At 48.6% G+C, this 115,604-nt stretch overlaps 13 protein-coding genes and 2 long non-coding RNA genes across 41 annotated transcripts; 7 read left to right on the top strand and 8 right to left on the bottom strand.

Annotated features, from left to right (window-relative positions):
• Nucleotides 1–759: 759 nt before the first annotated feature.
• Nucleotides 760–18,732, bottom strand: fgfr1a (fibroblast growth factor receptor 1a). 3 transcript variants are annotated; one of them, XM_003974593.3, is made up of 18 exons: nucleotides 18,128–18,732; nucleotides 15,286–15,446; nucleotides 10,283–10,525; nucleotides 10,122–10,211; nucleotides 9,566–9,738; nucleotides 7,930–8,053; nucleotides 7,650–7,840; nucleotides 7,254–7,404; nucleotides 4,138–4,328; nucleotides 3,620–3,765; nucleotides 3,415–3,536; nucleotides 3,110–3,220; nucleotides 2,736–2,926; nucleotides 2,536–2,658; nucleotides 2,340–2,410; nucleotides 2,119–2,256; nucleotides 1,924–2,029; nucleotides 760–1,851 (listed from the first exon to the last, which is right to left on the bottom strand). In XM_003974593.3, the coding sequence occupies exons 2-18, from the start codon at nucleotides 15,434–15,436 to the stop codon at nucleotides 1,684–1,686; spliced, it is 2,490 nt and encodes an 829-aa protein (XP_003974642.2). In that variant the 5' UTR covers nucleotides 15,437–15,446; nucleotides 18,128–18,732; the 3' UTR covers nucleotides 760–1,683. The 3 variants fall into 3 exon arrangements, with proteins under 3 accessions (XP_003974642.2, XP_011613790.1, XP_003974640.2); XM_011615488.2 differs by lacking the exon at nucleotides 7,254–7,404 and adding an exon at nucleotides 5,814–5,958 and having other exon boundaries at nucleotides 4,132–4,328; nucleotides 18,128–18,731; XM_003974591.3 differs by lacking the exon at nucleotides 7,254–7,404 and adding an exon at nucleotides 5,814–5,958 and having other exon boundaries at nucleotides 18,128–18,731.
• An 811-nt stretch (nucleotides 18,733–19,543) lies between these two features.
• LOC115247641 (uncharacterized) lies at nucleotides 19,544–20,193 on the bottom strand. Its single transcript, XR_003886694.1, has 3 exons — nucleotides 19,981–20,193; nucleotides 19,801–19,880; nucleotides 19,544–19,683 (listed from the first exon to the last, which is right to left on the bottom strand). It is a non-coding gene; the product is annotated as an uncharacterized lncRNA (long non-coding RNA).
• Nucleotides 20,194–22,596: 2,403 nt separating this feature from the next.
• LOC115247613 (uncharacterized) lies at nucleotides 22,597–23,479 on the top strand. Its single transcript, XR_003886662.1, has 2 exons — nucleotides 22,597–22,795; nucleotides 22,917–23,479. It is a non-coding gene; the product is annotated as an uncharacterized lncRNA (long non-coding RNA).
• Nucleotides 23,480–23,562: 83 nt separating this feature from the next.
• Nucleotides 23,563–25,147, bottom strand: ankrd39 (ankyrin repeat domain 39). The gene is made up of 4 exons (XM_003974752.3): nucleotides 24,728–25,147; nucleotides 24,516–24,619; nucleotides 24,211–24,414; nucleotides 23,563–24,139 (listed from the first exon to the last, which is right to left on the bottom strand). The coding sequence occupies exons 1-4, from the start codon at nucleotides 24,816–24,818 to the stop codon at nucleotides 23,990–23,992; spliced, it is 549 nt and encodes a 182-aa protein (XP_003974801.2). The 5' UTR covers nucleotides 24,819–25,147; the 3' UTR covers nucleotides 23,563–23,989.
• Nucleotides 25,148–25,388: 241 nt separating this feature from the next.
• Nucleotides 25,389–28,871, top strand: kctd9a (potassium channel tetramerization domain containing 9a). The gene is made up of 12 exons (XM_003974590.3): nucleotides 25,389–25,726; nucleotides 25,893–26,014; nucleotides 26,084–26,127; nucleotides 26,213–26,306; nucleotides 26,383–26,441; nucleotides 26,526–26,654; nucleotides 26,715–26,782; nucleotides 26,857–26,952; nucleotides 27,030–27,179; nucleotides 27,254–27,359; nucleotides 27,425–27,558; nucleotides 27,630–28,871. Exons 1-12 carry the CDS (start codon nucleotides 25,679–25,681, stop codon nucleotides 27,744–27,746), a joined length of 1,167 nt encoding a protein of 388 aa, XP_003974639.1. The 5' UTR covers nucleotides 25,389–25,678; the 3' UTR covers nucleotides 27,747–28,871.
• A 541-nt stretch (nucleotides 28,872–29,412) lies between these two features.
• Nucleotides 29,413–30,606, top strand: LOC101077516 (progonadoliberin-1). 3 transcript variants are annotated; one of them, XM_029829753.1, is made up of 4 exons: nucleotides 29,413–29,518; nucleotides 29,617–29,755; nucleotides 30,286–30,387; nucleotides 30,525–30,606. In XM_029829753.1, the coding sequence occupies exons 2-4, from the start codon at nucleotides 29,618–29,620 to the stop codon at nucleotides 30,576–30,578; spliced, it is 294 nt and encodes a 97-aa protein (XP_029685613.1). In that variant the 5' UTR covers nucleotides 29,413–29,518; nucleotide 29,617; the 3' UTR covers nucleotides 30,579–30,606. The 3 variants fall into 3 exon arrangements, with proteins under 3 accessions (XP_029685613.1, XP_029685612.1, XP_029685615.1); XM_029829752.1 differs by having other exon boundaries at nucleotides 29,469–29,556; nucleotides 30,525–30,603; XM_029829755.1 differs by having other exon boundaries at nucleotides 29,469–29,556; nucleotides 30,520–30,603.
• Nucleotides 30,607–33,868: 3,262 nt separating this feature from the next.
• On the bottom strand, nucleotides 33,869–43,079 carry npy8br (neuropeptide Y receptor Y8b). Of its 9 annotated transcripts, none has more exons than XM_029828941.1 (4): nucleotides 42,948–43,079; nucleotides 42,588–42,682; nucleotides 37,250–41,433; nucleotides 33,869–35,989 (listed from the first exon to the last, which is right to left on the bottom strand). In XM_029828941.1, the coding sequence occupies exon 4, from the start codon at nucleotides 35,885–35,887 to the stop codon at nucleotides 34,793–34,795; it is 1,095 nt and encodes a 364-aa protein (XP_029684801.1). In that variant the 5' UTR covers nucleotides 35,888–35,989; nucleotides 37,250–41,433; nucleotides 42,588–42,682; nucleotides 42,948–43,079; the 3' UTR covers nucleotides 33,869–34,792.
• Nucleotides 43,080–43,153: 74 nt separating this feature from the next.
• On the top strand, nucleotides 43,154–46,846 carry klhl22 (kelch-like family member 22). 5 transcript variants are annotated; one of them, XM_003974750.3, is made up of 7 exons: nucleotides 43,155–43,871; nucleotides 44,103–44,268; nucleotides 44,332–44,643; nucleotides 44,732–45,141; nucleotides 45,233–45,425; nucleotides 45,498–45,731; nucleotides 45,884–46,846. In XM_003974750.3, exons 1-7 carry the CDS (start codon nucleotides 43,603–43,605, stop codon nucleotides 46,223–46,225), a joined length of 1,926 nt encoding a protein of 641 aa, XP_003974799.2. In that variant the 5' UTR covers nucleotides 43,155–43,602; the 3' UTR covers nucleotides 46,226–46,846. The 5 variants fall into 5 exon arrangements, with proteins under 5 accessions (XP_011613786.2, XP_011613785.2, XP_003974799.2 ...); XM_011615485.2 differs by having other exon boundaries at nucleotides 44,332–44,655; XM_011615484.2 differs by having other exon boundaries at nucleotides 43,154–43,871; nucleotides 44,103–44,643.
• Nucleotides 46,847–47,935: 1,089 nt separating this feature from the next.
• tbx16 (T-box transcription factor 16) lies at nucleotides 47,936–53,081 on the bottom strand. Its single transcript, XM_003974749.3, has 11 exons — nucleotides 51,553–53,081; nucleotides 51,317–51,459; nucleotides 50,905–51,037; nucleotides 50,223–50,437; nucleotides 49,999–50,149; nucleotides 49,817–49,919; nucleotides 49,453–49,617; nucleotides 49,121–49,267; nucleotides 48,976–49,046; nucleotides 48,606–48,905; nucleotides 47,936–48,528 (listed from the first exon to the last, which is right to left on the bottom strand). The coding sequence occupies exons 4-11, from the start codon at nucleotides 50,362–50,364 to the stop codon at nucleotides 48,129–48,131; spliced, it is 1,479 nt and encodes a 492-aa protein (XP_003974798.2). The 5' UTR covers nucleotides 50,365–50,437; nucleotides 50,905–51,037; nucleotides 51,317–51,459; nucleotides 51,553–53,081; the 3' UTR covers nucleotides 47,936–48,128.
• A 542-nt stretch (nucleotides 53,082–53,623) lies between these two features.
• Nucleotides 53,624–77,909, bottom strand: cabin1 (calcineurin binding protein 1). Of its 9 annotated transcripts, none has more exons than XM_029830330.1 (39): nucleotides 77,822–77,909; nucleotides 77,218–77,273; nucleotides 77,043–77,135; nucleotides 76,842–76,955; nucleotides 76,552–76,686; nucleotides 76,164–76,344; nucleotides 75,959–76,088; nucleotides 75,681–75,830; nucleotides 75,157–75,608; nucleotides 74,900–75,077; nucleotides 74,670–74,803; nucleotides 74,376–74,593; nucleotides 74,047–74,119; nucleotides 73,761–73,948; nucleotides 73,545–73,682; nucleotides 72,753–72,941; nucleotides 72,430–72,672; nucleotides 72,206–72,359; nucleotides 72,020–72,135; nucleotides 71,624–71,785; nucleotides 71,027–71,233; nucleotides 70,729–70,874; nucleotides 70,361–70,604; nucleotides 70,103–70,273; nucleotides 69,506–69,595; nucleotides 69,198–69,358; nucleotides 68,905–69,116; nucleotides 66,814–66,879; nucleotides 66,102–66,281; nucleotides 65,610–66,025; nucleotides 64,423–64,536; nucleotides 58,739–58,902; nucleotides 58,507–58,603; nucleotides 57,777–58,436; nucleotides 56,877–56,951; nucleotides 55,528–55,783; nucleotides 54,795–54,959; nucleotides 54,514–54,716; nucleotides 53,624–54,279 (listed from the first exon to the last, which is right to left on the bottom strand). In XM_029830330.1, exons 2-39 carry the CDS (start codon nucleotides 77,218–77,220, stop codon nucleotides 54,127–54,129), a joined length of 6,831 nt encoding a protein of 2,276 aa, XP_029686190.1. In that variant the 5' UTR covers nucleotides 77,221–77,273; nucleotides 77,822–77,909; the 3' UTR covers nucleotides 53,624–54,126. The 9 variants fall into 9 exon arrangements, with proteins under 9 accessions (XP_029686190.1, XP_011613846.2, XP_029686191.1 ...); XM_011615544.2 differs by having other exon boundaries at nucleotides 77,360–77,880; XM_029830331.1 differs by having other exon boundaries at nucleotides 53,624–54,258; nucleotides 77,360–77,880.
• Nucleotides 77,910–78,581: 672 nt separating this feature from the next.
• Nucleotides 78,582–80,854, top strand: neflb (neurofilament light chain b). Its single transcript, XM_003974747.3, has 4 exons — nucleotides 78,582–79,730; nucleotides 79,808–79,932; nucleotides 80,130–80,365; nucleotides 80,434–80,854. Exons 1-4 carry the CDS (start codon nucleotides 78,591–78,593, stop codon nucleotides 80,601–80,603), a joined length of 1,671 nt encoding a protein of 556 aa, XP_003974796.3. The 5' UTR covers nucleotides 78,582–78,590; the 3' UTR covers nucleotides 80,604–80,854.
• A 1,991-nt stretch (nucleotides 80,855–82,845) lies between these two features.
• On the top strand, nucleotides 82,846–102,451 carry dock5 (dedicator of cytokinesis 5). 2 transcript variants are annotated; one of them, XM_011615481.2, is made up of 51 exons: nucleotides 82,846–83,030; nucleotides 86,823–86,906; nucleotides 86,982–87,022; nucleotides 87,095–87,150; nucleotides 87,289–87,385; nucleotides 87,585–87,733; nucleotides 87,803–87,938; nucleotides 88,012–88,169; nucleotides 88,245–88,326; nucleotides 88,456–88,585; nucleotides 89,569–89,641; nucleotides 90,489–90,631; nucleotides 90,737–90,862; nucleotides 90,943–91,067; nucleotides 91,204–91,302; nucleotides 91,510–91,582; nucleotides 91,658–91,761; nucleotides 91,919–92,099; nucleotides 93,005–93,102; nucleotides 93,195–93,284; nucleotides 93,381–93,481; nucleotides 93,549–93,683; nucleotides 93,755–93,866; nucleotides 94,411–94,481; nucleotides 94,599–94,705; nucleotides 94,782–94,918; nucleotides 95,271–95,366; nucleotides 95,438–95,536; nucleotides 95,932–96,102; nucleotides 96,226–96,326; nucleotides 96,411–96,469; nucleotides 96,634–96,788; nucleotides 96,928–97,013; nucleotides 97,296–97,452; nucleotides 97,554–97,594; nucleotides 97,681–97,771; nucleotides 97,857–97,976; nucleotides 98,055–98,144; nucleotides 98,302–98,406; nucleotides 98,472–98,613; nucleotides 98,771–98,852; nucleotides 98,926–99,010; nucleotides 99,104–99,190; nucleotides 99,270–99,446; nucleotides 99,521–99,604; nucleotides 99,682–99,819; nucleotides 99,905–100,074; nucleotides 100,181–100,304; nucleotides 100,382–100,541; nucleotides 100,721–100,839; nucleotides 100,919–102,451. In XM_011615481.2, exons 1-51 carry the CDS (start codon nucleotides 82,988–82,990, stop codon nucleotides 101,018–101,020), a joined length of 5,592 nt encoding a protein of 1,863 aa, XP_011613783.2. In that variant the 5' UTR covers nucleotides 82,846–82,987; the 3' UTR covers nucleotides 101,021–102,451. The 2 variants fall into 2 exon arrangements, with proteins under 2 accessions (XP_011613783.2, XP_011613782.2); XM_011615480.2 differs by having other exon boundaries at nucleotides 100,178–100,304.
• Nucleotides 102,452–103,127: 676 nt separating this feature from the next.
• Nucleotides 103,128–105,545, bottom strand: tas2r202 (taste receptor, type 2, member 202). 2 transcript variants are annotated; one of them, XM_029830319.1, is made up of 2 exons: nucleotides 105,387–105,545; nucleotides 103,128–104,923 (listed from the first exon to the last, which is right to left on the bottom strand). In XM_029830319.1, the coding sequence occupies exon 2, from the start codon at nucleotides 104,891–104,893 to the stop codon at nucleotides 103,928–103,930; it is 966 nt and encodes a 321-aa protein (XP_029686179.1). In that variant the 5' UTR covers nucleotides 104,894–104,923; nucleotides 105,387–105,545; the 3' UTR covers nucleotides 103,128–103,927. The 2 variants fall into 2 exon arrangements, with proteins under 2 accessions (XP_029686179.1, XP_003974794.2); XM_003974745.3 differs by lacking the exon at nucleotides 105,387–105,545 and adding an exon at nucleotides 105,146–105,354.
• Nucleotides 105,546–107,189: 1,644 nt separating this feature from the next.
• Nucleotides 107,190–109,520, top strand: LOC115247707 (serine/threonine-protein kinase pim-2-like). Its single transcript, XM_029830318.1, has 7 exons — nucleotides 107,190–108,029; nucleotides 108,112–108,206; nucleotides 108,290–108,337; nucleotides 108,451–108,657; nucleotides 108,760–108,940; nucleotides 109,022–109,210; nucleotides 109,328–109,520. The coding sequence occupies exons 1-7, from the start codon at nucleotides 107,675–107,677 to the stop codon at nucleotides 109,417–109,419; spliced, it is 1,167 nt and encodes a 388-aa protein (XP_029686178.1). The 5' UTR covers nucleotides 107,190–107,674; the 3' UTR covers nucleotides 109,420–109,520.
• A 1,793-nt stretch (nucleotides 109,521–111,313) lies between these two features.
• On the bottom strand, nucleotides 111,314–114,921 carry LOC101075930 (coxsackievirus and adenovirus receptor homolog). The gene is made up of 7 exons (XM_003974744.2): nucleotides 114,651–114,921; nucleotides 113,500–113,660; nucleotides 112,786–112,987; nucleotides 112,560–112,712; nucleotides 112,361–112,483; nucleotides 111,972–112,110; nucleotides 111,314–111,897 (listed from the first exon to the last, which is right to left on the bottom strand). Exons 1-7 carry the CDS (start codon nucleotides 114,763–114,765, stop codon nucleotides 111,693–111,695), a joined length of 1,098 nt encoding a protein of 365 aa, XP_003974793.2. The 5' UTR covers nucleotides 114,766–114,921; the 3' UTR covers nucleotides 111,314–111,692.
• Nucleotides 114,922–115,604: the final 683 nt, after the last annotated feature.

Below are 115,604 nucleotides of genomic sequence, written 5' to 3'. Positions count from 1 at the left end.
TTCCTGCTGCTCAACCCAGTAACTCCCAGGTCACTGTCAGAAGCCTGAAAGTTCTCTCATTACACAAAAACAACCTCTGCCAACCTTGCTGCTAGCCTAGCCTAGCCTAGCCTAGCCTAGCCCCCGGTGCCATCTGGGTGGAGTGATAAGAGTCTCTGCCTAATGGCACCGGGGTTGATCTCGGCTCCATTAGAGGGTTGTAAAGCTGCTCCTCTTCATCCTCTCCGATGAAGCTCCGCATCTTCGCTCCAACCGCTGATGACGCCGATTTACGACTCCCCCGTTTCCAGGAGTCTGAGATATCTGCAGGTTCACGGTGACCTTGGAGGTCTCAGAGGGTTTATCTGCAGTAACGGCGTGTTCCTGTAGATGATCCCTGCTGGGATCCACGAGGTTAACCTGAACTGGAAGAGAGAACTTCCACGGGCAGCAATAGGAGCCAACAACACTTCTTTCAATATGATTTAAGAGACAATATTGCCCAAAAATGACGATTTACCACCATCAAGTTACGAGTCAGGTTTAAAATGACGGTCAATCAAACAATAAAAAAAAAGTTTGGTGTAAAAACTTTAAATCTTGGGATGTTGACTTCATCCTGGCGGGAAGAGAGCCGAGGACCGGGGCCACCATGCGTGATGGACAAGGCGGCGCCGCGATGCTGCGCAGCCATAAATCAGCCTTTTACTGCAGCCGCCACGCTGACTCCAGAGGCAGAAGTATAAGCCCCGCCCCCGATTCAAACGCCGAAGGCTTTGGCACTTTATCTATAGCATTTTATTGAATCTTTTTACGATGACATACGCGTATCTGCAACCCTTCTTCAGAAGTTACGATGGCAGCAAATAAAACTCCTTTTCAAGCATTTACAGCAGAGGTCGAGCAGCCACAGCCAAGTGCACCCACGCAGGGAAATGAACACCTGTGGGGGTCCGGAAAGGGGCGGAGACACACCAAACCCCCCCTTTGAGAACTTTCCTCTTCCTCCACGATTTTAGGAATTTTGAAAAAAAGTCAGAATTCTCTAAAACATGGACGAAGATCCCACACTCACACACACACACAGTCACACTCACTGCAGGCTGAAAGCATTTACATTTGAAAGTAGAAAACCAAATATATATATATATATATATATATATATATGCATTTATATCATATAGTTTTCATCGATTATATCATAAATTGAAGCTGCGGTGGACTGGCCATGTGACCCTCAGACACGTTTTCATGTAACTACAGTCTATTAAAAATGGATCAAACCAAAGAATCCATGTACAAAAGAAAATAAATCAATGATGGACATAAAAATAAAGAGTACAATGTAAATATATATTCATATTTATAATTTTCTAACTGTATGTACAAGAACATCCCGGTGTCCGTGGGTCTCACGTTCTCTGGATTTGGTCTGGAGATGTTGGAAAGCAGAACATTCGGAATAGTCCTTTGATCCGCGGAATGCCCAAAGCGTAGAAGAAAAGCCACCGCCACCGCTAAAACAAAGTGCCCCGTAAACGTCGTCGCCATCGACAACTGGGAAACGGCTCCAGGTCCGCTTGACCCAGCAGGTTCTGTGAGGTATCCTCCGTGCCCCGTCTCATCGGGGGCTCTTAGCTTGGTCTCTGGAAGAGGGGGCGGAGTCAGAGTCTAAACCCAGGAAGAGCAGGAGCGAGTGAGGTATCAGCGTTTCTTGATGGCGGCGCCGTTGGAGTGGGGAGGAAACTTGGGCAGGCAGGGTTCCTCGGCACCGGCGTCGTGGGAGAAGACCGAGTCCTCGCCGGAGGAGCAGGTGGAGCTGCGGGTGTCGGGGTAACACTGGTCCAGAGGCATCGACAGCTCCAGATACTCCTGGAGTTACAAACGGGAGTCAACTCTGACCTCAGAGCAACAGATCGGCTCCGTGGGAGGAAACCGACTCACCTGGTTGGACGTCATGGCCAGACAGCGATCCAGATCCTCCACCAGCTGTTTGAAGGTGGGTCTCTGAGAGGGAACAGCATTCCAGCAGTCCCTCATCATCATGTACCTGAAACAGAACCGGGGGTCACCACCAGGATCCAAACCCCTCAAACATCAGCCACCACTACGGAAACAACATTTTTTATAGCATCTTACAGCTCGTGGGTGCACGTGGAGGGTTTGTCCATGCGGTGACCCTCCTTCAGCAGCTTGAACAGCTCCTCCACGGGCACGCCGGGATACGGGGAACCACCCAGGGTGAAGATCTCCCACAGCAGAACACCGAACGACCACCTGAGACACAAACACGCAGGTTTCCACGCTGCCGATTCCCACAATCCAGCGAGCCGAGCAGGAAGAGCTGGCGTGATACTCACACGTCGCTCTGGTGCGTGTAGATGCGGTCAAAGAGCGCCTCAGGAGCCATCCACTTCACCGGCAAACGCCCCTAGAAGGTCAAAACATTTCGGATTTAAGGTCACGGCTCGTTTGAAAATCCAAATTTTGGCGCGGGTGAATCGAATCCTCCAAAACAAAACATGCTCGATCGGCTCGTTCAGAGCAAACGTTTACGTTTGTGGTCTTCTTGTAATAGTCGATATGGTGGATGTCCCTCGCCAGGCCAAAGTCCGCGATCTTCATCACGTTGTCCTCTGTCACCAAAACGTTGCGAGCAGCCAGATCTCTGTGGATGCACTGGACCAATGAGAGCGCGCGTTACTAACACGCAGCGTCCAGCCCGTCACATGACCCAGGCAGGTAGGAGAGGTCACCTTTTTGGAGGCCAAATACTCCATCCCTCGAGCCACCTGGAAGGCACAGGACACCAGGTCCTTGATGGACATGTTCTCCACTGGGACCTGGTCCGGGTTGTAGCAGTACTCCATTCCCGGAGGGCGCCGAGCTCGGAGGTATTCCCGCAAGTTTCCCTTGGACGCGTACTCGACTATGACGTAAAGTGGACCTGGAGACAGAAGACACCATGAGAAGACGTAGAGTTTGAAGCAGAAGCACAGAAGGAGCCCGAGTCCAAAGAGTCTTGGGCAAATATGGTGCTCGTAATGCTAATTTTTACTAGCACACTAATTATGACTCCTATTGCGTGTTAGCCTGAAGCTAACAGACGTTCTTTCTGGTTGTGTCCTACCATCTTGCGTGCAGGCTCCCAGCAGATTAATAATGTTCTTGTGCTTCCCGATGATCTTCATCATCTCCATCTCTGAAATCAGGTCCGACAGGTCTTTCTCAGTGGCGTCAGCTGCAGAAGAGCAGAAAGTAAACAGATGAGGACCGAAATGGCGAAAACGCAGCTACGGCTCAAGCTGGAATGAGTAAAGGCTGCTCCTCCGTCTCCTGTCCTCAGTTTAATGATCGCCTGTTAAATAGACTCATAAACTTTTACTCCGCTCAGCCTGGAGTCTGACAGCTGGACGGTCCGCAGATCTAACTCACATTTCAGCATTTTGACAGCCACCTTGGTGACCCGGTTTGGCTTCTCCTTGTCCAGTCCCATGGCTTCACCCATCACCACCTGACCGAAGCAGCCTTCACCCAGAGGCTTCCCGAGAACCAGTCTGCCCAGGAGAAACGCACCCAGAACCAGTTAGGCCTCAGATACAAGCCTGCGGTCTCTCTCTTTAAGTCTGAAGGAGGGTACCTGTCCCGGGGAAGCTCCCAGCGAGGGTCCTGAGGCAGCTCATACTCCGACACGCCTGAAAGCATCGGAGAGCCGCTGGAGGACAGGCGAGACGGGCGGACCAGCATGGCTCCAGAGTGGATGGAAGAGCCTGAGTCAACAGACACCTGAGGTCAAAGACACTGACATTACTCTTCTCAAAGTGGAACACACGCCCGTCAACAGTTTTACTCAGATGAATCCAGCTTCGCTCCGAAGGCCACAGCTGGAGAAAGTGTCACTGGACACGGAACCAGTAGCTACGCCAGCGCCGCTCGAGCTCGGAACGCTACGCCAGACTATGCCGTCAGTTGATTGGCTGAGCCGGCCTCATCAGCTGACCGGCCCAACGTTCATATTTACCTGAGAAGACCTCCGGCAAACCAGGAAGGGCTCTGAATTTTTACCTTTGAAACATTTGTCAATCTGGATCGAAGGAAGTGCAGAAAGAAGAGGAGAAGAGGTATAATGTTCCAAACCCCCTATCTACTTTCTGTTACCTGTCTGCGCAGGGGGATGCTCTTGGCCAGCTTGTGGACGGCCACCTGGCTGTTGAAGTCACTCTTCTTGGACGAGGTGCGGATCTTGACGATGATGGCAACGGTGATCATCACCACGATTAGGAAGAACCCCACACAGTAGATGACGACCTCCAGGTAGGTGTGGTTGGCTGGAGGATAGTGGGGGACGGCTAGATGGTGGGGTGAGGAGGGGGAGATGCAGGGTGAGCGCTCATCGGGCACACGGGCTTCAGTTCATCCATCCCATCCCATCCCATCCCAGCACGACCAATTACAACCAATTACGGGTCTAAAAGTCAGAACCTTTGACCCCTACCAGGATCTTCACTACAAAAAAATTCAATGGAGCATCGAGTCAAACTATCTTTAAAATCTATGAAGGCTCTGATGTGAGTTTTCAGAAGGATTTTCTGTCTTTGTGTACAAAGAATCTGACTTTTAGACGATAATCATCTTTGTGTTCATCATGTCGGAGACGCCAACGTCCACGGACAGTGTCAGAGGTGTGTGTTGGTGCTGGTGCCGATTTAACCTGCTTTTAAAAGGAAACTGCTTCAGATCTTGTTTTTTTCCTCCCTGAGAGTAGAAACACCAACGATTATCCAGCTCTAATGGATCCCACACCGCAGTCACAGGACGAGTGTGGCTCCTTGGCCTGGGATGACTTTTATAAAACATGGAAATTAGGAATAACTGAGACCTGAACCATCTAACCCTGTTAAGAGCAGACGTTTATATAGATGAAGGTGGTTCCCCTTCATGGCTGCTAGAGTGTTGCTCTGCCATGTTTCTGCACTAGCCTGGAAAGTATAAAGGAAATCTGGAACTTGAAAGTGGAAACAGTAGTGGAAACCTCTCTTTGTTCTCCGACTGTGCTTCCTGCGATGCTCTAGAAGGGGGAGGGGCTTGAGGGCAGGTATTCAGTGTGGGCTCAACACTCGGCGCCAGCATATTATTACGTGCTGGAACACGTTTGCATTTCTGCGAGCTTCACCCCGTTTAACCAGTCAAACCTTTTGGAAGCTGCAGACAAGTCTGTGCTACTCTAAATCTGCCGGATGTCCCTCATTCTGGAAGATTTCACATCCCAAACCAAGTTCCACCTCTGACCAACACCAGCTGCACAAATGAGCTGCGGCTTTATGAAAACGCCACCCGACGAGCGGCTTTGGTAATTGGCCAAATGCAGATTCCGTCGCCCAGGAATGAGACGCATCCACTGCAGCGGAGCCAATTATCAAAGCCGACCGCTGCGCTCGCAGCGGGAAATGACATCGGGCATGCCCGTCATTTGTAGCGCACGCCAGAGCCGATCAGCGGCGCTCCAGATCAAACGGGGGTTAAAGAGCAAAAAGGGGCGGGACAGTTCAAGGAGAATCAGAAGCTCCAAACATCCCCAAACACGACGCTCAGCCGGCGTTTGGGTCGTTTGGCGTGCTTCTGAGTCCACTGCAGGGACAGCAGGACATGGGCCCAGCTCTCCCATCTATGGCTGAGATGGAGCAGGACCCATGCCGAGGGCAGGAAGCGGTTTTAGTACCAGCGCCGACTTCTGATCACATTTACCAGAACTACTGACAAATGTGAGTCGGAGGGTCGGGCTGAGGGTCGGGAGGAAAGACAAGGAAATACAGGAGAGACAGAACCACTGATACCTTCAAACACGGTCAACCATGCAGAGTGATGAGAGAACCCGATAGAATTGCCCGCCAAGCAGGTATACTTCCCAGCGTCATCAAAAGACACATTTCTCAGTTGGAGGACTTCCATTTCCTTGTCGGTGATGTTAAAGCCAGCGGTCTAGAAAAGAACAAGCAGACCCAACAAGAGGCCCAAGAGGAAACAGAACCATGAGTGAAGGATTTTGGAAAAGGAAAGAGGATGGAGGAGCGTTCTCCCCTCGCCATCCAACACCACCTGCACCAAAAGCTAACACTTTGTCAGGAGGAGACCTCCAGAATCTGTTAGTGGAGGAATCGGTTAGGTTGAGCCGCCGGACCGACCGTCGGTCCGCCCCAAACACCACATTGATGACCTCAGTCTCATCTCTACATGCAGGAGATGGAGAACATGGAGAACTTCCACAGCAGAACAGAGCACACGGGACCAGGGCTGAGTATCCGTGTACAGGAGAACACTGCCATCCATCCATCCACCCATCCATCCATCCATCCACCCACCCATCATCCACCCATCCACCCACCCATCCATCCACCCATCCATCCACCCACCCATCCATCCATCCACCCACCCATCCACCCACCCATCCATCCATCCACCCACCCACCCATCCATCCATCATCCATCCACCCACCCATCCATCCACCCACCCATCATCCATCCATCCACCCACCCACCCACCCACCCATCCACCCACCCATCCATCCATCCATCCACCCACCCATCCATCCATCCATCCATCCACCCACCCATCCACCCACCCATCCACCCACCCATCCATCCATCCATCCATCCATCCATCCATCCACCCACCCACCCACCCCCCCACCCATCCATCCATCCATCCATCCACCCATCCATCAGCTGAATGAGCCAATTAGTCTGCTTGACTGGATAAATACTAGGTGACACATTCAAACACGCTTAAAAAAGTTTAAGCGCTACACTGCAACACTGACGCTCGTCTGCTCACACGGTGTAATAATACTGGTGATGCGAGAGTTAAATATTAAACTACAGGAGCTGAAACACAGAGGTTTTACCCCCCTTTTAAGTTGTGAAGGATACCCAGCCCTGCGCGAGACAAACAGCAGGACATGTGGATGTGAGCAGACGGGGGAGGGGGGGTTGTTCCTTTGAAGGGAAAGAAAGCGAAAGTAATGGAAGATGGCAGAGAGGCCCTTATTGGGAGGGCACGGCAGGGGGAAGGGGGTAGGCATGAGAAGAGAGTCAGATAAACATGAGACCAAACGCGCTCAAACTGTTCTGCTGGGAATTTTCCATAGTGTCATTTACAGTCAGGACGCTGAGGGGGGAGGAACAGGGGGAGGCAGGGAGGAGAGAAACAGCTGAGGATGGACCCTGCTTTATGGTGCTCCTGTTGCATCATGGGAGGTGGTGGTGATGGCGGTTACCTGTGGGTTCATAGCGGATGACAGTCAGCCAGGCTGACTGATTGGCCTCTCCTATATAATTGGACACTTTACATATATACTCCCCGCTCTCCTCCTCAGTCACATTGTGGAGGGTCAGCACCTGAGCGTCCGAGCTATTGACCCCCGAATGCTGCAAATAAAGACACGTCATGTGCAGCAAAACAGACAACACACAGCAGGCCGGGACCCAAAATCACATTACAACAAAAGCAACAAAGGATTTACAGTTTCACAGAGTAACAGAGGTCCATCCGAGACCGCCGGGGAGGGGAGGCGGGGCTTAGTTCTGTACCGCAGAACTCCAGAGGGTTTGGCAGTCATAACAGTCTATGCTGTAGAAAGATGTTCCACTTTGTACTGATAAACTCCTCCTACCTTGAGGATGCGGACGTACGGCAGGCCGTCAGGGCCGTGGCGGCTGCCGTTGACCTCGATGTGCTTCAGCCACTGGATGTGAGGCTGAGGGTCGCTGAACACTTTGCACTCGAACTCCACGTCGCTGCCCACCACTGCGGTGCGGTTGGCTGGGAGGCCGGCCTGAAGGATCGGCCTGTGTGGGGAGCGTTCTGCAGGATGCAAATGAGAAGGAATTATAGTGAACAACTGACCTACGGTGAGTTCAGGAGGTTCTATCACAGCAGGAATCAAGCCTCACCCACTACATCCAGCTGATAGGTGTGGTTGATGCTGCCATACTGGTTCTCCACCACGCAGGTGTAGTTGCCTTTGTCAGAGGGGACCACGGCCTCCATGATGATGGTCCACATGTGGTCACGGACCTAAAAGTCCAGACAAGGACCCAGAGTTAGAGCTTGCTAACCAGCAATTGTACATGCAGCCTGAACCTCCGCTAAAATGTCCCTTTTCTAAGAATATGAACCCAAAACTACCGGCCAACATCTAAAGGTCACCGTGTGCGGGGTGAAGAAACTGACACATCCTCATGTGATCAGCGTTTTGGGTTTTCTTTGGGGGGGGGGGCGGCATCAGAGAAAATGTTTTATGCATGGCTGCTCCATCCCGTCTTATTAGTGCGTCTCTCCAAGACATATTACAGTTTTTCTTCCATAAATCTGCTGCGAGCGGCGGCGTGCGATTAATCAGGCGACCTCTGAGGCAACAGCAACATCAAACATGCATATCCACACACGCTCTCCCTCATTTAGCTGCAGAACGTGATTCCCGCTGCCAGATGTGCTCTGCCTGGCTTCACATACATGTGGTCGACATTACGTCCCTCGCACACACGCACGTGCACGCACAAACGTCTCCGCGCAGACTGTACGAGTGATAAACGCGCGGCGATTAAAGAGCTCAGATGAGAGATGTCGCTGACCGCCGGTGCAGGCCTTTGCAGAAAGCTGCAAGCAGATGTTGACGGCTGCTGCCTGATTGGGTGAAAAGTCCGTGTGTATGCGAGTGTGTGTGTGTGTGTGCGTGCGTGTGTGTGTGGTGGGGGTACACAGCTGAAAGGAAACTCCTAAATGTGTCCCAGCTGTAGAGGAAAATGAGATAAGGCTGGACCAGCATATACCATGATGGGAAGAGCAGCTGTAACACACACTTGCACAGAAGCGCGCACAAGCACACACTTGAATGTAGCTGTTCTGAATGATTTCCCACCATCAAGAAATGGCACAACAAAGACAAATAAAAAAAAAGGTCCTAAAATCTCCTAAGAATGCCCAATAAAATCAATTATATATTTTTAAAAGCCCTTAAAACGTTCAAAATTGATGCCAAAGGTTTTAGCTCGCCTCATAAATTGAAGATATTAAAAGGATCAACAATCTGTACGTTAATGTTAAAATAACAAGTAATAACGTTTGACTGAGTGGATTTCACTCTGACCTGAATTCTTATTTTAGGAAAGAGATTCTTGAAAAACAAAGAGTGCATTGAAGGGGTGTGTTTCCAATAAACGATGGTGATTGAAGCATAAACGGATCCGGTCCGCACCCGTGTTGAGAGTTAATCCAGACGCGGCAGTAAACGCCCTATCAGCCATTATAAACTCACAGTTTATCAGCTGTTAGCGTCACATGTGAGGACAGCCTGCCTGGAAACAGGACAACAGAAGGAGCCATAAAACAGCCCAGTGACAGCAGGGACGACAGGGCCGCGTCCACCTGCAGCCTTCGAGCTTCATCTGCTGCGCTTCACAGGTCAAACGTGAACCTCGGACGCCGCCGTGCACATTACTGACTGAAGGAGGAGGCCGACGTTCTAATGTTCTACTGTTCGACAGAACTAGGGAGCAGCAGAGCGAGGAGGTGAAGAGCGGCGGTGACCTTGAAGCCTCCGATGCGATGGTCTCTCTTGAACTCCCTGCCGTTCTTGTACCACTTCAGGGTCGGGGTGGGGTTGCCGCTGGCCTGGCAGCGAAACTTGACGGTCTTACTGGCTGGAACGGCGTGAAGCTTTTTGGCCATTTTCTCTGGGTGAGCCCACTGCGGCGCCATCGCTGAGGAGGAGAAAGACGGTTGGCAGATTCACAAAACCCCTGACCAAAAACAAACTAATGAGGCCGGGAAGTAAACAATCGTTTAGAAAAGTTAGAACTTAAGCAACAGAACCATTCTCAACTGATACTGATACAGCGGCAGGAAGAGGGCCAATGTGTAAGCTAATGGTCGTTACGCTCGCCAGCTGCTGGAGTGTGTGGGCGGACAAGAAAAGTTGGAGGACATCTAAGGTGAACCGCTGTTATTTATTCAGTGTGTAACAACGGTCACCGAGAGGTGAAACCCCATGATTCATGCACTCACACATACACACACGCTGAAGTCATAACCCCGGGACAGTTTAGGGTGTGAGTAATGACCATTTGATGATGGCCTCACTTACGCAGCTCTTTCTGGCTGCCCAGCAGCTTGGCTTCCTCTGATGATGACTCCTCGTCTTCTTCGTCGTCCTCCGATGACGCCAGAACATCAACTAGAGAGACAGGAGACAGGCCTGAATATACAGCGTTACCTGCCGCGCCCCCACCACTGAACCTGGTGTACCTGAGATGTTAAACAAGCCGCTGTGGTTCCCGAAGGTGGTGCAGGCGTACAGGCCAGAGTCGCTCAGCTCCACGCTCTCGATCTCCAGGTGGCCGTTACGGATGCGCGTGTGCTCCCCGTCCACCACCAGCACGTGGTCTTTGGTCCAGTTGACAGCTTGGGTGGAGTCGCTGGCGGGGCAGCTCAGGTCAAGAGGTTGGCCGGGGTAGAGCGTGAACATTTCAAGAGGAGCTTCCACAGCCACTGTGAGGACAGAGAGACGGCGTTTGGCCTCAGGTCTGAAGCGTGAACTGTGAAACCCTCCTCCTCTCTCACAGAGCTGCACGTGCTGCTGCATGAGCGCTCGGTAAAGAACTGTTGTTCTGGAGCAGATAAATGTGAACCACATCGAACCGCAGCGCTCTTTGGAAAATGTAGTTCCAGGGTCTCTTCCCATCTGGAGAAGAAAATCTGATTGGCAATCATTGCGGATCCATGATGACGTCATGATTGTGATCTTTTTTTCTTTTTTAAAGTTTCCGCTCAGTTTCCCCTCATTCAAATGCAGTTTCTCCGATTTTGCTCTGCCTGTTTGTAAAGCAGCTGCAGCCTGAGGATTAATGACAGGGAAAACCCTGGAACGGCTCCACCCGACATCTCTGGCAGGGACGGAGGACGAGAAGCACCCCGTCAATATTCACAGCCGGAGCCAAAAGCCTTCCGAACTGAGGGGAGGATGCCTCCGAGCACCACCAACAAAACCTGACGGAGGAAAGGCTGCAGACGCAACAGCGACGCACAAAATTGACGCACTAAACTTCCATTCTCCACTTCCTCCCGGTGAGGCTGTTTCGCTTCTGTCCTAAAATTAAATCACCGCCGCCTTCAGAAGGGCCAGGAGCTACTCGACAGAGGAAGGTGAAATTCAATTAAGAGGATTAAAGGGAGCGGGATGCATCACAGAGCGAGACACCTGAGCCCCCGCTCTGAATGACTGCATGGTCTGCAGGGGGGAGGGGCTAACCCGATTAAGATGACACGCTGTCCATCACGCTGGTGTTGTTTGTCCAGTTACAAAAGGTGCAGATCATCGCTGGTCATGTCGGTGCTCCAGGGCCGCGGGGGCGCGGCGTCTCGGTTTCCCGAGAGCGTTGAAAAAGTTTCTCAAAACACGTACTCCGCCTCCGCGTTGGCGTCCCTGGAAATGTGGCGACGCCAAGCCCTCCGAGACCCGACGCTCAGCGTCAGATCTGTTAAAGTGAGGGGAAGACCTGCAGCAGTGAGGGGACAAACAGTGCTGCTGATAATGCGATCACAAGGCCTCGTTAGTGGAGGCGAGCGTGCTCTTCAAACACAACAGGAGGGGGCGCTGCAACAATCAAGAGCCGCGCTCTCACTGACTCGGCCAAATGGGTGGACCGGGTGCGTCGCTGTGACCAACAAAACATAGTCTTTCAGCTTTATTAGCCACATGGGTGATCTCAGGAATAAGTCTGATCCTCCTCCCTGCCTCACCTTCAGCATGAAGACAGCGAGGATAATCAAATACCACGGAGGGAGGCTAGCCCGAGGCTGCGATCATTCTGGGTTTCTGTGAATCCAGCTCTCCAGAACAGGAAGCTCATCCACAGAAAACAACCTCAGGACAACAGCAGCGAACTCCACTGGCCCCGCCCACCCCCACAACAAAGACCTCCCAACGATAAAAGGAGGATGAGGAGGCCAGCGTGCGCGCAGGAGCGAGGGCCTGCAACGGCAGGTTCGAGTGCCGGTTGCCATGGCGATCCTGCTCGGGCCTAGTAAAGGTATTTCCTGGATCACATGTGCTTGACAGGCCCTTAATCCCAGCAGGAAAAGGGGGCAGGGACTGGGATCGACTTTCTCCTTTAAAAAAAGAAGAAGAAAAAGCTTCCAGTGACGAGGGCAGACGTGTGTGTCGCTGTGCACGCAGATGCCACTGATAAGACTGTGTCAACATCCCAGCTGTTAATCTGACCGCAGACACCATAAAAGGACCATAAAAAGCTGTAAAATCTGCTGCTCTCTTTATTCTCCAGCACCGCCGGGAACATTTGTGCTCCTTTAAAATACGGCGACAACACGGTCCAACTAAAAAAAAAACACGCCAACACATTCACAACACAAGTGCAGGCCAACTTTGAACTTTAGCTTCAATCTGAGGCCAAAAGCCCTTTTTTGGGAGGTTTCATCTTCCGCTGCTGTGATTGGATGATTGAACCAACGGGGACTTCTAAAATTAAACAAACCTGGAAATTCTGTCCTTTCAACTGTTTGACTGACGCATTTTGGAATCAGCTTAATTCAATAAAGCATGGGAGGAATTCTCTGTTGAAACCGAGGGGGGGGCGGCGGCTCACTGGTGTGTAAAGTGAGGAGGAAGTGATGGCGGCACCGGTCTATGAAAGCTGCTCTGGACACAGGATAGGAAGTAATATGCCGCGTGAATGACTTCTGGGATTTCCTGCTCTGGCTGCAGTGATGGTCGGCTGCAGCGGTGAGGTCCAGCTGGGGGAACAGCGAGGAAGTTTCCTCTGCAGATCAGCTGGCCTGTGTGTGTGTGTGTGTGTGTGTGTGTGTGTGTGTGGAGGTCTCAAAGACAAAAGGTGGGACTGCCAAGAAGCAAAAGAAAAGGACAAAGCCCATTAGAAGCGCTCCCTCCCCCCAGAGAGGAGAACATGGAGCGAGTGTCCCCGCTGGAACCTTTTCACTCCCGACGAGCTGGCGCGGATTAACACTTTAGAAGATAAAAAGTGCTGCTAAGGTCTCCAAGTGTCATTCAAATGAGCACAGCTGCATTTAGCCCCTCACTGGGGTGCTAATGGTCAATTACCATGAAGAGCTAGTCCTGGTTTTGTTGCCCCCGTCTGCAGACCAACGGCAGAGAGTTCAGATGAATTAGGGGAACATTATGCATTTTCATACAAGCAGCTGAATGGATACAGAAGTGCAGAAAGGAATGTGCCCCCCCCCCCCCCCCAGTGATGGAGGCCTCCAGTCCTGGGCCGAGTGGCTCCTTTTAACCGGAGTTCCAAGTGTGCCAAGTTGATACCATTCTGTTAATGCTGTGATTGGAGTGTTTCGTGACTCATGCCGACAATGAATTGGCTAGTTAGCCACAAATGCTAACGCTGGATGTTGCCTCCGCGTGTACTAAAGGATTTCTCGTATAATAATTTCCCTCGTTTCTGTCAGGACTCAAGTACAAACCCGCTTGTGCCGCAGCGGTGCAACGCAAACCCACCCAAGCGCTGTTGCTTCAAACCAGTTGGCATCTAAAGCACCGGGCTAATCATCAATTTGTTCCTCGGCGTTACCGTGACAAAAGACTATTGTGAGAACTGTTGCCATGGGCAACCATAAATATCAGCAAAGGAAAGTAAAACCAAACTGTGACTCGGATCCGAGCGGGTCACGAAGCGCACGCTTTAATGTCCCAGGGAGGATTAAAGAGTTAAAAGAGGATCCGGCTCCTCTGGGTCCCGTCACTGTCGGAGCCGGATCCTCCCCCCACCCAGGGGTCAACGCTGACATCGGCTGTGACTGACAGCAGAGCGACGAGGTGCACGTCAACGTCCAAACACTCAGCTCGGGGCGAGGAGCAAAGGCCCCGGGCCGGCAGAGGAGATTCTAATTTGGCGGCCGAATATTCTTTTCTCGTGTGGAAGAAAAGACAAACAAAGAGGCCTGCGAGGAGACGGCGCCGTTTCCATGAGGCCATTTTGTTTCAGGACAAAAGGAATGTGGCCAAATGCTGCTGCTGGGATTGTTCTTCAACAGCTGAAGTCATCAGTCACTCTGTGTGAGTGGGGGGGGGGCACAGGGGTGCAGATGCTACCTAACCGTGCACTGGTATTGTGGCTGGTTTGGTTGGATCACAGAGGGTGGGCTGTGGGGGCTGCCGGATGCCCGGGTGCTGCTGGAGCGGCAGAAGCTCAGCTGATCTTAACAAAATCCTCCATTCGACTGACGATCCCATCGGCGTTTGCATTAGATCCCCCAACGACCAGCAGAGACAGAACCTGGCGTTCCGGGGAAGTGTGAATGTGCCCCCCCCCCGCACCCTGGGGACGTTTACAGCTCACCTCAGACGTTAAACCTTCTCCTCAGAAACTGGATCCTGGCGGATCAGAGACCCGGCTCCTCTCCTCCTCTTTTTGGGGGTTAATTTACAGCCGTTCGGCAGTGAACTCCCCTCGTGGTGACAGCAAATACCTCCTCGTTATAGAGGAGGAGGGGGCGGGAGGAGCGGGAGCTGCCAGGTAGCCCGGCCGCCCCGCAGCTACAGATGGGAGCCATTTACTGCTCGCGTCCCTCCGCTCACCTAAACACAGGACAGATTTCTGGGCTCGCAGGGACCCTCGCGCCCAACGACTCCAACTATAACGCTGAGCCTTCATCGTATTCCGCTGCTCCCCGCTTCCGACTGCCGAGCGTAAACATCCAAAACCATCAATCCGCAAGTCCGGGCAGTGACCGGGCCGCTGGACCGGATCCAGCAGGCACATTTTTAAGGATTCGGTTTCACGGGCTCTTCAGGAATCAACCGGTGGAACGGCCCGACTGGACTGAGGCCCCCTCTGGAACTGACTGATCCCACTCACAACGCCGAGCTTACAGGATTTAAAACTTATTTACAAAATAATAAAAAGATCTCCCAGTTTTTTTCCCCCTGCAAATGTGAATTCTTCCCCCTAAGAATTTGATTTCACGCTGACCTGCGTGACTTTTAACTTCTGCTCCGAGTTAAAGCCAATGTTTACACACCCCACAGCCAGCTTATTTCATGGGAGGAACGCCGTATTTATTCGGAAAGCCGTCCATTTCTGGCGATTTCCTGAAGGAAAGAGTCACCAGCCACGCAAGTGTCTGGAGTCTGTTAGCATTCCTGAGCCGAGAACAAAGCTTCGGTTATCAAGACTCCAGATAAGAGTCGCTTCAAACAGAGCCGACGTTTACGGCGTTCCCAATGAACGGGGGGGCTAACAAGGCAAAGAGGGTCATACCTTCATCGGTCGGCCGGCACAGGGTCCTTAAAACCTGGAGGAGCAGGAGAGTCAGGAGGAGACGTAAACTTGGCCTCATCAGCATCCTGCTGAGGGAGCTACAACCGGAGGTTTCTCTGAGACTGCAGCTCCATCCAGACCTGCGGGGCATCAGCGCCAAACTGGAAACAGGGAAAAAAGAAAACACGGATGAAAACAGCCCGGGCGTGTTTGCTGCGGTCCGCCAACCGCCATCGACGCGGCGCTGGAAATAATGACGCCGTTTGTGGGAATCAAAATATGCCGCGACCCGAAGGGGAGAGCGGAAAAAACAGCCGGCAAACGTCTACGTCGCCTCGCGCAGGACTCCAGATCCAGAAACAAAAACACGCCAGGCGGAGCGCCACCTGGGGTTCAGGCGGCAGAACGTGAACAACAAGCTAGCAGCGTTAGCGTAAAGCGCTACGGTGGCGATTCCGTCGGTTTTCACCAATGATGGAAAACAATATGGGAATGTTGTTATTTAACTGAGAGACAGTAACAGTCATTTAAAGAGTAGCGATACTCAGCACGCAGGGGAGCGAGAAGCGACACCCTAAAAATGACGCGTTACAGGAATTTTTTCGACGATAGCGGCGAGTTTTTAAACCTCTCTGGATCAGCCGAGGTGGAGGAAGCCTCCTGTAGCGCCCCCTCCTGAGAGGACAATGCAAAACAGACTAAACCCAATGATGGAAAAAAAAAAAAAGAAACACGCGTGAAAATAGAGGAACGCTGAAGCAAATGCCAATTTTCCCGATTTTATGGTAAATCTTTCCTGCTGTCGGAGGGAAATTCCGACATTCGGGGACGAAGGATGCGAATATTCTGTGCGTTTCAAGGCGAGTTCGCACGGAAGTCCAGACAAGACTCCAAAAAAGCCGTGTTGTGCTGTGAGACCTTGGCCGAAGGATGCGGAGAGCGGCGCTCTCCACGACATCTGCTCACATCATCACCTCTGCAGCATCTGGATGCAGAGATTAACGCTGGCAACAAACCCCCGTAGCCCCCGTGTGAGGAATGTGCGTGAGATCCAGAGCTGGGGGCCGCTACCCGACACCGCCGCAGAAAAATAGAGGCTGGCAGCATCTGAGAGATCCATCACCCAACAGTTGGTTTCTGCTTCCCCAGGAGCCCGGCAGACCCCCCACGCCGGCCGCCATTTGCTCCCACGGGCTGTCAAGACGGGCCTAACAAACAAACGGAGCAGAATCCTGCCAGAACCGAGCGGTTCTTTTCACTCACAGCTGCCCCCCCCCCCTCCCTTCCCGCTACGAAGCTCAATGCGTTTGCTCAGGAACCAGATTGAACTTTCCAAGAACGCTGCAGCAGAGCTGGATCTGACGGGGGTGAAGAATCCGGTTCATTCAGGCTTTCTGGGCTCTGACTCAGTGTTTGGGTCGCCTCCAACACCGCCGTGGCACGTTCAGGAGGAGGACGGAGCTCCGTCGAGGAGGGTGACATTACACCCCCCCCCCAACACACACAGGAGCGAGTCTGACACACACCATCTTTTATGAAGAACACACACGGTTTTACTGTGGCTCAAACTCTGCCTCACAACACGGGTGGAAGCCGGCGGGTCGGACCTGCGTCGGCCCGGCGTCAAGGATGTCGACATAAAATGTTCTGGTGTTTAGAGACGAAGGATCCAGCACCGGCCGGCCTCACGGCAGCGTTCCCTCCACCTTCTCCAGTGGGTTCCTGCAGCTCAGAGGCCTTTCAGCAGAACACTGGTTCTGCTGGATGGAAACCAACCTTAGAGGCCCCCGACTGGAGCCGGGACAAACCGGACTTCCTCCTGTTCACGCGCCCCTTTGTCAGATGTTTCTGCTCTGCCCGTTTGCTAAATCCCAATTCTCAACATCTGGATAATAAAAGGGGTCAGACTAACGGGATTAGAACCCGCAGCCACATTTATCTCCCCTCATTACAGCGAGACAAAGGGCTGCAGGTCTGATCCATAACATAGCCTCCACTGCAATTACTGCTCGCCGCCATCCATGCATAAAATTCCTCAGCTTTCAAAGCCTGCCGCCCCCTTCGCTCCCAGTTTAACCAGCGCTCCCAGGCAGCAGGTTCAGACCCCCGAGGCTGCTGTTTTCACAAAAACACACCTCCGTATATGCTCGTTTCCCTCGTTCCTAAAACAGCTCCAGGGGGTTCGGAATAGAATATTCCCCTTGAAGATAAAATGGCTGCATTTACCATTTGATTTCATCTTTTTTTTGTTCCAATTCTGGAAGGTTCTGGTTTTAAGACAAGCAAAAGGGTTTAAAAATGGGAATTTCGATGCCATGTTGGTCGGGATTCACATTTTCTGGGACTAACTGGGGATTTAAACTCTAAAGAGATACAAACATGACTTTATTAATAGACCAAAAAGAGAAGCTGCAGCAGCAGAGGGCAGAAAATGAGAATTAATTGTTTTAAATCAAAGGTAATTTTAGGTTTTGGAGCAGCAACACATGTATCATTTACAGACTGGGATAAAAAGAGGGAATAAGACAGAAATAAAGAAGCCAATTCCAGATGAAACATGTGTTTGACGTGGAAGCGTTCATTCAAATTAATGACAAAGATTTGGACAGAAAGTCGGACTTTTGAGGGAACTTCGGGAACATTTGGGCCTTGCGCTCCGCATCCAAACACACGGAAAAGTTACGAAACTTTTGATTAAGAAAACACCTGATTAAGAAAGTGAGTTCCGCGGTTCTTTGAAAACAAATCTGTCCGACAAAAAAAACGTGGAAATGCGAAGCGAAGCTAAAATCTCTGGCAGGTAAATCCAAGTAAAACGGGAAATGTGGTTTGGAAAACTCACCTTCCAGGAGGGGGGAGACGGAGCAGCCAGCTCCTCGGCTCCGGCTGGATGCACTAAAACTTCCCGCTGAACGGACAAAAGCAGAGTAAATCCAGTTTGGGCCACCACAGACCTCTCTGGCTTCAGGACACCGACGCTTGGTTTGGAAGTTTGCGCATATTTCAGCCAAAGTTGAGCGGCCGGACCGAAGAATGCGCGTCCCCCCGAAAATCACTGGAGCGGAAAAAAAAAACTTCAACGTGGTGTGAAATCCGTTCCTTTTAAAGTTTATTTCAATGTCCGCGTGCGTTTTCGGCTCTTTTAATCGCAGCTCCCGCAGATAACCGCGTCTGCGGTGGTTTTTCAGGTTAGCCCCTTTATCCCAAAACCTCTCGGCACCGACGAAATCAAGTCAGCCCGTCTCGGAAACTGCGTCCTAAACTTCTCCCCCTCAGTCTGACAAAATATCCGGAAACAAAACCGGCTTCGGTTTGATGTTTGAACAACGACGGCCGCGTTTTAATGGATCCCAGAAAGTGTTTAGAATGATTCCAGACGGAGAAATGCTCCAGCAGCCAGAGAGAAGCTCCGAACGGCCCCTTAAAGCGGAGAATATGCGCATCCTCCGCGGCTGCTGCAAGACGCCGCACGGCGGCACGAACACGTTCCGGTTTGTCCTTACAAAATAAAAGCACACACGGCCCAGTTGATCTCACTGATGGATTAGTCGGGCTGACGTCACAGGAGAGCTTAGACAACGAGTGTAAAATAGTTTAGAGGGAAAATCCAACTCTTTACGGCTCTGAGGTCTGACTTTCATGTAAGCAAAACGGAATTTCAAATTCAGGAAATTAATCAAGCTCAGATATAAAACATTGTTTCAGTGGAGGGTTTGACTTTATCGACTATATAAATCAAGATTGATTGATTGATTGATTGATGAACATATCTTTTGGGTTAATGAATGCATGTATGAATACAAACATCAATAATTTAATTTAATTAGTTTAATAATTACATAAGTTTTACGGGTTATTTGACAGCCTGTTTTTTGTTTTACTACTGCTATATTATTGTTGTTGTTGTTGTTCGCAATAATAATAATACATTTAAGGTAGACTGGCTCACTGTGTTCTTTGAGAACACGTTATATTAAAGAATGTGTACAATCTATAGCACACCTCAAATATTAAACATTATATATGTGTGTATGTGTGTGTGTTTGTGTAAATATATATATTCTTAGAAAAACAGCGAATCAAATCAAAAAAGATAGTTTTAAAATATCAACATAGAAAAATCGATATCAAACAAAACAACGTTGTAAACAACGCAAAAAAGACCTGCTGCTTAATAAAATGTTTGTCGGTTTACCAGATTTAGAACTGGCGTTCAATTGCTTTTGTGTGATTTATAAATCTCAGTTTCAGCGTGAACAAGAGCTTGTTTATTCTACTGTGACGGAACTACGACTTTTATTGTGAAGGGAAATACCAGAAGTTGAACGCCGTCACCTCTCCAGGTTCCTCAGAAGCACCTTTCAGGAGCGTCCACAAGGCGCTGCTCTACGAGAATTCCTTGAAAATACAGTACATCTGTGATTCGACGGAACATAAACTGAAAATCTTAATCTCCAATGATATTTCCTGATTTCAAGTAATCCGGTTTAGTTTTGAGCCGTAGCCCGTATGTACCTGGGACAGGCTCAGAAAAAAAGAAGTTCTGAGCCATTCGATTGAGGAGCTTTTTTCTTTAACTTTTACTTTACTTTTTCCTGTGCAAAAGATGTTTAATTATTATGTGTTATTAATGTTTACAGACTGCCAAAACCCCTGTTGATCTACTAAACACAATGTTCTAAAACTGAAGCTTACCTGCAGGGTGGAGCCGGTCAACGGGATGGCAACTAGCATGATATTAGCTCAACTAGCACCTGTTGCATGTCCGTTTTTAATATTTCTCTGGTACCATGGAAACAGGGTGAAACATCATGATTGACAGATAAATCCTGCCACAGACTGGCGGGAAACCACAGCAACTTTTTGAAAGATGGTGTCAAGATGGCACTACCGGCAAGTTAGCCGGCTAACTGCTAGCCTCTCTTTTTTACGACCATGTCTGAAATTGTTACGATGTTTTGGATCAACACACACGGACAACATTATGACCAACGGCCGTAGTTAGCATTAGTCTGAAAACATTTTCATAACAGTCTTCTTCTCCGTTGGTCAGAGTTTATAATCAGTTGGACTCTGCACCAAACCAAGCGGGCAAATGCGTTTGAACAATTTTGATTTTAGGATGATGGACAGCAAAGCCGCACGACATCCTTGTTTGCAGTGGGACTTAAACGCTGTGATTTAAGATCAGACGTGTCGTTGCTCATCTCCTTGAAGCTCCAAACACGCGTGAATGTGTTTTATTTTACAGATTCTTCAAACAACAAGTTTGAAAATCACTGAACAGCTTTAGGACAGAAGCAGCGCTTGTTCTGAGCTAACGCTAAGCTAACTGGTCTGTGACATCTATTACCTTCTCAATAAAAGCTAATTTCCACCGGGTTTTTTTTCGTTTGATTGGTGAGGTTGGGTGAGGCAGTAGAATAATTAACATTTTAGAGCTAGTTTTATTTGTTTTTTATAAAGTTTTAAGATTAATTACAACAGAATTAGGCCATTTATTGCTCCCCAACAGTTAGTGGCAAGTTTAGTGTCGGCCACATTAGACAGCTTTGGAAACCACTGAAGCTTTGATGAAAAAGTGAAGTTTTTGTGGCTTTTTCCAATTTTTCTCAGCTGGTTGATGAAAATGCTCAGACATGAGGCCGCATCCAAGAATCCAGCGGGTGCATTTACATTGGATCAGAAGATTGAGGATTCTGTGAGGCAACTTTGAAAAGCTATTAATAATTAACCTCTTCTGAGGACGCCTCGTTGCCGGGGTAGCTCAGTAGACATCGAGGACGAGTCCCCCTCAAATCTGCTGCCTTGCAGAGGTTCAGTTGACCTGTGGTGCTCAGGTGGTCGCCGGCGCTGCCTCGGATCTCTCCTCGCTCCCTTTCAGGCTAAGAAAACGTGCCGGATGCCGCTAAAGCGGGAACACCTTATGCAAAGGCAAACCGATGTCAGCTGGGCCGAGGACAATCGCCAGGGACCCGTATTGTCTCCCAGGAGATGCTTTGCATCATCATTTCCCTAGCAGCTTCTTCATCCACCTCCCACTAAAAAGTGGTGTTTTATTGTCCCGTCTCCTCCTGTTTGCATTCCATTGTTACCGGGCAAGAACAAATATCCTCCCTTTATTAGGCGCGGAGCTGAGACGGGCCTTCCAGCACCACCCCGGGGCCCAGCCCTCATCCATCCATCAGCAGCCCCCCCCACCACCCACCTCTGCTCACATTATGCTGTTGTGGCTTTCCGGGTCTTTGTGCTCACCGCTGTCTCCGCAGATTGAAGACCCTTTTGTCAAAGGTGGTCTGGAGGAGCCTGCTGGCGCTCCAGAACCAGCTGCCCATGGACCCACAAATCAGGGGCGCTCCGGTCCCACGCCGCCCAGAATCAGGATCCAGATCCTAAATCGTCCACGAGTCAGAAACTAATCGAAAGGCAAACCGGATCTGGAATCTGGATCCAGCTCTAGGCCGCAACCAGAAAAGGGTGGTGTCACTAATCAGGGTGCGGTTCCACAGAAAGGTCGCACGGAGGTCACAGAACACCACTGGGGCTTGAACTGAGAACCCTCTGCCTCTCAGCCCCCAATAGCCTGAGCTCCCCCTGCCACAGGTATCAGAATGTAGTATTGGAACTTGTGGCCCAACGTTAATAATTTGGTGGTTTTTTTGGGGGGGGGGGCGTCAGAAATTAAGAGCTGGACGATACCGGTATTTCAGATATTAGTAAAAAAAAAAAAAAGCTACTAAAATCAAGAGTTCTCAGGGGAGGGATGAAAAGAGGACAAAGAAAACATTAACTTTGCTTTGAGTGGGATCTTCAGGGCCCCGTTTGTCCCCCACAGACCCGATTATCTCTGACTGGTTCCGACATAAACTGGATTATTCTGACCTGAGCGGATCCCCTACAGTAGATCCCGGTAGGCAGGCCCGCCACCACGGGTCCGTTTATTTATTCCCATTTTCCCCAGCTCAGGTTTCGCAGCTGATTCTAATTTTCCTTCTGCAGCAGCCCAGTTCAACCAGGATTCGCTTCTTTTTGTTCTCCCACATAAAAGAGCAGAGCGACGTTCGGATTCAAAGCAGCTCAGGAAATATGATCAAGGCCCAAATATCGGCCTGCTTTGATCATGTGACACAGATGCTTCTCATTGGCTGCAGCCAACTGGAGCATCTGGTTGCTCTCGTGAAGGAAATATGAAACACAGAAATCTCATTTTTGCCATTTTAAACTTGTTATCAGGGACAGGAGGTGTTCAGCTGTGTGTCTTTGAGAGGAAACCTCTCCCTGGACCCCCGTGCCCCCCCCCCGGCCCCGGACTGCCCGCCTCCTTCTCGCGTGGCGTCACAACAATCAGCTCCAGATGTGCTCTGGCTCCCCTTCAGCCTCAGAAGTGGTTTTGAAGGTACGTGTGCCGCCAGTGGTCCAAGGAAAGTTCTTCAGAGAACAGCCAGAACTTTCTGCTGCTTCATCGGAGCATCAGAGCTGCTGACAGGACATCAGGAATCAAAGCGGAGAGGTTTGGAAGTCAACTTTAACTTCCGTTGTTCCCATCCAGACAGCTACAGAAGAGGATTAAGGCCACATGTGAAAGCTTGCATTATAAAGAGAACCCGTCTTGGTTTTTTCTGTGTTTTTAGCAACAGATTTGACACTGAAATTTCAGCTGCAGCAAAGCTACAACTGTTGATGAGCAACGCCACTGTGTCCCTGGTCTCAGGCTCCATTTTTCATGCGCATCGCTGGTAAACATCGTTATTGAGGTGACAATGACGAGATCTTCATAAGCGTGATGACATGGTCGGATGAGAGAATCTTGTAATATTTCCACAGGTGACATCAAAGCACGGCGGCTGCCTGGGGCCAGTCCCCAGCTAGCTGTGACAGGCTAATCTGTTAGCGTGTTTAATATGCAGAGGAGTCGCGGTGAAGTCAGAATTTGGAATCTGCCCGATTCACGTGATGGAATTTGAAACACGTGCGCATTATTGAAGCCACAGCGCCCCCTGCCGGCTCACGTGTAACTACCGAATTGCCTTTTCTGGAGCTTTTTGGAGGGATATTTATGGATTTTCCTTCCATTTGCCTTCAAAATAAAACCAGTTTCTCTCTCACACACACACGCACACTAATGTATTCAAGGTTCAGATGTGTGTCTGACTTGGTCGGATCGTGAACTCAATAAATATTTGTTCTCAGGAGCGATTGAGATTCGCGCTTCAATGACGTCACTGCAGTTGGCAACAGCAGCGCCCCCTGCTGACACACCCAGGAGCCCACACACTGTTTTAATACAAACTTTATTTTTAGACAGAAGAGTCATGACATAGTCTTCTGTTTTAAAGGCAATTCACTTCAAATCCTGAAAGACTTGTGGTGGACAGGTATTAGCAGCTTTTAATTAAATTATCAGAAAAATATCTGTTTCTTTTGGATTGTTGTTTTACCATATGTGAAAACCTTGGTTTCTATTAGGTAATACCATGATTCTGACTTCTACAACTGCAACTCAATAAAATCACGAGATCAAAACACAGATGTAGGATTTGTAAGTTTTTACACAAGACAATCGGAGTCATGTGTGAGGAAGATCTTTAGATTGTGGATTAAAATGAGCAAAAATGACATAAAAACATGTCAAAAGTCTGAGGAAGACGAGGACTTCTTACAGTCCTACAGAAAGCGAGATGTTGTTCCAGTTTTCCGTGTGGGGTCACGGTGGTGGCTGTAGCAGCTCCTGCAGACCTTCCTCTGGAGGAGCCAGCTGTTGTGGCAGCTGGAGCTTGTTGTTTGTGATGCTGCAGACCGTGGGGCAGTTCTGCAGCAGGAGCCGACACACCTCCTGGTGACCTCGCTCTGCCGCCTGCTCAGATCAGCAACAGATTAGAGCCCGTGAGGCTGGACTGGGTTCATGTCTGGCTGCCGCTTCTGTACCTTATGCAAAGGAGTGGCTCCGTCATCGTCGCGGAGTCTCGGGTCAGCTCTGTGCTGCAGCAGCAGTCTGACAACATCGGCGTGTCCACAGTAGGCAGCACGATGCAGTGGCGTCGCCCCACCTGGAGTTTGGGGGGACGCACAAGCGCCGACCTCCAGAAGAAAGGAGCAGACGCTGAGGTGACCGCCGCGGCTGGCGTAGTGCTGCGGCCCAGAGACAAACAAGGTTAGAAATGTTTGATGAGGAAATACTGAATCCATCAGAAACCAGAGAAGATTCTGTAACCATGGACACAAACACACACCAGAGCAGTGTATCCAGCTGTGTCCCTCTGGTTTGGATGTGTTCCCTTCTGGACCAGAGACTGGACTTTCTGCAGGTCTCCGTGCAGAGCTGCAGACCAGATACCTGCACTCGTGCACACACGAACACACGCACAGACGCCCCAGGGTGGAGGTGAGGGCTTAAGATGGGGAAAATCAATTACAATATCAGATCTGTTGAAGTCTAACAAACCTCGTTCGAAGTCCATTTCATCGAGCGTCTGGTGGACAGATGAAACAGGACCGGAACAACAGGAGCACTGATGACCAGCAGCCGTCATCATTATAGTGGATCAATCTATTTTAACCAAATTAAGCCAGTTCACTCACAGTCTGGGATCAAAGCAAGTTTGAATTAACATAATCACGCGGCTTCACGCATTCAATCGCCCCCACTAGGTACTATGCGTTAAATTAAACGTTGACGTCAATCAACATTTCGTCTGGAAACATATAGATCCCGGGTATAATGTCTGAAGCTTCAGAATATTCGTTTGTGACAAAAACAAACGAGTTCAGGTTAGAAGCAGCGTCAGAGGACCAGACGGAAGAGCGGCGTGATGACGTAACAACGGCCGGACCAATTGTGGGGCTGCAAACGTCGCGAAACGTTCACGTGAGATCTGAAGTGTCGGATTTGGGTCATTTTTATTCTGCTATCAATTAAAATGATCTTCTGGGGGGTAAAACGTCTACAGCATAAAGTTGCTTTCGTCCAAAAAAATTGGACCATTTTTTATTAGCACCATTGGTAATGCACAGCACACATTTCTATGGCACCGTGACGAGGCACTTTTCCAATTTCCATTTAGAAATTAAATATAGAACGTCATCAGAACAATAAAAAAAAATTACGCCATTCAGATCTGTTTCCTCTCAGATAAGCATTATTGCTTAAATGGTTTTGATAAAAAATAGTGAGAAATGTTTTAGGTAAATAAATCGCTTGTGAAATAGGATTAGCCAGTCTTCTTTCCGGACGGAAGTGAAGGTACCAAATGTCTCGTGTTATTGTCTGATATAGCTAGCTGTTAGCTAGACTAATTATTAGCGACGTAGTTTTTAGCTGGCAAACGCCGCAAAAGATAATCTCACCGTATCCGTGAGATTATAGCGAAGGACAATCCATTAAATCGCCTGAAGAATGAGAAGAGTTACCTTATTTATTAATGGAACTTCTAAAAACGGCAAGGTGAGTCAGTGGTTCGGGGCCGCAGAATGACATTTTTCCACCGCTCATATGTGTCTCGTTACCTTACTGATGCTATTTGTTCATCGTTTATTTTAATTAAGGCTAACATTTTAATTAATTATTCACCTAACATTGGATTAAATGTCCATGTCCTGTTTGTGTTTAGGTTGTAGCAGTGTACGGGACCTTGCCTGATTTACTATCCGTAGCGAGCAATAAATTAGGAATAAAAGCCTCCTGTTTGTACAATGCAAAGGGGGGACTCATAGATGACATTGCCCTCATCAGGTAAGTTGAAGCCTTTATGACGTAAGTGTCGCGAGGACGCCGTTAACCTGTGACGTGTGTTCCCGACAGAGATGATGACGTGCTGTACGTGTCAGAGGGAGACCCTTTCATCGGTGAGTGAGGTCACTTCCGCTGCAGGATCCAAGCAAATTCGATTTCGGACGTGTTTTTTTTGTTTTGTTTTGCTTTATTCCGCAGATCCTCAGACGGACCGGGACACAGCACATCAGCACGGATCACACACCGACTGGCTGACCCTGAACATCGGCGGCCGTCCCTTCACCACCACCAGGTATCTGCTGCTAACAAGCTAATGACAAGGTCCAGTTTGTAAATGCGCTAACCCCCCCCCCCCCCCATGTGTTCAGGAGCACGCTGGTCAGCAAAGAGCCAGACAGCATGCTGGCTAACATGTTCCGAGAGACGGGTAAGTTCCCGAGACAGTCGGAGAACAGGTTTCCCACAGCTTCGTGGGAATATTGTCGTCTTGATTTGGCTGCTGTCATTCCAGACGTGTGGGGCAACAAGCGGGACGAACGTGGAGCGTACCTGATCGACCGCAGCCCGGAGTACTTTGAGCCCATCCTCAACTACCTGAGACACGGCCAGCTGATCATCAACGAAGGCATAAACCTAAGAGGTAGGTGTTGGGCTGTTCTTTGTGACCCGCCCCGGCGGCGCTAACCTGGACGTCTCCCAGGTGTTCTCGAGGAGGCTCGCTTCTTTGGGATGGAGCGACTCGCCGAGCAGCTGGAATCAGCGATAAAGGTGCGTTCACGGCGGTCCGAGCGTGATGACTCTCTAAAATGTGCCGTGCCTCACCTGGTAAATGTTGTGACCAGAACTCACAGCCTCCTGAGGACCACTCCCCCATTTCCCGTAAAGAGTTAGTGCGCTTTCTTCTGGCCACGCCCACAAAGTCAGAACTCCGCTGTCAGGTACAGTGAAACTTTCTCCTCTTTCTCCGTGTTTGCATGCAGGAATTTTAACCCTTTTTTTTTTTTCGGGATTTCAGGGCCTTAATTTCAGCGGCGCCGATCTGTCTCGCCTCGACCTCCGCTACATCAACTTCAAGATGGCCAACCTGAGCCGGTGCAACCTGATGCATGCCAACCTGTGCTGCTCCAACCTGGAGCGGGCAGACCTGTCCGGAGCCAACCTGGATGTAAGTCTGAGGAGACCGGAATGCTGAAAGCTTTTCCGAACTCTGTGGTTTCCAACTGCTGCTTTTATCTGAAGGGAGCAAACCTACAGGGGGTGAAGATGCTGTGCACCAACGCGGAGGGAGCCTCTCTCAGGGGATGCAACTTTGAGGATCCGTCAGGACTGAAGGCCAACCTGGAAGGTAAACCTGTGGCAGTCTGACCTGGGGAGGCTTCCTTCTGACGTGTGCAACCCTCTGGTCCTCAGGCGCCAACCTGAAGGGGGTGGACATGGAGGGCAGCCAGATGACCGGAATCAACCTGCGTGTGGCCACGCTGAAGAATGCCAAACTGAAGAACTGCAACCTGCGGGGCGCCACTTTAGCAGGAACTGACTTGGAGGTGAGAAAATCATCAGACTTTGGTGAGAACAACCTCATCTGATCCTGATCTTAAGACTCTGGTTTGTGCAGAACTGCGACCTGTCCGGATGCGACCTGCAGGAAGCGAACCTGAGAGGCTCCAACGTGAAGGGCGCCATCTTTGAAGAGATGCTGACCCCTCTGCACATGTCGCAGAGCGTCAGATAACTCCTCCTCCTCCTCCTCTCCTCCTGCTCTTTACCTGCTCCGTGCAGGAAGTTCGTATGCACACCCTAGCATTCCACCCACGTTCTGTTAGCTTTAAAGACCTTGCACTAGAACCTATTCAGGGTTGATCTGTAGCATCCGTCTGCATAAATATCACCAAATGAAATAATGTTTCTTGATGCGATCCGATATGCATTTTCAGCATCGTTTATTTTCCTGTGGTCTGTCAATCAGTTGTCTGAAGTCCAGGTCAGCTGCTACAGCAAGAAGAAGCCCTACGGAAGCTCATGAGGGCCATTTGTGGGAAAAGAAATTTGAAAAAGATCTGAATTTTGAGGAATAATTATGCAGAAGTCAAGACTGTTTCAGCTGAGAATCAGGTCTTTAGACATTAATACAGTTAGAGTTTAGAAACTTCTGCAAAGTGGGGAAAAAATATCTCTATGAAGGATTTCCAACCATTTGAGAGGAAAAGGTCGGCCTTTTTCAGACCCTCAATAATTCGTTCAGCCTGAATCTTCTTGTGTGATCTTTGCTGGACTTTCCATGTAACGAAGCCAAAGCCATAACCCTGACAGCGCCACCATCAGGCCGACGGTGTCATTAACGCACTGTAAAACTATGCGACAGCTCCGTATGCAATTCAGGATTCACAGCTGTGTCGTCTTTCCCCTCCTTCTCTGTGAATCTACCTCCTGTACTAACGGTTGCATGTGTTTATTGTGACGTCGTGTATGCAAAAATACTCTAGTGTCTGGAAGTGTATCACCTAATAATCACGCTTTGAACGTGTTTGCACAAATATGTATAACTTATTTACCAAAAACGTTGGTGCTTGCGATGGCGTGCAGATGGACCGTCTGTTTGTGTGATGTGTGTGTAGCTCTGATGCAATAAAACTCCGTTTTGAAGTCGGTACCGGCCGGTGAGATGGACCCATGAAGGCAAATGTGTGAGGAAATCAGCGGAAAACTTATTTATTTTCATGCATCTCGCTCAAGGCAATATGTGTCTGTTTGGGAGGGGGGGGGCGTGGGCCTCCCTCTGAGATTATTGCACTCGACAAGTGGAATCTTAGTTCCATAAATGACTGTTACAAAGAAATAAAACTGCTCTGGAGTAAAACCACTCGTTTCATTTGCTTTGTTTTTGTCGCCCCCTCGTGGCCACGGTTTCCCTTTGCTTTATTATTGCGTGATTTTAATAGTTTTGTTTGTGTTTTGATTAAGCAGCTCCCAATTTTTATCAGTGTTTTTAATAATCAATATTATTCCTGTCAATATCTGTCCCGGATGAATCAAATCCAGGTTAGGGCATATAATTCTGGGGATTAAGTAGATATTTGAAGTCTGAGATCAAAGCTCTTTAATCTCAGGTTGACAAATGGTCACCGATTCTAATATGAAGGTCAAAGGTCACCAAATGAGGGGTCAAGAAGAGCTTCAGGAAATGTCCTCAGATTTGGTCATCTGGAGCTGAAGGTTGAACCGAGTGTGCCTGTCAGGTCAAAGGTCAGGTCAAAGGGCCATTGCCACCTAAAAAGATGTCTCTTTTGGTCTCCGATGAAGCAATACCACGTCAAAAGTTACAGAAATAACCATTAAAGCAGGATGTCGACCAATCAGAGAACAGCAGGGCAGCTTGACCTGGAACCCCTCACCACCGTAAAACCAGCAGGTGGTTAAAACGCTGCTCAGCAGGTCGGCTGGAAGTGATGGTTAATCCGGCTCTGCCCCCCCACCCCCCCAGAGGACACGGAGGTGTATAAAAAGGTGAGAAAAGACGGAGAGCAACAGAAGAGGAGCAGCAGGTGAGGAACTGCAGACCGTCGATGAAGCAGGAACATCTGCGTGACTCTTTGTCTCCTCAGGATGGCGACGGCGAGCTTCTCTCTGTGGCTGCTGCTGGTCGGGAGTCTGATGTCACAGCTCTGCTGTCAGCACTGGTCCTATGGGCTCAGTCCAGGAGGCAAGAGGGACGTGGACCACCTGTCCGACTCCGTGGACACGGTAACCATCCTCTCTCCTAACCTCTCATGTGTCTCCTGTCTCCTCACCTCCCTCCTCATGTCTCATGTGTCTCCTGTCTCCTCAGACGTCTCCTCACCTCCCTCCTCCTGTCTCATGTGTCTCCTGTCTCCTCAGACGTCTTCTCACTTCTCTCCTCATGTCTCATGTGTCTCCTGTCTCCTCAGATGTCTCCTCGCCTCTCTCCTCATGTCTCATGTGTCTCCTGTCTCCTCAGACGTCTCCTCGCCTCTCTCCTCATGTCTCATGTGTCTCCTGTCTCCTCAGACGTCTCCTCACCTCCCTCCTCATGTCTCATGTGTCTCCTGTCTCCTCAGTCGTCTCCTCACCTCTCTCCTCATGTCTCATGTGTCTCCTGTCTCCTCAGACGTCTCCTCACCTCCCTCCTCCTGTCTCATGTGTCTCCTGTCTCCTCAGTCGTCTCCTCACCTCTCTCCTCATGTCTCATGTGTCTCCTGTCTCCTCAGACGTCTCCTCGCCTCTCTCCTCATGTCTCACGTGTCCTCTCACAGGTCGTCGTCAGTGTTCCACACGCTGAGACGTCCTCCGCTCTTCTGGGTTGTGCCGAGAATGCTGCAGCTTTTTCCAGAATATTCGGAATTAAGGAAATTCTGGTGAGTTTCAGAGGGAAGAAACAGAGATTCAATGAAATCGTCTCCTCTAAGAGCATCAAAAGGAGCTTCAGGCGTGGATCCTTGTGCTGGTTCTGCAGGATCCTTCTAACAGATTCCATCTTTTTCTTCTAGAACAGCCGGACCGACAGGAGAGCAAAGAGATTCCAAACATCCAACAAATAAATATTTGATTTTTACAATAAAAGCATCATATCAGCTTTGGTGTGTTTGAGAACATCTTTGTTGACTAAACATGTTTAAAATCAGGAACCTACAGAACAAATGTTCTGAATGGTTTTGGGCTTCCTGAAGGTTCCTCCAGACTTTATTGTTCTGCTCGCATGGACGCTCCAGGCTGACTCACACAAACATGAAGGTCCTGGAAGTTCAGCTGGAGGAGGTTCTTCTCAGTCCTGCTGGTGCATCAGATGGACGGTGATTCACACTTCCTGCTTTGTCCTCACACCATCGTCTCCTCCTCTTCCTTCATCCATCTGGTCCGGCCATCGTTTCTCCACCTCCTCCATCCTCACTCGTCTCCGTCCTCACTGGCGGATGGAAGGTGGCAGCAGCTTCTTCCATCCGTGCTCAGAAAAAGCCGATCAAGCTATCGGCCACCAGGCGGCGGCGGAGAACAATCCAGCTCAGCTTCCTGTAGCGGTGATAAATGAGCAGCTAAGGTTCTAAAATCAGACCGTTCCTGGACCTTCTGAGGTCTCTGCTCCCCGGAGTTCTTTATCAGATCCTGTCAAATCTCTAATTCATGGAAATTTACGGTGTTTGTTCCCCAGATCTGTTTATTGTCCTGTTACAGCCTCGCGGCTTAATCGGCGTGCACGCCAAGTTATAAGAGCGCTCCTTCACGGTCCGATGAGAACCGTGAACATTATTCACATGTGTTCACGGCAGCGTGGACTTCAAACATCTGACTCCATCCATCATGGAGCTCTGACAGGGATACAACAGCCATTAATATCCTGCTGAGGCTGGACACACTCTTATCTGCAGCACGCACGCACACACACACACGCACACACACACGCACACACGCGCGCACACACGCGCACACACACACGCAAAGACTTCAGTTCCATCTTCTTGCTGAAGCTGTATACTGAACACACACCAGAGGTCACGGGGTTATAGAGAGATTCTAAATTGAGGGATAGAAGCACAAAAGCGCGCGCGCGCGCGTGTGTGTGTGTGTGCGTGTGTGTGTGTGTGTCTGTGTGTGTGTGTGTGTTTAAACCACTTGAAAGGTTCCGTTTAATCAAATGTTCTGTTTCTAGAGGTCAGTCCTCCAGACCCACTCCTGAGGTTCTGGAAGTGTTCCCAGTGTTCCCAGTGTTCCCAGTGAAAAGTCTCACTGTAACCAGCCCAGCGCCTGCTGTCCTGCAGAGAAGTCTGAATAAACCTGTCGGTGTTGTTCCCGAGGATGAATGTGGGAATTTTAACAGCACATACTGTCCCAGCATGAAGCTGCATAAAGAACTGCCCCCCCACCACACACACACACACACACACAGACACACAGACACACACACACACACACACACACACACACACACACACACACACACACACACACACACACACAGATGCAGCCATCTGCGTCATCATGTAAGAATGAATTTCTCACTTTATTTTTTTTTGGGCTCTTTTTTCCTCACTAATGGAAGCGTGTGAGTGGGTTCCTCAAAACGTCAGAACCAGCTTCTGAGTGTTTTAATAAAGTGCTTTAATAGCTCGCAGGAAACCCATTTGAACCCCCCAAGGAGGCTGTAACCAGGCAACTGAAGCAGGCTGCGGCCTCTCGGGGCTCCTGGCTGGAGAGGGCAGAGCTGAAGTTATCAGACTGAGCCACCATCTACAGGAAAACCAGCCGGCACCAGTCAGGCGGGGCTACGGTGCACGTCAGCGACGGCAGACAGACACAGAGACACCGAGACACAAATATCCGTCAGTCGTGGTCGGGTATTCCCAGATTTACCCGGCCGAGCGCACCGGCGGCCATCATGTCACAAACACTCCAGTTCCTCCCGCTAATAAACAGATAAAAGGGTGAAATGCTCCCTGAAATAAACCCTCCGGACTGATGAATCAGGAAGCAGCCGATCCAAAGCGGAACCATTAGAGAGATAAGAGAACGAGGAGATGTTGACCCAGCTGATCTGTTTGTGTGACCCGGGGATGAGCTACCTGGATGTGTCTGGGCAGCCTGCACATGTTCGCATGTGTAATCGCGTGATTAAGATTCCAGCCAGACTTCCTCTGACCTTTTCAAAATGGCCACGACTTTATCTGGCAGGCAACCGACCGTGGACCAGTGTTATTTGTCGGGAATTTTTTACATCGTTAACTTACCAGCCAATATTTACACTCAAAATATTAACAGTGCTAATTTCCTGAACATTGTTAAACGTAAGTTTCAAAAAAGGCTCAATTGCAATGTTAGCGTCTCACATTAGCCCAAACCAGCTGACTATTAACACTGTCTCATGATATGATTAAAAACAGCAAAATTTTAACATTTCATATAGTCCAGTGATAAAACCCCTAAAAGTCATGAACCAAAAGACCTGGTTATTAGTTTTACTGCAGGGTTCTATAAATGTCCTAAAGAATGATTTACCACTACAGACGGTAGCTAATCTGGGTTTCTCGTAATCTTGAGTCGCATTATCGTTTGTATTTGTCAACATAGTTGATTGCCACTGTGGAAACTATGGGCGCTCCTGTCCCATTTCGTGACAGGGCAAGTAATCTTACACCTGAGCATGGGCGTGACCCACGTCGAGCTAGCCGGCGTTGTAAAACCAGAGCGCTAGCATGTTTACCTTTGTTTTTTTAATAATAGCACCCTTTCCCAAATTGAACAAATTACCAGAGAAAGAGAGAGCACAGAAAGTTGTTGTCTTCCTAAAACATTGGACTTGTGTTGAAGGGCCGCTCGGGGACTCGGCACTTCTCCGTCTTGGACCCAGAACTCAACGGAACTCATCTGAAATACAAAAAGATGCATCTGTGTTGGGACATTTATCAAGCTGCACCTCAATACACCACGAAGAGCCCCCACAGCTGCTGCTCAGGAGGAGCTTTTACTCTCATGAATAATCCTGGCGGTGCCGTCGAGGGTCCTCTGAGATTCACACATGAAGCAGAAAATCTATGTAGTGCTGAGCAGATGTTCATTTAGGGGTAACGTGGAGTTTTTTCAAATATACAGATACGATAAATGGAGATGGAAAACCCCGTGAATTATCCAACACCTGAGTTGATAGAGTCCTGATTCTGTGGTTGAAACTTGGCCCCGCCCATTCCCCCAGCTGTCAATCATCTCCATCATTTTTATGGCAGCGAATAATTAATTAACTCCCCACTAAGACAAAAAATAGACACATTAGCCGACATTAAGGACTAGCAAAACCAAAAGGTAGCAAAACACAAAAGAAATAAAATGAATAATCCCGCAGAGATGATCAACAGAGACAGAAGCAAATGTTTTAATTAGGATTAATAACACACATTTCAGATGGACTACAGAGTATTTTTAGAACACATCATAAGCATGGCAGCTATGACACAGGCGTTAACGTTAAAACCTCCCACAGAGCAGAACTCGCCGAAGTTCTTCAGAGATCGTTACATCGTTCGGCTCGGCCGCCTTTAATGTTCTCTCTCCTGGTTCTCTGACGAGCTCCGCTGATAATCACTAACACATAAAACATCAGTTTACGATGGCATATCTTCATTAACGATAATAAAGAAAACGTCTCTCTGGTGTCGCCACGATCTGCAAACTCTGACCAGCCACTTTGGTTCCGGCAGGAACCAGGAACCAGATGGCGGAATCTTGGTCTGGATTTACCCCTGGGGGGGGTTTCTGTGCGGAGACAGAGAGAACGACCCACCCGTGGGGCAGTTCAGGACAGGAACAGGAGTGGCTGAGGGGGACGTGCATCACACCCATAAATGGGTCCACAAGAACCTAAATCAGGACCCTAAAGATGAAGCCTTGGAGCGGTTGGATCAGTCAGGAAGCAGAAACAAAGAGCTGAAGGAACATTCTGGTTCCTCTAGGAACCAGAACCTGCTGTGACTGTTTGGATTGAAGCGCAGACGTATTAAAGACCTTCACCAGAACATTCCCACATTAAAATCCGGACCTCTCAGAATAAATCCCACCCCTCAACAGTTCTCTCAGCCACTCCCCAACAAAGCTGCCCGACCTTTGGACCCTCATTTCTTTATCTACTTCCTCTTTCGTTGTTGATGTAGTCCGTGCCGGCCCGGTTGCCGTGACGTGGTGTGTAGTGTTTTCTATATTTCAGCAGGAAAGGCTCTGAGGGGGCGATGGTGGGGTCGGACGCCCGCCACCGCCGTCTCCGACTCCAGATGTTGGACTCTAAGTGTTGACGGTCAGAGATCCGTTGCTGAGGATCGACCCCTTGGTGACCTCGGTGCTGACCGTGGACAGCGGGACGCTCTCGTACCGCTCGACCGCGCCCCAGCAGCGGCAGCGCAGCAGTGTCGACTTGAGCTGCTTCTGGAAGTTGCTGTTGAGGAAGCCGTAGATGACGGGGTTGATGCAGGTGGACGCCATGGCGGCGAGGTGGCAGAAGGAGAAAATGATGTCGTGGCCGCAGGAGGGGATGGCCTCGTGGTGCCAGTCGAACACGGTGTTGAAGATGTTTAGTGGCAGCCAGGAGACAGCGAACGCCACCACGATGGAAACCAGCATGGCGTTGATCCTCGTGGAGCCCCTGTTTCTCTTCTGGGCGCCGTTCCGACCACGATCCACTATGTCCTTCCGCCTCCTGAGACGCAGGTAGATGTGCAGGTAGCAAACGGTGATGAGCACCAGCGGCAGGAAGTACTGGAAGACCAGCAGGGAGGTGGTGTAGGCTCGCCGTTCCTGAACCGAGGGCCAGCGCTCCATGCAGATGAGATGGTCGCTGATGGGGAAGGGGACGCTCAGGTTCTGGAAGGGCAGGGTGAGCACGCTGTACGAGAGAAAAGGCACGGAGATGAGACACGCCACGATCCAGGTGACGGCCACGGCCAGGTAGGACTGGCCCAGCACGGGCTTCCATCCGGTGGGGTGGATGATGAGTTGGTAGCGCTCCATGGTGATGAGGACCAGGGAGAAGATGGACACGGACACGGACATGCACTGGACGAAGGGCGTGATCTTACACAGAGCATCGCCCAGGATCCAGCGGTCCATCAGCGTGTAGATGATGGTGACCGGCAGGCAAACGACGCCCATGAGGATGTCGGAGCAGGACAGGTTGACGATGAAGATGTTGGTGACGTTGCGCATCTCCTTGTGCCGCAAGATGATGAACACCAGGCACGAGTTGCCGATGAGTCCGACCGCCATGACGGCGCTGTAAGCGACGATGAGGAAGGTGGTGCCCCCCACCGACAGCGAGCAGTCATCCGTGAAGTCCCACGGGAATTCCTTCCACGGGGCCTGGTTGTTGAGCTGCGGCTCCATGACGACGCTGATTTCACACCCGCTGCGGCGACTTCATAAATACCGACATGTTTTCACTAAAACGGTCCCCAACGTTCATCTGGCGACTCCTCGGTTGTTGTTCTGTAAATGAAAAGAGAAGAAGAACCTGAGAATGAATTGTGAAAACTTCTTCCCCTTCCGCCCCTCAGTGGCACTCTTCCACCCCATCGCCATAACGACCAACTACGACGATGACCACAAACGGCGAGGGTTGCTTCTCAGCACTCAGTATGCAGGCGCGCACGTCTGGAGCCCATAATTGGAGTGCGTGCATCCCATCATTGCCACTGCGGTCGCCTGCTAAGGCGAGATGCATTATGGGATATCTTGATGTCCCAAAACCACAAGAACGGACGAGTATGCATGTTGCGAAACTGCTCGTCGAAGGAGCGTTGAGCCAGTAGAAAATCATTATTGTTTAGAGAGAAAACGCTGAGCAGCTATTAAAATGCCTGATCAGTTTTAAAAGGTTATTTTTTTTTTTTTAGCCAATATGTCCCAAGGATTTACGGAAACCACCGCCCCCTACTGGTGGCCAGGGCTACTGCATTTCAGATGCATCGCAGAAGAACCGGAGAACCTTCACAGACTGATGAACTAATGCTGGTTTTGCTGGTGTCGGGGGTAAAATATGATCCTGTTCCTTATTAAGCAGGCGGCGTCTTCAGCTCCACGCGGAAGGAAAATGAACGTGGGCGTGCGGGCGAGATAAGGTTCTGATCTGCTCCTGTAGGAAGCTGACGGCCCATCACCGGGAGCAGAGGCAGAGCCAGAGTCTGGGGCGCAGAAACGACCCGCACAATTAAACTCCCGTTAGAAAGTGCGTGCACGCGTCCACCCACGCAACAGCTCCATCAACGCGTCTGCGGTTCTAATGTCTCCAACGAGTTAATGGTCTGGAAGTAAAAGGCAATTTATAAAGCAGCGTGCTGCTCTATATTAGCGTTAATGGAGCGACAGGTACCGTTAATAGACCCGCAGGATTTAATCAACGAGGACACATTAAAGGCAGCAGAACAGAGGATCCACCGAGGTTCTGCTCATCCGAGAACGTTCCCACGGCTGCTTCTGTTCACATTCCTTTTGCACGTTCTTTAACAGAGGTTTGGAGTCTTCCTGCCTTTGTTGTTCTGATAAATGTTGACGTAAACGAAAATCGCACACAGTCTGGACTTTACCTGCACTCCTCCGTGCGCGCGCGCGTTACGCAGACTGTACGGTGACCCGCGGGAGCCTCCAAACACCCGCAGAAACTCTTAGAGGGAGACGCGCAGGACCCTGACGGGGTTCGGTTCTACCGAAGCTCAGGTGATGGTACATGTGAGTCTGTCAGCTCCTTACCTGGACGGTCGATCCTGAGGCTCGCGCGCTGCGGCTGTGCATCAGGTGAGCTCCAGACGAAGTTTGACGAGGAGGAGGAAGAGGAAGAGGAGGAGGAGGAGGAGGAGGAGGCGCTGTCCTGACGGTCCACCGACAGGAGCTGAGAAATCTCTTAAAGCGACCTCGTGTCTCGATCAGGGTCTGACTGGGAACATGTTACGTAATAACAGAGGGTGTGCGTGGCGCACGAACACGCGCGCGCCACCGATGGAAGGTGTGAAATGTGAGCTCATGCACAAAACGGCTTTAATTAAAGTGTTTGGCTCCGCCCTGCTCGCGCTCTGATTGACTGGAAGTTGTTTAAGCAGAAATGAGCTACAGCAGAACCAGCAGCTGGTCCGGGAGCAGCGCGGGAGGCCACCCTGGTCTGCACATCAGGTCAAAGGTCAGCCCAGCCGCGGGACAAATGGCCGCCGCGTTGGAGTGCGAAGATGCTGAATTCAGGATTATTTAGGGGATTTAATCTGTGATCGCAGATCGACGGATTTTGGCGGAAGTAAAAATGTATATCGAGCGTCAGTGCTCTAAGAGTGTGAATCTCACATTTCTCGGCACCCTCACATCATCTACATCACCATCTGAATCACCTGTGTGTGTGTGTGTCTCTCTCTCTCACACACACACGCACACACACACACCTCAGACTATTTCAATCCCCAGTGTTCTTGCACCTTGCAGCATTAACACTTCATTTGCACACAAACACACACACACACACACACACACACACACACACACACAGACAGATCTTTAGTGAACCTTCAGTCTGCAAACGTGTGTGAAAGCTTTGTCAGATAGATGAGACAGTTGCTCCCTCTCTCTCTCTCTCTCTCTCTCTCTCTCTCTCTCTCTCTCTCTCTCTCTGTGAGTGTCTCTCGCCTCTCTCTGTCCGTCCGTCCGTCCGTCCGTCCGTCTGCAGGATGTTGGCTCGGTGCAACTTTGCCAACGCCAGCAGCCGGTTCTGTTCCTGCTGACCCGCCTGAGAGAGGTTTGGAATCGGTGCTGAGACCCGGGTCCAGTTCATAGAAAGTGTCCATATTTGGGTCGAGGAGCAGCTTTGAGACAGAGTCTGTGAGAAAACAGCTGATGGATTCATGCGTCAATGCCAGTGTAAACTAATACGGTTCTGCACGGCCCATTAGCCCCTCTGCCGCTCCAGCGCCACAGATTCCCGCCGTGAGAGGTTCATTTAGAATCTTTCGCCCATTTCTCTCTGATTTATTTGTTTTGGGGGAAATAAAACAGCAAGGCGGCGAAGCAGAACCCTGAAATGGATTCAAGCACGAAAGGAAAAGTTCAGAAGTGACGAGCTTGGGTCGTGACTAAAGTTGGACCTAAGACAGAGAGAAAGTCACTCAAACGTGCTGGTTTTAGAAAGCCGGGTCAGAGTTGGGAGATCCGTCCAACTGGTTAATCACCTAATCGATCAGGAACACGAAAACACATCCGTTGGCAGTGGAAGGAGGACCGACAAGATGATCCAGCTCAGCAGGATGGGACCAGGTTCTTAAGTCACCCCTGAGACCTCAGCAAAGAACAAATGCCACAGTGTCGCAGGTGCCTGAGCGTGACGGACGACTCCCGTCTAATCAGCGTCAGAGCTGCGGCGCAGGGTCACCCCGCTGCCCCCGGTCCTTAATGTGACATTTATGAGCCGCACGCACCCCCCGGGGATTTAAAGGATGATTCATGAAGCGACGAGCAGCCGGCGAATCACCTTCCTGCCTTCGCTTTACATCACCCTTAATTAATAACGACCCCCGTTAACCACAAAAGGAGCCAGGACGCACCGAGGACGAGCAGCAGGTGAGGACGCCACCGAGGGCACGCTTCCTTCAGGAACCTGGAGGTGTCATCGATCAGCTCCATTGATTAACTTCTGGTGGGAGGACGTGAACAGGAGGCTCCTACATCTGTCTGCAGCTTCCACTCAACTACAATAAACTGGTTCAAAACCACAAATGTGGCAAAAATAAAAAATAAAATAAGATGGGGAATGTGAAGAAGAAAAATGGTTACGTGTGTGGTCTGCTGCCCTCTAGTGGTCAACCTAAAACCCATCGATCTCAGACATTTATTTGAGTTTTAACCAGAGTTTGATGGAAAATGAGCTGATATTCAGTATTTAGTATCAGCCCAGTGTGAATTGGAAACAGTTCCTGATCTCAGTGCGCGAGGTTTCTAGTTCATCATGTGTTGGGAACAACCCGAGAGCAGAGAGAAGCAGAGGCTGAGATTGGACTTTATTAAAGTAAAATCTCATTACAGGAGGTGGAATCAGTCCTCAGACCCTCCTGCTGAACCTCTCACACATGCACGTTCGTCTTCCTCATCTTGTTTTCTTGCTCGTAACTGTGACACGATGAGCCATAAATCCTGACTGTCGCACTCTTAAAGAGCCTTCAGAGCTGATGGAGGAGGTGAAAAGGGAGCAGATGAAGGACACAGAGCAGCAATTGATCCACAGAAGCCGGATCCAGTGACAGACAGCAGATGAGACCACCCACCCACTCAGGAAGGAGCTCCATTCCAATTAAGATCTGATCCCCCGTGGGTCCTGTTTGTTGAGGACAGCGGTTACCAGGGTTACCGCTTGTGTTCCTGCTTACAGAAACTGCGGCATGGTTAAAAGAGCATGTGTAAATGAATCATGTGATGTCCGGCCCTGATGTTCCATTAGCAGGAACAGACCAAAGTGCCCTTGAAGAGTCATCTGGCAGAGTTTGGAACTGTCCGTCCATGGTCACCGATGGCGATTTGGATGGATTAACTGGACTTCGGGAACTTTTATTTTGAAACTTGTCATTTCCTGCGACTTTCACTTGGACATCAAATGATACCTACAGAAATAAGCTAGCATCTACAGCTAACTAAAGACCTACGGCGGTTTGACATCTGATACCACAGCAGCTCGCTAACATGTCGCTGACCTTTGACCTCCGGGGTGACGATATGCATCAAACATGTTGTCCAACCACTGTTCCCACATTACTATTTAAAAGGACTTGTTAGGGTTTTTCTGTGACTAGGACTCTGTTTCTGTTCCGTCTGTGGTGCTTTAATGCTGACTTTTGTCGTCTCGGTGCCGCAGAAACTGACCCGGCCTGAGGCAGCGCTCGCTTTACAGCCATCTCTCCGTCTGATGAGTCGCTAAAAGGATCCGGCGCTCACGTTGTTTCAGGGTCGCTGCTCTAGGAAAGGTGTGAAATGACTTCACCCTTCACTCATGACTACCCACAATTCTCTGGAACACAGAGGCGATGCTCTCAGTTCCTCTCGTCCCAAAATAAATCTGTCTGGAGGTGAAATTTCTCGCGTTAAACTGATGTTTGTGTGCTCTTCACCAACTCTAGGTGTCGCTAAGCAACAATTTAAAGGTTCAGTGAGTAAAATATGGTGTTATCAGCCAGCGACAGAACCACTATAGACCGGTCCTTGAGCCCTTTAAGATCCGGAGCCCCCGACAGCTGGCAGGGAACAAATGGGCTTTTCTATGGCTGCATCCACAAATATTTCTATGTCAGTGGTTCCTAGTAAACAGCATTAATGTCAATATATAAGTCCATTATGAGTTACCGTAGAAACCTACGGTACCTACAGTCTAGCCCTGTTGATCTTGACCCAATGGAGTGGGCCAGCAGGGTCCTGATCACATCATTTAGCCCCGCCCCCTGACTGCACCGCTCCATCAATAATAATTACTCGTAAATAAATTGTTTAAAACACTGATCATCCTGGATTGCCTAATAATAATGCTGGTATCATATAGAATGCATTTAGATGTAAAGACTTTTACTGATTACCTGCTGAGCCCAACATCGTTAGCACTCATTATGTGGAGAGCACACGTGGCGGTGACGTCGCCGTGGGCCCACCACAGCAGGGCCGGATGCGCTCCTTCACTAATCACCTGAGCGAAGGTTACGTGATTTGGGACGATCGTAATGGCTGAAGGTCGCGGTCGTTTCCTGCTGCGCCGTGGCTGTCGGCCCACTGTCCGAGTCTGCTTAGTCGCACGCTTTGACAGTTAATTCTGTAAAAGCGGCGCGCTCTGTTCTCATTTGTGCCTCAGTTATTCGTGGGGGCCGAGCGCCCCGCTGCACGGCCTGATGGGAGAGCGCTCTGCTGTCTGTTCTGATCCAGATCTATAAAGCAGGATTACGTCATCATAAAACAATAATCCTTTAGACAGAATTTAGACAAAGATTTAGAGTCTGGGGTGTGAGGTCAAAGGTCAAAGCTGCTTTGAGATTTTGGATACAAAATCGCCTCCTTGTCCTGCTGATGTCATTAGTAACCGGAGAGATACACCTGATTTAATCTTCAGGACGGGTTGTACTGCTACCGTCCACCAGGGTGGACTAGAGTTGACTTAGTTTAACTGGAATGACTGTTGGGGGTGTCAGCCTTCATTAGGTTTAACCCTAAACTACAGGTTTAATCACACTTTCCCTTTTATTCTCCTCTTATTTGCTTAAACATTCAGATGTTATAAAATCAGGTTAACGTTCAACGATTAAAGCCAATTTGCAGTGTTTCGGTTCCTGATTTGATGCTTTCCGATCAATAACCAGGATAAGTGTTCAAGGCACAGTCGAACGTGTAAACTGCTCCTTCATGTATCAACTAACATGACAGCAGATAAAATCGCTGCTGATTATCTGCTGCAGAAACTCCCAATCAGCCAATCAATCAATCACCTGACTGATTACAGCCGGTGTGTCTGTCAGGAAATGAATGACGTGTGTGAGCCTGACCGGAGATGAACGAGGGCAAAAACACACACGACTGAATAGATTCGTGATTGGGTCAAAGCATATTTGACAAATCCAGCCAGAATAGTCTGGTGAACGTTAATCAACAGTTAAATACAAAATGAACAATTACTCGTCAGAACCACAATTTTTCATATGAATGGACCACTTATAAATGATTATTCTGGGTCTTATTGTAGAGATGCCTTACTCACATGAATCAAATTAAAGTGAAAATAAGATGGCTAAATATTAACAGCAATAAAAGTCGATAAAACAACTCGCTCAGCCACTGCAGGTCTTGTTTTTTTAGAGATAAAATCAGGGTTTATTGATTTAAAAGCGGTTTCTCATTCACAGAAGTAATGATAAGTAAAAAAAGATGCTGTTGCGACCCCTGCTGGCTATACAAGTTATGAAACTCTGAATTAAACAGCAGAACAAGACCACATTCATGAAAATCCAACTAAAATTAAACGACGATTTAAAGGAGCCTGATCGAATATTGAGTTGTATTTGTATAAAGCAGTAAAGCAAATCCTCACCTGTACGAACATCACCTGGACTTATGCAGAAGCCTCTTCTTTCCTCAGGTTTTCAGGTTTTAGTGCAGACAAGGTCCTTAAAAACACACCTACGCCTGAATCAATTGAGGACAAAGTCTATGACAGGTGATAAAGTTTAAAAAGAAAGTGAAATTGACAGCAGGGACGAGCAGAGATGTAAACACACGAGAAGAGATGACAGACGTCTCACTCCACACACACACACACACACACACACACACACACACACACACACACACACACACACACACCGGATATCTAATTTGATTAGATATTTTAACTCGTGCCTACATACCTAAAACATACCTAAGGCCATTGACACTTCACTCAGACCCTTACCTGAAACAGCACCAACTTCTGTTTCCCACACAAACCAACACCACCTACTTATTCGGTTCGAATTTTCAAAATAATTAAAAATAAACTAAAGAAAAAGAGCAACGCGAGTAAATAATCTTCATCGTAAATAATGTGTATTTTCGTTCCGTCTACACTCGCTGATTGGCTCATTTAGAGCAAGTGGGCGGGACCTTAAGCCAACCAATCAGGATGGAGGAAATCACCTGACACCAAAAAGTAAACAGAGCTCTTTTGACACGTCAAAAATGAAACTGCGCCGGTTCCTATAAGCGCTTGGAGAGGCAATTTCACGGTAAAACGGTTTGCTCATGGGGAGAAAGAACGCGATTCCAGGCGTTTTAATGGGATTTGAAATGTTTCGATCACTGATTTTTATAAAGTAATGTATATATGCTAAGCTAGCCGGTTACCTGAACTCGCATTAGTAGCGCGCTGAAAGTTAGCGAACGTGTGGGAATGTTTTTATCACGTCATAGTGTTTTGAGCTGATCTGCACTTTAACTGGGGGCGGAACAAGCTTCATTTACTGGAACGCTGCATGTTTAGCCGCTAGTTGTTTCCTCGACTGCTGCACTTGACGACAGCGGCATTAGCCGCGGGTTTGCAGTGCGTGAAAACTTGGGATGGAGCGAGCATGAGGAAAACAGACGCGGGGAGGAAGCTCCGACACCGGCAGGGTGCCACGGCCGATGATGCAGAGGCGAGTCAGGGTGGGGGAGAGACGAGCTCGTCGGGTCGCCAGGGTCGACGGACTTTCAGATGTTCGGGCCATTTCCGCAGCCTCTTGGACGGTGTGTTGACTCTCCGACAGAGCGGCGTCCTGTACGATGTGGTGCTGCTGGTGGAGGGTCGACCCATCCAGGCCCACCGGATCCTGCTGGCCGCCTCCTGTCACTATTTCAGGTAAAAGTCAGAGCAGGTCGGCTGACTTTCAGTTTCTGTTGGACTCTGACACTTCAGGTCGATTCTCAGAAATCGAGGTCGTTGTTATCCTGGTGAAGACAGCTGGTCCTCAGACCTGTGTGGACCATCAGCAGAAGCAGAAAGATTAATCAGCTGATCGTCTGATCGATAATAACCATCATTTTCATCAGAATTTACGTCACATGACGCCTCGGCGTCGTTCTCTACCAGGGGAATGTTTGCCGGAGGTCTTCGGGAGTCGGAGCAGAAGGAGATCTCCATTCACGGCGTCTCCTTCACAGCCATGAAGAAACTCCTGGACTACATCTACACATCGGAGATCGAGTTGGACCTGGAGTGTGTACAGGAAGTCCTGGCTGCTGCTACTGTCTTACAGGTCAGCACTTCCTGCTTTTCTCTCTGTCTTCCTGCTGCTTCTGATCCCCGTGTGTCTCCACAGCTCGAGAAGGTCATCGACTTCTGCTGCGACTTCCTCTTCTCCTGGCTGGATGAGAGCAACGTGGTGGAGGTGCATCGCCTGGCGGACGTGTACGGGCTGCAGCAACTCAACGCCAAAGTCCACTCCTACCTGCTCAGGAACATCCAGACCTTCTCCCGGTCCGAAGGGTACCGCATGCTGCCCCAGGATGAGGTCTTCAGAGCGCTAAGTAGCAACCAGCTGCAGGTGAGCAGCGAGAACCAGGCGTATGAGGCCGCTCTGCATTACCATTTCAGCCCAGAGGAGGTGGAGAGCGACCAGGTGTACCTGCAGGTCAGTGCCAAGGTGCGTTGGTTCACCCAGACAGGAAGTTGTGAGGTGGCTCAAGCTTCCCTTTAAATCCCCAGTTCTTTGCCCTCAGGAACCTCTGCGGATGCTGGACGCCGTGCGGTTCTGCCTGATGGACAGACACGTGTTGCAGAGGCTGCACGACCGTCTGAGCCCGTGTCCGCTGAAGGCCGCCGTGTCGGCCGCCCTGCGCTACCACCAGCAGGAGATGCTGCAGCCTGTCCTGCAGGGTCCTGGCACGCAGCCGCGCTCCACGCTGCACTGCATCCTGGGATTCGGAGGCAGGTTCAGCTCCAGCTCGTACATGAACAGCGAGAACTTGTTCCAGGTGTTCCACCCGAGCTGGGGGGAGTGGAGGACGCTGCCGGCGTCTCAGAGCCCCCGAATGTCCAACCAGGGCATCGCCGTCCTCAACAACTTCGCCTACCTGATCGGGGGAGACAAGAACACCAACGGGTGTCAGGCGGAGTCGCGCTGTTGGAGGTCGCAGGAATTCTCTTCTTCATTTCACATGAAACAGGCTAAAATTCCGAATGACTCTATTCATCAGCCCGTCTCACCTGCGTGTCTCCAGGTACGACCCCCGCCACAACAGCTGGTGCAGCATCCAGCCTCTGCAGCAGCAGCGCGCCGATCACTGCGTCTGCGTGCTGGGCGACCACATCTACGCCGTCGGGGGGCGGGACTACCGCAGCGAGTTAGACTCGGTGGAGCGTTATGACCCCCGAACGAACACGTGGGAGTTCGTGTGCCCCCTGAAGAGACAGGTAAGACAGCGACGCCACTTTAACACGGCGGACATCCACACGGGGGCGTCACTGTGTGTCTGGCCCGTCCAGGTGTACGCCCACGCCGGAGCGGCTCTGGACGGGAGAATCTACATCGCCTGTGGCTGCAGAGGACTGACCTACCTCAAGGAGACCTACTGCTTCGACCCGGCGGCCAACACGTGGACCGCCTGCGCCGAGGGGCCGGTGGAGAGGGCGTGGCATGCGATGGCCGCCCTGAACGGCCGCATTTATGTCATCGGTGGAAGCAACGATGAGTTGAGATACCGCAGAGACGTTGTCACGGTACGGTTTACAAACGTCACGCGATAAAACTCGTGGACCAAAAAAATCAACGTCTTCTTCTACGTCATTGTTGTTGATACTGAAATATTTACCCCGGTGACACTGATCCATCCAGATCTTAAGCGAGCGACTCATTTGTCCTCTCTGGTCAGGTGGCCTGCTTTCACCCTGACGCCGACTCGTGGTCGCTAGTGGCAACCCTCCCCGGCGGACACGGGGAGCCCGGCGTCGCCGTGCTGGACCACCGTATCTACGTGCTGGGAGGACGCTCCCATGACAGAGGGAACTGCATGAAGTACGTGCACGTGTACGACGCCGACAGCGATGAGTGGGGAAGCGAGGTGGAGCTTAAGGAGCGCGTCTCCGGGCTGGCGGCGTGCGTAGCCCTCATGCCGCCCAGCGTGGTCGCTAAGGCCAGGAGCTGGCAGCAACACTCAAAGGCATTATGGGAGGACGTCAACATGGACAACTCAGAGGATTCCAGCGAGGACTGAAGACGAACTCTTCCTGCTTCCTCAAGGGCCGACGGTTTCTGCCATCTTTGTTGCCATGGAGACCGAAAAGACTGCAGGTTGAGCAACATTTGTCTGACTTCGGTTCATAGGTGGAGCTTTTAAATCAAAATGATCGCACGAGGTGATTTGTGCTGATGCAAAATAGCTTTTTTTTGAATTGGCGCCACTTTTCTCTTTCTTTACGTTCAAGATTATTTTAGACATTGTGCCTTGATTTTTTTTTTCTTCAGAGCACTTTTTTGCGTTGATGCCTGAAGTGATGGTGCGTTTGTGCCGCCATATCGCTGATACAGACATGAAAAAACCCGCTAAGCTTCCATCTGATCAGACACGAGTACTTGAGAGGGCCAGGATTTATGTTTGTTCAACTTCTTATTCTTTGGAGGTCGAACGTCATCTGAAACTATGTCATTCGTACAGTTAAAACCAAACTTAAGTTTGTCTTTTACTGTTTTATTTCATCAGCAATACACTGAAGTATTTATTCGTTAGCATCAGACGAGTGCATTTCTGTATTGAGGGTTTGCGTTTTTAATTTCTGTCAAAAAAATATGCAAATTTACAGGGATGATCTGTTTGGAAATAAAAGCTTTGAGCCGACAGCTGTCAGATGTTTGTTTCTTTGTCCCGTCATGGCTATTGTTTTGTCTTTTCTGCTTCTTTACGACTCCGGCCAAAAGTTACACTTTCACATTTTCTGTAATTCTAATAGATCTTCCGGAATTGTCCCTCACGCTCTTCCATAGTCTCTCCCAGTTCCTCTCCATTTGCTGCCCCCCCACCTCCGCTGGTGTTGAGTTTCACACGTAGGCCGACGCACCAGGCCTGGTGCAGCTTTATGTACCAGGGTATTTGTCAGGCGCTGGTGCCACCCAGAGACCGTCACCATCAGGTTTCCATCGGCGGCTCTTTGCTGCGTCGCCGCCGCCTGAACGTGTTATCGATCGGCGCTCGTCTTCATCAGGGTCACCTGTGCGGCTGGGTCACATGACCTGACCTCCAGGGTAACATCTGCACACATCCACATTAAAACGTTTTTAAGGACTTTTCAGAGACGATCTGAACACCAGGGAAGACATCCTGCCCCCCACCCCACCCCCCCAGTGTTTATGATGGTCATTAGCGGTTCGTATCCACCCGGGTGGAGGTGATGGCCCTGTGCTCCGGTGGTAAAAGGAGGCCGCCGGGCCTCATTTTCATGCTGTTTAAGGCCCATTGAGGTGTTGAACGAGGCACTGTGGCGGTGGGTAAACCTCAGTGGGGGGGGCTGGAGACGAGCTCCCAGGGGGGTCTTTAATGTCTGCGGAGGCTAAAGAAGGTCAACGATGACAAAACAAACAAAATCACACAAGAAGTCTGAAATCTGCTCCGTTAATGGACACGATTTGGTTTTAATCTGAAAATGCTTCTTAAAAAAAAGGGTGTTTTACACAAAAACTGTGATAAATAAAAGCATTTTACACATAAACTTGGAAATATCTGAAACAAAGTTCAGAATTCTTTCTAAATGAACTTTATCCATAAAAAAAAACTGCATAAACACAACCTGATTTATGTTGCTGCTCAGGATGAATCACATTCCTTTGATTTCTTGTGTGTTAAAGAAGCTGTAAACTGACTGTTTACTGTAAACTTCCCCTTTAAGAACCTAAACAAACGAGACAGGAAGTGTTTTTTTCCCCTTTAATGATCAGGTGACATCACAGCCTAAAGACATACATTCATTGCACACTTATGATTTAATTCTCTCTGTTTTATAAAAATAATATTTTCCTGACAGATGAGATCAAAACCTAAATAAATAATCACGTCTACAGTTGGTGGGCGGAGCTATAGTTTCTTTACAGTCCCGTGTTGTGGTTGTCTGCATGCGGCCGTCCGCTCACCAGCACGAGTACGAGAACAGCGGGTACTGACTCCACTCCGCCACGTTGCCATGGTGATAACTATGGTGCACGGCCTGTGTGGCGTAGTCGGAGGTCAGGTGGTGGGGCGGCGGGTACTGGGCAGCGCCTGGCCCGCTCCACTGTCCTAATGGCTGCTCGGGTCCGTACGGGCCATAGATGTGGTGACTGATAACGCCTGGCTTGGTGGGCGGGGCCATGGTCATGTTAAGGACGCCATTGTGGTCTTGCGGCCCAGGATGGAGGTGCTGCGAGAGCTTCAGAGAGTCGTGATCGGGTACGGTCGCCACGTCGGGGACTCGGGACTCGAACCGACCCGATCCAGTGGTGCTGCTGGTGCTGGAGGTCGGGGAGGGGGACTTCCCATACTCGTGGTACCTGCGGTCAGAGAAGTCCAGGTAAACACCAGTGACGCCTTGGCAGCCGGTCCTGGACCGGATCTGCTGGTTTCTCACCTGTACGGCTGGTAGGACGCCAGCGCCGGAACGAGCTGCTCGGTGCCGTAAACATCGGGGGGGTCACCCCTTGTGGGCGAGTCGGTCCTCGCGGCGTGCTCCCTCTCGGACGTCCACGGCGAATATCGCTCCTCCTTGACGGCTGCGTCTTCGCTCTGCTTCGGCGCCTGGGCACCGTCGCCCTCGTAGCCGGCGTACGACGAGGAGCGGCAAAGATCCGTCGAGCTGTCCTCCTCTGAGATGGAGGTGTCCGCCATCTTGGCCCGTTTGTCGGCGCTCGCCGCGCTCTTAATGGCGCGCCTGCAGCAAAACGTTGCGGTCAGTCGATAGAAAAACTAAAAATGAGCAAATGCGAACACGCCCGGCTCACCGCTTCTTATTGGTGCCTTCGTCACGGAACCCTTTGGCAAACGGGTTGTGGTCGATCTTTAGCTTTGTGATCTAAGGGCAGCAGAGGGGGCGGAGTCAGAGGAATGGCTCGGTAGCTTCTGCACAAACGCAGGACTGGAACTCACCTTGTTGTTCTGGTAGGCCGTGACCGCCATGAAGGACGTCTCCGGGAACGTGAAGGTCTGGAAGACGCTCCAGCGGACGCTGAACAGGTCGTCGGCCTGGACGAGGTGGAAGCGCGGGTGGTAGCGATGCATCGAGTGCAGGATGATCTGGGAGGAGGAGTCAGCACGGCCGCATTCGGTGAATAAAAGGAAAGACTTTTGATTTCACTGTGATTTTAAACCTGTACGAGTTGCAGCTCTCAGACAAAACATTTATTCTTGTTCTTGAACTCTAACTTTTCATCCGCTCTGCTTTGATGAAGACAAACACGAAACCTTTCCGGCTGACTCACATGTCCGTGCTGGTCCAGCGTGTTGTTGGTCAGCTTCAGTTTGAGGAAGGACACGGTCTGCTTCATCCAGTGGCTCCCCGGGGCCGGAGAGTCCGGGTGGAGGTAGGTCCTGCAGGGAGGCTGGGGCTCCGCTTTTCCCGCCACCTCCCATTTGTCTTTATTCCACTGTGGAAGGAGACGAGACGAGAGTCGATCAATCGAGACGGAATCGTCCCACAGAGGTAGAAGGAGGGACGGGGGCTGGGGGGCCCTCCCAGCGGGGGATTAAAAAAACAGGAAAGGATACAAGCCTTTGAAGTGCTGAGTCAGCAGAGAGGACGGGGGGGGGGTTGGAGACAGTAAAGTGAAAGTCTTCTGTTCTCACCTTGTACCTGTAGCCGTCCTCAGGAACCATGTCCACCAGCAGGATGTATTTGGCACAGGGGATGAGTCCAGACAGGCTCACCTTGCAGTGCGGGAACATCCGCCTGGACAACACGCAAACATCAGCGCACGAACACGCCAGCGCCCCCAGTACGCACGTCCCGCCGCTCTGTTCTGTCCTACCTGCCCGGTTTGGTGATGATCATCTCGGTTCCGATGTCGTGGAAGGACTTCCAGAGCTCCGGCTCCTCCAGGGTCAGCCTGATGTTGCCCTGCAGATACGCGTCCGGGGCCATGGAGGGGGGAGCGGCGCCGCTGAAGCCCGGCTTCAAGTCTGCCGACCAAGAAAAGCTCTCAAAATCGTGTTTCCTTGAGGAAAAAAGGACAAACTGAAGAAGAAACCTCACCTCTGACGGTCTGCATGCTGCAACCTCCAAACACGGGACAAGCAAGAAGATCCAGGAACTGTTCAGTTGCTCGGGTCCGCGGAGAAGAAAGAATCCAGCTCAGGAAGCAGATGGTTACAGGTCTCCTCCAGGAGGTGACCATGACTTTTAAAGGGAGCAGGGGAGTGGGCGGGGCCAGCGGGACCTTTCCCAGCCTTTGAAGTGATGCAGGAGAGCTGTGATTGGAGGAGAGCTGCAAATCAAACACTTAGCAGCGCTGTGAGAGCGCTCCCCACAGGAAGAGGAACCGGCTCTTTATGAACCGCTAACAGACTTTTAAACAAATACGGAGCAGCGGCTGCGCACGCGCCGTTCACACCAGCGCACGCCGCAGCGTTCGGGGTTGAGCCGAGGGAGGACGCAACAAGGCTCGAAAAGTCTTAAAATAAAGTGCAGAAAAGCTTCCAAAGTGAAGTTGAATGAAATAAAACCACTTGAAACTTGAAACTATCAGAAACATGTTGTAATTCTGGAGGAGTAACGAGGTTTATTTTAGAGATGAGAGAAAAACACTAAAAGAAAAACTGGTTCTAAATCTGAAACAGTCAGAATCGACACTTTTACTTTTCCATCAGGGAATCACACTGCGGGTGGGAAACTGTGTGTAAAACAATAATGGAGCGATGACACAGGTGAGTCTTACCTGCAGGCCGTCCTGTGGCTGCGGGGGGTGGGGGGGGCAGGGGAGGAGGGGGTCTGTTGTGTATTGAGGTGTCTAGACAGACCAACGTTCCGATAGATAATCTCATTAGACTAGTTTCCCTTGAAGAAGGTTTCTGCATGTGGAGAAAAGGTCTGCAATTAACGGCCAGTTAGCACCAGGAGGCTAAACCTGGGAGGGGGGGGGGCAGAGAAGAAAGAGCCCCCCTCAACATCCAGGTAGAGGAGACTGTTCAGGCAGCACACATGCTAAACGTGTAGCATTAGCATAGAGGGGGTGAGTGCTGTCTGCATACAGAGGCTTCTGTATGGCGGCGGCGGTGAAGCGAGCGCCCAGGACGCCGTTAAAAGGCCCGGGGAGGCGTTCACTGACACCCCGGGACTTATTGACCCACCTTGGTGCAGGGTCGATGCTCAAGTAAAAGCTTGATAATGTCCACGCACTTAAAGACGTTAAAGGTCCCTCTGAGGCCACAGAGCCGGCGTGAGGCGTCGCCTAACAGACCCGTCAAAGTGAAGCAAAACATTTGGTCACGTTCTGAGAGGACAAAGACACAAATTTAGTGTTGAAAGGGAACAGAAACGGGGTTTAAAATCTCAGAAGTGTGGAATTAAGCGGCTGCTCACGTACGTGACGTCAACCAGGCCGCCGCCGGAGGCGTGAGGGGCAGAGCCGAGGCGAACATTTCAGCGGCCGCCGTGTCAACCCCATTATGGGCTGTTCTCAGGTGTGACAGAGCCCAAAAAAAGGTCCAAAAAGAAGAAGCAAAAGAAAGTCAAAGGAACAAAAGATAAAAATCAGATGATTTCAGACTCAGATCAGGTGGGATTTTATCAAACTTTCCACTTTGTCCTGATTTTCCTCTGGTGTTCCTCAAGGCTCCGTCATCGCTCCACCTCTGATCCAGGCTGAGACTGGTCTTTTCCAGCCTCGGCCGGTTCCTGCAACAGAAGCAAAGAGGAGTAAAGAGGAGAAGGCGAAGCAGAATCAGAGATAAAGTTCTGTGGATGTTTACGCTGACGCTGTGTTCAGGTAGCGGCGGCGGTCTCTCGGGTGTCGCTCCGTCTTCGACCATTTGCTTTAAGTGCACAGATCCTTCAGGCTGCTGTTAACAGCTGCCAATATACAGCCGAGGCGGAGGGATCAGACGGCTCTGCTGCCCAATAAAGAGCCCCCGGAGAGGCCTGACGAGAAATGTCGCACCTCGGCCTCGCATTAGCCATGCAGCGCTCTTTTGATGCTTTAACTGGCCACTCCGAGGAGATGCTAACAAAACCAGCTCGTCTCCACTCCCACGTTATCTGGTCACACTCCCGTCTGTTTGACCTTTAACCTGAACCCAGTAACGTCTGATAAATATTTTTATGCTCGTAAAAGCCTGAAATCAATGAACGACAATCATTAATGTCGTTTGTTAATATTTCAAATAGAATGAAAAGGAAAAACACTCAAAAAAGTGAATTTCCTCCTGCTGATAAGAGTTTAGGTATCATTTCATCGTTAATCTACATTGGATTAATATTAAATTATCAGTTTTATATTAGTGTTTTTAAGTTCAACAATGTTTCTGGGTTTTAAAAAGGAAAAAAAACGAGATTTTTTTTCAGAATTTCATCCTACATTTACCACAAATCAGGTCTGATTCGTTGGGTTTTATTTAAATAGTAGCGAATATCTAAGTCAATAAAAATTTCTGAACCTTCCAGATTAAAATCATTAATCCGGACGTCATATCACATTTAGATTGATATGAAAACACCTGAAGGTTTAATTTAAAGGTCTGTTTTGTGACTTTTACACTGATATTTATGCTTCTTTTAAAAGCTGTTTTTAATCCTGCAGGTAGAACTCTGGTGGATCTAGTGGGGGGGGGGGGGGTCCATTTGTCCACCACACAAAGAAAACAAACCCCAGCTTGAGCTTTCCTGACAAAGACGGCAAATGACAACTTCACAGCACTTCATCAGAAACTCCTGGAAGTTGCTAATGAAGACTAATGACTTCCCTCACACCCCCCCACGGCCCTTTGAGCCGAGGCAACGGGGTGGTCCTCCGCTGGGGGGGACGGACTTCTTAAACGTGACGTGCAGACAAAATTAAAACCGAACCAGCTAAAATAAATTACCTCAAACACACAACGTGACCTTGAGCGGCGGCGTCTCCCTCGAGGTCGTCGCATCACATCAGGGTGAATTCTTAGATCACAGTGATCTGAAACAATGTTTTTTGTTAATCTACATTTCATCAAAAATCAAGTTAATTCAAAATGACTGATACAAAAGTCAAAATGCAACATCGCTGTGTTTTGGGAAAGGAAAGACATTTTTAATTTAAATACCTCGAAGCCTGTGAGCTATAATGCTAACCTCGCTGGCTGTGGCTTCAGCTCCTGGTGCAGCTGAAACGTTATATATCAGGCACATTATTGAAGAATCACCATTAATCGGTTGATTGATCTGATTGAAACTTGCTTCACGCCCTCGTCCGACCCGGCAACGTTTTGGGACAACATTCCTGCCACCACGTGGAGCAACCGTCCTTCACAAAGGACATGTTAGCATCCTCAGACTCACAGATTTGAACAGGAAAATCCGCGGCTAACTGCTGCCAGCTACGTCGAGTCTGTGTCGGCATTCTTGTCACCATCAATATGAAATTGGCAAAATTACTTGATTTTTTTTTCTCCTTTGGGCCGTTTTCATTAGTGTTTGTCAAAAACATTTTATTTCAGTTTTTAGCGTCTTTCAAAGAATCGGGTTAACAGCGAAGAAATGAAAATATATATCGCACAAAAATATTACAGTGTACAAAAATAGCACAACGTTCTGACAGAAAAACGTCCTGGAGCTTGGATGTAAACATTTCCTTTCTGCTACAGGTTGTGAGGCGGCGAGCCTCAAACGCAGTCGATCGTCCTCGTGTTCAGCGTCCTGTTCAACTGTCTCTGCTGCGGCGGGAAAATCTGCATGCTGGCGTAAAGGATCAAGCTCTCTTAGCTGCAGCGTGGAGGTACGGCGAGTGCAAAACATGGAAAAAATGCATACAGGCGGGAGCGCTGGGATCCAGAGTGCTGTGAGATCCAGAAGCAGATATTTGCAAACACACTACAAACATGCCGTGGGACCGGGTCCACCATTGTCTGTTTAAAAACCACAAAACGGCGCCTCAGCCAACAACAACACGGGGAGAACTTCCTGGTTTTGGTCAGGTGTCCATGTATTCTTCTTCCTCCTCCTCTTCCTCTGACTCGCTCTCCAGAGACGACTCCTGACTGGACGTCTCCTGAACCTCCAGCACCGGCTGGCTCAGCGTGTCCTTCTTCACCGTGGCTGCAGACTGAGAAGACAGGATGACGTTCTACATAGGGTGAGACAGAGGAGGGCGCCGTTGAGGTACTCAACGAAAGTTACCCGGGGCGTTAGCTTATGTTAGCATGCCACCACGCCATTAGCTTGTGGTTTAGACATGAGCAAGATAAGGCCCCAGGCTAGCCGCTAGCTAGCCGTGTCAGCCAGATGTAGCAGATGCTGAGAGACATGAGCCAGATGTTAGCTGGAGGTGTTACCTGGCAGACGTGAACAGGAGCCGTACCTTAAGCTTCTGTTTGGTTTCCTCAGAAATGCTGCCCTTCGGTGAGAGGAGCGTGGGCGTTGGAGGCGTGACTGTGATCTCTGGGGGGAACTTGACGGTGGACGGGATGAAGAGCTTTGGCATGCTGGGGGGGATCCGGGAACGGATCCTGTTGGGGTCTGGAAGCTTCGAGTGTTCGTTGCTGGTGAATTGCTGCTGCTGGTCTGAGGAGAAACAGATGGAGATGTTAGCGTGATGTCAGAGGTTCTGTCCAGAGAGGCGGCTGACTCAGAGGTTCTGACCTGGGCCCGGCTGAGCGGTGCTACACGAGGCTGGTTCTTCCTGGAACCAGCCGGCTGCTGCGGACTCCTGCCCCCCCTGAGACACAGAGGCCAGTTTCATCTGCTGACAGAGGTGCGACTCCTGCTGTCGGTACGAGACTCCCTCCAAGGGCTCCTCCTGCTCCCCTGGACACACGTTTACACCTTGAAAACCATCCTTTACCATCTTGTCTTCGGGATGAAACTAACAGGATTTACTGTCACGGATATCTGCAGCTGTGAAAATAAGACCTGAACTCCACAGATGAGGTGTGATGCTGAGTTTATTCTTAATTCCAAAATCAGCAGGCAAACGCAGAAAATGCAGCAAACAAAAGACAATTGCTCTCAGTTTTTACAATTTTGCATTTATTGTTATACGACACTGTGAAATTATCAGCAGCTCGAACGCTGAAAACGACTTGATTTCCCAGCCTCCTTACTCGTGTTGCCAAGGAAACTATTACATAATACCCAGAGCTGCAGTGGTGTCTGTGTGTTTGTAGGGGGGGACTGGACTCACTGAGGTGACCTTAAACCTGCTCTTTGCTGCCCCCTAACGGTCACTTCCCCACATTAAACGACTGTTCAATATTTTAGTCTTTTTCCTGATCTGAGGTGTGACCCTCCCCAATGTGGACGCGGCCCTGGAAGCCCACGGGTGCCCCCTGCTGTTCACATCCTGATCTGATAGACTCCCCCCGTGTGGCCGTACCTGTGTGTGGCGTTAAGGCCGTGGCTGCAGCCCCCCTTCGCTGCTGTGGCGCTGGGGACTGCTCGTAGAAAGCCGGAGCGGGGGGTCTGGACAGCTTGTTCAGGGGTTCGTAGGCCACTTTGGCGTGGGCGTCCTGGCTGGAGGGCGGGTGGCAGGCGACCTGGCTGAGCAGGACAGGTGTCGGCAGCGAGGCAGGGAAGAAGTACTCTCTGTGCTCCTTAGAGTATTTTGGCGTTGTTGGGGCGTCGACCGATGTCTGAGGGAGACAGAAGAGCGCGTCATGTGATCAGTCAAACACACAGAGCGACGCCCCGCCAGGCTTCCCTCGTGTCCTGGCGAGGCGTAACGCGTCCCATCAACGACCACTCCTCAACACAGAAGCTGCACAAACAACCTGCGGCAGCTGCTGTCATGGCAACACCGCAGAAGACAGCGACAGGAAGTGAGTGCATCAACTACCATCATACAGATCAGGAAGAAAAGCGCAGAGGACGGTGGCGCCGAGATCCTAGAAGCCGCGTGACACAATCAATCATCTTTACCGGCCTTTGGGTATTTTTACAACACTACAATCATTTTAATCTGGAATAGACCCAGTGTGATGACTCATCTTCAGGACAATACAGCTATTACGGTGGTCAAAGTGTAATTCCTGTTTCTCTGTGCTAATGACATTTCCCTTGCTCGTGTTGTTGGAAGAAGTGAATTGTGGGTAAATACACACAAACATCGGAGCGTTGTTCACCTGTTGCTCAATGATTTCATCAAAATGTAGAAGAGTAACGATTAATTATACGCATTTCGCCAGCACAGCATCAGATGGTTAGGGAGGGGGCTGAGGAACGATCATGTCTATTAGGCTTCATTTGGATAGCAGTAAGTGTGTGTGTGTGTGTGTGTGTGTGTGTGTGTGAGACAGAGACACACACAGGAAACGTGTTCATCATCTCTACAAACAAAGCTACATTAAACCCAGAAAATGACAGAAGCACTCGCAGCGTGAAGAAATGACGCGTGCTTCTCTCATGTGGCCTGGATAAAAGAAGCTGCAGGTGAGAGGCGACCGCAGAGCACGACTCAGCACGACTCAGCACGGCACGGCACGACTCGGCACGGCTCAGCACGACTCAGCACGACTCGGCACGACTCGGCACGACTCGGCACGACTCGGCACGACGCGGCACGACTCAGCACGACTCAGCATGGCGCAGCACGACACGGCGCGAGCCCACGGAGCTCTGGGCTGCGAACCTTCACATCTGCGGCTGAATTTGACGACTCCACGGTTCAAAGATGACCGAGGGCGGATAAATCGGACAGCAGGACGGAGCTCGGAGGTAAACATCTACCTGTCTTTGTGCTGAAGTGGCCAACTGAATCTGACAGAACTTGACGGCCTGGTCCAGAGCCACGTCCTCGTCCACCTGAGAGGGGAGACAGAAGCAGAAGAGTGATGAGGAGCGAGGAAGTAGCAACCGCCCTGCAGCACTAAAGCATGTCAAACATCTGTCATCCAGCTGTTCCCCACAGCTGTGAAGAGGCTGATGAATCTATTACTGCACATGTTACGGCTGTCAGAGCAGCTAACGGAGGATCAGCTGACTTCACGGCCCGTCGCAGCGTGTGTGGGAGTGAACATCTTCATCACACAGCTGCTGGCTTCATAAACCCCAGAGACGGAGACGTGTCTCACAGCCGCCCGGGCTCATAAACACCACAGCCTTAGCAGAGTTGGGAGTTCTCATCAGTCTTTATGTTCTTGATAGCAAAAATCAATCTGTTATTATCACCGTAATGAAGAGAGGGGCTTTGTTGAACCGGGAGAAGCTTCAAATCTATTTTTTAAAGAAGATAAACGTGTCTAATATGGAATCTCCGCACTTGTGATGGCAGAACTGGTGCTAATAAAGGAAGGCAGGAGGGTGAACGCACCAGCAGATGTCACAACTGTAACCTGTTCTGGCTGAAGGAGCAGCAGATGATGTTATGTTCCTGCTGGCTGCTGCCGACACCTCTCACGGGTGTGTGAGAGAAAAGCTTCTCTGAGCAACAGAATCTGCCCGGACTGGTTCATCTGCTGGTGGAGCAGGAGCTGCTGCTGCAGCTTAAGAGCAGCCTTTTAATTAAACATGCTGTGACTGGACGCAGGTTTTCCTCTGTGATTCAGGCTTAAAAAACTACTGTTGTGAGGTTCCGTGACAGCCGTGAGAAGAAAACCCAAACCCGGGTGAACTCTGGAAATGTTTTACCTGTTTGATCAGCATGTAGGTCTCTGACATGATCTTCTCCACTCGCCCCAGGTCGTAGGTCATGACCTTCTGGCCATGCTGCCACACCCTGTAGGCATCCAACAGTAACGTTTTTCCCGATTCCACATCCTCCAAGAGCTTCCGTTTCCTGCTGGGCCTGCGCGGTGTCCCCTGATCCGTCCCGCTGGTTGGCAACGTGACCTTGGTGGTTGCTGAGGCCTGGAGTTGCTGCTGCTGCCTGGAGCTGATGCTCAGGTCCTCCAGAGACAGCTCAGATGTCCGTCCAACCTCCACCTTCTGCAGGGGCTCCGCAGAGGTGCCCGCCTCTGTCTGCTGTTCTGTCGGGCCCGCGGGTCTTCTCCAGATCCCAGTTCCCAGGTCCATGGGTTCTTCTGACCCGGCTTTGTGCCCATCAGTCCCAGAAGTGTCCACCTTCTCGGGGAGACTCTCTTTGCTCTTATCTGTGGGTTGCAGCACTGGTGGGGCGAGCGGTGCTTGGGAAGCATCTCTGGATACCGTATAAGCGACTCCGTCAGCAAGTCTGGGCTTCTTAGGCAGAGCGGTCCTGTTGTCCTCTGAACTGGGCTTGTTGGACACATCCGTGGTGGTCATCTCCCCCACGGAGGGGGTCCCTGGCACTTTGTGAGGCTGTTCAGACACCTGGAAAAGACCAGAACTTGTTATAACCTTCAAATATACCAAAGTGGCGTGGAGGCTGGTGCTTTCTTACCCCAGTCAGAGTGTTCAGATTGTCCTCCAGGACTTTGACCGTTAGGAAGAACGCTCTCTTGGCCAAAACCTGGCGATCACCATCACGTAGATACTTCCTGGGTGGAGAAAAATGATAAAACAAATATGCGATTTGTTACATGAAGGGTAGCAGTTTCTTCTACGCAGTTCCTGTAAATAACGGCAGGAACCAGAGACAGGTACCTGCTCAAACTGGTCCTTAGTATACTTACTTTCCCTGGTCAGGGGTTCTTTGCAGCATAAAGGAGACTTTCAGCAAAGTGTCGTGATCTTTTAGCTGATACAGGACCTCCAGTAAGAGGACGATGGATCGGTTCATATGAGATGCAAAACTTCCCGGGCGATCAATCTCATCTACTGGAATACGCCAGATGCCCTGAACACAAGAGGCAGAGAAATGATGATGATGATGATGATGATAGTTCGACTAAGATACAGATACTTGGGATGGTCTGAGAACAAATGGATGCTGTAGGCGTGAAGGGGCCTGTCCAATGAAATACCTGGACGATTATTATGTCTAATATTGCGCAGTAACTTGTCAAACTTCACCTGCCTCCTTCGGTTTCGGCTCAGTTTGGTTTTAGCTGCAGGTGAAAATGCTAAAATGCACATTAGCATACAGTAATTTGCATAATTAACTGAAATAAATCCATGAGCTACAAACTCTCTTCTGCTATATGATGATGGAAACCATCAATAAAAAACAGAACATGTTGCGTCTTCTTCTCAACTGTACGACCTTCCGTCATGAATGGAACAGAAGGAAAGAAGCGTGCAAATCATGAAAGTTGGCGTTTGAGAGCAAACCGATGAGATTCACTGCGAGACGAGGAAAATGGGAGTAAAGTTGAAAGAGAAAACCCTAATGAGGAAATGGAAAAGCCGTGGGAGAGATCTTGGAGACGTGGAGGCTACGTAGGAGGCGGAGAGGGGAGGGGTGAGGGCTACATATATAATAGGAGGCCTCATTAGCGCTCGCCCCGGTGCAACGTCACAACACAACGCTGGAGACGCTTCAAACAAAGAGCCGTGCTCTTCTGAAACCAGGAGGACTGTTTTTAATGGCCGCTCCGCCTCTCAGAGAGCACATGTCCTCTCAGCGGGTGACGCGAGAGCCGGCGCTGCGGACTGAAGCTAGCATCGCCATACAGATGGCGGCCTCGGCGCCTTCTAAAGGACACTGTGTAGGAAAACGTGCACGAGACAATGTTAAGGGAGATGTACGACAGATGAGATGCGATTAGCTCGCAGAACAGACGGGTGTCAAAGCTGCTGGAGGACAAAAGTAAAGATCTGAGCGGGTCAAAACTTCCCAACCAGGCGCCAACAGGATCCGACGTGACGCCATCACAGGTTCAACGGCGTTTATTGGCTGAACGCTGAAAACGTCGGTAGTTTTTTCTTTACTAAAACACGAGAAGAGACTCGCGTGCTGTCGTCACCGCCGCCGCAGGCCAAATCAGGGTGGCACGGGTTGTCAGAGAGGCGGGTTACGTAATTAGAGGTCTCCAACAGTGTCAGAAATGCCTCGTTTAAGTTAACCTTTAAACCTGACAGCAGAAACTTTCACTCAACTCTGAAAAGGTGAGCTTTCCTGAGGGTGAAACACAGCGTGGCGAGAACTTTTCTGGATATCCTCAGCGTTTCTGTGAACGTCCCATCGACACCCCCGATCTTTAGGGTGAGACGTCAGCACGCGTGTGAAACCCCTCGGGGAGAGTAAAAATACTGCGGAAACAACAGCGGCTCCATCTGACAAATGTTTTCAATCATCTCCGTTTTAGATTCAAACTGGCAAAATGATCCGGATTCTTTTTCTTAGGATTACGTAATCACACGTAGCTTTGAACCTTTCAACTCAGATTATCAGAAGGCTCCAACAGGAACGGGATGAGTGTGATGAGGGGGTGAGCCCCACCACATCTAATGGACGGTTCCTCAGAGCAGCGTCCAACCACAGCAACATCTGTTTACTAAAGCTCCGCTCTAGGCAGATTATGACGGACAGCTAAAGCAAATTTATCAGCCTTTCACCAAACTGATTCCTTTTTTTTTTTGAGGAAACGCGACGTCCAGAGCCACAGCAGGGGAGACTGAACTCCGAACATCTACAGCAACATCAACTCAGAAGATTAGAGCGACCATTTGACTTCTGAGGGAGCATCAGAAAAGACTCCTCCACTATTTCTCTTTATTACTGGTCCAGAAACACTTTCAGATATTCAAAATGACCACCAAATCCCCCCAAACCCAGTAATGCCTGCAGCATTTTTACCCTTCAACTTGCTACTGTCATTTATTAAATGTGAAACCACGTCGGGTTGTTGTTCTCCCTCTCGTTTGTGGCGGTGACACCGACGGTGTCGTCTTCTCTGCCGACATTATTTACAGTGAGCGTCTGTGGAAGCGGTAAGGAACTGACGCTGAGGTAATCGGGTCCCCACCCACACACCCCCGGTCCAGTCACGAGCAGAGATCAACTCATTACGATTCACTCCATTTTCACCCACTGACCAAACGGTTTCAACGACCCAGGCGGTCACTGTGAACAGCCAGAGTCTGCAGGGGAGCAGCGTTTCTAGCAGATAGCCTCATTAAAAAGTACTTAGAAAAGTGAGACAGTTGCTCTCAACTCCAATCCCAGCATCGCTTCAGTTACAACGGGAAACTCAAAAACAAGGAGGATCCGAAGAGCCTTCGGCAGATCTGTGAGGATCAAACTTTTGAAACGTTGTTGGGATTTTAGAATTGTTAGTTTAAACTCGGAGGTGTGAGGGCTGCGACGTGGTGAGAAGGTTTAGCTCAGGTTATCTTTAAACAGAAGACAGAGGGTTCGGGCAGCTCCTCCAGGCAGCCTCAGCTCCATTATTCTCTACGTTAGGAATCTCCTTTTTATTTCCGAACGCCGCCCCAACGACCGACGGCTCGATTTAGACGCGCAGAAACACTCACCATCCCCAACGACAGCGACGCCCTGCCTGCGTTACTGCTCTTCTGGACGGATTCCTGCTGCCGTCAAACGCTCTGGCTGCACTTCTACCCTGAAACAGGCGCTCACGATCTCAGACCGGAGGGAGGGCTTCAGATTCTCCGGCAGACGGTGGGGGGGGGGGGGGGGGGGGGGTGAGCGCCACTTCACATGTAGAGTTCTACCGCTGCCCTGGAGGGAACGCAGCACTGCGCTCCCTTCCTGAATTCTAACCCTGACATCTCAAAACAAAAACACCCACGCACTCCATCTCCACTCTGGCCTGACCCCCAGCCCGCTCCCGTCCCTCCCCCTCATTCCGCGTCCTCCAATCCTCACAGGCCTTCTGCAGCCAGCCAATCAGGCGGCCTCTGCGGGAGCTCCCGCCCATCGGTGCAAACCCACACAAACAGAGGAGAGTGTGTGAGAGTAATGAGGAAACGGAGGTGAGTAGAGTTGGGGGGGGGGGGGGGGGGGGAGGAGCAGAGCGTGATCAACAGGAAAAAGAACATGACAGCACAAACTGGCTGAAAAATTTACAACCACAGGGAGAGCGCAAAAACCAACAGGGGAGAATTTAAAGATGTAAATGGCTCTCGCTTTTCCCTCTCCTCCCTTCGCACTCGTCACCATACCTCAAACATCCTAACGCATTCAAGTCTGACATCCACACACACACACACACACACACACACACACACACACACCAGAAACCCCTCCAGACACATTTCTGAGGGCTGAGCCTCCTCGCAGAGGGAAAAACAAAGCAAGGCTCTGCTCCTGAGCGGAGCTCCGCCTCCAGCAAGCTGCACAGCTGAACACACAAATGCTCCAGTCGCACATGAAAACCACGCAAAGAGAACACAACACACACTCTGACGTACAAACACACACTCTCACGTGCGCAGTCTTACCTGCCAGCAAAGTTCCAGTGGAAATCCAAACATTGAAACATGCTTTGGAGGAAGTTAGAGGCTCTGAACAGGGACAACCATTTTCTGTGGAGCTTCGTGTAGAGTGAACGTGTGTGTGGGAGGAAGAATATGTAAGCAAGAGCACACGCGTGCGTGTCATGTTGGGGGGGGAAGGGGTGTGAGGAGGGAGGGGGTTCTCAGGGGGAAGTCCTCGCAAATTCATCACGGCCCGTTACAACCTCGGTCCACTGCTGGAGTTTCTGCCGTTAAAGAACTTGAAGAGTTGCTCCTTATGATTAGGCTTCTATTTGATGAAACCAGTGATATCATCAGATGGGAAGGGAGCACAATATGACATTTAAAACAAGCTAATCATGATAAAAACACCACGTGACTAAAAGCCACATCTTTCAGATCCTTTGATTACTCTATTGCACACCTGCAACTATTTAAAAACTATATATTAAAGTAAAATGATGGGACACTTTCATCATGTAGGTCACCAGTGAAACCCCAGAGGTCATGGGGGAGATGATAACCTACATAAAGACGTGAAAAGTGCTCCAGAAACATATGAATCGCTCAACTCTGCAGAACCCTGAGACTCCATGAAACCAGCGTGTTTATAATACCGGGTGGTTTGTGGCGGTGTGGGGCTTGTTTGAAGGGAACAGTAAAGCTCCGGCAGTTGGCGTGACAGAGCGGCAGCTTTGCCTACAGACGGGACTCGGCGCGAGCCCAGTGGGAGTCGGAGCATCACAGTGGGCTCCTCCCGATCAGAGCTGGCCCACATTGCCGCTACAGCCTATTAGCAGAAGGTTTCTGGAGTCCATGTTTGACTCTCCAGCCAGTGTTTCCCTTTAAAGAGGCCAGCGTCATCTGCTACTGCGTGGAAAATCACCCAGATTTGGCCTTGAAAAGGCACCTTTACGCCGCCATAATTATTCTGTGCACACGACCAACAAAATGGGATTTATTTTTATTTATTATTTTTTAATTGTAATGGGTACAAATGTCAAACAAGAAGCGGATGTGAAACTTGTTCTAAAGGAAACTCCCTAAATAATCCCGAGTTTATGAGGTGTCACTGAATGCACAGGTGTAGTTTAAACAACTGTGCAAATTTTATTCGATTTGGAAAATGCGGTGTGTCTCAATTTAGACTGATTTGCTTTATTTGAGGAATGGAACATTAGGAAGATAATTCAACCATCTCCTGCTGCATGAAACCGCTTTAACGATCTAATCAGCCCTATTTCGGGCTGTTTATGTGCAGCCAGTCAGACTTTAGTAAATAACATAAAAAGGGAAAATGTGAGCACGGGGGGCAGCAGCAGGCACTTAGACATCGACATGATGTCAGAGGTTCAGGTATGAACGAGCTGCTGCTTTAAACACATCTGAATGCTCTTATATACCGGTAGTAAAGAATAATTTGTCCAACAGGTTGTTTCAGTCATTTTTAGCAGGTTTTTCACACAGATGCAGGTGTTAATGTTCCTGCTTTACTTCTACTTCTATCATCAGCGTCACCCTTTTCTCTAAAAAATGCCTTCAATTTTAAATTTACTGTAGATTGAACTGTGCTGGTGTTGGTGCTGACAGCTTCTCATAAAGGACATCGTCCCAGCGTTTCAACTTATGTGGACTGTAAACTCATCTTTAACTTAAAAAAATGATTTAAAGATACATTTAAGATGCTACATTTATTGGACAACTATGCTTTCTTGGCAGATTCACCATTCTGTTCAAAATGTAGCTGGAAAACGTGCAGCAAAACCTGTGTCCAGCATCACATTGCCAGCAAAGTATTTGAAAATGATAGTTTTCTAGTAAAAACAAACATCCTCTTCTATTAATACAGACGTTTACAGTGAAAGGGCAACAACAATCTCCACATCCAACAACTACCGGTAAATGACTTTTGGGAGTAATAAAACATCAACCACTGCTGGAAGTGTCATGAAGAACACGGGATGGCAGAGAGATGGAGGAGCAAACTGAGACTTACGTTGAACAGGTTGGTTTTGTTTCTCTCACAGAAAAGTCCTTGTGCTGGCATGTGCTTCAGCTGTTGCCACGGGACACCGCTTCCTAGCAACACATCTCGGGCCCACTGTAGGTTCTGTGGTGAGAATTAAATAAATTAATACATGAAAAAGCCACATACATTTAGACTTTAAGCACACGCGGATGCCATAACGAGGAAAATCTTCAAGAGGCCGACAGCTGTGTTGAACTGATGTTTTTATTTTACAAGAAAGAAGGCTAATCGGGATAAAACACGGCTCTATTCACAGTCGGATGACTCACAAATCTGCCAACACCGCTACAAACCCAGCACCTCCACCATGAAATCACTCTCTGCTTCCAGGATAAACTGGACAGGTTTTCAGAGAACAAAGAGGCTTTTTAACACCCAGTGAGCCGAGACTGTGAGCTGAGTAACCTTTGTCAACTGACAGGCTGGAGACACTTTAAAGCTGGCTGTGATAGCACCTTTGGAGGTGGAAGCCGAAGGAAAGGCTGAGATCAAATGCGCAGATCAGTGGTTTTCATAAAGATCCAGGAAAGCTGACATAAGGCTCCCACTACAGCAAACTCCCAGTGCCAAACTGGCTGAGAGAGCAGCACGCCATCACCCACGCAAACCCCTGCCCACATTACAGCAACGCAGGCTGCTTCAAGCCACTCGGCTCACAGCTGATCTCAGAGACGTGCACCAAAGTCGAAAGAAAATGGCACGAATCTTTACCAGAATTTACTCACAGCGGAGTAAGACAGCGTCCTGTTGACATTGCTGGCTGATTGTTTTCCTCCTAATAAGGTCTTAATGAGGCTTTAATCACATTGACTCGTGGAACATGCAGGGATCGGCCACACTCGGCTCTTCCTCCTGCCTCACATTCTGGACCGTCACTGCTGAGCAGGTAAACACCGAATAAACGTTTTTAATTAACTGTGGTCTTAAAAGAATGTACACAATACAAACTGTTACTGTCAGGCATCACTGTAATATCATAACTGGAAAAGAACAGACCCGCGCTTGTAATTCAGTCTTTGCTTAAGCGTCAACCTTCCAGCAGGTCCAACTTTCTGCCAGAATAACCGACCTCACTGACGCCACGATCAGCCCTTCACAAAGGCACAAACACGGGTCACTGCCAGAATGAAGCCACGGCCACATGGCTGACTGACCTGATGGGTCTTGCTGTTGGTGTAGAAGAAGGCCAGACGGTAGAGGCTCTTGTAGTGCTGAGGGAAGCGGCTGAGGCACAGGAAGAGGATGCGGACACACATTTCTACCAGTGTGCGTCTCTGCTCAACGCGGTCTGCAGGCAGTGATTTAGGCACCTCAATCACCTCAGCAGGGGGCTCCGGCTTCTTCTTGCCCTCGCTGGCGGGGGTTTGAGGTGCCGCTTGCAGAGATGGACCTGAAAGTTTTGGAGGTGTGGCGGGGACGGGAACTGGCTGGGGACAAGGTTCCACTGGGACCTTTTGGGTCTCTGGGAGTGTCACCACCACGCATTCTACAACTTCCTGGATGACTTTTTCTTCAGTCAAGATCCCAAAATTCTCTCCCTGTGATGCTACAGAAGAATTAAAGACCAAATCTGTCAGAAAAGAGTTGATATTTCTGACCAATTCAATTCTGATTCAGTGGACAGACGTGTCCCGACGGACACATACGCGTGTCTTCGGATGTGGAGTGCCCATCCTTCACAGGGGTGGTGCTTTCGGAGGACGACGAGCTGGCTTTCCCGAAGACGGTTTTGTGGCTGCTGTCCTGTGAGCTGGTGGGGTCAGTGAAGGGATCCTGGGTGGAGTTGGAGTCCGAGAGCATCACCACCTCACTGTCTTGGCTGCGCTCTGTCAGAAACAAGAACACTGCGGGTCACGTCAGCCACACACACGCCGGTGTTCGGGGATATTAAGAGTTTTTTTTGCTTTGTCCAAAATGTCAAGTTTTTGCTGCATCTTAAAAGAAGTAAACGCCTAGAGGACAATTTCAACTGTCAAACCTTCCCTGTCGTAACAGCATGTAGGCAAAATTAAACTAGGACACGAGAAACAAAGACTCATTAGTGCTTCCCTAATGACACACTGGTAAAAAGCAGATTCTTTGTTTCTGAAAATGATCCAAAACCAGAATGCCAGCACTCCTTTTAATTACCACAGTGTCCAGCCTCAGCATAAACACAAAAAAAAGTTGGCAGAGAATTGGAACAAACAGAGTCAAAGGGGCAACGAGCTTCAGCTACTTCAGTTAACAACGAGGGACTTTTGGGGATGAGGCTAAGCAGCAGAGTTAATAAGGCACTGGGAGATTTGGGCTTCCTACAAGAATGCAGCCAAAAAAAGACAATTCCTCAGAGAGTCTGGTGGGTTTAGAGAGCAGTACCATTCAGAGAAGCCAGCCACAATGGAGACCTGGGCAGGCAGTAATCATGGTCAAACTCTGGTGAGGCTGTTGGAGATACGGGGAGCCTGTTTTAAAACATCATCAGGAGGACGACTCCAAATGTATATTCAATACAACTGTCCTCAGACATAGTTGGAAAGATTACTCCAGTTCCCACAATCCACTGATGAGAACCTGATTCGGACAGGAGAAATCAAACGCTTGACTTTCTGTGTGATATTATGGTGGCTGAAAAAGCTCAACACACTCCAGCAGGCTAAACGTGATGAAGACTTGCAGAGCCTCGAAACCAGAGCAGCTGCCCTCCGATGGCCAAAGTCAGGAACTGTGATGATTCCTCTATGTACTGTGGTTTGTAATAAAGTAAATAAAATGTCTACTTTTATCTCTCCCCTTGTTGGCTGCAAGTTGACAGAAACTGTTTCACAAAATCTAAGACTTTGGTTCCTTAGTGAAGATACTTTTAATAGCTTCCGTTTTGTGTCTTTCCTGTAGTGCACTGAGCTCTTTCTGCCTCTGGATAATGATGTAAAACAATTAAAAACCTTAAAATCAGCATTATAAGGTCAAAATCAGGTTCTGCAGTCATGTCACCCTGATGTGCTTTAATGAGGACTGAAACCTTCTGAATTCCCTCTCAGGTGAGGTTTGCCCATAAAACACCAGCTGTGTTGGACCAGTTGTGGCATTTTCACTAATTGTTCATAACAGGAAATTATGTCCAATTAGTGAAAAAAACATCAAGTGCGGCGTTTGTGCTTAAAAATTTTTCCAGGGAATTTAAGTCCAGACCAATCTGAAATAATAAGTGGTTGAGGAAGTCGTGTCAATCCACCCGTGAAGACATCCGCAGCCCCCCCCCCCACTTCCCCGTAGAACTACATGCAGATCAAAATGGCAAAGCAGGTGGTAAATAAGCAAGCAGGCAAAGAGGTAGCAGGCAGGTAGGTAGGAAGGATTCTGGAAAAAGGGCGACAAAAACTGGCAACACAGGCAATATGGCTGCATTATTTGAACACTCACGCCAACATAGAAACAGAGAGGACGGCCAGACCGATTCTGTCACACAGAAGAGATCTGCAGTCAGAACTCGGGAAAATGGCCCATCTGGATCTCGGCACCAGCTTCAGTTATGAAAAAGAGCAGCAGACCTGTTGGCTTCATCACAGGCTGCACCATCATGGCTGCAGCACGGCAGCAACAGGCTGTTACATAAATGACGGTCGCTGCGAGTAAATTAGAGAGCTCATTTGTGCTGGAAACATTTCCTGGATATTGAATCATATTTTCAGCTTCAGGGGAAAAACACATATTACAAACACATCAACAAACGCTGGTTAATTTTGAGCCATTTAAGCCATTATTGTTTTTTTTCCTCTCTCACAAACAGTTCTGAAGAACACAGATGTTCTTCGGCTGAACTGACTCTAAACAAGATGGAGGATGCAGCCTCACATCCATCATGTAGCAGCGTTTAAACCTGATGTGACCAGGAAGTTGTCGAGTTCTGCGTTTATCAGGCCGTCTGTTCTACTGCAAAAAAGATGTTTTAAACATCAGCGTAATAGAAACAACTTCCAGATGGCTTTCAAGAGACTTTCACACTGTCCATGTTTTTTTATTCTACTTCTGGGTAGAGCCAAAGCAAACCCTAACAACGTGTGGAACACAGACCTAACAGACATTAAACAGACCTAACAGACATAAAACCACAACAGACAGAGCAGAAAACGGGATGTTAGCATTTCAGTAGAGCAGCAGCCGTAAACCCCGGCAAGATGCACAATAATCAGTCCAGCAACAAAGCAGCAGCTACAACTGGGAAACACACATTCACACACACACACACCTTTGTCAGCCATGGCAATTTTAGTCAAATAATCAGCAGCCACATTGTCTGTGTCACCCCATCCCAATCACCCATGTGCGGGGGTCATTGTAACTGAAACCACAGCCATTAAGCATGGTGATTAGCAATCAGAGCGCCCACCCCCGGGGTTCCTCCGTGTCACTGAGCAGAAAGGGCGAAGAGCCCAACCCCAGAGACTGTGCCTCACACTGGGACTGTACCATCAGCCTGCCGCTCCTCCTGCCGCTGCTGCTGCTGCTGCCACTGCTGCCGCCGGAGCGTTTTGCGTTTGGCGTAATCGTGGTCAAACGGCGCGGCCACGTAAAGAGGTGATGTGAGACCTGGAGTGGCGGCCGACGGCCGGGAGGTGATCAGGGTGTTGTTGACGCACACAGATGGGCAGTTGAAGTCCATCATAGATGGGGGTTTCTCCCTGCAACACCAGAGAATCAGGCCTTCATAATTCGTAGTAATATAAATGTTTCTTAAACTAATACGAGGAAGTGCAGGTTACTTTTCGAGAGATCTGGGCATGCTCGGCATACTCTTCTCCTCCCCTCGAGCGAAAGGCCCAGTAGCAGCTTCGACTAGCAAGTTAAACAAAAGCTCGTGGTCCAGATCAGACTCGTTGGCCTCCAGGAGCTTCAGAATGGTGGCACCGAGACGGAAATGCAGCTAAACACAGAAACGCGGCTCAAACTGTTAACTGATAACGATCAAACGACTTTTATATCATCTGCATCTGAGACGGGAAAACTGAAACTCGGGGAAAAAAAACAGGGAATTAAAGCAAGACAGGAGACACAAGCAGAGGGAGTGTACCTCCAAGGCCTCCATGGCGAGGTCCGGTGGGTTGTGGTAGTGGATCTTGCGGGGGTACCTGGCAGCTTCTTCATGCAGATAGTGAGCTGCCTGAAAATACAAACTGCCTGTGACCGAGCAGTGACGCACCTGAGCAGGCTGACAGCAGACTCTCCGACAAGCACGCTGCCCTCAGTGACATGAGGTCTCTAAACAGTTCATCTGTGCCCAGTGATCCAATTAGAACGGAGCTGTGACTAATGCCAATTAATGTGAAGGAAATGTCTTGTGAGAGTGGAAGGGTGCCCATCTTTGTTTGAGGGAGATTATCAAACAATAGCAGGAAGAGCAGTGAAAATATATTTGAATTATTTTAACGAGCGCTAGATCTTTAGTCAGATAATTAATATGAGCAGATATTAAAAAGTGGAGACAAGGGGATTTATAAAATTTATAAAACTGGGGTGATATTTGATCACGTCGAGGTCAGTCTCAATCAATTTAACATGATTCCATGTAAAAATGATCTTCTAAAGTAGAAAATGAGAAGATAATGAAAATAAAAGTTTTTTTGTCCCCACTACAACTCCAAAAGTCTGATTAAAATGAGAGTTTTACCTTCTTGTAAAGCTGCAGATATTCCACAGGTGGCTCTTTCCGCTTCTCCGCGATCTTTCCCAGCATGTAATGGATGAGCCACTCCTCTTCATCGCTGTCACACTCACAACGGGAAGCACCCTGGAAACACTGCAAGGCCGTCTCCAACATGGCGTCTCGCCTTTCCACCATCTGAGCCGATACAGAGGGACAGAGACGTGACTCCTGTTTGACAGGAAGTTGACCTGAACAATTGCAACCACTCATCTGTTTCAGCACCTCTGGCTCATTACGCCACTGTTTAAGTTGGCGTGATGCAAACGAGTGCAGCGCGTAGGACATGGTGCCGTACTCGATCCAGAGCGAAAGGTTGGAGCTGTCGATCTCCAGCGCCCTCTTGAAACAGTTCAGCACTGCCTGCGAGTGCTTCCATATGGGAATGTCACTTTTCAGCTCGTTGGAGTTGAGCTTCTCTTGAATGCGGCTAGCTCGTGCTAACGCCATCCCGGCCCAGGAGTCGAACCTGAGGACACATGTCACATCTTTGCTGACGTCACACTAAATTATCAAGTTTTTCCTGAATGTTAATAAATCAACACAAGTCCAGGAACTGTCTGATGCATTGACACTGTTGAGAAGTTAGCAACCTTGTAGGACACACGCAGATGTCGTTAACATAAAACTTAATGGCCTTGGACTGCTCCTTGTTTTTGAAATGGTAATCAGCCAGCAGGTAGTGGATCTCGTCAGTGATTGGAGGAGGAGGAGCACTTCCTTCAGGGAGGCACGGCGCCTGAAAAGGGGCGGCGTACATTTAGGGAAAAAAACAAAAACAAAACAATGCTGCTCATCCCGTATAAAAACACTCAAATAAAAGAATTGTAAAAAAAATAAAAAATAAAATTGTTACTCAAATGTTCACAGATGAGGACAGCACTTTCTAACCTTTTCTGTCATGCCTTCAATATAAGCAGATACTTCCTCCATAGTCAGCTTGGGGGTGTCACTTGGTGGTGCGATGCTGGCAAACCTCCTCAACAGATTGGCCAGTTCGGCCGACACGGTGCTCGTCTTATAGCTGTCGAACTCAGGCAGCGACTTGGGCTTAAAGTACTGGAACATGAAGAGTGCATTGTTCCAGTGGAGCTCCACCTGCAAAACACGGACCAATTCTGGATATGAGAGTGGCAGACTGATACAGGGCTGCGAACCAGAAGTAGAGACAAGATGCGCCCGAGACTTTGGGACCGAGTTTGTGCTTCTCACTCAAGTCTATTAACGCAATTACTCTCTTGATGACATGACCAGAGGGACACTTCTTTTAGTGGCAATTGATCCAAGAGCCCTTATCAGCATGAATTAGGCTTTAGGTTATAAATACTGTCAGTGTAAGCTCTCAGTAAATTATCAATAAAAGGTCAGATATTAAAAGAACCGCTACACAGTTTCAGTACTGCACCATGGTTGTTCAGACATTCACAGAGCAACAAATGAAACTTGTGTGTTTTAGTGTGTTACTGTTGTTATGAAAAGCACAAGAACCTGTGGAGAGGAGTGATCGTCCAGATATCGGGCCTTGCTCTTCTTGCTGGGATAAGCATAGAGGCAGAAAAAACACTGTTCCAGCGCCATCTCCAGCTCCTCTTTGTAGGGATGAGAGTCGGTTTTAGAACTGATGGCCAGCTCTTTCTCCAAAACTCGAACCTGCATCAAAAACACAGAGAAACTTTTGAATTGAGCACATTGTGATTATGAAGAACAGATTAACTATTAAACTGAACTGTCCATTTTGCAAAATCAGGCACCATCATTCAAACGGTAGCTTAAATATTAAACACAGATATGACACAACACTTCAAAAATTAATGACATATTGAAAATAGTTGGGTATTTTTTAATTACAGGGAAAGAAATGAGATGCATTTGTTAATAACATACGTAGAACTTGAGGAGTGTGCCATCCGAGCTGCAGCACAATGAACGTCGACCGAGATACTCATGAGCTGTGTTCAAAAGTGCTAGCGAGGAGGGAAGGATGGGAGCGTCTGACTCATCTGAAAGCGAGACTGGACGTTACAACCTTCAGACTGGAATAAAGGAATAAAATGAGCACATGAAACAAACCTTCATCATCTCCGACTGACATATGCTGTTGAAGCACGCAGTCGAAAGCAGCCTCCTCGTGTTTGATAATGCGATACAGAACAATCCAGGGCAGAACTGAGAAGAAATAAGGCTCCTTGGGGTCGTCAGAAGTGCTCATGCTCAGATTAATCAGCTGAAAGAAACACACATTGCATTTGAACCTTTTCTCCAGCAGAAGTGTAACTATCTAAAGCCGCTCTCACCTGAATTAGGTTGTTTGCTAGTCGAGACAAACTGGAGAAGTGGGGGAAATTACTCAGAAGCTGCGAGTCCTTGGTGAAGCAAACCTCGATACCATCCAGCAGCTTTCTAATGGTGCATACCCACTCCTCCTTAGTGGGAGGTGTGCCATGAGGAGCAGAGGTGAGCTGCTGTAGAGCTTCATTCAGGGCCTGTTCGCTGCACTCCAAACACTGCTGGACGTCCTCCAGCTTCAGCAGTGAGTTCTGCAATGCACAAAAACACATTAACTAGGATAAAAGACACTTAATAATTATCAGCGTGAGCTTTTCTGTGCATCTCTAACCTGCAGGAGAATCAGCTGAGCGGGCCGCTCTGGTGTGGAGCTCACAAACTCCAGTGTTTTACCGCGGCTGACATAGCTCAGAGTCGGCTGCAGCAGGCGCACCACAGAGTCAAATTCCGCAGACTCGAAGAGACGCTGGATCTCCTCCAGAGACTGACAACGCTCCAGAGACTTCAGCCGCTTTTCAATCTGTTAATAGCAAAAGAGAGTCCAACAACCTCATCAGATGGGAGCTGGATCATTCCCAATCCATATCTAAAGTGAACATTTGATTTATAGATGATCATAAGTATGTCTCCAGTGTAAGACGAACCGCTCCGACATCCTTATGGTGGCATAGATAAGCACTGCATCATCTGACAGCATTAATGCTGGTATATTCAGTTTCTGACTTCAGTTAAACAATATGCTGCACATGTCACAGGCGAAGCCACGTGCCAGACCTGGCTCGTCACAACACCAAACACATCTGAGAATTTACATAACAACGGGAAATCAATCCAATTTCAAATCAGCAATTCATTCGGCACCATGGCAACAGAGAGGCAACCATGAAAACAGAGTGTCAATAGAGAAAAAGAGAGTGGTAACCCTGGCAACAGAGAACTTTGCTTCCATCATATTCTATAATGGACAATGAAATACATTTCTTAGCCTCAAGCAAGTAGTTATTACAATTTCTACAAAGGCCTGCCGCTCCTGGAGAAGCTCAAAAGGTTGTTGTTTTTGTTGTACAGACGAGAAACATTTCAATAGTCTATAACTTTAAACAGAAATAAAGTGAAGTAGCACCTCCTCTACAGAGATGGCAGCATCCACACGCAGGTTAGGCAGGCTGATGGTGTAATGTTTCCCTTCATGGTTCTTTGGTTTGCTCTGCAACAGGCCTGTGCACACATCGTAGCTCTCCAGAGCTAAATCCATGTCTCCCTGAGGAACCAGTAAACAGGCTTTTAAAAAAAAGAAATTCTTCATTTAGTCAGAAGTAAACTTGAGGTAAACGTTTACCTGCAGGGCCAGAAACCGTGCCTTCAGCCAGTACACACGCACCATGACATCCAGCCAGTCGTTCTCAAACAGGTCCTTCTGGCATGAACCCAAGGCCAACAGCAAAAGATCACCCTGGAAATGTTTCCCAGGGAATTCAGAGTGACACTCGTCATCACCAGGACTGATGCTGCTGCTTCTTGGAGATGCTATAAACAACAAAAACAAACTGTCTAATATACAGCCTTCACATCGTGATTTGATGCGTAATAACTGATGAAAACAGGAAAAGTTAATGGGCACTCACTGTTCTTTCCTTTGGTGTGTGACCATTGTTCTAACTTCAACTCCATACAGGCCAAACTCATCGTCAACATTTCCTGAGTAAAAAATACAAAAGGATTAGAAATGTACCTTCTGCCAATAGGATATTCAATAACACTGGTCATAAGTTATTTACACAAGCCAATATCCAAGTTGTTACCTAAATGATCATATTTATGTCTATTTCAATCAACAATTTTAAAAACGACAGGAAAAACCTTCAATTTTCTTCCCAATTTTCTCTAGTCATTTTTATTCTTTATGTAAATGCAATGAGCATCAAATCATTGAAAGAGTTCTGCAGTCATTTACCCGGATATGCTGGTTGCTGCAGTCTCGCAGCAGAGGGTTGGGAAGTCCGCTGCTGTGCTTCCGCCATGTCTGATAGACCTCCAGCACCACAGCGGCCAAACCTCGAGGCCACTCCTTCAGGAACTTCTGACCCACTGCTTTCAAATAGCGCATCTTCAAGTCCAGGATGCCGCCATTACTGATGTTATTGAGGAGGAAGTTGTGCACATCCTGTTGTTCTGCAGACAGCAGAGACAGTTTATCCAACAGCAATCAAAAGAGCAGCGTTTTGTGGAACTTCACAAGAGTTCATACCAGATTCCATGTAATCAACAGAGCCAGTAGGCAGAGAGCTGCCATGGAGGAGCTGCAGATCATCTTTGTCATCACACTGCGTCTCCAGGTTACTCAGACTTTCATCATCGTTATCAGGATCAAACTTCTTCAGCCTGAAAAAAAGAAATCAGCACAAAAAGAGTCACACAAATCAACAGCTGTATCATTTATGCACACTGCAGTTTATCTGCAGCGCTGGTCATCCTTACCTCGATGGGAGGTATTTATAAAGCAGTTCCTGAAAATCAATCTTCTCCTCCTTCTTGCATTTTGTGTTCCGAACACGAGCCGAGCGTCGCTTGGCTGTTTCCCCGATATCTTCCACCACTCGTTTCCTTTTTGGTGCTTTCTTAACTTTATCAGTGAGCGACACATCCATGGCTGTAGCTGTGAACGTGCAGCAGGATGAGCTGTTAGCCAAGTTTAAAAAGATGCTTATTATCTTCAATGAGCAGAAGGAACAAACCGATGGGCAGAATGGTGGTGTTGATCTCCACGGTGTTCTGGGTGAGGCTTGGCTGAGGCTGAGGCTGAGGCTGAGGCTGAGGCTGAGGCTGAGGCTGAGGCGGAGGCAGGGCCTGAGGCTGAGGCAGGGCCTGAGGCTGAGGCAGGGCCTGAGGCTGAGGCAGGGCCTGAAGCTGAGGCAGGGCCTGAGGCTGAGGCGGGGCCTGAGCCTGAGCCTGAGGCAGGGCTGCAGGCTCGGCCAGGGCCACTGGCGGGAGGGAAGAACTCGGACTGCTGCTTAAAATGGTGGAAGGGCCCAAACAGATGGGACTGGTGGGCTGAGGAAAGTTCTGGAGGAGGATTTGGTTACAATACTCTGACAAATCAATCCTGCGGCCGAGGCTCGGGCGTGGGGGCTCGCATGTGGTCTGGTGCTTGTACATGGCCAACAGGCTTTCACCAAGATTCTTCCATCTGATACAAAATCAATCTTTAGTTTTAAAAGGAGAAATCATAAAACAGCAACAAAAGATCAAGAGCACTCACGTGAGGCAGTGGACTGGCTGGATCAGGACCAGGTCGGGCTGTGGGTCACAGCGAGACAGCATTTGTCTGCGCCTCCTCAGCTCCCTCGCCTCTTCCAAGATGGAGTCCTGCTCCTCTTTCTCCACTTCCACATAGTGAATCGATACGTGGCTGCAAAAGAAAATGGCTTCATTAGTCAGTTAGCTGTGATGCTGAACACTTTCTTAAGAGAGCAACAGGTGTGTGTGTGTGTGTGTGTGTGTGTGTGTGTGTGTGTGTGTGCAGGGGGCACATGTCACCATTTCGTGAACATCTGCATAGTGTCTTGCTTCAGGCAGGGCTGCTCCTCAAAGATCCTCTCCTTCAGCACTAGACCTTTAGTGTAACAGTGATCTCGCTCCAGAGCTTTAGCGATGAAGTACAAACAGCCTGGAAAACATGACAACAGTTACTATGTTGCCTGAGCTGCAGCTCCAGCAATGATGATGATGATGGATGACACACATGTGTAGTCGCTGAGGGTGTACAGAACAGTGATGAGGTTGTCCATGCAGGGCCAGTGGTCTGGGTTACAATGTAATCCCTCCTCAAAGGCATGCCGAGCCAAAGGAATGCGCACAAGTCGCAGAGCCACCTGCCCGATTTTGTACCACATGTTGACGTCAGTGGAGTCCAAAATTACAGCCTGGAACAAAACCATGGAACACAACAGGACTCATTTAACCACACAAACAAGCAATATTCAAATACTGCACCACTGTCTGTAAAATACAGTCTGAGAGTTCTATCATGACAGGAGGCAGAAGGTCTCAGACAGTGTAATGGTTTATCAAAAACATTCAAGAAATACTGAGAAAGAGGGCTTTTCTATTGAAATTATAAATGTTTTTACCTCTAAATAAAACTCCATAGCAGTCTCTAGGTCATCCTGTGTTGCTGCCATGGTGGCCAAATTTTTAAATGTAGAGTATTTCAAAATCAGTCCAGGATGCTTGACACCCACTCGGTGGTCGTCTGAAGGCATCGCCTGAAAGATAAGGATGCATTAACTATGCTGAATACACCTTTCCCTTGTGGGTTTTTTTTTTTTTTTTTTAAAGCTACACATTTCCAAAAGGCCAATTAAAAAGACCTAATTTGTGAATCTTGGATGTATTTCGCTGACTAAAGCAACAAAATTACCTCTTTGAGCAGCGGCTTTTTGAGGAGCTCATGGTAAGCCTTGGAAGACTCTTCAAACTTGTCATGTTTTTGGAGATCTAATGCTTTATGATATAAAGCAAACGCCTCAGCTTCCTGTAGATGGATAGAAATTTAGGCACTCCTGCTCTGGAGAATAAAATGTCTGCATTAGCAGACAGCTGATATCTGATGGGTCCGTACCTGAGCCTCTTTAGTCTGGCTCTTGTGGGTTTTCAGCGGGTCTTGGGACTCATCTGCAGCTGTTGAAGCAGCGTTTAGTGCTGCAATGCGAATCTGCAAAGTGAAGTAGAAGAAATTTAGATGAATCAAAAACAAATTGCAAGCTGAGAATGGGTCCAATGGCTTCACACCTTACCATTTTCACCTGTGGAAACAAATCTCCACCCTTCACTGTTCACAGCTGTTAAGGCTCTATAGAAAATAATGAAGATACTTTAATTTACAAACCAGGCAATTGTAACGAAATGATGAACAAAAGAGACAGATTTAGGTCTTACAACGATCACCGGGTGTTCTAACAAGAATTCGGCTGCTTTTGTATGGAAAACGCATCCAAAATAATAAGACCGACGACCTCACCGCAGCACATTGTCAATAATGTAGTCTCGTTAGCTTAGCTTAGCGGCTATATTGGTGCAGTGATTCTGGACCGTTTTGGAAGTTTTGGCTTTCAACATTAAAATTCAAATAGACATTTATTAATCGACGATCCCAGAGATTTTGGCTAGATAATTAATAACACTCAATACTTTTTCAATCTCATCGAGGTCGTAGCTGCAAATATTATCAGATAAACTGAGGCTAGCTAGCATTTCACCGGGTGTTATATACTATTGAAAAACCGAAAAGACTCCGCTTATCGCTGCATGTTTGCCGCTGCTGTTCCTACAAAGGACAGCCAAGACCAGAAGAGACGTGTCAAATCCATCATGAAGCAAGTTTTAAAGTTCATTTAGTACTTTGTTATTGTTAGCACGAAGACACGAAGCTAGACGAATAGTTTGCAGCCCGCCATTGAGTAAACTCGTCTGTCATTGGTCAATATGTGGTGGGTGTTTTCATTTGACCAATCATATGTTGTGATGTTTGTGGTGACGTCATCACCCCGACACAATGCTTTTAAAATCCAGTTGCGATTAAATTGTCAATTATTATAATGAAATCTACATAAAAACATATTTAAAATCCTCATACAATCTATACACTTTACATATACACGTATGCAATTAAAAACATTTAATTTTATATATGAAGCAATACAAATATATAAAAAGTAGAATTAAAAGCATATCATAATCACTACGGACATAAATATGTAAAGTGGGTGTCCATCACATCACAATATTTTAATTGTCAAGTATGGTACTAACAACAGTAATACCCAATGATAAAGTACAACATGTTTTTCTCCTTAAATCTAAGAAAATCTAAAGAAATTTAGTTTATTAAATCAGATTTTTAAATGCATACATTATGCATATAAGTCAACATTTATAATTTGAAACCTGCTTGATCATATACTGCAGTTTTCCGGGTGTAGCAACGCTCTTGTCCTTGTTGACCCTGTCTGATGCAGCCCCTCCCAATGTCCTTCCTCACCCCACTGTTCCATCTCCGCTTTGGCTCAAGCTGACTGGCTGGCGCTGTGATCAATTTCTTCAGTCTTGATGCTGCTGAAATTTGCTGATGTCATCGTTGTCACAGACGTATAAAAGCAGCCAACTGCTGATGCACAGTGCAGTCCAACCGGCTTCTCTTCCAGTCACAGAGCTGATCATCATCATCACTGAGTTAGACATGGCTTCCACCAGCTTTGATCTGTACTTTCCGTCTACTTACAAGAGGAGGGTAGTTGTGCGCACTGCAGGATTTGGCTCTGGAGGAGGGATTGGAACTAGATCTGCCTCCTACAGCCACTCCACACCGATAGTTTCCTACGCATCCTCACGTAGAAGCTATCCATCGCATTCCCAAGCTGCTTCCAGCTTCTCTTCAGTGCATTCAGCTCCGCTGTCCTTTGGTGCTGCTGCTCCACCACTTATCCAAGCAAAGCAGATCAACTCTGAGTTCAAAGCACTGCGGACTCAGGAAAAAGCTGAACTGCAGGACCTGAACAACCGTTTTGTCAGCTTCATTGAGAGAGTTCATGACCTGGAGCAGCAGAACAAGCTACTTGAAACTGAGCTGCAGCTGCTCAGGCAGAGGCAGACGGACCCATCCAACCTCCGGGCTCTGTATGAGCATGAAATCCAGCAGCTCCATGCTGCTGTGGATGAGGCCCACCATGAGAAGCAAGTGGCCCAGGATCACTTCAACCAGTTGGAGGATATGCTTAAGAGCCTCCAAACCCGGTATGACAATGAGATGCTCGGAAGGGATGAGGCAGATGGTCGGCTCATGGATGCAAGAAAGGGAGCTGACGAGGCTGCGCTGGGACGGGCCGAGCTGGAGAAACGGGTCAGGAATCTCTTGGATGAGCTGGACTTCATGAAGCACCTGTTTGAGAGCGAGATCGCCGAGCTGCAGGCCCAGATACAGCAACGCACTGAGGTGTCAGTGAAGATGGAGGTTGCCAAACCTGACCTGTCTGCTGCGCTCTATGACATCCGTGGCCAGTACGAGAAACTGGCCCTGCAAAACCTCCAGTCTGCTGAGGAGTGGTTCTGCAACAAGGTCAATGTGATGGCCGTGGGGAGTGCTCGTGACAAGGACAACGTCCGGAACGCCAAAGACGAAGTCGCCGAATACCGAAGGCTGCTCAAAGCCAAGGCGCTGGACATCGATGCTTGTCGTGGCATGAATGGAGCTCTGGAGAACCAGATCCAGGACATGGAGCAGAAGCAGAGTGCGGAGATCGCTGCGATGCATGTGAGCCTGAGGAACCGACTCAGAGAAATGCCCGGTTTAGCTCCTGTAAATCTAACCTGATGTTTATTTCTCTGCAGGACACAATAACTCAACTGGAGAACGAGTTGAGGGCAACCAAGAACGACATGGCCCGCTACCTGAAAGACTACCAGGACCTCCTGAATGTAAAGATGGCACTGGAAATCGAAATCGCAGCATATCGGTGAGTATCAGGCTTGAACTGGACGAACAGCAACACAGCTGCGTGTCTGTTCTGGCAACAGGATTATGATCAAGATCTCGATCTAAAATCGGTACTCTGATCAGGTTTCATGCTTGTTTGTGGTTAGTCATGAATGGATGATGCTGTCAGGTCTAGATTGAGAATGCAAAATCTCCTGATGTGTCTGATTCTGTCAGAAAACTCCTGGAAGGGGAGGAGAATCGCCTGAGTGTCGTGGCGGGTCCAGCATCCGCCAGCCTCTACTCCCAGCAGGTCAGCTACGCCGCTCCCTCTTATGGGAGAATGTCATATCTGCTGAGCTCCCGCTTTGATGTTCCAGAAGAGATGCTAACTGCTAGCCAGGTGCAGCAAGCCAAAGCTAGCCCTCCTAAAGAGGGGGAGGATGAGGAGCTGGAGGAAGAAGAGGAGGACGGTTAGTGGGGTCATGTTGTTTAATCAATATAAGCAGAATGATAAATTAATCATTTTCTGTTTTGTCAGATGGAAATGAGGAGGCAGAGGAGGATGGAGAAGAAGAAGAAAGAGAAGAAGAAGACGAAGACGAAGAAGAAGAAGAAGGAGATGAGGAGCAGGGTGATGCCAAGGCTGAGGAAGAGGAGGGGGCTCGGAAACCAGAGGAGGAGGAGAAGTCTAAAGCTGGGAAAAAATGAATTAAAATGATAAATCTCTAATAAGTTCCTGCTCGCTCTGGTGCTGAGGGACTTCCTGTCCCGAACGCCAACTGTACCTCTGAGACGCTCGACCAGCAAAAAAACTAAAGAAGTAAAAAGGAGGAGAGGAAGTCGATCGCTTTCCTGCCAGCGACATTTGCCTGATCCACTGTCTGCGTGCAATAACCTGAAATGCATCTGTGCTCTGTGATGTGCTGCACTGAGCCGCAATAAAGCCTTGTTGACCCGTCGGTCTGCAGCCTTTTCATCTGTAGCTCCTGCAGCAAATGGTTGAGGCGCGACCAAAGTTTAACTGTCCTCAACTCAGATTAACTCATCCGATGGACAGCAGCCAAAGTGGCTCGGCCCATAAACCAGTGAAGCATTTACACAGAAGTCCAGCCTATCAGAGGCAAGTCGCCATTTTTATGCCAAGTCAGCCCGACATCTTTATCGCTGTGTTAGCTGACACCATCTTCCTCGTCTGTCCGTAAATCTGGAGGCGCTCATAGAGCTGAAACCTCTGTGACTCAGCTTTAGGTGCTGCACCAAAGAGTCTGGCCAAGCGTCAATTGAGGAGGGGAGAGGAAGGGCGTGGCAGGAGGAGGGGGAAGAGCTGCAATCCTATTGTTTTATGGTAATGTGATTAGCTTTGTCCATGTAGCACCTTTTAAGAGCCAGACATTCCAGGATTTATGAAGAGAGCAGAACACACACAAAAAAACCAAACTCCAACCTCTCGCTTCCCTCTATTTCCCTCCATTCACTTTAAGTTACCCCCCCCCCCCCCATTCCTTCATCCTTCTGTTGCTAAGAGAAAGCTATTTAGAGTCGTAGAGGGCACTTACTCTAATAATTTAACTCCACTTTACAACACACACACACACACACACACACACACACACACACACACACACACACACACACACACATTCAGGAAGCAACAGTAATACTGTTAATGTTTTCTTATTGATTGAAAAGTGCTGGGATGACGCAGCGTTGGCTGCAGAAGGAATGTTGAACAGTGCTCAAGCTGCAGATGCAGAAACGCTCCGTCGTTCTTAAACATGGATCAAAGAAAAAAGATGAAGCTCCTTAAATGCATTTTGCTGCAGAAGCTCCAGGTGTTTTCATGTTAAACTGAGCCTGCTGGTGTCCGAGGAAACAAGCAGATAACACCACACTCTTCTGACTGTAAATCACCTGCTTCATCTTCCAAACAGAGAGAAAAGTTGCCAAGGTACACAATGCAGCTGGTCTGATGAAGCCGATCACGTGTTTTATGTTGCTCAGATGCTCGTCATGTCCAGTAAATCATCCATCATTGCTGCAATAGTTGTTCTGAAACGTCCTCCTCCTGCAGTGACAAAGGTCCACCGGGCGGGGGCAGTGTTGTACTCTCTGTGAGAAGAGATAGCGCCTCATAGGTGAAAGGTCACAGGCAGTCCTGATGGTAAAAGTACGAACCAAAACACAAATATAGGAAGTATAACATTATAAGATGTGCTTGAATATTGTTCTTGGTCTCCATACTGATGCTAAACTACCACAAGCTGTAAGTCAAAACACAATCAAGGGATTTAGCAGTGGCGCAGGAAAAGCACCCAACAAAGGGCGAAGCGTGCTGGCAGGTCCGAGCCAACAGCTGTAAAGGAGATCACACAGCAGGGGGCCGGGGAGCTCTGCCTGCGGCCCCCATGTTGGAACAACAGCATTTACACACGTCAGTTAGGCTAGCTATCGTTCATGGGCCAGTTTGAGTACCGGTAGTTTAATGGTTGATATGCTTGTCCCACCGACACCTGTCTTCAAATGTGTTGATTCTTCAAGCCGTCCCAACAGACTGCTTCTGCCCCCTCCAGTGCCTCTTTGCCCCACAATTGCTGTGGGTGTGAGGTCATATCGCCTCCCTCCTCATCATGGCATTTACCAGCGAGCTACGCTACAGTTCTGGGCAACGCTGCGACAGCGTTACAGTAAGTGACGGACTGGCTAACCGCTAATGCTAGCTGTAAATCTCAGCCTGAACTGGGACAAAAAGACAGGATGAATCTACCACCATTATTCTTTAGCATTACTATTACAATCGCTATTATCATCATTATTATTAGCACCGTACTTATTAATATTTAATGATGCCCCGCCCACAACGGACTGGCTCCGCCCACTTGGTTATAATAATATGATAGCACCTCCCCCCGACCCACCCCTCCCCTTGATCCTCCGCACCCCTCGGCGGCTCCTCCTCCCCCCTCCCCCGGGCAGGAGTCATGATGGCGGAACTATAGATCCCAGGACGAGCTGGATCCGCCGCCCGTCCTCGTGCTGGAATATTATTGTATATATATTTATTTATTGAGGCTCCGTCCGCCCCCCCCCTCGCCATGACCCGCTGGGTTCCCACTAAAAAAGAGAAATATGGAGTGGGTAAGTGTTTTTCCTGATTGTTTTATTCCCGGAGGAAAGCTGAGAAAGTTGGAAAGTTCTGTTGGGACATGTCGCGAACGAAGCAGTTCCCGAACTTTCATTTTCAGAAGTTTGGTGGGTCTTTTGTTTTGTTTTTGTTTTGTTTTTGCGCCTTTTTTGCGGGGTCAGAAATGAGTTTTCTCCGCAGCGACTTTAATCTGCAACAGTTCCGTGACGTTAACGCGAACTTTAGTCCAGTTTATGAAAATTCCGAAGACCTTCTGGAGAACTTGTGGAGGTTCTGAGCCGCGGAATTCAGCGGACCGTCTGATCCTGTCCCGGGAACTCAGTCTAGAACCGGGACAGGTTCCATGTTCCGACAGTAAGGTGTGGTCCTGTCTCATCGTTTGCAGGTCAAACCTGCAAGTATGGAGGAGCAGAAGGGCCCAGTTAAACCAGAACAGTAAAGTTTCACCTTAAGCGATATTAGCCTAAAAACCAAGTTCACTCTGGTTCGGAACCAGTTTAATACCAAAACAGGCGGCCCCGAACTGCACCAGCTGAAAGTAATTATTAAAAAATAACTAAGGACATTTTCACCTCACTTCCACTTTGAATTAATGTTCTAAATTTCAAAATGTTCTTTATAAGTGTGCCAATAATTTACCATCTTGGAAAATAAATCAATGCCGTTTTAAATTTGGCACGCGTTTATTCTTTTGTGTCAGGAACAGATCTTCATTTGGCCCAGGGGAGGAGATCTTTCTCCTGGCCGGCCTCGTTAAGCTTCCATGAAAAAGGCATAATAATTTGGCCACTTTATGGTTTTCCATCTTTTCCATAATGAGGTCATACCTGGACCAATCAGCACTCAGGACCTCGTGATGGGCGTGTCCTTCTGCTGGCCATGATAGCGACATTGGTAGCTAGCCTTGTGGTGCTCTGTAGTTGCGATTTGGCATGTTTTAAATGCTTTATTTGGAAACTGTTGATCCTGTGTGACATTGTAACCTTCTCAGGTGTGACTCTGATGAGAGCGTTGTCAGTTTTGCAGTGTTGACTGCTGGTGTAAGCTGTCACATCCTCAGCGACCCATAGGTGGCGCTGCTGTGGGCCACATTCGCAGGTTTCTGGGTGAAAAAGTTAGCTGTTCGCTCTATTCTGACTGGAAAAGCTTCAACTCGTAATTCCCTGCAGCCACGCTTCCAGGTGACCTTGTTTTTGTGGAGAATTTAATCTTTTTAGTTGGGTTCTGACCTTTTAGAAGCAGGAGTAGGAGTCACCAAAGCAGCGTTTAATCCTTTGGATGCCACCAGACCCCGTACAAGGTCTGGCATTTTTAATCAGATTAGCGAACTGGAGCTCACCCAAACACAGGCGAGATCGTGGGAATTCTGATGCTATCGTGGTATCATGCTAGCTAACAGGACCTGTGTGGATTAAAGGAACTTTTATCTGAATAATAGCAGGAGAGGTTAACATCCTGCACTCCCTTTTATACATTTGTAAACAGATTATTGTCTATGTGTTATTACCATATCTTGACTCCACCATCCAGACTCCTATCATTAAATCACACTCCATCCAGAATAAATGATGTTTTTAAAACATATTTTCAATTTGTTCTGAATCTGCTTCCGTATAGTCTGGTGTAATCTGACATGAAGATTAATTTGATGTTACACAGTAATAAACCTTGAACAGAGGAGACATGACAAACACATAAACAGCTGTCAGTCATTAAAAAGCAGATTAATAATAATCCCTCTTTGAATGTGATGATATGTCTTTTATAAAGCAGCAAGAGTTGAATATTTTTTCCATAAACTGAAAATACGACCCCATTTGGCCCCTAATGTCATTAACATCATCATTGTTCTCCACTTAATGTTTTATTTTTTTATACAATCTGATATTTTGTAGGTTTCATATTTTTATGAAATCAGAAATAATTATTCTGAACTAAAATATTTATCAGACTTTGGAACATCAATTTTCTCTGTTTTTCAATGTAACAAAAATTTACCAGAATGATTAAATAACAGAACGTTTCGCTCATAGCCTAGCATAGCATAGCCTAGCCTAGCCTAAGCCATCAAGTTGGTTCGTACATCCAACATAATTCCCCTTTTACTTATCTTTTAATCTTTTATAATGTTAAAGATATAAGGTAAAGTGTTGCTGTTGGTACATCTGCTTTTAGTGTTAGTGACATCAGGGCACATTAACGGGGGCGCTGATAACATCGCTGTTCTGGCATCGTATTTGATGCTGGACTCATCTCTGGTGACCTTCGTTTCCTTTATCATGTCCAGGTATGTTCTGGGTTGTCCAGGAAAAAGGTTTTTTTTTAATAACTGAATTGCTGAAGGACACCAGAAACCAGATGTTTGTTGATCTGCCGCTCAGACGATCCATCATCCATCAGAGCTGGTGCTTGTGGTTAAAGTTGGACTTGGGTGTACCTGTGCAGGTGTGTGTGTGTGTGTGTGTGTGTGTCTGTGTGTGTGTGTGTGTGTGTGTGTGTGTGTGTGTGTGTGTGTGTGTGTGTGTGTGTGTGTGTGAGGCTGTTTTTCTGTGGTGCTCAGGAGAGTGTGGTGCTCAGGAGAGTGTGGTGCTCAGGCCCGTCAGGAGTTGATATTCAGACTGAGGTGTGACGAGCTGAGCCAGTCCGAGCATGCTGAGAAATGTAGCTCACGGCAACACAAACATTTGCCACACAAGTCGGGACACGGTTCTGCTCAGAGAGGACCCTCAGAACCTTTTTAACACAGCTGTTGGCCAATGTTTCTCTTGTGCAACCCTCTGTACGTGTGTGTGTGTGTGTGTCTGTGTGTGTGTGTGTGTGTGTGTGTGTCTGTGCTTGTTCCGTGTTGGCAAGTCGTAGCAATGAAAAGATAAAGAGTCGCTGCCTCTTGGAGTCGAGACACTGAGGTGATTATTGAGGGGGCGGAGCTAACAGGTGACAAAGTTCAGCATGACTGCAGCCAACGACTGCTCCTGTGGTCATTAAATGGAATTTTTATGATGATGCATCTATAAAATGCAACCGAGGCATTAAGGGCTCAGTCAGGACGAAACAGAAAATGTAACAAAACCTGCAGGGTAACGAGCTGCGGCAGCATGTTCCCCAAACATGTAGCTAACGTGTGATTACCACAGATACCACACAGGGGGCACTATTTACATTCAGACTAAACCAGTTAGCTTACCTTGTGTAGCCAGCGTAGCTTAGCGTACTGACCTATCTGGCAGCAGCAACTCACTGTCACCACCAACAGTGTCGTATCAGATGGCCACGATTTATTACCATCAAAACACACACACACACACACACACACACACACAGAGCTGTGGGTGGAACAGATCCCAGATCATGATACAGGTTCTGCAGATCGTCGATAGTTTTTCTTTTCCTGGAGGAAGTGAAACCTGATCCTGAATTCATTTAAAATTGACTCTTCTGTGCTCACACTGATTGAAGAGGGAATCTGGGATTTTCCTAAATCTCCCTGGAATCCTGAGCCGATCCTGAGTTTCTGATTAATCAATGAGCTCTTTTGTTTTGTTTTTTTAAAACAGTCTGTAGCTGCTGACCATGATTGAATGAAACACCTGCAGGTTCCAGCCTGGTCTTTTTTTGTGCTTCATGGACTCTTTGGACACTTGAGTCGCTCAGGCGGCAACAGTGATCCGACCTGCTGGAACGTCGGCTCGTCCCAGCGCTGCACGCCGGGCCGTGACGGCTCCGCTCCTTTTTGGGCTGAGCTGTGCAGAAATGATCCCCACAAGTCTGTGTTTCTGTTCCTTCAGCCATCTACAACTATAACCCCAGAGGTGACCAGGAGCTGCGCCTGCAGGTGGGGGATGCCGTGCACATACTGGAGAAACTGGAAGGTAAGCAAAGACTGAGCACGCGGCTCCAGTAGGAGCTCCTCCTCCGCTCTAACTGGCTTCTCCACATCTCCTCAGGGTGGTACCGAGGCTACTCTCTACGCAACAAATCCCAGAAGGTAAGGGAGCCCTCAGCTGGTCCAGAACCGGGACGTGCCCACACGTATGTGCACTAATCACTGATGTTTCAGGGCGTCTTCCCGGCTTCTTACATCCACCTGAAGGAGGCGACGGTTGAGGGCATCGGGTGAGGTCAAACGTCAGTGCGATGACGGGTTTATTTGTTTGTGGCGCCGGGGAGCACTGGCGGTTAGCGTTAAACCCATCCGGCGTAAAGAACACGCGGCTGTTTAACATTGGAACGCACGCGTGGCTTCTGTTGCAGGCAGCAGGAAGTCATCATCCCAGCAGATCTACCTCTGGTGCAGGAGCTCCGGGCCACTCTGAGGGAATGGGCCCAGATTTGGCACCAGCTCTTCGTGGTGCGTGTGGATTTCGTCATGCTAATCAGTCTCTCTGGGTTTGACTCAGCACATCAGGGGTTCGATGCTAACGAGGCGCTGTGTCTTTGAAGAAGCCGCTCGTGCTCATGGAGGCTCTAGAACAGGTTTTGGTGCTCGTGCCAGTGGGCGGGTGCATCCTGAAGCTATTTTTTTTTTTTCTTTAAATCCGTCCCGGCAGGCGAACAAAATCCCGCTCTTCCGGGGTGTTCAGCAGATGGCCTACAGCCTCATCGAGTACCGCTCTCAGATCGTGTCGGGAACGCTACCCAAAGACGACCTTGTGGAGCTGAAGAAGAAGGTGACAGCAAAGATCGACTATGGTAACAGGTATAAGCCTCCTTTTCTTAAAGCGGTGACGCGTGTAGCTTCGCTGCCACTGACATCTGTGCCGCTCAGGATTCTGGGATTGGACCTGGTGGTACGTGATGAGGCGGGAAACATGCTGGAACCTGACTTGACCAGCACTATCAGTCTGTTCCGGGCTCATGAGACCGCCTCCCGCAGCGTGGACGACCGTATCCAGGAAGAGAAGGTCCGACTCGAGCTCTCCGCCGTCGCGCTTCACGTCCGCGGGTTTTTGTCAACGCCGCCTGTGTTCCCCGCAGATGCGGCTTCAGAACCTGGAGATGAGGCGCCAGAGCCTGTTCAGCACAGTGCACACCTACAGCCTGTTCATGAACCTGAAGAACTTCGTCTGTAACATCGGGGAAGACGCCGAGCTGCTGATGTCGCTGTACGACCCCGACCAGTCCGAATTCATCAGGTCTGGCCGCCGGCTCACGCGTCTCCGTCTTCTCCTCCTGAAGACTGGTCTGATGGTGGTTCTGCTCCCTTACAGTGAGAACTTCCTGGTGCGCTGGGACAGTATGGGGATGCCTAAAGAAATCGAAAAACTCAACAACCTGCCAGCATTGTTCACGGTGAGCGAGTCCCAACCCGCCGCTGGCGCCCCCTTCTACTGCCCCAGACTGGCACCATACCGAAGGTCGCGACTTCTCAGCGTCGACTTCAGCTTCTCACTGATGCAGATGTTTGAATTGTGCTTCCAGGATCTGAGCAGCAGCGACCTGATGAGGCCGCGACTGTTTCTGGTCTGTCAGATCATCAGGGTCGGCGGCATGGAACTCAAAGAGGGCAAGAAGCACACCGGAGGCCTGCGGAGACCGTTTGGAGTGGCGGGTGAGACCCAGGGGGTTTGTGGTGTGTGGAAACTGCAGTGGAGGTCCAGTTAGAGATGGAGCCGATACGCCTGCAGCACACATTTAACTGGTTTAGGTTTGACTTCAGAAAAGGATCATAGATGCAGGCAGGAAACCCCAGCAGCACATAAAGCAACATGGTTCTGAACAAAAACACCATGTAGAAAACGTTAGCAGCTAGCAGATCCCGTCGTCATGCTAAAGCTGACAGCAGTCTCTTCCTGTATAGCGTTAGCATCACACTCTTAACCTCACTTCAGAGCTCCGACTGCTGGTGTGGCAGACTGGATCTGGTTAGATGTTCCTAAACTGCAGAGGGAGAAGACAAATGCGCAGCTAAAGTCATCTACGCCATGTACAGACTTTTGTCCCTCTTAAAACAACACAAGTCTCCTGAAGGTGTGAGTGATGATGTCACAGATGGGGGTCGGATGCTGAAGCTTAGAGCTGCATGTGAACCTTGTTGAGAAAGCGTCGACCTGACACATTTATAAAAGTGATCTTCATTTGCGGCCAAGCGCTCGGCTGGTGGCGGCAGAAACGAGGCGTCGGGATTGAGAGTGGAGCAGGAGCACCTGCTTTCTGACCTAGAAAATGGCTGCACGCTTGTCTTGGCATGAGACACACATGAAATTGGTTTAGCAGCAGCTGGGGCTGTTTTTTTGTTTTTCCCCCCCTTTTGGCAGGTTGATAAGTGGATTTGATGAGAAATGGTTTCCTCTGCGGTCCAGCAAATGGACTGAAACCAGAGTGTGAGAGAACATTTACCCGAATGAGCCGGGAAAAACACAAAAGGCATCAAAAGTTGAATAATTGAGAAGTTTTGTCCTGGCGGCAGGTGAGCCGGCCGCCTCGTTCACTCCGCTCAGTGGCGTTCGCAGTCAGAAAACGATTTCTCGTCCTATTAAGTGTGCAGCGAATGTGCTAAACGAGTTTACTGAGACGTTCCACGTGTGGCCGCAGTGATGGACGTCACGGACATCGCCCACGGAAAGACGGACGACGAGGACAAACAGCACTTCATCCCCTTCCAGCAGTGAGTGTTAAAGTTTTCCTCATGTCGATTGAAGTTGGTAAACTTTAACGTTCTCTGAATCTGACGTTCGTCGCGCATGTGGAGCCTTTGAAGGTTTGACGGAGGGAGGAAAGCACGAGTTTTCCAGCTCCGTGTGAATGTTATTGATCTCTGAAGTAATTCGCTCTTGGATCAGACCCGTTATTCCAAACAGGAGTTTCATTCCAGTGCTGCGAAAACACACTTTTCCTTTCCGAAGTTCAAGGGTGTGACGTTCACAGGTTTCCCAGATGGAGAAACTACTGAAATATCTCCGCCGCTTCCTGACGTCTAACCCAATTTTTTGTGTTTTGTAGAGTTTGCCCTCCTTTACTGAGTCTTTAGGTGCTGCGGAAAAAAACCTTTTTGTTCGATTATTTTCAAAAACTCATTGATTTTTCAGGTATAGTCGAGGTTTTTCTCACACATTTTAATATGAACTGTGCTGCTTTTCACTCTGCAGGTTGTCTTTCAGAAACTATCAGGACTGGATTATTAACTCTGACAGTAAAGCTAATATAATTGAAGCAGCACGGCCTTAAATTAGCATTAGCTTATTGGTCATATCAGCCTTGTTTGCATTTTTGCTTTAAGAATTAATTTACACTTTACTATCTTGGCGATTGAGGCTAACACTGAACGCTAAATGTATTCTCATTGTAAGCGTTGTCATTAAGTGTTGTTAATTAACACGTGTCTGTATTATGGGCTGTTTGGGGCTCCATTTGTAATTAAGTTGTCATTTTTCCCCCACACATTCTGTGTTCTGAAGATGGAAATGACAGCGTGTGTGACTAAAAACCCCGACCTCCCGTTGCTTCTCTCCCAGAATCGCCATGGAAACGTACATCCGTCAGAGGCAGCTCATCATGTCCCCGCTCATCCCGTCCAGAGTCATTGGAGAAAACGAGCCGCTCACTGCCGTCTTCAACAAAGTCATCGCCACGCAGGAGGTCAAGCACAAAGGCCAGGGTAGGAAGCGAGCGAGCGAGCGAGCTTTGCGCTGAGCTCTTTGTTTTGATCCATCTACCACCTGGGTCCACTTCTTTGACTTTGGCCACGCCGTTTCGCTGCCAGGCCTGTTCGTGACCCTGAAGCTTCTCCCCGGGGACCTCGCCCAGGTCAGGAAGGACTTCCCCCACTTTGTGGACCGCAGCACGGCTATTGTGAGGAAAATGGGCTTCCCAGAAATCATCCTCCCAGGTGGCGTTAGAGGCGCCAACGTCTGCTAGATGATCATTTTTACTGGCCGCGTAAACATGGGATCTGTGCTTATTTTCCAGGAAACGTGAGAAACGACTTTTACGTCACCTTGCTGCAGGGAGAGTTTGACCGGGGTAAAAAAAAGACGCCGAAGAATGTCGAGGTCATACTGAGCGTGCATGACGATGAAGGGAACCCGATGGAGGTAAAACGCGACGCTAACGGCTGTCGGTCGGTTCACTGCACCAGGAGGCTTCCTTCATGTTTTATTTCAAATTAATTTTGCTAGCTTCAGGGTAATTGAGTTTGACAGTTTTAAAAACGCTAACGTCGTTTTGCAGAAAGCCATATTTCCTGGAGCCGGGTACGACGGGATCACCGAGTACAAGTCGGTCATTTACTACCAGGTGAAGCAGCCTTGTTGGAATGAAACGGTGAAGGTAAGCCTGCGTCAGCCTCCCTCTTTATCTTCATCATTATTATCGTTTCTCTGGAAGTCTTTCAGTCGCAGGATTAATCTTCTCTGTGAGAAATTGGCCTGCGCAGCTAATATGAATCTGGCTGCAGATCTCACCCCCTCCCGGATGTTTAATCCGGTATTCACACCCCCCCCTTTCATTCCCGCACTTCTCTGTCGTTCTTTCAAGGTGACGATTCCCATCGAGGACGTGTGCCGCTGCCACCTGAGGGTGATGTTCCGACACCGCTCCTCCCAGGACTGTAAGCGTCACGAGTACCCCGTGCACGTGTTCAAGTTGCTGTAATACACACCTAACGCTCTTCTGGTCCCGTCAGCTCGGGACAAATCGGAGAAGCCCTTTGGAATGGCCTTCGTCCGGCTCATGAGCGGAGACGGGACCACGCTGAAGGACGGCCGACACGAGCTCATCGTCTATAAGGTGGCGCCGCTGCGGCTTTGTAGCTCAGCATGCTCGGATCGCCTCCTATAATCAGACAAACCCGTCCAGGGGACACATGGGTTTTGCATGCGACGATCAATAAACATTAAATTGGAGCTGGGCGATCGATAATCTTGGCCTATTCTCATATTTTCAGGCTGATACCAAAAAGGCGGAGGACGCAAAAGTCTATCTGAGTCTGCCAGCGACCTGGTTGGAGGTGGAGGCTGCGGAGAAGCAGACGGGGAAGCAGTTCCACCACTCGGGAGTGATTCCTGTCACCAAAGACAGTTTCCAGATCGCCACGCTCACCTGCTCCACCAAGCTCACGCAGAACGGTGCCACTTCCTGTTTCCTGCCTGCCGCCGTGCTGCTCCGATAACCTCCTGTCACTGATATCAAGATCCAGTACAACCATTCTGATCTGGTTCTGCCCCAGTCTCACCAATACACAACAATGTTTCACTACATCTAATCCAGTCAGTCTGAAGGTCCCAGTATAACCAGTCCACTTATCCCCCTGTCCCAGTATAACCAGTCTATTTATGATCCTGACCCAGTATAACCAGTCCATTTATGACCCTGTCCCAGTGTAACCAGTCCATTTATGACCCTGTCCCAGTGTAACCAGTCTATTTATGATCCTGACCCAGTATAACCAGTCTATTTATGACCCTGTCCCAGTGTAACCAGTCCATTTATGACCCTGTCCCAGTGTAACCAGTCTATTTATGATCCTGACCCAGTATAACCAGTCTATTTATCCCCCTGTCCCAGTATAACCAGTCTATTTATGATCCTGACCCAGTATAACCAGTCTATTTATGACCCTGTCCCAGTATAACCAGTCCACTTATCCCCCTGTCCCAGTGTAACCAGTCTATTTATGACCCTGTCCCAGTATAACCAGTCCACTTATCCCCCTGTCCCAGTATAGCCAGTCCACTTATCCCCCTGTCCCAGTGTAACCAGTCTATTTATGACCCTGTCCCAGTATAACCAGTCCACTTATCCCCCTGTCCCAGTATAACCAGTCTATTTATGACCCTGTCCCAGTGTAACCAGTCTATTTATGACCCTGTCCCAGTATAACCAGTCTATTTATGACCCTGTCCCAGTGTAACCAGTCTATTTATGACCCTGTCCCAGTATAAAGTAGATTTTAACCAAGCTGAGGTGCTACAATGCTAGCATGCTGTAATAGGTTAAGTCATGTGATCCCTGTATACGATCATGTTTCCAGTGGATCTTCTGGGACTGCTGAACTGGAGGTCTCATCCTGAGGACCTGGACCAGATCCTACAGAGGCTGATGGAGGTGGAGGGCGGTGAAATCGTCAAAGTGAGCGTGATGCTAACTGTTATGATGCTAACTCTGGCGCTGCTGGGTGGCTCGGCTGTTGTCATGTGTGTCACATTTGTGTTGCTGCCCAGTTTCTGCAAGACACTCTGGATGCTCTGTTCAACATCATGATGGAGACATCGGAGAAGGACACGTACGACACGCTGGTGTTCAATGCACTGGTGAGCACGCCTGTGTTTATTAAACTCACAGGAAGTGAGGTGGCATTCACTTCCTGTCATTGTAGCTTTTAACTTTACTCTTGTTTTTGGTTCCAGGTTTTTATCATCACTCTTATTGGTGACATCAAGTTCCAGCACTTCAACCCGGTTCTGGAAACATACATCAACAAGCACTTCAGCGCCACGCTGGCCTACATGTCTGTATTTCCCAGCATGCATTTTGTCTGTGGCTCCTCCCACTCTGACTTGTCTCCTCCCTCTCAGGAAGCTCACCAAAGTCCTGAACTACTACGTGGGCCATGCTGAAGAGCCAGTCCTGACCGAGAGGCTGTTTGCGGCCCTCAAAGCCCTGAAGTACCTGTTCAGGTTCATCGTCCAGTCCCGGGTCCTCTACCTCAGGTACCAGAGACGCCAGCGGGACCAACCCCGCGGACCAGAACTGAACTCACCGATCCGTCTCTGCCTGTCAGGTTCTACGGGAACAGCGAAGATGGCGACGCCTTCTTCAACTCCATCCGCACCCTCTTCCTGTCGTTCAACACTCTGATGGACAGACCGCTGGATGAAGGAGTGAAGATAAAGGTGAGAGGGGAGGTTTCGCTCTGCCTGAAACTCCGGTGATGGAACCTGTTGGCGCTGAGAGTAGCCGCCCGTTTGTGCATCCCTGCCCCAGTTGACAGGAGCCTTTGTTAGTCCCGCTTAAATTTCCATATTCTTTCCTCCAGTGAAAAGGTGTCACACCTGCGAGCAGCTGGGAACAAGCGTCACCTGTGTTCTCAGGGGTGGAGAACTCTTTTTTCTACGCGAGAACAGACACCTTTGTTCTTGCTACCAAAGCTATGTCATGTTGATCTCTGTGCCCTGGTTTGGGAGTGTCACCTCTGATGGTTCCTTAAGAAATGGGTGGAGCAAGTACACACCCGGGAATTTGGAGCATACTGGACAGGTTGCAAACTTGGACTTGGAACCTGTAACTGGAAATTGGTTGATGTTTTATACGTTGGACGTGTGCAGTGGGAGGAGCTTAGTTTCAACTTGGTCCGTTCTTGCTTGGTCTTATAACTCATCCCTGTGTGTGTGTGTGTGTGTGTGTGTGTGTGTGTGTGTGTGTGTGTGTGTTATCCAGGGAGCCATTTTGAAATACCTGCCAAGCATCATTAATGACATCCAGACCGTCTTTGATCCCGTGGAGCTCAGGTAAATCTCTGGCCATATTGCTCAGCGGGGGCTCAGAGCCTGTCGCCATGGAAACAGTGTTTAGTTAGATGGTTAGACTTTGTTGCCTGGTGTAACGTTGCTGTTTGGTGGCCACAGTGTCCTCCTGTCCAAGTTCATCGAGAGCATCCCCGACACGCAGCTGGTGCGTCAGAAGCTGGGCTGCATGTGTAAAATGGTGGAGAGCGAGCTCTTCAGGCAGCCAGGTCGGACCCCTATAATGACTGGTAGATGAAGCTGGCGTGTCTGGTGATCCGTTGAGAACATCCCTGTGTTCCACAGACTGTCGAGATGTTCTGCTTCCGCTGTTCACCGACCAGCTCAGCGGCCAGCTGGACGACCACTCCATCAAACCCGACTACGAGGCCTGTGGCCAGCTGCTCAGCATCATCCTGGACATCCTGGACCACAGGGACGTGGTGAGATCAGCAGCAGATTGGGATTCAATTTAGGGTTAAACAAACATGGCGGACGCCAGATTATAGTAAATGACCACAATACTGATCCAGGAGGTGATGGAGATACATGTTCGTATCTGAGTGTTTAATCTCAATTTAACCTCAATCATCGAGCCAAAGTTGTTACTTTTCTTTTGAGAATTCTGAAATTCGAATTTTGGGTGGCGGAAAAAAGCAGAATCCTGAACTTGGAACACAAATATTAACCTCGTTTGTTTAACCTCGTGTCAGTGTAATCCCACGTAAAAGGGGACAGTTTCTGTTAAACATCGCTTCGTTCCACCTCATCACAAACGCCATCGTGTGCGTTCAGGGTCCAACTAGAATCCACGTGCAGCTGATAATGGAGCGGCTCCTTCGCCGGGTGAACCGCACCGTCATCGCCATGGACACCTCTTCGCCTCTTATCGTAAGAACCCTCACAGCGGCGTCATCGGCGTACGTTTCAGAAAGAGCGCACTGACCAACGTTCTGCCCTAGGGTCACTATCTGGCCTGCATGACGGCCATCCTGAAGCAGATGGACGACATGCATTACGCTCACCACATCAGCACCTTCAAGACGAGGCAGGACATCATCGTAAGTGTCCCGGGATCCTCCACCGCCACCTCCAGCCTCATCAATAACGCACATTAAACAGGCCGCGCCACTTACGATGGCTCCTGGGGGGGGGCGAGGGTTCATTATTGCACCCGTGCAGCTTCAGCGTTACCCTCACTGAGGTCTTTAAAGGGACTTTTGACCTGGATTTATGTCTGATTTATCCAGTAATTTCATGTTAATGTGACTGTAATGCTAGCATAGCTCCATTAGCTAGCCTCCGGGCCTGGTAGCCAACAGCAGCGACGCAGACATGACAGTAGCTACGTTTTAATCAAGCCGGGTTGCTGTCATGCGCTTAGTTTAACAATTCCGATGACTTTAAAGGGAAGAATGTTGGTTTTTGGCTGAACACTTGGAGCCGTTTTCTCCAGGACTTCCTGATGGAGACGTTCCACATGTTTAAAGACCTGATGGGGAACATCTTCCCGGCTGACTGGATGGTGATGAACCTGGTGCAGATGCAGGTCTTCCTGAGGGCCATAAACCAGTACTCGGACGTCCTCAACATGTATTTCCTGGAGCAGACACATTTCGAGCTGCAGGTGCGTCTCTGTCCTCGGTCCTACTAGAGGTCACATTTCCCCGATTTCCTGAAAGTCAAAATGAGACGGTGGCGCTATGAAAAGGTAATTAAGTCATTAATATTTGAAACGGCTTCCTCGCAGCTGTGGACTAACTACTTTCATTTGACCGTGGCGTTCCTCACCCACCCGACGCTGCAGCTGGAGTCCTTCTCTCAGGAGAAGCGGAATAAGATTCTGAATAAGTGAGATCACTTCTAGTTCATCACACAGGTCGTTTGAGTTGGGAGGACTTAATTAAACTGTCCTTTGATGCTGCTTCTCCTCAGATACGGAGACATGAGGAAGATGACTGGCTTTAAGATGCGAGACATGTGGTACAACCTTGGTGAGTCTGTCACACCGCCGCTGCATTATTGATGCAATAGTTTAGATCGTCCACGTTCAGCACCTTGTTTAGTTTGCTGTATTATTAGTTTCATCCTCTTTGTTGCTGCGGTTAATTGCTTCTGCTCTGATATTTCTCCCGTGGTGATGTTCGCCGCCCCCCAGGCCCCAACAAAATGAAGTTCATCCCGGCCATGGTGGGGCCCATTCTTGAGGTCACGCTGGTTCCTGAGCCGGAGCTGAGGAAAGCCACCATCCCCATCTTCTTTGATATGATGCAATGCGAGCACAACTTCAGCCCTGGATGCACCTTTGAGACGGTAACAACGCGCAGCTGCGGGTCTTTAAAATTCAGCTGCAGGTGCTTGAGGCTGTGCTGGACTTCTGAGACGAGCAGCGTGCGCGCGCGTGAGCTTGTGCTTGTGTGTGTCTTTTTTAATTCCCTTCTAATCTTTGTAGTTTGAGAATGAACTGATAACAAAATTGGACCAGGAGGTAGAAGGAGGCCGAGGGGACGAACAGTACAAAGTCCTGCTGGAGAAAATGTGAGAACCCGACAAAAACAGAAGAGTTCTTTTGTTCTGAAAATTGTCAAATATTGTCAACTCTGGAAATAAAAGGAAAGGAAATTAAATAACGTGACAATTGCATGATATTTTTCAACCACAATAACCACTTAAAACCTAAAGAAAAACAATTGTTTTAGCTAACATTCCATTGTTTTTTAACAGAAGCAGGTAGCGTAGTGTGCTAACGCTAACGTATGTGTTAGTTTCTTAAAGTGGGCACCTTGTAGAGCGCCAACAGCTTCTGGTTTGCTTGTGCAGTTTACTGGAACACTGCAGACGCCACCGGTACCTGTCACAGTCGGGGGAGGAGCTCGCTCTGCTGCTCAGCACCCTGCTGGAGAACCTGCTGGCCTACAGAACCATCACTCAGGACGAGAGTCCAGAACACAGGATGAGCTGCACCGTCAACGTGCTGGTACGCCGACGCTTGGAGAAACACACACATGCAGACACATGTGTGTTAAATATTTACCTGAGCGTTCTGAAAATCTGTTATCCAACTTTTGTGTGTTTCAGAATTTCTACAAAGAGAAGAAGAGAGAGGACATTTATATTCGGCGAGTGAGACGGAACACAAATGTCTGGCGCCGGTGGGGTGTGTGTTTCTGACAGTGTGTGTGTGTGTGTGTCCCTGTGTGACCAGGTATCTGTACAAGCTGCGTGATTTACACCTGGACTGTGAGAACTACACGGAGGCGGCGTACACACTGCTGCTGCACGCTGAGCTGCTGGAGGTCTCCAACTCTCAAATGAACCTGTAGGCTAACGTTGGCACACCTCAGCCTCTTGACCTGAAGCTGTCCTGCTGCTCTCCCATAGTGGTCGGACAAACCCTGCGCCCCCCACCTAATACCTCGGAACGGAAAGCACGTGTGGACGCAGCAGGAGCTGAAGGAGCGGCTCTTCCAGGAGATCATCTGCTACCTGGACAAGGGCAAGGTGAGGAATACAGTCATCTTCATCAAACAGTGGTCACATGCTGACAGAATAAATGGGATTTTTTCCATCCCTCCTCAGATGTGGGAAAAGGCCATCGAGCTCGGGAAGCAGCTCGCCAGGATGCATGAGAGCCACATGTTTGACTTCATGGAGCTTAGTGAACTGCTGGTGAGAGGCCACGCCCACTCCAGTCAACGCCTGAGCCAGACGGGCCGTCATAACCACACCTTTTAACATTCGCAGTCACGCGTTGAATTTAATACCAGTGGCCTCTTGCCTTAGCCGGATTCCGCTCTTATTCCACTCCTCCTTTGTCCTCCTGCAGAAGAAGCAAGCTCAGTTTTATGAAAGCATCATGCACGCCATGCGGCCCCAGCCAGAGTACTTTGCCGTGGGATATTATGGCCTTGGATTTCCGTCCTTCCTGAGGGTAAGAGAGTGAGCTCATGTCATAATAGGCCAATGCAACGCAGACTAAGGAAGCGTCTGCTGCAGAACAAGATGTTCATCTACCGAGGAAAAGAATACGAGTGGCTGGAAGACTTCAGCCTCAAGCTGCTCTCGCAGTTCCCCAACGCCGTGAAGATGACCAGCACGGCTCCTCCTGGAGACAACATCAGCAACTCACCTGGACAGCGTATCCTTGTGTTGTGGTGACCACTACAGCCAGCTAATCCCTATGAGCTATTTTTACCCCCTTGCTAACATTTAGCATGCTGGTGTCTGTTAAATTGGCTGTCATATCTGGAGTTTCCAGACTTCCCCAAGTTTGATTTTTCCGAGGCGGAACCCAGACATCCAGTGTTTCACAGTGAAGCCAGTCCTCGACATGCCGCAGCAGTTTAAAGACAAAGGCGTTCCGGAGCAGATATTGAAGTGCGTGAACAAAGTCGGCTTGTTTGTCTTCTGATCGTCAACGGTCTGTTCTCATTGTTCTGTTCTCTGTCAGTTATTACAGAACCAATGAAGTGGAGCAGTTCCAGTACTCCCGCCCCTTCAGGAAAGGAGAAAAAGACCCGGATAACGAATTTGCTGTAAATGATTCTTTGAAATCCACAAATTCTTCTACATGTTTCACATTTCTGTGAAAAAGCACTGAGGTCGCCATGGTTCCGTGTGTCCTCCAGACCATGTGGATTGAGAGAACCACCTACATCACAGCGTACCGTTTCCCAGGGATCCTCAAATGGTTTGAGGTCAAATCGGTGTCAGTGGTAAGAATCGGGCCACGTGCTGAAATGTTGGCGTTTCACATCCAGACCGACTCTTAATCCGCGTTCCTTTGGCCGGCAGGAGGAAATCAGCCCTCTGGAGAACGCCATTGAAACCATGGAGATGGCCAACGAGAAGCTCAGCAACCTGGTGCAGCAGCAGGGATGCGACCGCTCGCTGTCCATCAACCCGCTGTCCATGAAGCTGAACGGCATCGTCGACCCCGCCGTCATGGGCGGCTTCTCCAACTATGAGAAGGTTTGTGCTCCGTGTTTGCTGTTTGGGATCATTGAAGCCCAGTTGAGGTTTTGTCTCGGTCTTCTTCTTCGCAGGCGTTCTTCACAGATGCCTACATCCAGGAGCACCCAGAGGACCAGGAGCGCATCGAGGTTCTGAAACACCTCATCGCCCTGCAGGTGACTTCTCCCCTTCCGTCCTTTTAGGCACCACCTGATAGCTGTGCTCGCTCAGTAACGCTGGCGTTCCTCTGCAGATCCCCCTGCTGGCAGAGGGGATTCGCATCCATGGCGAGAAGGCGACGGAGCAGCTGAGGCCGCTCCACAACCGCCTGGTCACATGTTTCCAGGACCTCCGGGAGAAAGTGGAGAAACATTATGGTGTCATCACACTGGTGCGTCTCTTCCTTTGGTCCTTTGATCTGAGCCTTGTTAACGTCAGCCCTGCCTGTTTCCCCACTGACGTCTCGTGTTCCGCAGCCATGTTCGCTCACAGAGAAGAAGAAGAGTCGCGTGGGCTCCGTTGTCATGCCTTACATCCACTCCTCCACCCTGCGCCGCATGTCCACCATTTCCACCGTCTCCAGTACCTCCTCTGGCCTCTCCAGCGGCTCCGCCTCCTCCGACAGCCCCGCCCACCAAGAGCCAGCGTACGAAAAAACAGATAAGAGATTAGATCTTAATTAATGAGGGATGACTTGTGTCCTAGAAGAAGAGAGCACATCAGATGATTGTGAACCATACTCTCTTCAGCAGGGATCGCAGAACATCAATTCTGTCGCGCTCGGAGGAAGACAACCGGATCGCCAGAAAGAATCGAAAGGAGTGGAGCGTGAGCAAATCCCAGGTTCTGTTGGAGAGGCAGCCTGATGCAGATGAGGTGAGACTTTGTTCGTTAGCTGTTCTGCTGTCTAATTGTGGACTGTTCTGCTAACTGTTGTGTTCTTCTCTTATCAGAAACCTCCAGAGAAACATCAGAGACCAAAGAGTCTGCAGCTGGGAGACAGACGTCTCACTCTTTCGCTGTTCCAGGGTGTCTCATCCCAGCTCAGTCTGCTGAACCCTCTGAGCCCATTGCCTGCCTCGCCACACACGCCACACACTCCCAGAAGCTCCAGTACGTGCACGTACACACACCACTCCAGGACATAACTAGTCACCCCCCCCCACCAATTTACCACACGTCACATGCAGTGTGTGAACCAATCAGGTCACACAATCACTTTGTCTCTCTCTCTCTCACACACATGCATTCACTCACGCACGTGCACACACACTTATCCCCTCTTGTTGCAGGTTATTCCTCACTCCTCAGTGATAATGACGTTAGCTTGGCCGAAACCCCTGGAACGCCACCACCGATGCCTCCAAAGAAGCACCCCCACGATCCTGATCATGGCTGGTTGTCCTCAGAGGTACTCGTTAGCCCCGCCCACCTACTCGCTCTGTGCTACAAGTGTGATTAAACTCTGATGTGAACTCTGTGTTTTGCAGCACACTCCTCCGCTGCCTGTGAAACACGATGGCAAGCCGCCGCCGCCGCCCCCAAAAGCACGGAAGTCCATGTTCCCCACCTACGAGCACCCCCCTCACTGAGGCGACCGTTACGCAATCTCACGCTCCTCAGGTGGTTGTTCTTCAGATGATGACATTTCTTTAAAGCAGAAGCGTCTCTGCGGAAGTCTGTAAAGTCCGTGCCATATTTCACCTTTTATTTTATGTTGGGCTGCCATCGATGGCTTGTTTGGGGGGAATCATGAGTCCCTACAGTCGGTGCCACACTGGTTTCTATGAGGGGAAAGAACAATTTTTTCCTTTAATGTTTTTAATGATGAACTGACACTGGACAACTTGTGCTCCCGTCAGCTGTTCAGCAGAATTCCAGCTGCTGCCGCTGAGGTCACAGTTACATTTACCCAAACTGCAACATTTTACAGACACTGGACAGCGTCGATGAATGTGAGGAACAAACGTGTTTCTGAATGTTCGTGATGAGCTGAAAACTGTAACTTTAGATCTTCAAGGGAAGTTTTTCATGTTTACTCTCACCTGTAGTCCTGTTTACCATCGCAGATACGCTAAAAACATTCCAGACAAAAAGAACGTGTGCATCTGCTAATCGAAGACTAGCTCAGCATGACAGGACCACAACATCACTGAACCTACTTTTTTGTTTTTGCTAACGGTCACTGAATTGATTCCAGGAAGACGGTATGCAGTAGCAGTTATTACTGATGTTGAATCATTTTTGAGATAAAATAACATATTTGTCAACTGACTGGCTCAGAATGGTGAAAGTATTCACAACATCCTAGTTAGCATCAATGATTTTTTTTATTCTTGCGCAATATGTCTTGATGGGAGCCGGCATTTGGACACAATGAATGCAACAGAACTAGATTTAACCAATGAGTTTAGCTTATTATGCTTACGTAGCTAGTCAGCATTTTATCTGGACGTATAAACAGAACTACAGGTAACAAATGGAAGAATTGTTTGTTTTGGGGAGCAGCATCTCTGAAAAGGATAAGTTTGACATTTTGGCACTAAAATTATATGCACCTACGGTAAGAGCTATTTAGCTGTGCTTAGCATTCAACTCGAGCATGTAGAGCCAGGCCACAGCGAACAAACTTCCCAGAGGCTTTTGGCTCAGGTAAATGTTGTATAAATTGTCAAACTGCTTCTTTGCAGAGGTTGTACGGTACAAACTCATTTTTAAAATTCCATTTCTCATTTTACCATAACTTCTTTTGAGATTTAAATTATTTTCTTTCACTGAATTTGAATGCTTCTACTGATTTGCACACACGGTGTGTCGAGATTTTAATCGTATGTGTAGCACAAACACGTTTTTTGCGTTCTTGTTATTCATGTGTAAAATAAGCTGGTTTATTTTCCTCCATAAATCTATGCATGAGAGCAGATCAAGAGTGGATGACACAAGTGTCAGTATTTTTATTTCATTTATAGTTTCAAAATAAAATTTTGTATTTTGGAACAAATACATTTTTTTTATAAAGGGTTTGAAGATGAGTCTCTGTTTTCAGTTTGAATGAACTATCAGAATTCAACCTTCATTTGCCTAAACATAATAATTGGTCATAATTTAAGCATCATTAACTATTTTTACTGATTTGAGTTTTTCTACTAATTCTACCGTCGTGGTTTATTTTAAGTGTGGATCATATGTTGATCCATCAAGAGTTCTCCCAGTCAAACAGTGAAATCCTCCTCATCAATCTGCATGTCCCTGTGTGTGTGCGTGCGCGTGTGCATGTGTGTGTGCACGCACGCATTCAGCTGTGCAAAGATGAAGTGGGTGCATCAGGTTGGCTCTAATGTCTCCATGGAAACAATCTCCATGTTGACATTGTAATGCAGAGAAGTATTCTTACATTCTTTCCGCAGGTGATGGGAACACACACACACAGGTGACCTTTTGCTCTCAGGATTAAACAGGTTTTAAAAATGAGTTGTTGAATAGTGGTAAAACTAACTCTACAACTTGTGTGTGTGTGTGTGTGTGTATACATAAACACACACTCGGATCCATGGAGAGATTCATAAATAACCTTGACCTTATATGTGCCTCTACTATTCTCCTAATTTGCTGCTTTTTGATGACAATCAGAACATATAATAGGCCCATAAAGTACGTTTGCCAGCTCTAATACTTATAATTAAAGGCAGCTAATTCAAGGTTTCCCCAGTGCTGAAGCTCTCTCATATATGCTTTAATTATTAATATTGAGCCGCTTTCCGTGTTGGTGAATGTGATCCAGTCTTCCGTGGGGGGTTAAATCTGAGGCGCATCAAAGGGAGAATCCCCGCTTCACCGGGGATCTACTGCGGGGATCTGCTACGCCGTTTCCAGGTGTCCCGACGGTCCGTTTGGATCCAACCATCAGAACCACCAAGAAACAGGAGCTTTCAAGCAGCGCAGCCGCCCGAGGGGGGGGGGGGAAACGTTAGAATCCTCTGGTTTCAACCTAAAATGTTTTATTAATATGCTCCGTCCTCCAAATTCATGCATTTTTCACAGTCCTGGGTGGGTGCGGAGTCGGTCCTGAAGGTTATTTGTCTGAAATATTAATTATCCGATGAGGTCGAAATCACCTGATCCAGAAGGCGATGAGTTATGACGCATTTTAAAATCCCTGATTAAATTATCGCCCCATACACAACACACACGTTTCTGTGATGATATTACCGGTTAAACCCGCTAACTTAGTTTGGTTAAAGAAACGTTTTAATAGCTTTACGTCTTTGCTAGTCATGTTCGTTTTATTTGGTTTAAAATAATTCGATTGTTAGCAGCGTTAGCTGACACGTCATCACAGGCCGCGTACATTTATTTCTATTAGTTTTAATATATTGTAACAACTTTTTACATACAGGAATAATCACAATTCTTGACTTTCTGACTTATTCTGGGCTGTAGTTGCTCTACGGTGTTAGTTGATGATTCAAGTCTTTTAATAAGTGCTGACACTGGAAGAGTCAGCTCCTCACTTTTGGGTTCGCTTTAGCCTTGTGTTCTGGCACTTTCAGACAAGCCAGACAGGAACCATCCAGCAAAGCGTTGAATTCATGTATCAGAGCCTTCCAGAAGGATTTTTTCCCATAAATTAGTACCATGGCGGTGATGGTGGTGTAGGTGGACGTGAAGAAGAAGGTCAGCGTGAGCATGTTCTCATGGTTCACGGCTATTTGGTACTGTACATACAGGTCAACCACGAGGAACACGATGAAGATGGCCACCAGGGACAGTGCCATCTGGATCACCCTCATCTGGGATCCCAGTTTTGGGCCGTGGGCACCGTTGGTACTGGCCTTCATGTGGCGGAGGTGGATGGCGAGGTGGATGGAGATGGACACGCAGCATTTCACCATCACCACGCCGGGGAGGACGTCGGCCAGAAGCAGGTACGTGACCTCGTAGATTTTCCCAGAACGGGTGTCTGGCACCAGAACACCGCAGTCCTGGTTTGCTATCGTGTAGTTGTCATGATGAAACACGGCCAACATCGGCATGCAGGTGCCCAAACCGCAGAGGGGAATGAGGACCATGGCAGGGGTCACGTACTTCAGGATGGCCTGGACGCAGGTGTGGCAGCGGTTGGCGGTGTTCACCAGCTTGGTGCTGTAGTAGAAGGTCAGAAAGCTGACGTCCCACATGATGGTGAACTTCAGGCTGTAGATCAGGAGCAGCATGAAGGTGTAGGGGCTCGTCTCAATCTGACAGTTGACGTCCACCTGGTCCATGGTCATCCAGAAATAGCAGACCAGCTGGTGGGCCATGTCGGCCAGCGCCAGAGCCATGATGATGGTGTCACTGGGGGTCTGCTGCTGCTTCTCTTGCAGCCTGGACAGACTGGTCAGGAAGATATAGCCGTTAAAGAAGACGGTGGCGACAGCCACCAGGCCCGTCAGCACAAACAGCACCACTTTGTTCGCGCTCAGCATGGCGATGATCAGGACAGGAGACAGAGATCCCTGTGGAACATCAGACAGATCAGCATTCCCTTCTGTTCTAGTCCTCAAAATACACACCAACGCCACCAAGCTAGAACTCCAACCCCAGAGTAAAATAAGGAATTAAAGTCCAGGTTAACAGACGTCTGCAGGCTAAATGACGGTGAATAAAAGTACAGAAATGCCACAGTAGTTCTGCTTAACTGGAGTAAATGTCCTTCCAGAACCAAAAGGTTTTTTAACCTCGATCAAACCTGCTCACGTTCCTCCCAACACGCCGCCGCCGCCACCTGGATGTCGACTTCTCTCCTTCGTTTCTTCAGCCGTTAATCTTCGCCTGAAGGCCTCAGGGTCAAGCTGCACCACTGAGGGGGCCAGCACCGGAGCCTCTATATTTATGAACCACCAGGAAATGCATTTGCATCCGTCGTGACCACGGATGGCGGCGGCGGCGGTGGTGGCGGTAACGTGTGTTTGCACTGACCTGATGCTTTCTGCTGGTTTGTCCTCATTATGAAGATCTGGTGACTTTTCTCTGTGTGGAGTAGAGCAGCGTGACAGCTCACACCGCATGCAAATGGTTTATGCCTGCGGCTCAAGCCACCATGTTTACATCAAACCACACACACACACACACACACACCTCTGAATCACCTTCAAGAGCTTACAGCAGATGTTTTTTTTGGTTGAATTTTTGACAGGTGCTTTAACTTGTCTTTGGCCTGATGTCGATAACGTTTCCCCCTGATACTGAATCATATTCGACAAGACGCTGATATTTATTAAGATGTTTTTATCTGAGAAAAGCAACATTAATATGAAGTTTTGATAAACTCACGAGTCAGACTGGGGTATGTACTGCAGCTGGCCTCCAGCGGGTGGTCTGTTTATTGAGTATCTTTAACCGTTCAACATTATTTAATTCAAGTCTGCTGCCGGCATTTATCCGGATGGTTATTATATGGATTTACAGAAATATGTTTTAAACCTAAACGGTCTTCTGGTTCCCACAAAGCTGGTGAATCAGTTTTTGGTTGAGGAGCGGCTGGATGCAGAAATCATTAGCAGTGTTGTCAGCAGTTGTGATGCCCTCTAAGAAATGCATGATTGAAAGAAGACACGGCGTGGTTTATCAATTATTTCTGATTAATATTCACGGTGTATGTGCTGAAACAAGCTTTAGTATACAGAAAATCCTCCTGATAGACTCAAGGACTCGGATGTTGAGGAGGGAAGATGACACAGACAACAAAGCTGCTGTGGAAGACATCATCTAAAAGTGGCCAAAATTATTGAGTTTATATCTGATATCCCTCAACTATGACTGACCGAGTTTAGAGAGTATCGTCCTTAAAGGGCCATTACACCTAGAATAATTCACATTTCTCTCCTTCCAGCAGCGTCAGACAAACCCACAGCCATAAATCTCATTCGATTTCTGCTTTGATCCACAACCGGCTACTGATCCGACATAGCTGAGGAATCACCGTTGATCGCGATCTACTGGTCGATCGCGGCGTGACATTAAAAAATATCAGCCTATCATTCATCCCGTCACTTGATTGATGTACAGGGCAGGAGTCAGATGACCACTGAATTTGACGTTCAGGTGACCAATCAAGCTATTCAGCGAATGACCTCTGATTTTAAGCCAATTAGTTAATTATTATGTGTGTTTTGCAATATTGGCTCATTCGGTTATGGAAGGTACATCGACATACATTGTAGATACAAAGAATCCTCAATACATTTGAAAATAATTAGATGCTTTGCATTTTTGTGGTGGGTAGATCATTTTGACTTGGTCATTTTGTTAGTCGCTCGCGTGCTGAAAAAATGCACAGATTTGTATTGAGCAATATGGATTCATGTAGTTATGCGAGGTACACCAACGTATATGGATCATATAAAAAATTCTCAATATATTTATGAATAAATGTATGTTTTGCAAATTTATAGTAGGTAGATCTTTACTTGGTAAAGAAGATCAGGTATTACAGGTATTGCCGCCTTCAGAGCTGCATACTGACCTCTGACCCCGTTGACCCACTCAACTTGACTCTACCGGCACCTTACTTTACCTAATATAATGTATTTCTGTATGTATTTTCTATGCCAGGGACCAAAACGCGATGCGGCACCCAGAAGGCCGACGGAAAGTACCACCCAGGAAAGGAGAGTCACGGCGAGAGCGATGGAGGTCTCAGGGCGAGCGACCCACACGCGAGTGGTGTGCAGGCAGGGCCTATTATAGCCTCCCCCAAAGACTATTAGGCTAGACTGCCAACTAGAGGCACGTGTCTGGCCGAGCTGGGGGCAGGTACAACAACAGGACAAATGTCTGAGCAGCAACATCCCCCATAACATCCCATTACAGCTCAGCTTTTAATACCATTGTTCCCAACACAAACTGGTCGTCCAAATCTTGCAAAGGGGCTATATTTTGTACCCAGCGAGTTCAGGACTGAAGAAGCCTCCTGGATAGAAGGCAAAACGTCTTCAAAAGAGAAGAAAAACAGTCCAGTTGACAAAGTAAAGTACCTTGAATAGACACGCAAAACAACGATGGCTGGGATCAAAGCATATAGACTTTGGTCAGAGTCAAAACATTAAAGAAATACCAAAGCCATTTCAAAAGACATACATGAAGACATCAAAGTCAAGATGAAAGAATCTTTGAATGAAAGACAAAGGTATACACAATAAGGTTCCCCTGCTCAATAAACTAACAACTGTGCAACATTGGCTGTTGAGCTGTGGTACAGAGCAGAAATGGGCAACTTTTCACACAAACACAAACGTGAGGAATCCTCAAAATCAGGTGACTCACAATCAGAGACCAGCACCAGTCCAACCACCAGCAGAGGGGAGGACGGTAGGCCGGTGTACAAAAAGAGGAGGGTCGGCTCTGAGTGCAGGCGAACGGTTTGTAGCAAACCCACTCCTCGAGTGGGACCGAAGGAAGTGTCGAACCGGGGCACAAAAAGAAAGGCCCAGTCAGACCTAGAAGCACCCAGGAAGAGACGCAGGACTGAACCAGTGACGGGTCCCCACAATGTGTCTTTTCCTGAGCTGCGGCCATCAAGCACAGCAAAGCCCAAGCATATCTTGGAGCCACTCAGCAGAGGTGAGCTTATTGTGGAGGGTGTATATGTGTGTGTGTGTTTGTGTTTGTGTGCACTACAGCTATAGTAAATCTGTATTTGCAGAAGAATACGAGAAACAATATATCGAAGATTCACAGCTGGGAGAAGGAGGTTATGGAACAGTGTATAGCGGTTATAGAAGGCACGATTTATTTCCAGTAAGTATTTTTATTTGAATCACACCAAACACACACACACATAATCATCACTGATCTCCTTGACACATGACTTTTTCCTGCAGGTGGCAATCAAGCACATTGATAAGGACATGGTCAAGTACCAGCCAGTGGTAAGGCTAGCTTTGATGCTACCATCAGCTGTTGAGCTCAGTGTGGAGCTGTTCTTTTATCATTGATGACCAGCAGTAAACCACAGACGAGCATGTTGTGTTCCTCTCTTCAGGTGATAAACGGTGAGGAACGCTGCGCCCCACTGGAGATGGTACTGATGACGATGGCAGCAGGGGACTCTGTAGGGGGAAATGCAGCGGTATCCCCATTAGCATGGACTGAGCTTGATTATGAAGTCCTGCTGATTATGGAGAGGCCAGAGAAGTGTATGAGCCTGTTCGACTTCAACCATGGCCAAATAGACGAAGGCCTGGCTAAGGTAATAATGCTGCTATCGTTAGGGTGGACCACCTCCCACCGCTGCAGAGCCCAGTCTGATAATATCTTTGGATGTTCTTTAACTCTTGTTTCTGCCCATCAGGAATTCATGAGGCAGCTGGTGGAAGCTGCAATTCAAATCCATCAGGCAGGCATCTTCCACCGCGATCTAAAAGCAGAAAACCTACTCCTCCAGTTCTCTGATGCTCGGCTCGTTCCTCGAGTGCGCGTCATTGACCTTGGTTGTGGCTGGTTTGTGACGCCGGGATATTGCAGCTACGGCGGTACGGCTGAACTCATGCTGACGTCTGATTTGGAGCTTTTCAGTGGACACTTTAATTCAAAACCTTTTTCTTTCCTCACAGGAACCCATTGCTTTAGGCCTCCAGAGGTTGACCACCGGGGACTATATGAAGCTGGCCCGACCACCGTCTGGCAACTGGGCTGCATCCTCCTCCAGCTACTCAGTGTAAATACTGACTTGTTTGTAACAAGGATGCAGCACTGCCAAAATGTCCTCACGTACACCATAATGGAGCTGAAAGTGTCTGAAGGTAAAGAGATGCTACTGCTTCTTTTCTTTATTAATATTTTGCAATTGTCTGAACTTGTAATTAACAAATGCAGCTTTCGTGCTAACGGTCACTTTTCTCTCCGTCTACCCTCCGCAGACTGTAAGAACTTTTTGATGAGCTGTTTGCTCGTCAACCCTGATCAGCGCCTTACCCTGGGACAGATGTTGTGCCACCCATGGTTCCGTTGACAGCTGATGTCCCTCTATTTTACTGAAATGTGAACCTTATAATGATCTGTAACCATTTATCACTACTGCCTAAATAAACACACTATTTTCCTACATCTCACAATACCTAAGAAAATGACTGGTGTCTGGTCTCTGCTTTGTTTCTAGGTAACTATTTTAATTATACACCCAGCCCAGATGGGCCACCATGGGGACCATGTGGTAGGCTTGGGGCTGGGGGAATGCTTTTAGAGGTTACTCAATAAATGTTACCCATGTTTTGGTGTCGAACTGCTGAAAAAAACAAGCCTGAGGCTCTGATCCAAAAGAAGCCCAGGTGGCCTTGACAGACATTTATTTAGTGTAACTTTTAATAACACGTCTTTATTCACTCTAAACATTGACAAAAAAAATTCAGGCTTTTCCAACTGTATGTTGTTAATTCAGGTACCAGAGGAGCAGGTCAGGACCAGAGTTAAGTGTCTCCTGTACAGGTTTTTGTCCCTGTCTTCATCACGTCCTGTTTTATTTTGAACTCTGGTGGGTCTCATCCACATCTTCCTGACAAGTCTTCCTCCTGTGTAATTGGGTAACGTCTCTGTTCCGTCTCCCTCCACCTCCTCTTTATAAACCGTTCCTTCCCCCTTCCGTCTCGGATCATCTTGTTAAAGGGGAGCTTTTCCTTGCCACTGTTCCCTGTTGGGGGTCAGGCCCTGGGATTCTGGAAAGCGCCTAGAAACAATTTTGATTGTAACAGATGATATCTAAATAAAGATTGATTTGAGTTGCTGTAAAAGCACTTTGATGTGCTGAAACCAAATCATGATTTGATAGCCCCCGATTTACAGGTCTGTTAGCAAGATAGTGAACCCTAAATTTAGTGAATCTGAAAAGATTATTTCCAGAAAGCTGTTTTTATGCACAACAACATTTACTTCTATCGCCAATACAAGTGCAACTTGGGGACTCTTTTCCATGTTTCTTACACTAACCCATAAGATCAACCTTCAGGAAACCCCTTTTCATCCAATTAAAGCCTATTGATTTGAGGTTTCTGAATAATAAAACTAAATAACATTTCCTCTGCTAACACAGCAAAACTGTCACTGCAACAACATGAATCCTGCAAAATGTCTTCAAATTTCCTCCTCCTTAATTCAGGAAAAACTGAGGTCCTGGTGTTTGGTCCTGAACCTCTCAGGGATAGATTAGATCACATGATCACTCTAGATGGTATCTCATTAACATCTAGTCTCTCTGTGAGGAATCTGGGAGTAACTTTTGATCAAGATCTCTCCTTCAACTCACACATTAAATTAGTCTCTAGAAGTGCCTTTTTTCACCTGAGGAACATCTCAAAGATCAGGAAGTCTCTGACGCGGCATGATGCTGAAAAGTTAGTCCATGAATTTGTTACTTCCAGGCTGGACTATTGTAACTCTTTATTATCAAGGCCCCCCTGCTATAGAACTAGCTCCCTGTCCAGGTACGGGAGGCTGACTCCATCACTACTTTTAAGATCAGACTCAAAACCTACCTCTTTGAAAAAGCTTATTGTTACTAATTCAGTAGTTCCAGTTACTATCATAGACAGACAAATTATCATACTTAGGGGGTCGTCTAATCGTTAGGTTACATCTTAGTCATGCTGTTATAGGCCGAGGCTGCTGGGGTCCAGAAACATGATCACCTGACAGGCCTCTGTCACCCCACTGGGTCATGGTTTCCTCTCCTCTCCTCTCCTCTCCTCTCCCCTCCCCTCCCCTCCCCCCTCTCCTCTCCTCTCCTCTCCTCTCCTCTCCTCTCCTCTCCTCTCCTCTCCTCTCCTCTCCTCTCCTCTCCTCTCCTCTCCTCCCCCCTTCTGTATTAATCTAAAGAATTACATGTGAAGTTTGAGCAGTAAGAAGCTCCACCATCAGAGTTTCAGCATTTAATCCTCACATACAAATACAGGAACATTTAATTGTCATCATAAAGATAAAAAGATTTTATTTTTTTTAAAAAAAGGGTTTCAAGTTGATGGTGCAGAAAGTACAAAAACCTGGAACTTGCTGCTGCAGTGCATTTCAGCATAAACCAACGCCAGGGCAATGTTGCGTTGCTCCTGTTTGTTTTTAACGTCTGTTATTTACAACCTTCAGCGTGCCGACGTGTAAAGACTCAGCGGGTTATGGTTGGGTTATGGTTGGGTTATGGTTGGGTTATGGTTGGGTTGGGTTATGGTTGGGTTATGGTTGGGTTATGGTTGGGTTATGGTTGGGTGGCTGAGGGCCAGTTCACACCAGGTATCCGTACTAATGGTCGTAGTTGCGGTGAGCCGGGTTCTTGCCTCCATCCCTGTCCCGGGTGTAGATGGCATTGTGACTTGACTGTCTCATGCCGGGTTTATGGTGCTGCCCTGAGCTGTATGACAGGCCAGGGTGGGTCCGGTACCCCAGGACCGAGCGCAAGCTGGAGCGGCGGATGGACAAACTTCTCTCCGGCGCCTTCGTGTCCTCTCTGACACCACACATGGAGCCTCATCAAATGCCAGCTGAGGCAGGTTAAAATGCGTGTCAGCCTCCATGAAGTACCTGATGTCATTTGCCTCCTCCTTTTCTTGATGACGCTCCCAACAGCAGCAGCAGAGGAGCAGGAGGAGCAGCAGGAGGAGGAGCAACAGCAGGATGGCACCAATCACGGCCCCCACGATGACACCAACGTTGTTGGGAGCTGGAAGACGAGACGCCAGAAATGGTGATTAGTTATTCCACTGTCTCTGTTCTATAAACCTCCCCTGCTGCTCTCATGCTACGTGTTGCCTCAATCTTATTTATATGATAAATATGTCTGCGAGGCCCCTCCAGGAGTGGTTCTGACACGCTCTGCCTGCAACAGGTGAGCTGAGCAAATATTTGAAGCTGACAGAATTTGAAAAACTGCTCCAGGTGAAGAACTCAGGCGCTAAATGAGCCAGACTTACGGTCGTATGCGTGCAGCACGTAGTCGCACTGCGCTCTGCCGACAGAGTTCCTGGCCTCACACACGTAGCGCCCAACGTTAGCGTCTGTGTGGTTGTTTATCCGGAGCTCTCCGCTCTCTGTGTCTGAGGGGCAAAAGACCACAGTTCAAGCAGAACTTCTCTACTCACAGTTCAGGGAAACCTCATTTTCCTTTGGTACTTTGAGTCGCGGACGACGGCATCGACCCTCCGGCCTCTCGACTCCACCTGTAGCTGATGGGAGCGGAACCTTGAAATGATTTACAGCCGAGGGAGACCGAGCCACCTTTCTCCTCCGGTCCTTCCACCCAACACTTTGGAGTGGACGGCCGAACTGTTGGAAGGAGCACCTGTTGCTGTTTTTGCTCTGTCATTGTTTTGATGTTAAACTGCAGAGTCCCCCTCACCCAGCACCACCAAAGTCACTTTTCTCGTGTCCACACCCGGCGCCTTCTTGACCTTGCACTGGTAGGTGCCAGTATCCGAGCCCCTCAAAGCAGACACCGTGATGGAGGCATCGCCCTGCGTGGGATTTCCAGCGAACCGGAACCTGGCGGAGACCCCGGGGTCGCCGTACCGATGCACCTGCCTCCCACTGTATGATAGAACCTGGAGAGTAAAGAGGGAGGGAGGCAGTTTTTTCCACTTAAGAAGCTGCTCCCACCGTCAACACGTCAGTGCAGGTTTCTGCTGGGTGAAGCTTCGCAGGGAGCTCCTTAATTCCACATGAACACCTTTCACATGCAGTGAAGTCACGACTGGAGTGGTTTTGAAAAACCTCATATGAAGAAACAAAAGTTCATTTAAGTTGCCTCCGCTTCATGTTTGCTTCATCACGCTTCAGAAACCAGCTATTTCACTCCTCCAAATAAAAAATGTATCAATTACCTTCATCTTTAATGATGCTCTGGTCCATTTAAGCTAGCATTTTCAGCTATATTTTATCTCTTTGCATTGTAAATCTGTCTTTTGCGTTTCCATCCCATCGGAGACTGTTGGCCGGGTGTTTCTCTACGTGTAGGTCAGATCATTGGGCTGCTGTTTATTTTTATGGTTTTTCTGTGATACCGCTGCAGCAGAACCACCCTGTAGGTGCTAGGGGTGTCTTCCCTTGATCCTACCAGTTGGTCTCTCTGAGTGATGTCTGGGTTCACGTTGGACCACTCGATGTCCAGTTCTCCAGTGTCCTGAGGGCCCAGTGTGTAGGTGCAGCCCAGTTTGATAGTCTCCCCCCGGGCCTTCTGAACGGTCTGCAGGCCCGTGGCTATCACCTCCATCGCCTCTGTTCACAAACATTTTCACAATTATCTGTAGAGGCCACCTGAAATAACCTCGTCCTTCTGACACATTAAAAGGTTCTAATTTTATCTAGACTTTCAGGCTCTGGGCTCCTCTACAAAAGACTTGGAGCTGGAGGGAAAGTAGAAGTAGATTTTCGTTATGTGAATTCATTACTGTGGCGGCTGTATTGAAGAGTTAGGGCTGATGATGAGTAAAGAGACAAGCAACAGTTTTAAGGCAGGCTGACTGTACAGTTAATATATGATTTATTATATGAAGAAAGCATAATTCTACTATTAAGATGTGAGGGACATCCCTGTAGTGGATGAATGGAGTCAGCGTCTCTGACAGATTAAATGGTCTGTTAAAGTCTTAATAGGAGGCTGCACAAGTGCTGAAGGAGCCTAAGCGAGCGAAGAAGGAGGAGGAACCCTGAGAGATCAGTTGAGTGTACGCGCACAATTATTAATTCAAGAGCTGCAGATTAAAAAAGAGCTCCAGGAACTCTCAGTTCTGCACTCCTCCTTCAATTTCCCCCCATGTTTCAAGAGTAGATGTCAGGAAAAAGAACATCCCAGCCCCAGAATTTCACATCTGTTGTGGTGACGCTGCAGATATTACTAAATTGAGTGACTTTATGCAGCAGATTAGGGCCAATCTGCAGTCAATCTGACATCTGTCTGACGGTTTTCTGAATACCAGCAAGTCTCCTTTGAAACCTGATCTGGATTTCTCAAGCTTTCTAAACTTTTGGTGACCTTTGGTGAAAAGTATCCTGCAGTTTTCCTATTCTTGAATTCTTTAGGTTGTTTTTTTTAAGTTTTAAGTCGTGGGTTTCTGATCTAAATATTCTGATATTCAGTTTAACCTCTGCAGCAGCTGAAATTGTTGGTGTCAGTTTTTGAAAGGCTGATTTGATCTGATATAGAGTCACACATAAGTGACATTTCATTTCCAATGGTCCTGAGATGACGAGCAGGGAAAAGCTAACCTGTCCTGAGCGCCAGCAGCAGCAGCAGCAGCAGCAGCAGCAGCAGCAGCAGCAGCAGCAGCGGCGGCGGCATCCTCATCTTCATCCTCCTGAATTTACCCTGTGACAGCGACATTCACAGAACTTGAACCTGTTGGTTCTGTTTCCCCACAGACGGCATGAAGGTGGACGTAAACAAGCAGCAGACAAACCGCCGGTGCTGAGGACACGCTGAGCTCCGAACCCAAACCGCCCCGTTGACGTACCTGAGATTGAAGCAACCATCTGCTCCTCGTAGAACTGCCAGTAATTCCAGTAAGTGCTCATTTTGTTGCCAGGTAAAACTCGCTCCCTGTGGCCACGCCCCCTACCTGTTTGCAGCCAACTCGTGCATGTGTCCTTGGGGCTTGTAAGAAGCACGGTTGTGGAACTGTTTAAACAAAGAAATAGAACGTCTGTTTGTCCTGGATCGCTTAACTGGAAAAAGGTGAACATTTACCTGCCACCTTTAACAAGTGTTTTTCACTCCATAAAACTGCACAAATCTGCTGCTCCACCTGTTTCTGGTGGCTCCGAAAATATCAACATTTCTACACAGACAACAGAATTTATCAATATTTTCTCTGTACATTGATTTAACTGCGAACGACGGCGGCGAGAGCCGGCGTGTGACTTTAATCGTTACTGGTTAAAGACGTGACCTCTCAAGAGTAGAAATGCTGCTTCGGCCCCCCGCTGAGAGGAGCAGAACCGACAGAACGATGGAACCCAACAGCGCTGCTATGCCGAAGAAAGCTGCAGGAGAACGTGCACAAGCGTGCACAAGCACGGCAATGATGTACGTTTCCATCTTAATGAGGTGATGTCAGAAATCACAAGGTCGTGGAGACTTGTTTGAATTTACCCTCTTCTATTCGCCAGAGAGTTCTGAATTTAGAATGAATTGGATCAGCATATTTTAACTAACCCAACTGA

This window comes from Takifugu rubripes, chromosome 21 (genome assembly GCF_901000725.2).
Source record: "Takifugu rubripes chromosome 21, fTakRub1.2, whole genome shotgun sequence".
Lineage (NCBI taxonomy): Eukaryota > Metazoa > Chordata > Actinopteri > Tetraodontiformes > Tetraodontidae > Takifugu > Takifugu rubripes.
The sequence above is the reverse complement of the archived record's forward strand: the minus strand, read 5'-3'. Positions and strand labels throughout refer to the sequence as shown.

Bases quoted from the DNA above. Each gene is read 5' to 3' on its own strand.
- fgfr1a (XM_003974593.3), bottom strand. From the start codon at position 15,436: ATGCCCCGCAGGTCTGGATGGAGCTGCAGTCTCAGAGAAACCTCCGGT. The intron at 10,526-15,285 runs GTATGACCCTCT...CTGTCCTCACAG, and splicing joins GTGCCGGCCGACCGATGAAG to TGGCTGTGGAAGCTCCTCTT. The intron at 3,537-3,619 runs GTACCCTCCTTC...TCTCCTGGGCAG, and splicing joins TGGGAGCTTCCCCGGGACAG to ACTGGTTCTCGGGAAGCCTC.
- ankrd39 (XM_003974752.3), bottom strand. From the start codon at position 24,818: ATGATGACGGCTGCTGGTCATCAGTGCTCCTGTTGTTCCGGTCCTGTT. The intron at 24,620-24,727 runs GTTTGTTAGACT...GCACGAGTGCAG, and splicing joins TGAAATGGACTTCGAACGAG to GTATCTGGTCTGCAGCTCTG. The intron at 24,140-24,210 runs GTACAGAAGCGG...TGATCTGAGCAG, and splicing joins GAGCCACTCCTTTGCATAAG to GCGGCAGAGCGAGGTCACCA.
- kctd9a (XM_003974590.3), top strand. From the start codon at position 25,679: ATGAGAAGAGTTACCTTATTTATTAATGGAACTTCTAAAAACGGCAAG. The intron at 25,727-25,892 runs GTGAGTCAGTGG...GTTTGTGTTTAG, and splicing joins GAACTTCTAAAAACGGCAAG to GTTGTAGCAGTGTACGGGAC. The intron at 26,953-27,029 runs GTACAGTGAAAC...TCGGGATTTCAG, and splicing joins AGTCAGAACTCCGCTGTCAG to GGCCTTAATTTCAGCGGCGC.
- LOC101077516 (XM_029829753.1), top strand. From the start codon at position 29,618: ATGGCGACGGCGAGCTTCTCTCTGTGGCTGCTGCTGGTCGGGAGTCTG. The intron at 29,756-30,285 runs GTAACCATCCTC...GTCCTCTCACAG, and splicing joins TGTCCGACTCCGTGGACACG to GTCGTCGTCAGTGTTCCACA. The intron at 30,388-30,524 runs GTGAGTTTCAGA...CTTCTAGAACAG, and splicing joins TCGGAATTAAGGAAATTCTG to CCGGACCGACAGGAGAGCAA.
- npy8br (XM_029828941.1), bottom strand. From the start codon at position 35,887: ATGGAGCCGCAGCTCAACAACCAGGCCCCGTGGAAGGAATTCCCGTGG.
- klhl22 (XM_011615483.2), top strand. From the start codon at position 43,603: ATGAGGAAAACAGACGCGGGGAGGAAGCTCCGACACCGGCAGGGTGCC. The intron at 43,872-44,102 runs GTAAAAGTCAGA...GTTCTCTACCAG, and splicing joins GCCTCCTGTCACTATTTCAG to GGGAATGTTTGCCGGAGGTC. The intron at 45,426-45,497 runs GTAAGACAGCGA...TGGCCCGTCCAG, and splicing joins TGTGCCCCCTGAAGAGACAG to GTGTACGCCCACGCCGGAGC.
- tbx16 (XM_003974749.3), bottom strand. From the start codon at position 50,364: ATGGTCACCTCCTGGAGGAGACCTGTAACCATCTGCTTCCTGAGCTGG. The intron at 50,150-50,222 runs GTGAGGTTTCTT...CTTGGTCGGCAG, and splicing joins CAGCATGCAGACCGTCAGAG to ACTTGAAGCCGGGCTTCAGC. The intron at 49,920-49,998 runs GTAGGACAGAAC...CGTGTTGTCCAG, and splicing joins ATCATCACCAAACCGGGCAG to GCGGATGTTCCCGCACTGCA.
- cabin1 (XM_029830330.1), bottom strand. The intron at 74,594-74,669 runs GTATGAACTCTT...TGCTGTCTGCAG, and splicing joins TGTTGATTACATGGAATCTG to AACAACAGGATGTGCACAAC. The intron at 69,117-69,197 runs GTAACCTGCACT...CTGGTGTTGCAG, and splicing joins ATGCCCAGATCTCTCGAAAA to GGAGAAACCCCCATCTATGA.
- neflb (XM_003974747.3), top strand. From the start codon at position 78,591: ATGCACAGTGCAGTCCAACCGGCTTCTCTTCCAGTCACAGAGCTGATC. The intron at 79,731-79,807 runs GTGAGCCTGAGG...ATTTCTCTGCAG, and splicing joins CGGAGATCGCTGCGATGCAT to GACACAATAACTCAACTGGA. The intron at 80,366-80,433 runs GTTAGTGGGGTC...CTGTTTTGTCAG, and splicing joins GGAGGAAGAAGAGGAGGACG to ATGGAAATGAGGAGGCAGAG.
- dock5 (XM_011615480.2), top strand. From the start codon at position 82,988: ATGACCCGCTGGGTTCCCACTAAAAAAGAGAAATATGGAGTGG. The intron at 88,170-88,244 runs GTCTGGCCGCCG...GCTCCCTTACAG, and splicing joins GACCAGTCCGAATTCATCAG to TGAGAACTTCCTGGTGCGCT. The intron at 100,840-100,918 runs GTACTCGTTAGC...TGTGTTTTGCAG, and splicing joins ATGGCTGGTTGTCCTCAGAG to CACACTCCTCCGCTGCCTGT.
- tas2r202 (XM_029830319.1), bottom strand. From the start codon at position 104,893: ATGCTGAGCGCGAACAAAGTGGTGCTGTTTGTGCTGACGGGCCTGGTG.
- LOC115247707 (XM_029830318.1), top strand. From the start codon at position 107,675: ATGGGCAACTTTTCACACAAACACAAACGTGAGGAATCCTCAAAATCA. The intron at 108,207-108,289 runs GTAAGTATTTTT...TTTTTCCTGCAG, and splicing joins GAAGGCACGATTTATTTCCA to GTGGCAATCAAGCACATTGA. The intron at 109,211-109,327 runs GTAAAGAGATGC...TACCCTCCGCAG, and splicing joins GGAGCTGAAAGTGTCTGAAG to ACTGTAAGAACTTTTTGATG.
- LOC101075930 (XM_003974744.2), bottom strand. From the start codon at position 114,765: ATGTCGCTGTCACAGGGTAAATTCAGGAGGATGAAGATGAGGATGCCG. The intron at 112,713-112,785 runs GTGAGGGGGACT...TCCTTCCAACAG, and splicing joins AGTGACTTTGGTGGTGCTGG to TTCGGCCGTCCACTCCAAAG. The intron at 112,111-112,360 runs GTAAGTCTGGCT...CTCGTCTTCCAG, and splicing joins CGTGCTGCACGCATACGACC to CTCCCAACAACGTTGGTGTC.